We start from the raw sequence: 125,286 nt of genomic DNA, 5'->3' as shown, positions 1-125,286 counted from the left end.
CAAGGAAAAGCATCTATTGTCCCGTTATGGAAATGTCTGATAGAATTTAACAGGGATGGGACAAGTAGAGTCCCATGGAAATTTGAAAGGGTTCTATAGAAATGACTCTAAACACCTGTAGAATTTAAACAGAGAATAAGAGCCTGCCTCTACACTTTTTTATTTCAGTTTGGTTGTGGTTTTTTTGAGTGAGTTTGTTTTGTTTGAACGAACATCCTATAATAGTGTCGGGGGGGGGCTCAATTCTTATTTAAAGTCTATATGATAGTTATAAAAATATAAATATTTTCATTTTCTATTAAATCCTATAAGGATTTTTCATAAACAGAGAAAATAACCGGATTGTATATATGTCCACACTCCTCCCTAGATATTTCCTTGTAACACTGTTGCTCAGAAGAAATCTCATCCTGCACCTCAGGGAAACACTCTGTTGGATCACAAAGAATGGTAATAAGGATCTTGGACCTTGAGTCTGGTAAGGACTTTTTGCTGGAGAAGAATTGAACGGTGCCTCCAGTCAAGCAATGTCACAAATGAACCATTATTGCTACTGCCCCATAGGTGGTGCCCACTAAGAAGGTATTATTATTCTTATTAATACTGTTTATTATTATTTTCTCTGTTATTCTCTGATGGTTCAGTTGTGACATTCCTTGACTGAAGGCACTGTTCAGTACAAGAGGCACATTTCTGGGAGAAGGCCTGAGACTGGAAAGTTGTTGGTGTCGCCCTGTGTGTGAGCAGGACCAGGAGTGGTTGCTCTCATAGCAAAGCAGTGTAAAAGGTAGGGGTGCCATTTAGGCGGAACAGGGGACTTCCCCCTCCCCCCAATTTTGTACCCGAGGTCTGCTCACAGCTCATGCCCTAGCCCCAGATGGAGCTCTTAACTCCAACACAGCTTGAGTATGATATGTTATGAACTCTGTGCTGCTCCAAGCTTCTGCCCTGAGGGCAAGGAGTTTGTTTATAAACTGAGGCAAGGTGATTAAGATAACAAAAGGCTTGTCATTAAATTAAATTAAGGATCATTAGATGATCCTGAAAGCATTGCCAGGCACTCTAGTTAAAAGATAGGAAACAAAGGGTAGGACTAAATGGTCAGTTTTCAGAATGGAGAGAGATAAATAGTGGTGTCTCCCAGGGGTCTGTACTGGGACAAGTGCTGCTCAGTTTATTCATAAATGATCTGGAAAAAGGGGTAAACGGTAGGGTGGCAAAATTGCAGATGTATAAAATTACTCAAGATAGGTAAGTCCAAACCTGACTGCAAAGAGTTACAACGGGATCTCACAAAACTGGTTGACTGGACAACAAAATGGCAGATGAAAATAATGTTGATAAATGCAACGTAATGCACATGGCAAAATATAATCCCAACTATACATACAAAATGATGGGGTCTAAATTAGCTGTTAACCGTCACAAAAGAGATCTTGGAGTTATTATGGATAGTTCTTTGAAAACAACTTCTCAATGTGCAGTGGCAATCAAAAAAGCTAACAGAGTATTGGGAATCATTAAGAAAGGGATAGATAATAAGACACAAAATATCATACTGCCTCTATATAAATCCGTGGTATGCCCACATATTGATCTCAAAAAAGATATACTGGATTTGGAAACAGTACAGAGAAGGGCAACAGAAATGATTAAGGGTATGGAACAGCTTCTGTATGAGGAGAGGTTAAAAAGACTGACTTTTCATCTTGGAAAAGAGATGACTAAGGAGGGATATGATAGTGGTCTATAAAATCATGAATGGTGGGAAAAATTGAATAAGGAAATGTTAGTTACTCCTTCACATAACACAAAAACTAGGGGTCACGCAATTAAATTAATAGGCAGCAGATTTAAAACAAACAAAAGAAAGTATTTCTTCACAGTCAACCTGTGGCACTCTTTGCCAGGGGATGTTGTGAAGGCCAAAATTATAACAAGGTTAAAAAAAGAACTAGATAAGTTCATGGAGGATAGGTCCATCGATGGCTATTAGCCAGGATGGGCAGGGATGCAACACTATGTTCTGCGTGTCCCTAATCTCTGTTTGCCAGAAGCTGGGAGTGGGCAATAGGGGACGCATCACTTGATTGCCTATTCTGTTCATTCCCTCTGGAGCACTTGGTACTGGCCACTGTTGGAAGACAGGATACTGGGCTAGATGGACCATTGGTCTTACCCAGTATGGCCATTCTGATGTTCTTATATATAAAATCCAGATGTATCTTCTTCCCCCACTGTAACCCACTAGACTCCCCTCCCCTCCCCTTCCAGAGTGGAGATAGAACCCAGGTGTCCTAACAGGGTCTCTCTCTCCGCAGAGTTAGTAACAACGTAAGAATATAAATTAACATTTTAAACCTAACCAGTATTCCTTGAGTGACTTGCCACAAGATGTCAGAACATGTTAGTATTAGAGCTGAGAGGGTCTAATATTTATTTAAATTTCTTGTATATAAGAATTAGATACAGGGCTCCTGTCCTGTCAGCTAATTGCTAAGTTATCGGCCAGAAAAACTAGAGTTTTCAGGTACCTAAGTAACCCCTGGAATCACAGCTAAAATAACCCCACCCTACCAAAATCTGAAATGGCACCCCTGATAAAAGGCATTGCGGACTGGACTATGAGGGGACACAGCTGTTCAGCAGCCCAGATTACACCCTGGGCAATCACCATTACAGTGAAATTCTGGAACAGCCTTCCAAGGGGAGCAGTGGGAGCAAAAAACCTAATTGGCTTCAAGACTGAGCTCGATAAATTTATGAAGGGGATGGTATGATGAAACTGGCTACAATGGCATGTAGCCGATCAGTGACTGCTAGTAGCAAATATCCCTAACGACCGGTGATGGGACACTAGATGGGGAAGGCTCTGAGTTACTACAAGGATTTTTTTTGTAGGTGTCCGGCTGTTGGGTCTTGCTGACATGCTCCCGGTCCAACTGGTGGTCATATGTGGGATCAGGAAGCAATTTTTCCCCAGGTCAGATTGGCAGAGACACGGGGGTCTTTCCGCCTTCTTCTGCAGCATGGGGCCAGGCTTACTTGCAGGTTTAGCTAGTGTAAATGGTGGATTCTCTGTAATCTGAAGTCTTTAAATCATGATTTGAGGACTTCAGTAACTCAGCCAGAGGCTAGGAGTCTATTACAGCAGTGAGTGGGCGAGGAGCTGTGGCCTGCAGTGTGCAGGAGATCAGACTAGATGATCATGATGGTCCCTTCTGGCCTCAGAGTCTACAAGGATTGCTTGCGCTCCCTCAGATGGGGGAGATAGTCAGGGGATCGCCTGCACTCCCTCAGGCAGGGTTATCCTCTTCTCATCTTGCCTCCGATTGGCTTAGTCAACTGTCCATCCCACACAGTTTGCCCACTCACAAGGATCAACACTTCTCTGCCCCCTTTTATTGGCGAGGTGAGCCTACTGCTGTCTTCCCTATCTGTTATGAGTCCGGCAACAAGCTTGGCTCCCCTTTTCCCCAGACCCATTACTCTGGGCTACATTATCCTTGAAGGGGAGATTTCTGCTGTTGCCTGGACCTCCTTGGGAAATCTTGATGACCAAGAGGCCCCACTCATAAGCACTGAGGTCACCATGGGACGGGAAACCTGCTGCATCAAGTGATGCCTGAACGGACGATCTGGCAACCCATTTCCCTTTGTCCAGGTCTAAGGTCCTACATTCCTGTGTTGTTTATTGGCGAACTCCAACAGTTTGCTGTAATTACTAATGTCAATGTATGATTTTATTATCTGGTAATTTGCAGTAGGCTGGCTAACGAAAACCTCTTTTTGCTGAAGAGCTCTAGTCTCTTGGAGTCCTTATCCCAGAGAGTGGTTCTGGGCTGGTGCAGCCTGTTTCACTCCATGATCTCCTGGATGACTAGAGAATTCAGGTTAGGATGGGAAAACAAATATTCCACCCTGTTGGAGGGAACAAACTACCTTTTCCTCTGCCCTTTTCAGAGTCAGGTGGTTGATGTGTGCCAATAGTGTTAACGGGCTACAATACATCCTCACTGATGGAGAGCACCACTTTAGAAGGAGCGGTAGAGTGGATAATATCCAGAAGTTTAAGGGTGGTATCCTGAATCTCTTCTAATGGGATCTGGAGGGTTTCTGTTATCCTCCTCAGGAGGTTCTGGCATGGTCTCTAATTATCTGGTGGAGAGGGAGAAGGTGCCACCACCTCATCTGGAGGTGAAGAAAGAGCTGTCAGAGGGGAGGGATAGCTCAGTGGTTTGAGCATTGCCCTGCTAAACCCAGGGTTGCGAGTTCAATCCTTGAGGGGCCATTTCGGGATCTGGGGCAAAAATCGGGGGTTGGTCCTGCTTTGAGCAGGGGGTTGGACTAGATGACCTCCTGAGGTCCCTTCCAACCCTGATATTCTATGATTCTATGATCCGGTGAGACCAGTTGTTCCTGCTCAATAAAGTACGCCTGGGGTGGCATGGGGACCAACTGAGATTCCTGTCTAGAAGATTATCTTTGCTGAAAACAGTGCCCAAAGTCCTTCTAGTCTGGGGCCTAAAAATATGACTCTCAGGAGCCTCGGTATGGGCAGTGGGTGAGATCATAAGGGTACAGACACAGGCCCCGGGCTGTGTGTGTGTATAATTGATCCCCCAATAGCACAGTTCACAGGGACATAGAGGCCTCCAGGAGGATCGGAAGCCCTATACTGGCTGATGTTTCATGTCTGGAACAACAGGGAAACCATCAGTGCCACCTCCTGTTTGTCCAAGGCACAGGAGTTGTCTGAGGGTACAGTCTGTCTTGTGGCAGCAGGGCTGAAACCGGAACCGGTGAATAGCTCCCTGATAGCGTCAGAGCATCCAGAACATGGCAGGTGTTCAAGACCAGTGAAACCTGGAATCTTGGGAAGACTGGAATCTGGGGAGGTGCCCCCAAACAGTTCAGGAGCAATGTGAGGGGATGACCCCCAATTCTCAAACTAAGACAAAACTATTACAAAATTATTCAGAACTGAAGTCTGAGCAGAATGGTAGAGAGGCTACGTACACTGAAGGGTTCTGTCCCAGACCATGAGCGGGAGAAAGGAACAGGCCAGGCAGTTGGTGTGCACCACAGCTTATGCCCTGGGTTCAGAGCATGAGGAGATGGAGGATGCAGGTGTTGACTTCAACTAGACTGTTCACATGAGCACTCATGGCTATTGAAGAGGTTCCAGTCTTGGGCACATGTGCATCCCACTGTGAATAACAATAGGGACTAGCAGTCAAAGAACACATCACACCATCTTCCAGTCCAGTAACAGTCACAAGGCAACTCCATGCTGAAGAACAAAAGCATTTTACACATGGAGCTGGCTGTATAATCAACTCAACTGTGCTCTGGGCTGCTAGCAACTCTCCCATAGCAGCTGCCACATGGTTGGGGCTGCGGGAAATAGATGAGAGTTAGACACAGAAGGCATGGCTCTGCTCACCTTCTCAGTGCCAAGGAGCGAACTCAAGTAGCGAAAACTATCACCACAACCCTGCTGCTTCTGAAGCCCAGTTTGAACGCATCTTTCATGCCACCTGGAAAAGGAATGGAGAGTTGTGCAGGGGAACGTTGGAACTCAGTCACTAGCAGTGAGGGCAAACTGGATGTCAGGGAGAACCCCCTTATAAATACTTATCTTATGCACTTGCATTCCCCGATCATGAGAGTATTTTTCAAGTTTCAGAATAATCATGATTCTATTAGTGGTTGGGTTGCTTTATGCTTCTTGGCACAAAAGATTTGTGCCTGCAAACAGACACCATAATGGCCAGTTAACTGCACGGATGGCATTGGAAACAGAACTGAACGTTTTCTGGTCAAAAAACCCCAAACACAGTTTTCCCCCTCCCCCACTCCCATCTGAAATATAATCTCTGTTCGCTGTGGTAGCACTTCCCTTATACTCTGAAGGCTGCAGCAACCTAAGGGTGATTTAGGCCTCAGTCCTAAAAGACTGACGTGAGCAGTCCAATTGAAGTCAACGTGGCCACTCACATGAGTGTGTTACTTGCCTACATAATCCAGGTTCAGGATTGGGGCCACAGCCACTCTTGAGAGTCTGCCCTTCCATTCAGTTGAGGACTCAGGCTCAGATTGTCTCCTGTGCAGGAATCTCCACCCGAAATGGAGGAGACTGGTCAGTCAGCTAGGGGCTGCTTTAACTTATGCTAGCTAGCTACAGCTCTGTATACTTGTTGAGCATTGGCTGAGCGCAGGTGTGCTTTGTCTTGCTCCTGACACCATCCCTAGGCCAACCTCGGTGTTCGTGTGCGCGCGCATGGGAGGGAAGGGTGTCAATTGCCGTAGGACCTGGTTACACTGGTTTCTAGCAGTTAAGCTCCTCTGCACTAGGGCAATTCTCATCCAACCAGTTAGGGCCAGATTCCTGAGTAGCACAAAGTGGCTGGAACAGAATAGATAAAATACTATACATGACAGAGCATGCATCTCTATTAATAGCGCACGTGTGTGTGTGTGTGCATACTATAATGCTGCACTTTAAGATGAAACATTTCACCTCATAATGAACATACTTCTCTTACTCCCACCCCCCCAACCAATAAAATAGGAAAATTGGTTTCACAATACCACAAAGTTAAAAAATATTTAATTTCATGCGTGGGGGGGAAAAAGCATTTACAGCATTTTACAAAGTACATTCGACAAGGTGTCCTGCTCTCCAAACCTGCAGTATTATCTTCTGTTTCATATGGGCTAATTCTTCCGAAGTAGAAATGATTTTAAGACACTTGATGCACTGATATTATAGTGAGTATCGATGTTTCCGGCCAAGAGTGCTATACCAGTGATAGCAGCTTTGATCAGACTAGTGAAAAGGCAGGAAGTTGCAAATGTGTTTCATTACACCACTTGGCCTCCTGAAACATTTGCTTTCTAACACTGGCCCCAATCCTGCAAACACTTAAATATGTGAGTAACTTTAGGCATGAGTGGTCTTATTTAATAGGATTACTTACATGTGTAAAGTTACTCATGGAGCCAATTCAACGAAGCATGTAAGCATGTACTTAACATAAAGCACGAGTAGTTTCTGTTTTGCTGATTTGGGAACTGTGTAGCAGGAGTACCCCACACTTGGAGAGTGTGGGTCTTTGTCTCCCTCTAGTGCAGGGGTTCTCAGACTGGGGTTTGGGACCCCTTAGGGGGTTGCGAGGTTATTATATGGGGGGGGAGGCGGTCACAAGCTGTCAGCCTCCACCCCAAACCCCGCTTTGCCTCCTGCATTTATAATGGTGTTAAATATATATAAAAGTGTTTTTAATTTATTAGAGGGGGTCGCACTCAGAGGCTTACTATGTGAAAGGGGTCACCAGTACAAAGTTTGAGAACCACTGCCCTAGCGGCTGGTGCACAAAAGAAGATGAACGTCTACTACAGCTGACTGCTAATAGAGTTAGTACTTCAGCTCAGGCAGCAGCAACTCACGCATTTACCAGTGAACGACGGCCCATATGGAGGGGTCCTTATATTTACAGAATCAAGGCCTAGCCCACTGCATAAGGAAGAAGAACTCTGTTGCATTGACTGGGATTATAAAAATCCATGCTGTGTCGTTTCCACTGAATAAACCATCGCTGTTTCATCAGAGTTGCCAGCAGTAAGATTGAGTGGCCTGATTCACCTGCTTACTCCCTTACTGGAGCAGGTGGGCAGGGAAAGGGCTGAGTCTTGACTCCCCTTCTTCCATTACTCTGGCTAGAGAAGCCACGCCAGCATGGGTAGAGGGTTGTGTGCAGTCCTTTATTGTAGGTGTGGGCCCACAGAAATCACTGCCAGCGGGGAGCAAGCAGGGGAGGAACTGTGACTCAGCATCGTGTCTCTGAGTCACCTTGCCTCCTGGAGCTACTGCTGGGGGCATGCAGTTTAGGGACCAGCCTTTGCTCAGGGCTGTTTCTAAAGGCAGTTTGTAGCCCTTGAAGAGGGGCTGGTTTGGAAAATACATCCACTGAAGCAGTCAGATATGGAACAAAGAGGCTAGAGTAAATGGGCCGTTTGCAGTTACGAAGCATCTGACTGGATTCACAGCAGCATAATGGAGAACAGGATTTGCTCCCAACACATTTAAACGCAGGTGAAGTTACAGTGTCTCAGTTCTGGTCCTTGTATGGACAGTACAATCCCCTGTTCCCAAACTCCACCCTGCATGATGCTTTCCAGTAAAGCCTAGTCTCCCAGCTCCGGTTTGATCATGACCTGCCCATCCAATAACCCTAACTGGACCAGTACATATAGGGCAAGGTAGGACATACCATAGTGCAGGAACGGCCAAGCACTGGACAGAGTGATGCATATACATTTCAAGTCTCAGACCTTAACAAATACATTATTTCTAGCAAAAGCCAGTAATCATTGGCTTAAACAGTCTCTCATAAAGTTATTTTTTTCAAGAATAAAAAAAAAATATAGCTGTCCCCGCAGGCTGAATCATACAAGGCCTCTGGTTCCAATTAGGGCCTCAATCTTACCCTCCAGGAGTCAGCTTTCCAGATCCCAAACTCTGTTCTCTTATGTACAATTTGCTGGCTAATGATATTTGGCCTGGTGTGAAGGAATTATACAGAGATTTATAGGCTACAATATGAAGTCTGATGATATACAATATCACACTTGAGCCTCTTCCCTAGATAAGGGAAAAAATTACAATAAATCTACAGGATACAGGATTGATAATATTACAAAAAAAAAGCAGCAGCAAGATTTGATGTAAGCAAAGTGCTTCTACTATACATTAGATGAATGTACTTTCCAATAGCCTACACGTAAAAAAAATATCCATGGAATCGTATTACATTCTTTCCCTCATTCTATTTTATACAGCAAAACACTGCAGGCAAAGGCACCTGAGGAGTGATTTCACCCACACCCTCGGAAGGGAAGGTAGAGGAAGGTCCTAATGACCAGCGCTGTGCATGCTTCAGGAAGGGCACTCTGGTGAAATTCACTCCTGTGCAGGGCCATGCACCACATAAACCCTTCATGGAGTGAGGTGGTGAGAACGCTTCTGGGCTCTCCCTCTGTCCAGGGGGCGGAGTTTGCCCCTTGGGGCTGTTGCCTTACATGACATAGCTGCATTTAGAGTTAGATAGCTTCTCCACTTGCAGAACTAAACCTAAGGGCAGCACTGCATAAGAGATCCAGGATCAGGCTCTTGCATACATCGCTCCTAGGGAAGTTACTGGCAGTTTCTGTTTGCACAAGGCCTGTAGGACCGAGCCCACTGGCATTCCTACATCTGAAACCCTGCCAGCCCCAGGATGACACAGCCTCATGACTGCAAAAATCAAACAAAGAGGCAAGACCAGGTTTCCCTATGGCATCACAGTGGGATGTTTCACCCATGCAAAATCATTTAAGGAGGACGGGAGAGAAAACTGCCCTCCAAGCCTAGGGATCTATCTCAGTAGAAGCAGGGCGAAACTGCACAATTTGGCTACTGTCAGGGTAGTTCTTCTTAATGTTTTAAAAGCTCTCCCTTCCCCCTCACTATTTATAATAAGCCTCTCAGCAGCCTGCAGTGGAACAAGGGGTCTGTCATCCCCTTCTTGGATGTACGCCCAGGTTTGTTCTCATAGGGCTCAGTCGAGCTGATCCATGCACCCATGCAGGTAAATATGTGTGTGCCAGATGCCTCCTTATGTCCCTGCAGAGGAGCTGCTGAGGGGCTGCTCCTCCCCCTCCCACACAGGTGGGCAGAGACTTGACTCCACTCCCTGAAACACTACTGAGCCAACATTGAGGGGGAAGGCAACTGTGCCAGGAAAAGGGCTGGCACGGCTCACTTCCCTTATGGGCCAAAGAGGGATAGGGTGACCATATGTCCTGTTTTGGCCGGGACAGACCCCTTTTTAAGCCCTGTCCCAGCCATCCTGCCTTTTTTTTTTTTTTTTTTGACAAAAAGGGGCATTTGTCCCATTTGCTCGTCAACTTGATCAGCTGCGGGGGGAGGCAGGGCTTGGGTGAGCATCAACGCCAGCCCTAGCCTCACTTGGGGAGGGGTCGGGGTTGGGGGGGAGGTCTCGGGTCTAGCCCCATGCAATGTCCCATTTTCCCTTTGAGAAATACGGTCACCTTAAGGCGGGACCAACTTGTGACTGCTTCCGGAGCAACTCAGCCATGTGCTGCCACTTAGGGCAGGCTGCAAAGTGCCAGTCAAAGCACTGGGCCCTGGAATGGACTTGGAACATGGAGGAATTTGTTTAGAAACAGCCTCTAGAAGGAGTTCCATGAACCTTGCCAACAGATCTTGAAAAGTAGGTCACATTTCAGCCCTACCCATGCACGGCCTCATGTTGCTCATCGTTCAGCGCCTATGGTCAACATTACCCCACTGGCCCTCAGAGACTGAGAATCAAATCCAGATGGATTGGCTGGGACTCAGATTTTGTTCTTAATTAATTAAAAAAGTGATTGAGGACAGTTTGTTTTTTAAAATCAGGCCAGTGAATGGGGAAATTGTCAGATTCAAAATAATTTAAAACATTTTTACATTTTCCTAATAACCCTTAGAACTCTTTCTTCATGGAAAGTCCTACTGACTATAACAGAGTGATAAAAACACCTAGCACAACGGGACCCTGACTCATGAGTGGAGCTCCCGAGCTCTATGGGAATACAAATAAATAAATAATAATAATAATAAAGGTTTTTTGAGCCATCTGACAGAATTTAACAGAGAATTATGGGCTTGATCCCATGCCCATTAAAGTAAACAGCACAACTCTCCCTGATTTCTGTGGTGCAGAATCAGGGCCTAAATTCCTCCTGCAGAAGCCTCCAGAATCATAGAATATCAGGGTTGGAAGGGACCTCAGGAGGTCATCTAGTCCAACCCCTGCTCAAAGCAGGACCAAGCCTCAATTTTTGCCCCAGATCCCAAATGGCCCCCTCAAGGATTGAACTCACAACCCTCGGTTTAGCAGGCCAATGCTCAAACCACTGAGCTATTCCTCCCCCCTGATATTCTCTGTTCAATTCTATGGGCAGGATTCTGCTCTCCCACCGGTGTCACTCTGGTGTAACTTCATTGACTTCTCTGGACTTTGTTCCTCATAAGAATCGGGCTCTAGGAGCATTCAGAGTCCTTTGTACGGATCCCCATTACATTTCTATAAAACCCAAAGCAGCTGCACCCCTGCAGCACTTTAGTGCAGATGCTACTGTGCCGACAGGAGAGCTTGTCCCGTTGGGGTAGTTAATCCACCTCATGGCTATGCTGGTGGGAGAAGCTCTCCCATTGACCTACCACTGTCCACATGAGGGGGTTAGGTTGGTATAACTACATCTCTGAGGGGTATGGATTTCTCACACCCCTGTGCGACGTAGTTATAATAATATCGGTCTGTAGTCTAGCCCTGGCCTCAGGATGAACTTCGCCCCTGCATACAGCACCTGCACAGAGTCTATGTATCAATGAAGTCCCACAATGACCCCTTTTGAGGCCTTGAGAGGTGCACAGCCCTCGTGCTAGTCCTGTGCGCTGGGGTGAATTCCACCTCACTCACGGCTTTTCTACCCTTGATGCTCTGCAGCGTCATCTAGGGCCTGATCCTAGAAGGGACAGAGCTGAAGGCACTCGGCGCTCTGCAGGCTGGACCCTTCGTTAGCAGCACATTGGAACGGGTCACAGGTTGGCATAGCTAGGGATATGAGAAGACAGTTACTTACACCCTCACCTGTTCTGTTCACACTAAAATCAGTGACAAACCCTGCACTGTTTCAGTGGGAACAGGATCAGGTGCTGAAGAACAAGCGTGTGCTGAGCTGAGGGTGCCATTGGCATCAGCATCATATAGACACACTTATCCGCTGAATAACGAACGAACACACAGAGGTCCTGTGGCCAGCTTCACTGGTGAATGACCTACAGGGACCTTATTGTATCCAGAGAAGAAGAATGCCTTGCACTTACACTATTTTACAGGTACAAGAACGCCAACCCAGCATGGCTGCATTGTAGTCACGTCCTTGACTGGATACCTTGTGCTGAATCAGGCTTTCACTCCTTGACTGTAACCACCTAAGGCACAAAACAATTCTAAACCACCCCTCTGAAGAGCTGGAGATGTTGCTATGGACTTTGCCTCCCATCTCCACCCCCACAACAGGATTGCTTTCCCACTTTGACATGAACGAGACACCTATGCCGATCGTTCTTTGGTCCTGGGTTTGTTTCCCTTTGCTTCACGCCTGAATCCCTCTTGGTGTCTGTCAAGCTGTAAATGGCTTCCACGGCTACACAGCATCCTACTCTTGTGCTGAGGAGACGGCTTCCTTGTGGGATGTTGACAGTGCTGCTTTCAGGGCCAGCAGGGGGCGCCAGAGTTCGCTTACATCATTCCTCTGAGGCAAGTGAGTTACTACCCCAAGCTCCTCCACTACCAGGCATCCAATCGATAACGGGGCGGGTGAGTTTCCCACGATCATCGATGCCAACGTGTTCCAAGGATGACACCCAATTCCGAACTCCCTCCAGCCCCAAGCGTGGCAACAGCCACCTATCTCCACAGTCAGATGGTCATAAGTGCAGCTTAGAAAGGAAAGCCCACACTGGCCCCCTAGCTAACAATGAGGAGTGAAGGATCCCAACCCAGACTGAGGTCTGCATTTCAGAGCGCAAAGCTCTGTGGGTCTGTTTTTTAAACACCCCGCCCCCCCATATCCTTTTATTTTCCACCTGCATTTCCCCTAACCCGCCACAAGGGACTAGAGGCTGCAGTTCATGAATGGATGTCTCAGCAGGTCCTCTGCTGTGGGCCTCCGCTTCTCCTCCACAAAGATCTGCTTGAGGAAGTTGCGACAGGAGTCCGAGACGCCGTCTGGGAGCTGGGGCTTGGTCGGCTGGGTGGCAATTTTGAAAATGGCCGCCATGGCTTCAAATTCCGCCCAGGGTGGCTTTTCTGTTAACATCTCCACCACGGTGCAGCCCACGCTCCTGCAATGGAGAACAGAGGATTAGAAAAAGGAAAGAGCAAGACTTTCATCCAGCCATCGTCCTGGCTCACTCCCTGCCCCTAAACCTTTCACCCAAAACTATCCCCTAGATGTGAAATTCCCTAAATTTAGGGCTATAAAGATACCACAGACATATCACTTTGGAAATGGAAGTCCTCTATTTACGTGAAATTCGTAGAAATTGCAGAGGGCCAGCACACGTGCAGGTACTTAAGTCCCAGTGAAGGCCTAAGTTCAAGAGGGACGTAAGAACAGGGCCCAGTGTATATTCTACAATTCAGCAGATTCTGCTGTAGGATTTGCCCCTTGCTGCAGAATTTGCTCCACGCTTTCAGCTGTCATTTTGAAACCATGTTTCTAGCCCTGTTGTGCAGATAGATGCGAAGCATGTTGTCAAGGTTAAGAGACCCAGTGACGTCTGCGTGTATTTGCAGAGAGACAAACAACAGATCTGAAAGGTATGACTTGTTTCAGGCACTTTAACGGATTGTTAACTCCAACACTGGAAGATGACAATCTGTGGTACACTGAAATCTAGAACTGGGACAAAACAAAATAAATTCAATTTAACCGTAAAAAATAAAACCAGAGCAATTGTAGTGATTGCATTATACAACTTCACAGTTAATTCAGTCAACCCTCCACTTTTAGAACAGATGCAGGCTTCCCACCAGAATGCTGCAGCATCTCTATATGGTCCCCATTACTGCAGTATTGGAGTACATCATGATCTTTAATGCAGTTATCCTCATCTCCCACGTGAGGTAAGGCAGTGCTATTATACCCATTTTACAGCTGGCACACGGAGGTCCAGCAGTGTTGCTCTGCTCAGCACTGCAAGGCCTAAATGACTTAGATGGCTAAGGCCATCTCTACACTACCACTTTTGCCAATATAACTTAAGTCGCACAGGAGCGTGAAAAAACACCCCTCTGAGCGACATAAGTCGCACTGACAGAAGCGCCGGTGTGCACAGTGCTATGTAGGTGGGAGAGCTTCTCCCACCGACATAACTACTGCCGCTCATGGAGGTGGTTTTATTACGCCGACAGGAGAGCTCTCTCCTGCTGGCATAGAGTGGCTACACGAGCAATCTTACAGTGGCGCAGCTGCACTGGTACAGTTGTGGTGCTGTAAACTCCCTAGTGTAGACAGAGCCTAAGTCCCGTTTTCAAAAATGACTTAGGAGCCTGAGCCTCACTGAAAGTCAACACAGAGGGAGCAATGCCTGAATACCTTTCAAAGTCAGAGCCAGACAGACTAAGAGTTAGATTTTTCTAATGTCTGGACGTGCAGAGACGTGCCTAGTGGGATTTTCAAAAGCGCCTAAATGGGTAAAATGAGTTAGGCACCTTTGAAAGCCATGCTAAGCACCTACCTGCAGGTTTAGATACCTAAATACCTTTGAAAATCAGGCGTTACGGGTCTTGCCCAAGGTCAAACAAAGAGTCTGACTTGAACCCAGCCATCTCCAATCCCAGGTTAGAACCCTAACCATTGGGCCATCCTTTCTTCCAGGGGCCTTGCTGCAGAATTAAGGTCCCATTTGCCACGGAGTTCCCCAGGGCCTTGCTTAACTGATACACAGATTTGTGCTGGTCCTCTTCAAAGGGGTGAATTTCCCCCCTTAACAAAGGGAAGTATACAGGCCTTAAAGGGTACGTCTACACTGCAATTAGACACTGACGGCTGGACTGTGCCAGCTGACTTGGGCTCACAGGGCTCAGGCTAAGGGGCTGTTTATTTGCGGTGTACATGTTTGGGCTCAGGCTGCAGCCTAAGCTCTGGGACCCTCCCACCTCACAGCCTGAGCTCTAGGACCCTGCACTGTAGTAGAGCTCAGGCTGCAACCCGAGCCTGGACATTTACACTGCAATTAAACAGCCCCTTAACCCAAGCCCAAGCCCGTTGGCACAGGCCAGCTGCAGGTTTTTAATTGCAGTGTAAACATCCCCAAAGAGGGAGGCCAGCTCGGGGACATTTTGTACCCATATTCATTGGCAGCCGCCTATCTACCTTGCACATTATGTTTACTACCAAAGACATCTGCAGCCAAACAAGGCTTTGCTCCCTGTCTGGCTTCATCTCCCATTTGCATCTGGGAAGGAGGAGTCCAGAAAAAGCAGCCTGAATAATAAAAAAGGGCAGAGGCAGAAAAAAGCAGGACGGCTGCCCAGCCCTTGGGGTGGAATCCTAGCAGCGCGGCATTTCCTCAGGCCTCATTTACACCAGCTTGGCAACCTTGGCTCGTAATCACAATGAATAAAACGTAGCTGCACTTCCCACCTATCAATAGGTGGCAGTAAGGCTGTCTGCCAACAACTTCTCAGGCATTCTCCCCAGGCTTCCCAGTGCAAAGCAGTTACAATGGCTGGTTTCCACTGAGCCTGGTTGTTGGAAGAGTCAAGGGAATATGTGCTGTGCATACAGTATTTTTGTAGTTCATTAGGAGGATTACTGTTATTCCAGCTGTTCAGACTCAGGGCCCAATCCTGCGAAGTATCCAAAATGCTCAAGAGTCGCCACCAATATTGGATGCCTCCAGTTTTGAGATCCCACCTGCAAACCTTGGCAGCCAGTTTTTCAGAGCTCCTGCAGTTCCCAGGGAGGGCAGGGTGGCTCAGTGTTACCTCAAGGCAGGTTCAAGGAATCTCCAGCTGGACATCCAAAACAATTGGGGCACCCAAAATCAGCATCCAGGTTGGAAGTTTCCAAAAGTGAGTAGGGATTTGGGGTGCTTCCATTTTTGGGTGTTCAGCCTGAAACACCTAAAAGGAGCCTGAATTTCAGTAGGTGGTCAGCACCCACCCTCTGGAAATCAGACCCTTTTTAAGGTGTCTCAAGTTAAGCATCTAAAAAAAAAAAAAAAAAAAAAAATCACTAATCGCTACTGAAAATCTTGGTAGTCAGTTCTAACTATAAGCACACTATTCCAGCCACTAACCCATAGTGTCTTGCAAATGCTAGTCATACTGGTTGGCCTTGGAAAATCAACCACTGTAATTCTCGAAGGGATGAACGGATACAGGCGACATTAGAAAATTGCAGTGCTGACCCACTGCGGTGGAAATTCTGCCCTGGGATTACTTTGTTTCTTACCACACATCAGCTTTCCTTCCATAGCCTTCTCCACTGATCACCTCTGGGCTCATCCAGTACGGTGTTCCGGTGACAGATTTAATTCCAGTTCCAGACATGCAGATGGTCTGGATGCGTTTGCTGGCTCCAAAATCGCCTAGTTTCACATTCCCAGCAGAATCTCGCAAAATGTTGGCACCTAAGGGTCAAGCACAAAAACCCAAGAGATAGAATTGCAACCTGGGTCAAAGCAGCTCCAGCATGGGAAAGTTCAGGCAACCGGCCATCATTTTCAGAGCTGGAAAAGACGACATTTAGCTACATGAAGGCACTATGCTAGGGACCCCTTTTTTTTTTTTTTTTTTACTGGAATTTGCAAAGAGGCCTATCTCTTAGTTCCCTGAAAATCCCACCCAAAGCACTTTACAGACATTTTTAAACTCCACAGCACCCCTGGGAGATAGTAAATAATTAACAGGAAGATAAGCTAAATCACAGAAAAGGTGCCAATATCTTCCAAAAGTGGCTTCTGATGTATGACAGGTTTCAGAGTAGCAGCCCTGTTAGTCTGTGTGTGTAAAAAGAAAAGGAGTACTTGTGGCACCTTAGAGACTAACAAATTTATTAGAGCATAAGCTGCATCCGATGAAGTGTGCTGTAGCTCACGAAAGCTTATGCTCTAATAAATTTGTTAGTCTCGAAGATGCCACAAGTACTCCTTTTCTTTTTTCTGATTTATGGCAACTCAACTTGAATGTCCATTACCTCAGGCCTGGTGCTGAGCTCACACAATTGAAACAGGAGCCAATGGGGGCTCTCAAAATGAGTATTTCTGATTGGACACTCAATATTTGGGGCATACACACCCCTCCCAAGTCAGAGGTCACTTTTGAAAATTCTGACCTAAGGAACTTGTTCAAAACCACACAGCAGGTCTAAGGCAGAGCCAGGGCTAGAAACCACGTGTCTTAGCCTCTAGAGCTGTGCTCTGACCATAAGGCACAGAATCCTACTTACGATGCTACTAGATGAGAGCAAGGTGGTGATCTCGCAGTGTAATCTACTTTACCTTTAATATCCCGGTGGACAATCATGTTGCTGTGTAAGTAGAAGACTCCCTGCAGAATCTGCCTGGTGTACTTCCGGGTGACGTTCTCGGTCAGCGCACCATATGCTTTTAATTGGTCCTTTATGGAACCCTATTGGAAACAAAACACATACACACAAACCAAAGGAGTGAATGATGCGTATTGTGTCACGTTGGCTTTTATATTTCTGTGACCATTTTCTGAGAGACAAGCTGGGTGAGGTAATATCTTGTATTTCACCAACAGAAGTTGGTCCGAGAGACACACTTTTGAGCTACACACAGCTCTTCTTCGGCTCTGGGAAATGTACTCAGAATGTCAGCTAAAGACAAGGTGGAACAGATCGTTTAGCGTAAATAGTTAACACATTTCAAGGTTTTCTGGTTTATTTGCTGGTTTATAAAAAGCTTTACTGAATCTAACATTGAGCTATAAAAAAGGAATATATGAAATCAGAGACACTGATAAACACAACGGAGCAAGGATCACGCCTGGACTACAATATCCCCACGGGACAGATGAGAAAGGGTCAGTACTGTACACATAACCCTTGCTAACTCAGCATAGTTCTCTATCCCCCTCTAGTGGCTGGATCATGTCATTGGTCAGTGTGTTTGTGGGAAATTCGTCTGTATAACCATGATCCTCTCCACTGCTTGAGCGAAAGGAACACATCCATTAGTTTGGAGTGGACTCAGAGACTTCTACACATTGCCTAGACACTGAAGCAGGACAAAGAGACACCTTCTCTTAGCATCACATTTCCCCAGGCTGGGGAAGCTCAGCTGGAGCTACCGATATCCACAGGCCTATATGGGCAACCAGATGTGACAACATCCCTGGTTGGATCCGCTGCCAGGATTGATCCTAGGAAGGTTGGATCTCAAAGCATGAGTTTTTACTGCTGAAGGTAATGAAATGGATGCTTTAGCTCAAGCAACAGGTGCTCAGGCTTTTAGGTCTACAGCTCCCTGGCTCAATCTCCAGGCAAGCCAGAGAGTGGTTGTTCCACAGAGAAGATTTACACTAAAGGAGCTACCCAGCTACAGGACTCCAAATGCTAGGGAAGGATTCCATCCTGTCTGAGGGAAGCTTGTCCTGGCCCCTGTTTTATGGATAAACAGTCTCCAGGGCTGTCGGTCTGGCACCTTTCACCCACTGGGGAGCAGCAGCGGTTGTCTGGGTTCTCTGCTCAGAGTCTCTCACTGACATTCTTATTGTCCCTGACCTCACTGCCCTGCAGCCTGAGCTTTTGCTTAGCCCTGGGTTCCTATTTTGCTCCTTCCCACTTTAAAGGGAGTGGTCAATGGCCTTCCAGTGGGAGGAACCTATCAGGGGCCCTCCCCCCTACAGCTGGATATCATCTGGGGTTCTGTAAATGTCCTCTGATGGAAAATCTTTGCTTAGGCATTTGAGCCCTCCACTCTTTGACCTTCTGTGGATCTCAGTCGGTGGGGTGGGCACTGGACGTGAAGGTTGCACTGAGGCAGGGCCCTTTTAAGGATCTCATCTTGTACTAGAATCAAATAGACCAGCCCCTTTCACCCTCAGATAATTTAAAGGAGGATGCGGGTTGTGTGTGTGCAGAAGACACTCCAACAATTGTTTAAATGGGTGAATTACAAACAGACAGGCTATCGATGCCTGCTAGAGTCAGGCATGGTGCAGAAGGCCCCACGCAGACCCCACACAGCTCTTGCCTAGCCAGCTGCATTAAATCAGAATCTCAGCCAGATGCAGCACTTCAGAACTGCTGCTCCGTACAGCTTGGGAGTTGGTCCTCTTCCACCAACAGTACAGAAAAAGCAGAGCCCTGGACTGATGTTGTGAAATAAGCTGTTGCCGTAAAGTGAAAGTCATTCTTTACTTGGCCTGAGCGCTAGTTTATCGGAAGGAAAACAAACATTCCGATCCAGGAACAGGAAACAGCCCCGGCACAAACGCTGGCTTCCTGGCAAGCAACAGACATGAGCATGTTGTAGAACAAACAGCGAGGGGACTGATTACACTGCACTGGGCTTATCCTTTTGGTCCCATGCATGGGGGTTTATGTCAGGGATCAGAAAGATAGCCTCCAGAAACAAAATGGGCTCATGGGGCTGTGGTTAGAGAGAGGGGATTGTGCTAGGGGGTTAGTTCAAATTGTCATTCATGTGGATCTGATGGGGCATTTTCTACCATGTTTGCCAAATACCAAAGCTATTTGTGACTATATAATCGAATGGTCCCTTCTGGCCTTAAAAATCTATGAATAAACACAGGTTTGCTCCCTCACAGCCTAGAGGACAAATCCAGAGATGATGTGTAAGAAGGTGTAAGTACCACATGGGTAGGTGGGGCTGAGGGAGCCAGATCCTCACCCAGTGTAAATCAGCACTGCTCTGTTTACACTAGGTGAAGCTCTACTCCAGGGAGTTTACGCTGGTTTAACTTACGTGCTAAAGTAGTAAGAAAAGATATAAGTTACATCCCCTGCGCCACTTAGCAGAACATCAAAACATCTTGATTTTATATTGCCCCTGGAAATATTTCACTCTGCACGAACAGAGTCGTGACCTGGTGACGTCCTGACATGATAAAACAGCATCACCACGAGATGACTTGGTCTCCAAGGACCAGATAATTAGCAATGTTGTGTTTTCAAAGTGCACGTATCAGAATAAATAAATAACCCATGATAGCTGTGTGCGGATAGTACTACAATTAACCTTTCCCAGAGTGCTTTGTAATAAATAACAAGGGATGGGCCCAAGCCGCAGAGATTGGATTCACATCTGGATCCAATCCCAAATTCGGCAGTGTCCACATTCCAGGCTGTGTCACACAGATAGGGCCCTTCTGCAATCTTCAAATCAGGATCTGACTGCCCCAAATTTCAGGGGCGTTTGGAATCAGGATTTTGATTTGGCCCATTTTAGACAAGGGCCAGGTTGCGAAATTTGACTTTCAGATCCAAACTTCACCCGAGCTGGGAGGCGTTTGGATTCAGCTCTCTGGTTCAGGTCCATCTCTATAAATAACCACATGGGTTGGCTGCAGTCACACTTACCCCTGGCATGTATTCCACAAAGATAGACAACTTCCTCTCCTCCGGGTCCCGCAAGCAACCGTAATACTGGACTATCCTGTCATGGCGGAGGGTCTTCAACAGCTGGATCTCACATTCTAAGGCATTTACCTCCTGCGACGATACAGAACGTTACACGATGAAAAGAAAGACCTACGAACGTCTCATCGTCACAGAAATACAGCCACATTCAAGCTTCCTCTCCTAGAGGATTTCTGAAGCACTGACTATATCCCTCGCACTGTACAAGATCCAAGAAGAAAGATGGCTGCTCTCCCAAGGAGGTTACAGCCTAAAAGACTGACAGGATGCTCTGGGAAAGGCAGAGCAGGGACTCTGCTTGGGATTGTTAGAGAGAGATGCAGGCAGGCAGAGATGTACTTATTCCCTTGTTTCATATGGGCAGCACCAAGCTTTCAGGAGGGGTGGGCATGAGGGAAAAGCAGAGGCTGGGCAAATGGACTATCCAGAAATGGGAGTGGAGGGTGGTGAATGGAGCCCTGGGGCTGGCATCACAGAAGAGCAGAAAGGAGACTGGCAATGTAGGCTGGGCTAGCATCATGCAGGTCCTGGAGGGGAAGATGAGTGGTCACTGGATGGCTTAGGCCGTGGCAGCTGTCCATGGCTCTGTGGCAAGTCATGAATGGCTCTGAGCCAGGATGGCCAGCACAGCACATACAGGAACTACGCACGGCATTCATCCATCACCTAGTGGTGACATGGGTGACAACAGATGCCAGTAGACCCCATCTCAGGACCTCCATCCCACTCAGCAATATGGGAAGGGCAGGATGATTGTGTCCCCGAACCCCCGGCACCAAAAAACCACCTGGGGGCGACTCCCTCGCCCCCAGTTGTGACCCGCCGTTTAAACAACCCCATAAGCTCTTCAGGAAGGCTCAGTCCAGCCCTCACACTCACCTTGCTTGTCTCTTGACTGTCTGGGTCAAAGGGCACCTGCTTCACCGACAGCTCCCTGCCAGTGTCTGCGTCATAGCAGAGATAAACCTCTCCGAAGGCCCCTCTGCCAAGGAGCTTCCCCAACCTCCAGTTCACTGGCGCCTGCAGGGCTGCAGGAAGGACATGGATGGCACAGTCAGGACACAGCCTATGGTTCACCGGATCCTTTGCAATGCAGATCTAATCTGCTATGCAATGAGTGCGGGCACACAGAGTGCATTAGCACCTACCACAAAGAGCAACACTTAGAGCCTGATTCCCATCCCACTCACTCCACTGGCTTACCCCTGATTTACACCAGTGTAAGTGAGAGCAGGATCAGGCCCAAGGATGTACATTGATACAGCGCCTTCTCTCCTGCAAGGGCTGAGAATGCTTTGCTGTGTAACGCTGGGAGTCCCGTCTGCGCCCCCCACTGACGTGCAGCCACTGCTGGAGTGGAACACGAGCGCTGGTTAACAGGGCACAGCACTGCTATTCGGCAGTTCAGAGCAGAAAGTGGAGAATCATTTATCCCACTGTAGCTGCAGGTGGAATGTAATTGCCCAGGATTGAATTTGCCCAGAACACCCCTATCTTTATGGAAAGTGCCAGGAGATCTTCAATGACCATGAGACGTCGGGGCTTTCTCTTAGAGCCGTATCCCGGGAGCACAGCGCCCCTGAACACCATGCTGTGGCACTGGTTCAGTACTGACTCAGGACTGAGAGGGAAGTGCCATCTGCTTAACCACCCAAGCCCCTGAGTTCTCCTTGGAGGCTTCCCCTACACCAGCGCCGCCTGACCATACTTAGAAGACAAGATCACAGCCTGGGATTCTAAACAGCAACCTGTTGAAATTCACTCACAGTTCCTGGACTTGCTGGGGGACGTGCTGAAAACCTTCAGTCCCTTGTCACAGTCAATCCACCATTTGGTCCTGTGTTCCTCGTACTGTAAGGTGAGGAGCTTGCTGTCCCCATTGAAGCTCTTTGTCCTGCTGGAAGGGACGAGCTGAAACCGATTCTCCTGAGGGACGTAACTTCTTGGGAAAGTCCTTCGGCCTTTGTGAGGAAAGCAGGAGAATTACTGACAAGGACATGCAACGTCTTGTCATACACTCAGACCCTGTCTGAATTCAAAGCGTACCTGTTTCAATTGCTTTGCTATGGAGGTGTAAATTGCAGAGCGCACCAAAGCATTGTGCTCTAACTGTCCCATTGAGACGCTGCTGCAGTGTCCACACAGGGCAGTGAGAGCCTAACTGTCCGGTGCACTCTGCAATTCATACCCCCTTAGTCCATACTGCACCACAGTGTAGACAAGCCCTTGGTTAAACTGATGCAAAACCCTGCGTGGGCATTTTTAAGTTGATTAAAACCTTAGGTTAACTCGTCAAGGAATCAGTTTAAAGTAAATCAACAAAAGCCAGGTTTAAATGAAAGTAAGAGTGGCCACACACTAGTTTCCACCAGCTATACTTATTTACAAAAAAAAAAAAAAAAAAAAAAAAAATTAAAAAAAAAATCACAGTGCAACTTGGAGTCTAATTCCCAGTATTTACTCAAAGTTCTTTGAGGCAGAGCTGGAGCACCCACGGAGAAAAATTAGCGTGTGCGTAGCACCCACCGGCAGCCAAGCCTCCCTCCTTCCCCCCTTCCAGCACCTCCTCCTGCTGCTGATCACTCCCCCCCACTCCGCGAACAGCTGTTTCACAGCACGCAGGTCGGCTCCAGGAGGGAGAGGGAGGAGCGGGGAGGGGGCGGAAAGAGGTGGGGAAGAGGCGGGGCAGGGGTTTGGGGGAACGGGTGGAGTGGGGGCGTTGAGCACCCCCCTGGGTAGAGTGTAAGTCGGCGCCCATGGAAAGGGCCATCTGAGAGAACGGGAGTTAGGGGGTGTCTGCGCAGTGCTTTAGTCCACGCCAGAAGGGTGCAAATCCTAGCGCACACTAGTGTGTTGCTCACTAAGTGGCCCATGTGGACCCTACTGGTGTGCACTAAAAGTTCCCTAGTTTGTGTTAACAGTCCCATTTCAAAGAGTAACTACATTAACACGCACTAGAGAACTTACAATGTGTGCCAGCAGTGCCCACATGGGCCCAGAGCAGTTCAAATGACTTGCCCACGGTCACACAGGAAGTCTGCGGCAGAGCCAAGAACTGAAGCCAAGTTGCTCCTGTCCAGGCCAATGCCCTATTCCTTGGCTTAGGCCATCAGCGAGCCTTTCCCCCAAGCCTGCACACACTGGTCATTGTCTCACCGTCACTATAGTCCTTGCGGCTCTGGGAAAGGTGATATTGCCTGGGGAAGGTTCCACCTTTCCCGAATCGCTCACAAAACGGGATATCGAAATCTGACAGGAGAGAATGAGAAAAGTCTCGGTTAGATCAGCTCCGTGAGGAACTCCTGGAGCATTTCTTGTTGGAAGTTCTGTTCTTTACATGAAAATGCAATGGAGAGACCAGGCAGAAGATTGTTCATTCCCAAGATGGAACACTCTCTATGGCTCATTTCTGAAATCTGCCCATCGCGGATAGAAGGCTGGGGTCAAAGGGGACTGATCTTGGCCCCAAGAAGCTAACGCAAGCTTTGCCAGGGACTTCAATAGGAGCAGGCTATGGGCCACAATATTTAAAGAAAGGCTCAGCAACCCAGTTCATATTTATTTCTTCAGATGGTTTGGCCCCATCACAATTGCTCCTGCCTCTTTCTAAGCTAGACCTGGCTTTCTTGGGGCCATAACTTCTTGTACGTGACTGAGAAGAGCCATTGTTCTGCAATGGGATACATTTTTTTACATCTATCTCTCTTGTTTTCTCTTTTCATCTCTCTACTTTCCTCCTCCTCCCATTGTTCCTGGTTGCCTCCATTCCCTTTTCTCTCTGCTCGACCCCACACATTTTCCCACTCTTTCCTAACCCCTTTGCCACGGTCCTAACCCACGCCACAGCTAGTTTCTCCACCTCATTAGTTAGGGAATTTACACGGAACTATGCCTGGTTCTATTCAGGGTTATAAATCTCTCTGTTAGGAAACTAATGAACTTCCATACTGGATCAGACCCAAGGTGTATCTAGTCCAGTATCCCATCACTGACAGTGGCCAGTGCCAGATGCTTCAGAGGAAAGTGCAAGAACCCCAGAGCAGGCAGATGTAAAATAAGCTGCCCTTCATTAAGGGGTCATGCTGAGCCACAAATGCTTGATTAGTTTAATTCCTGGAGCATGAGGTTTTATATAAATCAGAACAACACTAGAGAGAGAAAATTAGGTTAGATACAAGAGATTACATTGGGTAAAAGAGCTAAAATTTGAGTTAAAATGAGATTACATGAGAGAGAAAGGGATGGCTGGATGGATAGGGATAGAAACATTTATAATGAGACATACAGGATGCCATCACTGGTAGCACAGAACAACATTAGATTAAAATATCTTCAATTCCCTCCCCCTCATCTTTCACCTCCTGTTTTTCCCTGATCAAATCCTGACTAAACAGCTTATTCTGAAGGATTGTTTGTCTTAGCCCCAAGCCAGGAGCTGCTCCTTGGAGGCTGTTCCTGGCATCAGCCTGACTTCAGCATGATTTTAGCATTACTCTAGTGCTTGGGCAGAGCACACAATGGCTTGGGCAGCAAGAAAAGCAACAAGGCCAGGTCACGAGGTTAACGACAAGCCATCCGTGAGCAGTAATGCGGAGTCGTGTTTTCAAGTGAAATGAATTCACTGTCACCGGGGACTTATTAAAACTTCACTGCAAGTATTGACTTAAAGCTCAAGTTCTGTGGTTTCGATCTCTAAGTGCTGCCACAAGCCAAAAGTGTGTTATCAGCTATCGGCAGACAGCCATGTGTCCCTCTTTTAGTGGCAAAAGCCATCACAATACTATGAAGTTTCCACGACTTAACCAGCTGGACATTTATGCTCAGCTGAGTATTAAGCTAAGATCCTTGCAAGTTACCAATACACTTTCCGTAATGGTGTTTCCAATGGTATTGATTGTATCTCTTATTAATGCAAATTGAGAATTTTTTCCCCTTTGCAGTATTTTGCAATCCAATAGCAACACAGGACATAAGAATCTGGAAGTGAGACTGATTAGAATCTGACTATAAACAAAGGTGAAACTGAGTAGCTTATTTTCTTCTTCCCAAATGAGAGAAAGGCAAGAAGTAAACAAATAGAATAAGCAGGAGGGCCCAATCCTGCAAGCGCTTACTACTAGGCAAAGGGCCTGATTCTGATCTCAGATGAGCTTTACATTGGTGTATCTCCATTAACTTCAGTGGAGTTACTCCTGATTTAGACTTGGGGTGGGAGGAGGAGGAAACTGACTTCAGAATCAGGCCAAAGAGGAGTGGAATCAGGCCCCATAGCATTTTGGATCCTCAATTGTCCTGTTCACTTCAAAAGGGTTACAGTGATCATTAAGCTTGGCAGTATCTGTTTGCAGCACTGGGACCTGAGATTTTAAAATGTCTCTAGGTTTAAGAATTCTTCTGTATTTTCCACAGTATGCATCCGATGAAGTGAGCTGTAGCTCACAAAAGCTTATGCTCAAATAAATGGGTTAGTCTCTAAGGTGCCACAAGTACTCCTTTTCTTTCTAGGTTTAAGAATTGCAGTGGCTACTTATAACACGAGCAGTGAAGCTGGTTTGTTTGTTTTGAATGATTTAACCCAGTAGCATTCCGTTATTATGTCTGATTCACACAGCACTATTTTGAAAGCCCACATTACTGCTGCATGGCTGTGCTGTTACTTTGACACTAAACCCCAAGTATCCTTACCCAGGCAATCAAGACTGTCTTTGGGTTGGCTCTTCCTTCTGGGAACAGGGGTTTGGGTAAAGGGCGGGCTGTGGGAAGAGACAGAAACACCTTATTGTTTCAAACAGATCCAGTGACCAGAATCGCGTTTGCATTCATTATACATCGATAATATCATATACTACTTTTACACAGAACGAGGCAGAATGCACTGAACTCCAGACAAATTTACTATACAAGCTTCTTTCATTCAGGCCCAGATCCAGCATAATACTTAAGCAGGTGCTTAACTTTAACCAGAGGCACTCAGCAGGAACACTCATGTGCTTAAAGTTAAGCATGTGCTTTGCTGGAGAACTCTCTGTGCACTGAGTGAGGCAGGGACCCTGTGGAAAGACAAGCACAGGATCCTTTAATTAAAGACTGTACCACAGTGATGTATATGCACAAGGGAGCAGAACTGAAGTCCTCATTTCTTGACAAGTGAGTGCTCAACTTTGCAACTTTCCTGGTCTTTTAACGTCACTTGATTGGCATGGAATTACACACTGACACCCCCGTCAGCCACACTTTGTACATATGAACCAGTAGGGGCTCCCTTTTGCTGTAAAGCTGGGAATAAGCTACTTGCTCCCTGCATTATGGATAATCCCATGAGGTGCTGAGCACCCACAACTCCACTGAGTCTACTGGAGAGTGGAGGGAGCTCAGTATGTTACAGAATCAGGCCTTTAAGCTAAGCCCAGAGAACAGATCACTGGACAGGGATTCAGGCTTCTTGGGTTCTAGTCCTGGCTCTGCCATTGGCCTTGGCTGAGTCACATCCCCCCTCTCTGCCTCAGTTTCCCCATTTGTAAAATGGGGATAATGATAGTGACCTCCTTCATAAAGCACTTTGAGATCTAATGATGAAAAGCACTACACAATACTAGGTATTACTAACGTTTTTGCTATGGAGAAAAATGGCAATTTTCATAACAGCCCATGATAAGCTTTCCTCTCTTCCCCGCATCGGTTAGCCTGCCTTATCACCACCTCCGGAATAAAAACAACATTGTCTCAGATTCCAAAGCCAGAACTGAAGTTGCGCTCACCTAGTCTGACCTCCCGTGTAACACAGGTGCAGAACTTCTCCACAATAATCCCCAGAGAAGATCTTTCAGAAAAACATCCAATCTTGATTTTAAAATGGTCATTGATGCTGGATCCACCATGGGCATTGGTAAATTGTTCCAATGCTTAATTACTCTCACTGTTAAAAATGTACACCTTATTTCTAGTCTGACTTTGTCTAGCTCCAACTTCCAGCCATTGGATTGTGTTAGACCTTTCTCTGCTAGACTGACGAGCCCATTATTAAATATTTGTTCCCCAGGTAGGTACTTCTAGAGGGCGATGAAGTCAACCCCTAACCTTGTCTTCGTTAAGATCAATATATTGAGCTCCTTGAGTCTACCATGTCTAAGGCAGGTTTTCTAATCCTTTAATCATTCTCATGGCTCTTCTTGGAACCCTCTCCAATTTACCAACATCCTTCTTGACTTACGGGCACCAGAACTGAACACAATATTCTAGCAGCAGTCACACCAGTGCCCAAAACAGAGGTAATATAACCTTTTTGCTCCTACTTGAGGTTCGTGTGTTTATGCGCTGTAGGATCTCATTCCGCTCTTTTGGCCACAGCACCACATTGGGAGCTCATGTTCAGCAGATTACACACCACAACCCCCAAATCTTTTTCAGAGTCACTGCTTCCCAGGATAGAGTCTCCCATCCTGTAAGTATGGCTTGCATTCTTTGTTCCCAGATGTATACATTTAGCCATATTAAAATGTACATTGTTTGCTTGCACCAAGTGACCTAGCTCACTCGGAGTCAGTGACCTGTGCTCGTCATTATTTACCGCTCCCCCAATTTGTGTGTCATCTGCAAACTTTATCAGCGATGATTTTGTGTTTCCTTCCAGATAATTGATAAAAATGTTAAGTAGCTTATGGCCCAGAACAAATCCCTGCAGGAGCCCACTGGAAACAGACTCACTTGATGACGATTCTCTAGACACTTTTGAATCCATTTAACATGTGACATGTTAATTTTATATCATTCTAATTTTTAATCAAAATGCTGTGTAGTGTTGATTTGCATTATGCACATTACCCTCCTTTAAAGTATTTGTTCTATAACTGTAAAAATGTTTACTCTCTCAGCCGGATATTGATCCCAGGCAAGATAACGGAGCAGCTGATATGGCTAGCGGGGGGAACAGATTACAGCTCCATGAAGCAGTCTGAGGTACAGTTGGTGTAAAAAAGGCGATGCAGAATGACAGCGTATTGGGACTTTGATCAGTGGTGGCTGCTGAGTTCAGACTGAGTTTTCATTCTAAACCTTATTTTGGACGGTCTCATAAGGTCCTCAGAAAAAATCCCTCTGAGGTGAAGTTACCTGGAAGGAACTGAGACAAGACGGCTTTGAGTTATGGAGCTCTAACCAGGACAGGTTCGGCTGTTTGGAGAAGAGTCTTTACACCAGCCTTTGCTCTCTCCTAACTCAAAGACAGGTGGGCCGGCACAGTTGGAGCTGGTCAGGTGTTAATGTACAGAACATGCTGGCACAGAATTGGGTAACCAACAGAAAGAGCCCCCACGTTTCAATTCTCTACTCTTTTTGCCCACACATGCAGGTTGTCCTCTCGGCCAATACCAGACAATTGGAAACAACATCTGCAGCACCTAGTGAAGGGTCCAGTTCTGCAGCCGTTCCTCACAGAAGTCCCTGGGCCAAATTAAAGGAGATCCTAAAGGAGCCAAGCACCTTACGTCTTATTTGCACCAGCTTGCCAATATGCGAGTATAAAGGAGCCAGATGATCTGCTTTAACAGACACCTTCTTACACCCTCCTGTTAGCTGCGTTCCTTGAAGCGCTGCTCCCTTCTGTCCCCGCACCATGCAAGCTGCACCAGCTCAGACACCCTTAGACTCAGTGAACTGAGTAAGGGTGGTGTGGGGTTTAACTGAGTATGGCCTGACCCAAAGCCCACTGAAGTTGATGGGAGTCTCCACTGGACTTTGGATCAGGCCCTAGGTCACTCTAAGGGTTTGGAGGAGCAACTGGGCTGTGTTCACTGTGCTGTTATTCCAGGTGAACGCTATTTAGACTTCACTGCAAAATCAAGGAGGAGCGGATGGGCTGGGAGGAAGGGAGCCCACGTTTCATGTACATTTGATGAAGAGCGATTGTGTGAGTGGAAATTATTACAAGGCACAAAAAGGCAATGGAGCGTTGGGCTGAGAGAGATGAAATGTGCAAAGTTGGAGTGCACATAAGGATCGGATCGATACAAATCGAACCTGCTCTAATGCGATGCTAGTATAATATAGTCAAAACAGTAATGGGGGAAGAAAGAAAATCAGTGATAAGGAAAATAAATGGCTTCCCAAAAGAAAAAGACATTGTATCTGAGACACTAACCTGCACTGGGGAAAGTTTGCTGTCACAATTGCACTGGCAGGTCTGGATTTAACTGGCAGCACTAACGATTGACCTGTAGTCACTTAGCACAATGTGTCCTAGTTGCTTCTTGCAGAGGAGCTTAGTTGTTTTTCCTCTGGTATCCTTAGCACCTGTGGAGGTGTGGATGTCTGTCTGACTGCTCAATTTACCAGGCTCAATTGAGAACATACACTATGGGTAGAGCGGAAGTAGGGAGCAGCTAAGGCGTTATCGATCCAGTGATATAGAAATCCAGAGGGATGAAAGGGGAAAAAGATCTTCCAAGAACCAGAGAAACTGGAGAGGGAAAAGGTCAGATAGGTTATCTAATCCCTTGCTGGTGCAGGACTGTTCCCATCCATCCTTTGCCCAGTCCAGTATTACATGACTCAATGCATGGTGCTTCCATAACTTCCACAGGTAGACTATTCCGCAGGCTAACGGCTCTCTCATGTTAAGGTTTATTTCTTGGTATTCAGTCTAAATTTCACTTTGCTTAGGTGCGGCCCATTCCTCCTAGTAATAACCCCCGCAGGACATCTTAAACAGTTCCTTTCCCTCCTTCAGACACTTGCATAGGAAGGGGTGGTGGTTTTATTTATGCAGGCAAGCCCACGGTGATGTATCTGACTTACCTGTCTATAGATCTGTCCAGGGACTGGCAGCTCCCAGAGAGTGATTCATCAGGGCTGATGAAAGGTTCAAGCATCTTTGGACAGCAAGGAAAAGGGAAAAGATTGACACAACGTGCTGTAAACCCTGACTCGGAAAATCCTAATAGTCTGGCTTCGACAATCCTCCAGATCCTCAGCAGGTGTAAATCAGTGACTTACAGCAGTGGAGGGTCTGGCCCTGTACATCTGTTACCCCGTTCAATAGGGGATCTCAAAGCGTTTTGCAAACAAATTCATTATATCCTCTGACACAGTAGGGATGGATTCTTCTTCTTCTCAATTATTATTTACCTATAGGGAAATCGAGGCACAGAGGCTAACGTCCTGAGTTCTGAATGTGCACAGAGTCAGCTCCACATTTTCAGTGCTTTTGAAAGCCAGGGCATACGAGACTTGCCCAAGGCCACCTGTTAACCTGGGGCACACCCAGGAATAGAATTGCCTGGTCGCTGCCTTTAACCACAAGCCTGCTCTTCGCCTCTGTTGGTAAAGGGCTAACAAGGAGGTTAGATCAAAGACTTTACTCTGCTCTCCCCAGCTCAGCAAGTCAATAAATGCTGTATTTGTGTGGGCTCCTGGATGACACATTTTACTAGATTGTGTTAATTATATCTGATTGTTAACAACAGAGTTGTTCTCCTAGGTGGCTTAGGGAACCCCAAAGGCTACCCACACTTCCACTACCATGGCGTTTTCTCCATGCCACCCAGCGGTGTTATAACAACAATCCCACTTAGTCCTTTTCATCTACAAGACACTTCACAACTAACACCCCCCAGCACCCCTGTGGGGTCGGTGCTAAGCCCAGCTTTCCGAGGAGGAAGCTGAGGCAGGGAAGCTAAGCAACTTGGCCAGAGCCATGGAGTATGGCAGGCTTGGAGCCGGGATTAGAAGCCAAGGAGTTCCTCACTCCCTGGGCTATGCTCAGGGTACTAGAGCATGCTTCTCTGTCCCTGTGATGTTTCTATGGTTACAGCTATTTAACTGGCTGCCATAGCAACACTCATTTGTTTGGGTAGGAGAGTCCCAGTGGAAACCGTAATTTCTCCCCCTTCACACTTCTACCCCAAAGACTGATGCATTGCAGCAATCCAGCCAACGAGGAGATCTCCATCCCTTGGGGCCCATAGTTGCCACCCCACATGATGGCCACAGAGGGTCAGTGGAGAGCAATGGGAAAGTCCCCAGCAGCGGCTGAGTGTGCGGTCTGTCATTCCCTGGATCCCCAAACTCCCACCACTAGTAGGCCAGCTTCCCCCGGAGTTACAACCCCCATGTCTCCTGGGCTGGCCCCGGGGGGAACAGCTACAGGCAGCCAAGTCACTAGAGTGCAGCCACCTCTTGAGGGGTCGGGGAGGTGGGAGAGGGGCAGTGGCCAGCCCACTGTACACTGCTAGTGAGAGCCAAGACTAGAACCTAGAAGTCCTCAGCTAAGCAGTGAAAGCATGGGGCCAATCCTCAGCTGGCATAAATCAGGGAAGCTCCATTAAAGTCAATGGCCACATGCTGACTTACATGTGCTGAGGATCTAGTGCCTCCCTTCGCTTTATCTAACCCTAATGAATGCAGCTCAGAAACCATTTACAAACAGTCCAAGCCCAGCGTTTGGCTGCTAGGTGCACAAGACATCTGCGCTCAGCTGCTGCCAAGGCTCCCCCAGAGAGAGTGTTCAGTTTATTAATGGCCATATAACAAACCTCTGAAAACATAACTTTGTCATGGAAACCCTGGCCCAGCCTTCCCATCTGTGTTGCTAGCAAGGGCCACGATAACGCAACAGAGACACTTCTTCCCCTACATCCTCTTCGGTGGCAGAGTAAGAGCAGCCTATTTCTTAAGGCTTTTATCCCCTTCTTGACATTGTGAACGTTGTCCAGAACGCGTGATAAGAAAGGGCAGCACTGCATCCCTCCCACGTAGCCAGTGCTCACCAGGGCTGCGTTTTTAGTCTGCAGGGCTCTAAGGCCCTGACCCCGCGAGGTGCTCCATGCGAGCACCCACAGACTGTCCCACTGACTTCACTTGGGCCCCAGGATCCATCTGCACGGGGAAACTTGCAGGATTGGGGTAGAGCAAATGGAGAGGGAAGGAGTGGGGCATAAGTTGCTTTCCCCTCCAGTTTCACTACAGTTGAAAATAGTGGGGCCAGGAACCATAGCTGGAGCTAACCCGGATGTGGGAAGCAGGGAGGACAGCTCAGCACTTCTACCCCCTCTGCAATCACAGGGAACGGACTGGGATGCTCTCACATCGTCTCAGCCCCCGGCCCCTGTTTGTCATTCTGGGGGCCCATAATTAAGGTTCTGATTGCTAGCAAAAGCTATTTGCACCATATATTTCCTAATGGTTTGGATACGTAAGTGTGGTTTCTCCATGGTTACATATGCCCCCAGTGGCCTATAAGCTTCTGTGAGGTACTTGCTTATCACATGCTACGTATTGCAAAAAATCCTATGACCTCAGGTCAAGCAGTTGTACTAAGCTAAACTTTCTACTAGGCCTTGCTTAGACCTCAGCCTGTTGCCAAGTTGAAATGTCCTCCAACTTGCCTTTCAGTGTCTTGCATTACTAAAAGCAACCTTGCACATAAAATATAAACTTTGCTTGCCCCTACCAGATCAGGTCCTGTGTCACAGGTCAACACCTAGTAACTCTCCACTGCTCCAGCTCTGGAGTAATTGAGCTTGCCCTGGGGGTTGTAATGATCTGATTTGCCTAATGCTGGCGATACTCAGCTCCACTTACATTCTGGTCCATAGTCTCAGGGATGAACTCCCCTTCACTGTTAATACTGGTGTAGGAGCCCTGCCGAGCAATCTGCTGCTGTTCTTCAGGAACGCTCCCCGGGGGTGGAGAACTCCGGCCCGTGTGCAGGGAACCTACAAACACAGACAGAATCACTTGTAAAGAAGAGAAGGAACCATCACTGCCTGTCCCCGGAAAGGAGGCTGTTCCATAGCATGGGTGCTTTTTGCTAGACCAAGCCTGAGCTAGGACTCCAGAGTTGACTGATCTCTGGGGAGGAAGGGAGGCAGGGCCGGGAGAATCTATGCTGCCATTCAGATCATGGGGTCAAAGGCTTTCGGAGCAGGCACTGTCTTTTTAGCTGTGTGGGGTTGAACAATGCCTACTGGTATGGGGCCCCATTCCCTTGCTGGCACCCTCACATGCAACTGCAGTACAAACAATAATACTAACATAATACTAAAGGAATAGTTTTCTAAAGCTTAGCTGTAATACCCAGAGATGAGCACAAACCCAAACCTCTGACCCACAGGTCCCCTGAACTTTGGGGCAGTTCATCCCTGGATTGAGTTATGGTGGCTAAGGCCCAGATCTTCTACAATAGGAAAAGTCTGATGCTCTTGGAAAAATCGGCCCACTCTCTGCTTTGTATGTGTTTGCTGTGCAACACTGGACAGCCAAATACACCAATGAAATGTACGTTAAAAAACAGCTAAAAAAAATACCCAGCCCCTCTCCTGCTGACCTCTCCCTCCTGATGTTTCCCTGAGCTCAGAGGTTCTAGAACCAAAAGAACTTTGAGATGGAAAAGACCCAGATAGATGATCAGAGTGGCCCCTTCTGGCTGTGGATCTGTGGCTCTATGAATAGGCACCTAGTCCATCTCCTACTTGATGGAGGGCTTCCCTCTTCTGTCTACTTATTAGATCCCAATACCGTGATTGACTCTGCACTCTCAAATCTCTGCAGCCACATGGTCCCACACTGAAATCAGTGGGGCTCCTCACTAGCACAGAATCCACCTGCATGCATCTCATTGCAGGATCAGGGCTGCAGTGTTTGGGCCAAACTAATTTTAAATGTCCCAGGTGATGGGGCTTCTCCCTTTCCCCCTGGGAGACAACTCCAAAGCTTCACAGATCTTGCTGTCAGTTTTCCATTTTGTCTCATTATTTCCTGAGTCATGGTAAGCAATCCCTCCACAGATTAGTGCTCGCTCACACCATTCCAATATCTGCAGACTATTCTTATGTACCCTGGCTTAGCCATCACTTGGCCAAGCTGTACAGATGTAGCTCTTTAAATCTGTCCTCACTCCTTCCAGCTCCTTTCCTATCTTTGTCGCATTCCACAGAACTCCTTCCAGACCACCAATATCTTTCTGGTAACGAGACGCCCAGGGCTGAATGAATATTCCAAGCGTAATGCATCAGAGGAGGATCTATCCCATCCCTGTCCCCAGATGTGATGCCAATGCATCCCAAAACTGCACTGGTCTTTGTTATCAGGGCTGATTCCAAGCCGATTTCATATAAAATCTGTAATAATCCACTGGTGTTTCATAATGGGCCACCTTCATCTCTGGAACTCAGGAACTCTCAGTCTTTGGATGTCCTCCTCCTCTGTTTTAAACGGATGTAAATCAGGAGTCGCTCCCCTGCAGTGCTAGAGATCACCAGATCAGGTTCATTGCATTTACATCTGGGATACACTTGTTCCATAGTAAAAGCAACACTGGAGAGGGTGGGGGTGCGGGGAGCCAGTCCAGATCCCTTACTAGGATTTGAAAAATAGTCATATGGTTTTGAGACATTTTCTTTTTCACCCCTTCTTTTCCCCTCACAGATTTCCTACATGAGAAGTACACAGTGGAAAAAACCCCAAACCAACCAAGAAAGAACTAATGCCAAGACCCAGGAGAGAAAACACCTCCAGTTATTACAGATCTCCTATTGAACTGGCTTCAAATCAGCCCTAATAACAAAAACAAATGGGAAGTACAACGCAGTCTCTTTTCTCCTTAAAAACAAGAATGTAACCATTTAAGATCTCAGTTTCCTTGAATAAACCAGGTTCACAGTATTAGTCAATTATTTGTTTAGCACTGCTGTAGCAAACAGAGAAATAAAGGCAGTCCCTGCCCTGAGAAGTGTATAGATTTCACACACAGTGATTGTTGTGTCTCAGTTATGTTGGGAATTTATTTTATTACGCCTATTGCGAGATAGGGCTTTGTGCTGTTGCTACCATCTCTCTCCTACATGGTTCTTTCAAAAAGAGTCTAAAGACCTCATCCTGCAAAGATTTACATACCCTGAGTTTAACTTTAAACATAGGAGTAGCCCCCATTGAGCTAAACAGGACTGCTTGCAAGTATAAAGTCTTTGCATGATTGCATGCAAGTCTTTGTAGGATCATGGCCCTAGTCTGTATAACTATTCCTTGTGATGGCGTTTACAGACCCCACACGGAGACTAAGGGAGTGATCGAGCAGTGCCGGGCCAAAAGGGCCCCGCCCCTCGGAAGCAGCAGATTATGCTCCAAGTAGAGGATCTGCACAGAAGGGGACTCCAGTCAAGCAGGGAGGGAAAGTGAAGGAGAAGCGGGCTAACAGGAGGTACGCAGTTTGCATCTTCTGGGGAAAAAGCGATCCGCAAGAGAGGGTCTGGACTGGGGGGTAAAACTCAACCAGGCGGGACCCTTTCCCCTCCCCACTGAGGGAGAATAACTGGACACTAAGAGAATCATAAAATATCAGGGCTGGAAGGGACCTCAGGAGATCATCTAGTCCAACCCCCTCTTCAAAGCAGGACCAATCCCCAATTTTTGCCACACATCCCTCAATGGCCCCCTCAAAGATTGAACTCACAACCGTGGGTTTTTAGCAGGCCAATGCTCAAACCACTACGCTATCCCTCCCTCTGGAGGGCTCATGAACGCTCAGTTAACTGACTGAGCTGCTGGGACTGATTGGGGACTCCTGGCTTGAGGAAAGCAGGCTGAGACTGCTGAGAAAGCAAGAGAGAGCACCTCCAAGAGGCTGGTCAGGTGCACCAGGAAGAGGTGATCAAGACATTCCAGATCTCTCCCCCATTGGCCCTGGTGGGGAGGTGGCCTGGGTCCCCCTACTTCTCACTCTCCCCACATCTGTCTGGGAGAACTCCTGAGCACTGGGAAATTGACAAGCCACAGCCTGCCGACCTGAGTGCAACTCACTACAGGGTGGAAGGACTGTCAAGCCATGGCCTGCCCAATAGGCATGCTGTCCTCTGAATGAAAGCTGCTACACTCCTATTGACATCGGTCAGCTTTGTTTGACCGTCCAGGGTTATGCCTTCTGCCACCAGATTCAAGGGGGATAAGAATCCTGACACTCTCGTCCAGGATAGGCAGTAATTCGGAAGGAGGGGCCTCTCAGTGAAGAGGAGCTTGGTACCGATTGGGCTAGGGACCCTTTATGGCAAGACTGGCCCAGTGGATAAAGTTCAGAGGAGCTGACAGGAACGGCTCATAGTCTGACACCTACAGGGGTGGTGTGTATTCCAAGGCACTGGGGATTTCCCCGCAGCTCTTGCTCTGGTGTCCCTACACCTCCTTCTTTGGCTGAATTGGAGAAGTGGATCAAGGCTTGGGAGTAGGACATTCTGGGCAGAGGGAGGGCCCTGCAGTGTCAAACTCACTACTCCCAAGGATCAGGTGGAGCCTGATCTAGCCACCTTCAGAGCACAGTGCAGCCCCCCAGCACTTCCCCCGTTAACGAAGCTAGAGCGCCGCTCAGCATCACCGCGCTTCATTCAGCATGGGACGAGGACGGAAATGGAGGCAGCTGGGTTGTGATCCATTAACGACACAAATGATGTTGCCTAAATGTATTTATAGGATTCAGATAGTACAGCGACAGACATCTGAGACAGATTAGGTAACCTAACCTTCATCCAGAGAGACCGAGAGGGAGGGGCAGATAGATGGATAGATAACTCTGGCCTTGGCCTGGCCCCGCCCACCTGTACAGGTTGCTCAATAAACCATACACCTGTAAAGGGCAAGGTAGAAGGCGCAGTACCAATACTCTTTGCACTGGATTTCGGGTGCTGAAGAAACGCAGCAGTGCCAGGGACAGAGATTAGGTGCCCTAGAAACCACCCTACCAGGCTTTTCCTCCACCTCTTGAACTTGATTCCGTCTCTGCCCCGCTCAGATACAGCAGGAAGGAGCCGGCTCTCTGAAACACTAGCTGACAACAAAAGCTGAACTCCTGGGGCCTGATCCTCAGCGGGTGTAAATCAGTGCAGCATCACTTAAGTCAACAGTCAAGTTGCACCCGCTGAGGATTTGGCCCTGAATATTCAACTCAGTTGAGCTAATCAGAGAGGAGAGTGAGCTAGGATCTCCCTCTGTTTTACACACAACACAACACAAGGCCATTAGCTCGGGGCTAGAGTACATCATGTCCTGAGCAGAGCCAGCCAAGCCAGCAGGGAGATTCTGACAGCCACTCCTGGCATTTGCAGGGATCTTCCATGTTCCTTTCCATTCGTTTTTTTTTTTTTAAGAAGTTTTCATACAGCATGTGCAGAAAGTTTGTGGTGTTGCACGTACAGCTAGATCCCCCAGTGCCAGGCTTGGCTCCCCTCTGCCTAAATGTTCTCTGGTTTAATTCTCCCTCTGCTTAAGCAGGTCCCAAATCTTTACCAACTGCTTATCTGACAACGCACCCTCCCCTGGCTAAGCAGAGATCCAGAAAAGTGTGTTTCTATTCGTTTATAAAAACATGGGTCGTGATTGCGAAGGGGTCATCAAGCGCTGCCTACGCTCACAGCTGCAAGCTCCAGAAGCTGAGGGCCCAGCCCTGGGCCGATGTCACCACAAAACAAGGGACGTTATGCAAAGATCTGATGTTCATTAGAGTCCCAGCTGTGACTCAGGGGCTTGGGATGCAGCAGCAAAGGGGTCCAGGGTTTAAGGAGAATGAGGATATGCTGAGATTAATAAGACCGGACTTTTCAGCTTGGAAAAGAGACAACTGAGGGGGGATACGATAGAGGTCTATGAAATCATGACTGGTGTGGAGAAAGTACATAAGGAAGTGTTATTTACCCCTTCTCATAACCCAGGAATCAGGGGGTCAAATAAAATTAACAGGCAGCAGATTTAAAACAAACGTAAGGCAGTATTTCTTCACACAATGCACAGTCAACCCATGGAACTCTTTGCCAGAGGATGTGGTGAAGACCAAGACATTAACAGGGTTCAAAAAATAACTAGGTAAGTTCATGAAGAACAGGCCCACCAATAGCTATTAGCCAGGATGGACAGGGATGGTTTCCCTAGCATTTGTTTGCCAGAAGCTGGGAATGGGCAACGGGGGATGGATCACTTGATGATTACCTGTTCTGTTTGTTCCCTCTGAAGTACCTGGCATTGGCCACTGTCGGAAGACAGGATACTGGGCTAGATGGACCATGTAGCATGCCCTACGTATCCCTCTCAGTGCCAATCCACAGAGGACTGAGTCTGTCGCAGCCCCCACTAGAGTGTCTTGGCTCTTCAGTTCAAGCTACAGAGCCTTACGCTTCCAGCTCTGAAATCCCCAGTTCAATCTCCAGTGCGTCAGCAAAGATAGTAGCTGTCCGACACCTGCATTGAATCTGCAGTCTGCTTTCTGGATCGTAAGACGATTGGCATGCTGGCTGGGATGTTACATACTCCAAAGAGGGGCTGGGAGATGGCCAGGCCCCTACCATCTTGCAGGCAGCCTGACAATCCAAGGCGGACAGCATGGAGAGTGCAAGCTGCACCTGGAAAGAACTGCGCGGGGCCGTCCTTCCAGCACCCCAGGAGGCATCCTGCCTGGGTCAGCTTTTGGCATGTAGAATGCCTGCTGCTGGCGCGGTGAAGCTCTGCAGCTCCTCTAAGGTATCTGTGGCTTAAAAATGCTCTTTATCTCTGGAAAGGGACTATGTGAAAAATCAGAACTGGTTGGAAACTTTCCCATTCACCTTTTTTTTTTTTTTTTAGGACAAACAATTGGATTTTGGACGAATGGTTTTTCCAAAAGGCATCTGTTCTCCTCAGAGGTGGTCCATTTTTAACATTTGCTATTTCGGGGGAGGGGGGTGGGGGGTGTCAAAGTTTTCCACAGAAAATTGCAATGAAAACAACAAAATCTGTTTTCACTGAAATTTTCAGGAGCAAGAGAGTATTTTCTGTCCATCTGTGGAGGAACTAGTCCCTTTTCCTCAGCAGATCTGCTCCCTCTGGGTGGATTCAGACTCCCTTCTGCTTACTCCCGTTAATGTAGCAGAGCCAGCACAGTGATGGGAGAGGGCGCTTGTGTATCAACAGAATCGTTTACTAAGCTCCAATCAACCACATCTCCCTGTTAACAGCCGTGGGGTTGCACAGATGGAAGCCAGGCCAGGACTGGACCTGTGGCTCCTTTGTCACTGACAATGACCTGCAAAGAGGGATATGCTCAGACTTGACTCACAGAGGTCAGGCTGACGCTGCAAAGCGGACAGAAAACACCTTCCCATCTTCCCCCCCACCCCCACAAAACCAGTACATTGAGCAATTTTTGCAGACAGAATCATTTAGAACACCCCCCGCCCCCAAGTTGCCATTTTCACAGAGTTGCTTTGCAGAACAGAACCTCCCTTGAAAATATAACTGGCTCTGCAACTTGCAGCTCCGCAGTTAAGGCTGAGGTGAGATTTCCCCTTAACCTCACTCACTTCAGTCAACGCTGAAGCAAACACAAGGCAACGTTTTGCAGCTGGAAGTGAAGGACAATGTAGCCAAGTGAAATGCCAATTATCTAAACTGGGATCTGGCCAGGGCACCATGCTCAGTAATATTCCTACTCATGGAAAATACCATGGAGTTGTTAATGACCCGCGATGATCAGAATGCCAGGGTTACACCTCATCTGAAAAAACAGCCCCTCCATCCGCTCAGGGACTCCTACCCCCATTGGCGCATACCGACTCAGAAGGAAAAGAGCAACCTGCTGTATTGCTATATTGCTAACACCTCCATGGAAGACCCAGGTGCTGCAGCAAGAGGTCCCTTTAGACCTGTATTGACCCAGAAACTGAACGTTTCAAACAGAGTTAGGATGACCTTCTGGTAAAGCAGAGGCCTGGTTCTCAGAGGAACTGGGTTTCAATCCCGGTTCTGCAACAGACTATAAGCCAGTGGTTCTTGACCGATTTATCATTGTGGGTCGCATATGCAGCCTACAACGTGTTACCTGGGCCACAGGTTGAGAACCACAGCACACTGCCCTCAGACCCCCCCCACATGCCCTATGCCCAGCACCTGCCGCCCAGAGACCCCTCTACAAAGTGGGGGCAGGAGTGGAGCCTTGGGCGGGGGGGCCCGGTGGCTGGGACCCTGGGCCCTGTTGTGGGGGGCGAGGCAGCAGCCCCAACACGGGGCTGGGGCGGCAGCCTGGACCCCGACCCCAGGGCCAGCTAGCAGCCCCAACACCAACCCCAGACTCTCTGTGGGGCTGGCCAGATCAGCAGCCCCAGACCCCGCCAGACCCTTTGCGGGGCTGGCAGCCCCAGAGCCCGCCATGTGGGGCCAGCCGGTGTCCCCCACCCCGCCGTGCTACCCCTTACCCAGCCAGGCAGCTTGGACCCTGTGGCACTGGGCAGTCAGCTGGGTTGAGAACCGCTGCTATAGGCTATACACGGACTCTCTCTGTGCCCTTATTCCTGCAGACCTTTGCCTGTCTTGCCTATTTAGATTAAACTTTTCAGGGCAAAGACTGGTGTGGTCTCTTATTATATGTATGCACAGTGGGACCCCATCTTGGTTATGGCCTGTAGATGCTAGTGCAATACAAATAATAATAATAATAAAAGCTCAAGGTGGTATGGCCTCAAATCTGAGCGAGTGCCCCACATAATTAGAATCCTCCCGTTAGTGCAGCTACATCTGGGATCAATTCTGCCATCTGCACACACACATTGAATCCCAATGCCATCACTGGAGTTTATGGGCATGTGTTAACAGTTTAACATGCCCCAAGAAAAGAAGCAGAGATGTTATTCTGTTTAAGTACAAAAAGTTCCTACTGAGGCTTTGTGCAATAACATGTATTAACACATGTGTTTCATTCAGATTCATCCAGAGACTCTGCCAAGCTTTGGGCAAACACTCAAGAGCAGCGTGAGCTAAAAGAACCTTGGCAAATAAACATAACACAGCCAAATACAGATCTTGTATATGCACACACGGCTCCCTTGACTTCCACAGGCATTGTGCATGGCTGTCCCGGGGTGGAATTTGACCCAATATAGGAGAACATCTCAAATAAATCACTGTGCAATATTTCAACAAGCTGCAGCCTATATTGTCTGACAGCACATACCATGTGAGTGAGAAATGGTAAATCCACAGGAAAAGAAATCCCTTTGTTGCAATGGTAAAATCCTTTAGCGCATAATATTGCAAGTTCTCTGGAGCAGGGGGGTGGGGTCCTAGCACAGTGGGGCCCTGATCCAGACTGGGATTCTGGCACTACTTCTATACATATTAAATAATCATTTGGATGAAACCAATATGGCTCTCTAGAAATTACATTATAAAGTAACCCATAGAATGTAGTGGAGAATGCTCTTCTCTGCACAGAATTTTTAAGACAGCCTATAGAATGTAATAGAGAATTATATTCCTGGTATAAAATTCTCTGTGGTGGCTTAATAGATCTATACAAAGTATACCATCCTCTACTAAATCCTACCGGATTTTCCATAAATTTTCTTATTAACCATCAAGAGGAGTCTAACAACGCCACTTTTCACCAACGATCTCTAAGTACTTAAAAAGAGGAACCATTTCACAGACAGAAACCAAGGCAGAAAGAGATGAAGAGACTTGCCCAAGGCTACACAAGTCTGTGGCAGAGCCAGGAGCAGAAACCAGGCCCAGTAGGCACTGCACATGTGGACTGAGGGCCAGAAGCATCAGGGCCTAGTGTTCAGAGAGAGTAGGACCTCAGCACTGGCTGAAGACTAGCACTTTGGAGTGTAAAGGATGTTCTGTTTCATTTGAGTAGCACTTCACACACATTCATTCTCACAACACTCCATGGGGGTAAGTACCGTACCAGGAATCCCCTTTTACCATGTGGAGCAAGAGAGGTTCAGAGGCACATCCAGAGTAACAAAAGGACACAGATTCTCCTCTCACACTGGTGAAAATCTAGAGCGACTACACTGAAGCCAGAAGACGTGAGAAAAGAATTATTGGTTTCCTCCCGGGGCAGAGCTGGGATTAGAACACAGGAGCTGCCGAATCCCAGTCCACTCAGCCATGTTATTTCCTTCTTGCTGACAGAAGAGAGTGGAACAGAAGGCAAAAGTAAAGAAAATGGGAGAGAACAATTTATGCAAAGGTTTGAGAGGGCCTGGCTTCCTCGGGTTCTGCACTGTCCCAGGCCTTGATCAAACTCAGCAGCACTGAATTCATTTGAATCCTCTACAACTAGACATGTTTTCCCTTCAAGTCTGAAACCAGGAACCTCTGCACTTAACCCTGGCTCTTAAGCAAGATAACTGACAGCGCTTCTCTTGGATCCAGGCAAGCCAGCAACGAGCATGTGAGCTCAGCTGGAACAACCTTTCCTCTGGGCCAAGACCCAGACACTAGCCACACTGAGCCTTCAGTGCGCTGGCCAGATGTAAAAATGTCAGGAGACAAGAATGAACCACAGGGATGGGGCGGGGTACGGCCAGCCTGCAAAGAACCGGTGCTGGTGTGCAGCGAACCTGAGTGCATCGCATTTCACTCACCTGTTGAATACTTCCGCGTTCTCTCAGCGTCTTTATACAGGGACCCCATGATGTCACCCATGGACTTGGATATTCTCATCTCATGCTGCTTACTGTTGTTGGGCTGGAGGAACTGCGAAGCAAAGGAAGCTGTTACACTCTAGAGCAGGGGTTTGTACCTTTCCAGACATTCCCATGAAAATGACATTTGGTGACTATCATTATGTTTTCTGGTTACCAAATGATGGCCGGGGGTGGGGAGGGGGGAGCCTCAGAGCTGCAGCCCAGCCATGGCAAGAGTCGCGTGGGCAGCCGCGGATCCTCCACCTGCCCTGGGCAGGGAGCCCAGGGGGTGGGGACATGGGCCAGGGGCTGCTTTTGATGTGCCCCCTGCACCACGGGCAGGTGGAGTGTCCGCCGCAGCTCTTATCATGGCCACGCTGCAGCTCCAACGCCCCATCCCCTGGCCAGAGCCAGGTTGGGGAGAGCCATGCAGGCAGCTGTGGTGAGCCTGGGTCACTCCACCTGCCCTCGGGGGGGGGGGGGGGGGGGGGGGGAGGGGGACGACGACACACGACTCTGGGGGCAGGGACATAGGCAGGGGGCTGCTTTCGGCCCACCCTCACCTCAGGCAGTGTGTGTGTGGGGCTCCCCAGCCCTGCTCTGGCTTGGCCGGGGTGGGGCCTCCAGGGGAAGAGGAGGGGCCTTGGGGAGAAGGGACTCCCGACCTCCCCACTTTTGGGAAGGCTCCAGCACCCTTGTCTCAGGCCCCAATCCTTCAGTCAGATCCAGACCCCTGCAAAGACCATGGATTTTAGTGAAACTCTGTGCAGTGTAAGGGCCCATCCATATCGATCCAGTTGCAGCACTGGGCCGTGAAAGGAAAACTGACAGACAGACAAAGGGGTAATGGAAAGGGGAACAGCATATCCAGTGAGTAAGGTGGTAACTGCCACGTCTGGGCAATATGGTGCTTTAACAACACCGTGCTGGTGAGGCTTTTTGGTAAAATATGTAGACTGCTCCAGAAATCCATGGCCCTGACATGCAGTTAGATCCGAGTATGTATAATTATATATTATGTTTTCTTCTCAGTACTCCCAGAAGGTGCTGGAGTACAAGCCATTGGCCAACTCTGTTCCACAGTGGAGTGCACCTGTATCCCTCTCTGACTCAGCTGCCCTGGCCTAGCAGCAGCGACTTCTGCAGCTGCAATGCTCCTGCAGTCATGCGCGTCTATGGGCTGGCCAGCAGGAGGTGCCCAGGAATGATATGAGGAAGGAAAGTCCAATGGCTAGGGTGCTTAGCCTAGGACTTCACAGACCCAGTTCAAATCTGCGCTGAATTCCCTTTTTATGGTTTCTATCCAGCAAGGTTTGAGTACTTGCAAAAGCTACAGAGCACTCTCAGGTGCCCTTCAAGTCAATGGGAGCTGAGAGCAATCAGCACCTGCCACAGGATCAGGCCCTTTATGAAATGCACAGTGTCCTATGACTGCATAGCTGCCCCTTGACATAATGCACAGAGAACATGCTTAGGGCAGCACAGCACATGCTTTGGCAGGATGCACCTGCACACACCTAGAGAGCCAGACCGTTCTCCTCAGAAGTACACCCAGCGTGGGTAGGTTCAGTGTAGGGAGAAGTGTAGAGCCACCCTGCCCTGGGGAGGGTTGGTGCACACCTGAGCAGCCTGGTGTGCGGGGGACTGTGCAGTCTGCAGTATCCTGTAGGATGGAGCACCCTGCTCCTCACCCTGCCTTTGGGGTGCCATCCTGGATCACACAGAGGGAACGGTCCCAGTTCTGTCCCAACTGCAGAGGCTGCAGTTGCCCTGGCTGGTGTGCAGGGTACGTAAGGTTGGGAGAGAATTTATTTTGCTCTCTCTGAAAACCCATGCAACGGCCATGACAATCTGGCCCTGTATGACCATAGAGTGACACTGCTATCCCAGGGTCCGCTCGCAGGATAAATGGCCTGCCACAAACACACCCCTCTGGGCCACACAGGAGTCCCCTGGAAGATGCACGGTGTGGATGTCCTCTCACAGGAGATACACTTGCCGTCTGTCTCAGGAATCTATAAGGCACCTATTGCCATAGTGGCCAATCCTGCCTCGCAGAAAGCACTAAATTAAATTCAACAGCTGTGCCGGCAACAGCATCTACACCGATCTGCCGACAGGGCGGATTTCAGAGCAGAGGTGTACAAGCGGACGATGGTCTAGTGCCAACTCAGACAGCTACGAGCAGACACCCCTAGGACAGCGTTTCTCCTTTCCATTCCCCCCTATAAAATAACAGCGCGACTCACTCTGCAGACAAAAGAACAAAGCTAAATGGCTCACATTTGCTTTCCTTGGAGCCTTCACAAACACCCTCAGGCTCTTCAGAGAAGGGCTAAGGTCCAAGTGCTCCACCGCTCGGTCCAAGTCTTCCTGGGATTTCAGTGGGATCAGGAGCTGGAAGGGATTGAACAAACACCCACAGCACGGCAGGGTCACAAAGTGGGTAAACAAAGGAAGCAGAAACTTCACACCGCTCACAGAAGGCTTGGGAGGGAATGGAGAGTCTGGATGGAAAACAAAACCCAAGCACCCCTGAGCACTCAGGGGCTTTAACCTCTTCTTCCAAGATATCATCCATGGAGGAACAGGATAAAATTACAACAACAATGCCCACAAAGAACGCCTGAAAGCCGCATCAATGATCCAGCCAGTGGGAAGACCAGAGAGCTAAGAAAAAAGCTTACCAGTCATCAGTGGCTCCAAACTGCTAGCATTACAGAGACCCCTGGCTGTTGGGGGTGATCTTCCTGACTCCCCTTCTCTATGAGTCGTTGGACCCCCACATGCTTCTGATACTCATCTTCAACTTGCACACGCTAACCAGCTACAGAGCTTGGGCTGCTCATGGGGACAAAGCTATGGGTGGACGCTGCTCAGTCTTAGTGACCTAAGGCCTTATCTACACTGGGTAACTTTTCACCAGTGATGCCAAAGTAGCTGCATCAGTACAAACCCCACATGTATACAGGCACAGCCAATATAAGCTGCGATTTGCACCAACACAGTTTACTCTGGTCTCAAGCAGGTATAAACTGCACAGATACAAACTGAGTTTATATCATCCTAGCCTGTGCACAACTAAGAGTTTGCACTGGCGTAGCTACCCTTGCGGCTGGGCACAAATGGGATCAGGGCAAATCCCACGCGTAGACAAGGCCTAGCTCCTACATTTGAATTACTAAAATACCACTCCCCACCAGAGCCACGGGTTCAACTCCCAGTAGGCTCCATTTAGCCTTTCAGCTGAAGCAAACCCACTGAGTTTGCTGTGGGCAAGACAAAGCCCTGTCTGTGTGACACAGGTAAAAGTCCCATGTTTGTTTGTTTTTTTTGGTAGGAGCCTGATTTTACCCTGGTGTCTTTAACCAATATTTCTGCTCTTTCACATTGCTATGTGGCGTGTCATGCTGTGCAGGTCAGCTACTACACTCCAACCCCTGAAGTAGCTGCATTTCAAAGGTGCCTGGTTAGTGCCCCTTTCTGTTACCCTGGACCAAAGCTAAACATCTGCTTCCCCCAGCCTTATGTCCTGTTGCCTTGGGGTCTGGCCCACAGGTAAATACATTACGGATTGTGTGCCCGCAGCGTGTGCAGTTCGAGATAAAGGTGCTAGGGCACACACTGGTGAACGGGAAGCTGTAGGCACTGGCCAATACAGCTAAGATCTCAGGATGAGAAACTGCTAGAGTTGCGGAAAGAGGCCAAGAACCACAGCTTTGCTCCGTAATTATCTATGTTAGGTACTTATATGGCCCTCGTTACCATAGTACAGATGGGGAAGTGAATCAGAGAGAGGCTAAGAGCCAGATTTTTAGAGGTATTTAGGCATCTAAATTCCCATTCAAAATCTAGGCCTAAATGACTTGCCCAAGGTCACACAGGAAGTTTGTGGTAGACTTTAGAGCAAGGAACTGAGCCCAGATCTTCCACATTCTAGGCTTGTGACCTAACCCCTGGACCATCATTCCTTACAGATTCTAGCTGGGATGGCTAGATGGATCCAATACATTGCTTAACCTCACTGAAGTCAATGGGAATTCTGCATGTGTGTCCAGTGGAAAAGATATCCATAGTCTCTTGTAATCCCAAAACACTGATTATAATAAAGCCAAATCCTGCTCTCAGTTGTGGGTGCATGCAGGTTTGCTGACTTCAATGCAGCTGTGTAGCGAGGAGCAGAATCTGCCTCACGTTTAACTTCTGCTTTATAACACTTGAGGCTACCTCATTGCAAAATGCACAGGGCAACCTTCCGTCCTTACACTCCCCCTGGTTTCCTCCAAAAGCAGAATTTGGCCCTGAAACCATTGGGTAATTCCACAACCCCCGCTTCACCCAGCTCCTCACATATTTTCCAAACTGCATTCCCTCGGCCGCTGCTTTGAACAAAATGTTCTGTAGGTCACCGTGTCTCCTTCCACTACCACATCATTAATCCATTCACAGACCAGCCTGGGGACGCCAAAAGCATCAAGCTGAAATTGCCCTCCTCTGGAACAGAGGGAATGCAGTATTTAGTTTGGCTTTACCGATCACCCACGTCTGGCAAGTGGATTTTGCTCCATTTGGCATCCAGGCTGCTGTATACATAGATTCTGGGAACAGGGTTCCACTAGACACTAAATATAGCCACACACACGCACGCACACAGCCTAGGCACTAATTGGCAGGTTGCACACTCCACAACTGAGCTACAGCTTTGCTTCTTCTGTCTATAAACTTAGTAATTACGATGACAGGTAGGAAAGAGAGAGAAATGTCGCTGACTGATGTTTGCGAGCTTACAAGTCCTCCCTTCTATACTCATGGATGGCATGCCTCATTTTCTACTGTGGGAGCTACTGGCCAATCCACTGCAGCTTACACAGATCTAAAAAAATAAATGAAAAGGGGTGAGACTATTCATTTATTATTTATACTACAGTAGAACCTTGGGACCCTGTTGTGCAAAGTGCAGTACACACACATGGGGACAGACAGTCCTTGCCCCAATTTAAATTGAGGAGACATACAAAAGGGGATCAAAGTGGAAACAGTGGCAGAGCGGGGTGAAGCAATTTGCCCAAGGTCACACAACAGGACAGTGGCAGAGCCAGGAACAGAACCCCGGTGAAATGCGGCCACCTCTAGTGAGGAATGAAGCAGCTGTTTAACAATGCTCAGGGATGTCACAGCTCAGATGAGGACAGACTACTGCATCCACCTGAAACCACAGGGGGAATTCAGACAGAATGTTCCCATCCACGTCAGAGTTCAACCAGGATAACGTCCCTATCCTGGCAAAAAGTGCCAGTCAATGGCCACAGATGTGGCTTCTGCATCTCATCTGACCGATGGCATTTCTAGTAACACAACACCCCGTAGCACTACATTGGTATCAGCCCCGACATGAGGTTAGATCCCCACACCACTCTGCATCAGAGGGGTTGGCCCAATGCATGCATCTGTAGCACTCCCAGTGCAATTCAATTGATTTCATTGCTCCTGTGTCCACAGGCCTTTCAAAGGGATACATATCTCCAAAGCAGCCTGCTTGTCTCATGTATCTATTATGTCCTGTCATTTACTATGTGTTTGTATAGTGCTTAGCACCATAAAGGCCAGCCTGTTTTTGGCCTTTAGATGTTACCACAATACAAACATTAAATACTAACAACGTATAATAAAGGCAAGGTTCTGTCTGCGTATGAAGAAAAAGCCAAAGGCTGCTCTCAATGGAGCGGAGTTACTCTAGATTTACACTGGTGTAATCGAGAACAGAATTTGGTCCAGAATAAACTATTAGCCCAAACACAGTATGCCATGGACATGCAAGTTGCCTTTCTGTAAGTTCTGTTTCATTGGTTTATACTATTTCCATGATAATGTTCTCGGATGCATAATGCCCTGCATATCAATAGGTGCAGATTCTCACACACACAGACTATTTACGGAAAGAAAAAGAAAATCTAAGCCCATTCTTATAATTATTTATTGGTTCTAAGACAGCAGCACCCTGTGGCCTACTCAGGATCATGCTAGGTGCTCTGCAAATGCACAGGCAGGCATTCCCTAGCAGAGGGTACAGTATATTACATAAACTGCGATTTGTTCTTGTTGGAAGAATCTTTCAGTGGAAAGAAACCTGGAATGAAGTGACTCACTCCCGGAGAATTCCATGCAGGCTTTTTCCGGCAGGGACTATCAGAGAATGCCCAAGATTAGAAAATGTGTAACGTTTCTGGCTACAGTCAAAGCTGCAGCCTAGAGGGCCAATTCTGCCGTAGTGTTAGACATTTATCATGAGCAATAGCAGCAGCATCGCTTGCAGGATTTGCACATGCAACACCCAAGTGGCATGGCAAGTTCAAATGGGTTCTGCACAAGTCTGTTCTGTTATCTGACCACAGAAATCACATATGCAAGTCATTTATGCATGTAAAACTGTGCCTATGCAAATGGAATCCTGGCAGAAAGCCCTTCAAAGACATGGCTCTAAACGATGGGGGGTTTCTATTTGTTGGTCCAACACCACTCTGCAAAAAAAGGAGGAAATGTGTTTTTCATTTGTCCTTTAATTAAGGCCCCTAATGATTGTTTTATACATGAGCAAGCAGGCCGTGGGTTTCTTTTGCTTTCCATTTCAAGCCAATGGGATGTGAACCAGACTGTCTAGTAGAGCTGGTTGTTTTTGACAGTCTTGCAGAAAGTTTCCATGAAAACAAAAAGCTTTTAGGTCAACTTTTTCTTCACAAGTTTTTGGGGTTTTGTCAAAAAACTGGAAACGGCCAAAGTTTTCCAGGTTCAGTTTTTCCAACAGAATCCTGAAAACTTTCATTGAAATTGGTCATTTCCCACAGATTTTTTATTAACTAAAAGGCAATTTTTCATCAAAATTAAGTTTTGAACAAAAATTGTGACCAGCTCCACTATACAAGCAGGGCAGACTTTGCCATAAGCACAAACCACCAGTGTCTGGGGCTGTATGATCAACCTCACGGTCTGATCCTGCCTTCAACAGAGGGACCAGATAGGAAGGCAACTCATAGCCTGCCCCTTCTGAGCTCTTGGTAGGACACCACAAATCACGGTATGCAATGGTATGTAAATAATGCCCTGGTTCGCAGGACTGTAGATGACAAGATGATCATTGTTAAGCCTATGATTTAGTCACAGGTATTTTTAGTAGAAGTCACGGACAGGTCACGTGCAATAAACAAAAAAATCACACCCTGTGACCTGTCCGTGACTTCTACTAAAAATACCCGTTCCTAAATCTTGGGGGGAGAGAAACACTACTGAGGGCACCCTGAGGGCCGCTGCTGGGGAGTGGGCTTGGTCCAGTAGCTCCGGCCGCCCCCAGGACCGCTGCTCAGGCAGTCCCCAGAGCCAGCTGCACAGGCCACTTCTCAGATGGCCCCTGGGGCCAGCTGCCTGGGACCACCTGAGCAGCGGCCAGTGCAGCTGGCTCTGGGCCTGCTCCAGCTGCGGAGCCACTCCAGAAGTGGCCGGTGTGGCTGTCCGCAGGGCCATCTGAGCAGCTGGACCCGGAGCCAGCCGCTTGGGCAGCCCTGGGGTCAGCCACATTGGCCGCCGCCGAAGTCATGGCGGTCATGGAAAGTCACCTAATCTGTCACGTCCGCGACCTCCGTGACAAACACAGAGCCTCATCCTGGTACACGCAGGGCTTAATTTGTGCCAATGCTTTCAAGGGCTGAGCCCCGGCACCTCTAGGCTTGGCGGTTCGTAGCTCTGGCACCTTTGGGGCTTGCCGTATCAGTTATGAAAGAAAAAAAAAGAAAAATTGCTTGAGCCCCGGCACCGCTTTAGTGACAAATTAAGCACGGGGTCCATTCCTTCAGTCCTTTGAAATCCATGACTCCACACACTGATGGCTGAGGATGACCGTGCTGAAGCTTGCATGGGGCCACTGCGTCTGCCACAGAAACATACAGGGGGGGAGCATTCAGTTCGAATGCTAAGCTAACACGGCTTGGAGCTGGGATGCTACATTAAAATGAATTCCGTGCTGGCACCGGAGGGCATTAGGGTACACTTAGCCACTGAACGAGGGCAGCACAAGGGGTGAAAGTACAAGCTTCCCTATCACTTTAGCTGTCAGGGCGTGGGTTCAAGTCAGCCCAGATCAGCAATGACTTCACATCAATCCCATCTGAGGCCCCCTTCAGCAGAGCATATGAAACTAGTGTAGTGGCTTCAGCCCAGTTCCTAGTGAGAACCCCACAATGCAGCCTTGAAAAAAGCGGGTATGAACTGGCAGCCTTGGTTAATACATTACATACAAATAACGTTTGTTGGCAGCCGCAGCAGCAGCCCCTGGGATTCAGTGAACCAACCACTCCTACAGCTGCCCCTATCAGACCAGCGCGTTGGCGGAGAAGGCTGTACTGCTGCTGATTGTGCTGTGCCCGTCCTGTAGATAAGCAGAGGACTTAACTCTCCAAAGCTGTCAGTCAGTCAAGTTCTGGGTTTTGTGGACCCTCCCGCATCTGAGGGGGTGGACCGTTTGTTCTGGGGCTTCACCCACCATCCCATACCTGTACTAAAGTCGCTCTGAGAGAGCCAAGTTAGCGACTGCTCCCTGTTTCGGTGTCTAGACACAGTTCAGTCAGCGTCGTAACAAAGAGCTATTGCACGCTAAGTAGGACAGAAAACATCAGGAAGGATTGTCCTCTTCCCCATCCGTATGTTCTGTCCCCAAGTTAGAGGATTAGGAATAAACCACTGTTTAAGTCTGAAACTGGGACACTGCCAGGCTGTAAACACAAACAGCTTAGTACCTCATTGTTTGCATAGTGCAAATCCATCATCTGTCCAAAAGCATCCATGACTTTCTGTAGCACTTCTTTGAATTTGACTGGTCTTGGAAACTGGAGAATCCTGTACGTACATACAGAAAATGAACAGCACAAGTGTCATGTGGGTATATGGGTGCCATGGTACTGGCCAACGTTTTGGAGCAAGGACCTGTATTCTTATGCCATAAGTGCCATGTTAATAAATAACAGTGATCAATAAGCATGGAGTAGTTCATGGCAGTGAACCCACAAGTAGCTTCCCTTCCCTCCCACAGAACAGCTACAAGTGGCTGGGGAGCACAGACCCTGCTCTTTGCTAATGTGGTGCAAGCTGTCTGTGCTGCCCAGGAAGAATTCTGGCTGACCCCACCAAGATCCTTCGGAGGCTTCCAGCAGCAGCCTAGACCCTCTGCCCTCCCCATGGTGTACGGGTGCTAAAACCGGCAGGATCTAGCACAGCAGCACATCTCCTAGATTTAGCAGAGGTGCCACCCACGGGGCATTGTCCAATTTTCTTTGTGATCTAGTGGTGTTTCTTTGAACACCCCTGACTAAATCTGTGGGCAGAGGGCGCGCTGCTGAGGGAGTACCTGCGGGGGGGGGGGGGGAGGCTATTGTGGGGGTCGCCCTATAGGGCCACTGCTGGGGACCACTGGAGCAGCGGCTGCTCTGGCTGCCACAGGGACTGCTGCTCGGGCAGTCCCCAGAGCCAGCCACACTGCCCGAGCAGTGGCCGGTGTGGCTGGCTGCAGGGCTGCCCGAGTGGCTGGCTGCAGAGCCGCTCCAGCAATGGCTGGTGTGGCTGTCCCCAGGGTTATCTGCTTGGGCGGCCCTGGGGTCAGCCACACCGGCCACTGCAGAAGTCACTGAAGTTGCAGAAAGTCACGGAATCCGTGACTTCCACGACCTCCGTGACAGACATGGAGCCCTATTCATAGTGCACTAGTTATCATGCATCTCAGCCTGAGAGATCCTGACTCTCCGAAGTGTCCTGCTCTGCCACGGTCACTGGACCCTCCAACAAGCTGAGAGCCTTCCACATCAATGTCAAGCAGGGAGGGCAGGCTGCCTTCAAATCACAGCTCTGTTATTATGGGACCTGTGCCCAGAACCTGGTTATCTCAAGTAAGTGTCACAGGCTACTAATCAAAGAACAAACTCATGTGGGAGGCCTGAAGTCCAGCTAAGTTCACCGGTTTGAGAATAGAGCTACTGGTGAGTGGCATTTAATGAACCACAGTTAGGAACCAATTTGCCTGTGCACTAGTCCCAGGAAATACTTATGGCTGAATTCACAGGCCTCTCCCATGCCAAGCTCTCATTGATTACAATGGGAGTTACATTTGCAGGTGAGGGAAAGCAAGGGCCCTTTGCCCCTCTGCGCCAAGGGAAATGCGGGAACGGGTCAGGAACGCACCTTTTCTCTCCATCATATTCAAACTTGATCCTGGCATTCCGCTGCTGAAAGAGAGGAAATCAGTTAGCTCCCAAGATCCTGAGAGTCTAATTGAAATGGATCTGATCCAAATCCCACTGCAGTCATTGCAAAGGCTCCCACTAACTTCAGTGGTCTTCAGATCAGGTCCATTTAGGGCCACATTGCCTTCTGATTGTAAACTCAATAGAAGCCAAGTGTATCAATGGGAGCTCTGTGCTCACCTACTTGAAAACTGTACTTGGCCCATATTGTGAAAGAAATAAACTTCTGCATAAATAAATGGCACCTCCACTTTCTGTTAACTACTCACCCTCTAAAGCTACACCATTGATAAACGCAGTTGAACAACAAGTTACATTTATGTAGGGTGAAACTTGCAAAAGCACTTAAATGACTTTGGCAATGAAATCCCATTTTCAAAAATGACTTAAGTCTGATTGAAAGTAAATGGGACTTCAGCTCCTAAGTCATTCAAGTGCTTTGGAAAGTTTTACCCATAGTGTCTTTCTCAGCAGAAGTTCTCAGAGCCCTTCATCAACTGAAATGAAGCCCTGCAAGCTTCATGGACTCTTTTCAAATACACCATAATAGAGGCTCAACTTAAATGTATATCCCAAATTAAAAAACACAGTAAAAGAACTAAAGAAGAGCCACCGTGGCTTAACCACCATGTAAAAGAAGCAGTGAGAGATAAAAACGCATCTTATACAAAGAGGAAGTCAAATCCTAGTGAGGTAAATAGAAAGGAGCATAAACACTGCCAAATTAAATGTAAAAATGTAATAAGAAAAGCCAAAAAGGAGTTTGAAGAACAGGTAGCCAAAAACTCAAAAGCTAATAACAAAATGTTTTTTAAGCCTGCTAAACAACCAGTGGGGCCCCTGGATGATTGAGATACAAAAGGAGCACTTAAAGACGATTAAGTCATCGCAGAGAAACTAAATGAATTCTCTGCTTCAGTCTTCACAGCTGAGGGTGTTAGGGAGATTCCCAAACCTGAGGTTTGTAGGTGACAAATCTGAGGAATTGAGATTGAAGTGAGGAGGTTTTGGAATTAATTGAGAAACTTAACAGTAACAAGTCACCGGGACCAGATGGCATTCACCCAAAAGTTCTGAAAGAACTCAAATGTGAAATTGCGGAACTATTAACTATGGTTTGTAACCTGTCCTTTAAATCAGCTATTGTACCCAGTGACTGGAAGATAGCTAATGTAACGCCAATATTTAAGAAAGGCTCTAGAGGTGATCCTGGCAATTACAGACCGGAAAGTCTAACATCAGTACTGGGCAAATTAGTTGAAACAATAGTAAAGAATAAAATTGTCAGACACATAGAAAAACATGAATTGTTGGGCAAAAGTCGACGTGGTTCCTGTAAAGGGAGGTCATGTCTTACTAATCTGTTAGAGTTCTTTGAGGGGGTCAACAAACATGTGGACAAGGGGGATCCAGTGGACATAGTGTACGTAGATTTCCAGAAAGCCTTTGACAAGGTCCCTCAGCAAAGGCTCTTACGTAAATTAAGTTATCATAGGGTAAGAGGGAGGATCCTTTCATGGATTGAGAACTGGTTAAAAGAGAGGGAACAAAGGGTAGGAATAAATGGAGAGGGCTAACTACCGGTGTTCCCCAAGGGTCAGTCCTAGGACTAATCCTATTCAACCTATTCATAAATGATCGGGAGAAAAGGGTAAACAGCAAGGTGGCAAAGTTTGCAGATGATACTAAAGTGCTCAAGATAGTTAAGACCAAAGAAGACTGCAGAGAACTTCAAAAAGATCTCACAAAACTAAGTGATTGGGCAACAAAATGGCAAATGAAATTTAATGTGGATAAATGTAAAGTAATGCACATTGGAAAAAAATAACCCCCACTATAAATACAATATGATGGGGGCTAATTTAGCTACAACTAATCAGGAGAAAGATCTTGGAGTCATTGTGGATAGTTCTCTGAAGACGTCCACGCAGTGTGCAGCGACAATCAAAAAAGCAAACGGGATGTTAGGAATCATTAAAAAAGGGATAGAGAATAAGATGGAGAATATCTTTTTGCCCTTATATAAATCCATGGTATGCCCACAACTTGAATACTGCACACAGACGTGGTCCCCTCATCTCAAAAAAGATATACTGGCATTAGAAAAGGTTCGGAAAAGGGAAAGTAAAATGATTAGGGGTTTGGAACGGGTCACAATATGAGGAGAGATTAAAGAGGCTAGGACTTTTCAGCTTGGAACAGAGGAGACTAAGGGGGGGATATGATAGAGGTCTATAAAATCATGAGTGGTGTGGAGAAACTGAATAAGGAAAAGATATTTACTTTTTCCCATAATATAAGAACTAGGGGCCAGCAAATGAAATTAATGGGCAGCAGGTTTCAAACAAATAAAAGGAAGTTCTTCACTCAGTGCACAGTCAACCTGTGAAACTCCTTGCCTGAGGAGGCTGTGAAGGCTAGGACTATAACCGGGTTTAAAAGAGAACTAGATAAATTCATGGAGGTTAAGTCCATTAATGGCTATTAGCCAGGATGGGTAAGGAATGGTGTCCCTAGGCTCTGTCTGTCAGAGGGTGGAGATGGATGGCAGGGGGGAGATCACTTGATCATTACCTGTTAGGTTCACTCCCTCTGGGGCACCTGGCATTGGTTACTGCTAGTAGACAGGATACTGGGCTGGACGGACCTTTGGTCTGACCCAGTATGGCCATTCTTATGTTCTCCCTGCGTTTCCTGCTTCACCAGTGGGGTGAATCTCAAAAATTTCTGACCCTGATTTGCCTCTCATTTATACAGTGTAAATATCCACTGATTTTCAGGGAGTGAATCCTGGTGTCAGTGAGAAGTGACTCAGCCAGGCCTGGTGTCAGTGAGAAGTGACTCAGCGATTTGGGTTCATGTCAAATGAGCATCCAAAAGTTTTGATTGGGAATGGCCCTGACCCACCCCATTTCTCCTCGGCCAAATGCCCCCCAAGCAGCAGAGGACTGCATAATCCAAGCCCAGATCCATATCCATATTTTGCAGCTGGCTGTTACCTCTAGAAAGGTTCTGAACCAGAACCCTTGGACCTGAAACAGTCTCCCCTCCTCCCTCTGAATTTTGGGATGTTTGAAATCCGGTTCAATACTTCACCACTTAGACCTGTCTCTAATGTGGATGCTGATCAAAAGCTTTCCAAACGGGCTGCACTCTGATGTAAGCACCTGAATAGCACAGACCTGGAATTCTCGTGGGAACACACTTCCTCCTCATGCATTTCTGATGCTTTTCCTTCCAGTACTGGCTGGAGCCAGTGCACTTATCAGGAGAAGAGGCCTTCTTGGGATATTTTAGCACTTAAGGTTCAAAACTGGAAAAATACCCTCTTTTCCTGAAGCACCAAAAATTGGTGGCTGGTGGTCTTTATTATTCTAAACTGGCTCACCTCTCCCTATGCTGTATGTTCGCTCTTCAGGCATGGCTTTTAGGGGCCAATCCTCAGCTCTGCAATATCCCTGGACTTCAGTGTGTGTTGCATTACTCAGAACCTCTCAGGATCTTGCCTTTTAAAAATGATCCTAATGAGTAGCTAGCTCCTGGTCCCCCATCCGAGACACAGCCATTTTAGCCCTGCCTTCCTTCTGAAGGGTGAGAGTATGGAAACTGTGCCTTCATGCTCTGGAAATGCAGGGTTAGAGATAAGAAACACGCTCAGGAAGTGTTGTCACCCACCCATTCAAGAGTTATCCTTTTCAGATGCAGGGAGTATGCGACTGATTCTTCATCAGCGCTCCGCCCGCTCACAGCCTGTGCTGGAAGGGAGGTGGGGAATACGTTTGTTGCTAATGGAAAGAAAATAACTAGTTTAGTGTGTATGGGGGAGGGGAGGATAGGACTAAAACTCCCCTCGTTAATTGGTTCCCCCTTTGAATCCAAGTGGCTCAAGTGCAGCAGGGTGAGAGAGAGGGAGGGGAGCAGGATGACAGTATGCTTAGCGCTCTGTACCAGAACTGCAGAGATTTGGGGCAGTGGAAGGTCCCTAAAAGTGCGGGGGCCACCAGCACCCAAACCGTGGCCCCACCTCCTTGCACTGCCCCTTCCCCCTGAACTCCTACCATCATGCCCCTTTTCCCGCTGAGCCCCACCCCCCGCTTGCTCCTCCCCGCCCCTTCCCTCCTGTCGCTCGGCCTTATGGCTGGTAAAAAGTGATGGGGCCATGGCCAGGGTGAGTTGCCTGCTCTGCAACAGACTCCCTGTGCAGCCTTGGCCAAGTCACTTACTCTCTCTGTGCGCTGGGGCCGAGACGGAGGTGACTGGGTCTGGTGATTGGAGCAGGAGACGGAGTTGGAAGTCGGGCCAAGGGTCAGAGCTGGAGACAGAGAGTCAGGTCGAGGGTTGGGGTTAGAGCTGAAGTCAGAGCGTCATGCCAAGGGTTGGAACCAGATTCAGAGACCAGAAGCAAGGATCAGGAACAGAGCAGTAACCAGGAACAGGTCGTGAAAGCAGCATCCAGGGCTTGGTCTACACTACACAACTTTTAGTGTGTCACTAGAGCCATGCCGCTAAAAGAAGTGCAATGCAGCCGCTGTTTGTTGGCTCTCCTGCCAACAAAAAACTTCCACCCCAATGAGCAGGGTTAGCTTTGTCCGCAGGAGAGTGCTCCTGCTGACAACGTGCTGTTCACACTGGCACTTGTCTCAGCAAAATTTTTGTCTTTCAGGGGCAGGTTTAAACACGCCTGAAAGACAAAAGTTTTGTCGTTTAATTGCCAGTGTAGACATAGCGCAGGAGCCAAGCAAGAAGGCAGGGCCCAGCATAGCAGCCAGGTAGAGCCCAGATGTGCAGACAACTTCCTGTGCCCCTCTTTAGGTTTCAGTAGGAAGCCCTGACCAATCCGAGTTCACATGCTCCACCCACCAGGGCCAGGGAAGCATGGCTTGATGTAACTTCAGATTTCATGGTTTCTCCTACTCAGTTGGCTAGTAATGGGCCACAGGGTAGGAGCAGGGCAGCAACTGTTGACTAGGAAATCTGCAGACCCACTTTCAAGAACTACATGGTTAGGACAGTTTGCCTTGCTTCCCCAGCTGTGGAGTGAGGAGAATACTCCCTTTCCTCCACCCTTTGTATGCCTTGTTTGTGAGCTGTTTTAGGGTGGGGACTGTCTCTGACTCCTAGTCTAACGGGTCCTTGATCTCAGCTGGGCCCTCTAGGTGGAAGCCAAGGTCACTTCTGTGTGTGTATGTACAGTGCCTAGTGCAATGGGATTGCGGTTTTGATTGGATTCTGTAGGTTATACCGTAATTAATAAAAGCTAACACCATCAGCGAGAGTTGGGTGGATGTTACAAGCTCAGTTCCAAAATAGTATTGAGTCCAATTTGGTTTATTTCCTTACCTATGTTGCTATGCACTGTGAACAGCTCCTGATCATTACGCTGTGAGTGAACATAAGAATGGCCATACTGGGTCAGACCAAAGGTCCATCCAGCCCAGTATCCTGTCTACTGACAGTGGCCGATGCCAGGTGCTCCAGAGGGATTGAACCTAACAGGTAATGATCTAGTGATCTCTCTCCTGCCATCAGTGGCGGATTAATGATTTTGCCGCCCTAGGCCCTGAAATAATTGCCGTGCCCCCCCCCCCACAGCAGCTCCCTGCCCTAGCCCACCCCAGCTCACCTCCGCTCCACCTCCTCCCCTGAGCGTGCCGCCAGGTCCTGCTTCTCCCCGCTCCCTGCCAGTGCTTGTGGGTGAAACAGCTTCACGAAGGAGGGAGAAGGGGGGGGAACGCGGGGTGCACAGGAGAGGAGGCGGGGCCGGGACAGGTCGGGGATTTGGGGAAGGGGACCAATAGAGGCAGACAGGGGGCGGGGAAGGGGCGGAGTACGCAAACTGGCGCCGGGGGAAGCAGCCTCTGGCTGCTATTATAAATTTGCCGCCCCTGCAATTTTGTCGGCCTAGGCGTTAATACGCCACTGCCCGCCATCCATCTCCACTCCCTGACAAACAGAGCCTAGGGACACCATTCCTTACCCATTCTGGCTAATAGCCATTAATGGACTTAACCTCCATGAATTTATCTAGTTCTCTTTTAAACCCTGTTATAGTCCTAGCCTTCACAACCTCCTCAGGCAAGGAGTTCCACAGGTTGACTGTGCACTGAGTGAAGACATACTTCCTTTTATTTGTTTTAAACCCGCTACCCATTAATTTCATTTGCTGGCCCCTAGTTCTTATATTATGGGAACAAGTAAAGAACTTTTCCTTATTCACTTTCTCCACACCACTCATGATTTTATATACCTCGATCATATCCCCCCCCTTAGTCTCCTCTTTTCCAAGCTGAAGAGTCCTAGTCTCTTTAATCTCTCCTCATATTGTGACCCGTTCCAAACCCCTAATAATTTTAGTTTCCCTTTTCCGAACCTTTTCTAATGCCAGTATATCTTTTTTGAGATGAGGGGACCACATCTGTATGCAGCCTTCAAGATGCGGGCGTACCATGGAAAGCCCACATGCAACGTTTGCCCCATCTTAGCAAATACAAGCTTAAACGCATTGCAGATTTATGCTGAGCAAAACAGTTTCTCACACAAATAAGTTAAAAACAGCTCGTTGCTGGAAAATGTCAAACACACTTGTAAAAACTCCAGAGGGGGAAAAGAAAAAAAAGAACCCTGCTGCATCCTTTTCTTCTACATTAACAACAACAACAAGGCAGATCTTCCGCGGACAGCGGCCAACAAAAATACATTAGCTGCCCCACATAATTGCGCTCCACTTGTGAGGAGAGAAACATAAACAAGCAGGGTACATTGGAGAAAAATACTTTGAATGTAAACATATATATATAAAAAACCACTAAAACATAAAATAGGGGTTTTAAAACCCTCATTTGGGAGGGACAAAAACTGGAAGCTAATCAGGTGGTTACATTCTTGTTTTGAATCCTTCCCTCACTTTACATAAAGTTATTAAATCTGTAGCTAATAATATTTAATTCACAATGCTTTCTACTTCGTCAGTACATTATTATTATTAACCTTTCGAATGTTGGTACTGCTTAGAGGTCCCAATGAAGATCAAAGCCCCAACCGAGGTGCTGTATCGACACACAGCAAAAGACAGTCCCTGCCTTAAAGAGCTTTTAGTCTAACTAGACAAAAGGGACAAAGGAAGTGCTGTTGTTATCATCCTCATTGTGCAGGTAGGAGTGGAGGTACAAAGAGACTGAAGGCCAGATTTTCACAACTGCTCAGCATATTGCATGATCAGCTCTTGAAAATTTGGGCACAGATGTCCCAAGACAATGCTGGGTGCTGAGCACCTCTGAAAATCAAGCCCAAGTTGCAAACTTGGAAATCTGATCCTGGGTGATTCACCCAACATCACAGAGAAGGCTGTGGCACAGCCAAGCACTGAACCCAAATCTCACAAATCCTAGTTCAGGGCCCCAACCACAAGACCAAGACATGAGCAATAACAGCACCATTCATATAAGGATCTCAAAGCACTCTGCAAATATTAAGGGGCAGATCACAAGAGACTCTTGCATGCAGCTGAGGGGCCATGCAAGAAGCCTACCACTCTCTTATGAAGCTACACAACAGCAAGCACCTGTGCCATGGGATGCTACATAATCCTGGCCATATCACTTAGCCCCCTTTTACAACTGAGGCCCAGAGAGGGTAACGACAGCCTCCTTTGGAAAGCACTTTGAGATTTCCTGATGAATTGGGCTACACATGTGCCAGGTATTCCATATTAATTTACTTTCTTCCTTTCAATGGGAGGTATTGGGCAGTGCAGGAGTAAAGGTAGAGAGGTGGCAGAAAAGCAAGTGATACATTTAGTGAAACAAGAGGTGGCCATGCTGGGACATGCTAACTAATATTATTTAGCTCTTGAGTGCTTCACCCATAGAGTTCAAATCACTTTACAATGTGGGCAGGAATTAGAGCAGGACAAAATTTCTGATTTTTTTTCAATCAAAAAATTGATTTTGACCAAAATACCTCTCAATCATTTACAAAAATACTCTGGTTTTTCATCCAGTACTATTAAGTATAATTATCTCAATTTTAAAGATTGGGAAATTGAGGCACAGAGATGACAAAATGACTGGCCTAAGGTCATACAGCAGGTCAGTGGCACAGAATGCAGGTCTCTTGACTCCCAGTCCACAGTCCTATCTTTTCTCTCACACTCTAAGCTGCCTATCGCTGTAGCAGGCAGTTGATCTTTACAGGGTTAAGATTAAAATCTTTCTCATATGCCCCATGTATTCCTGTAGCACAAACATTTTCAGACATCCCCACCACACACATACACCAAGCTCTCTGTATTTGGTGTAAGATCCAAGGCCTGAACCAGACGCTGTGAACCCATCAGGCAATGTATTAAAGCAAATGCTTACAAGTTCACTGTCCTGTACATGATCTTGGCAAAGTTGTTGCTAGTGTGCTAGGCACTAGATATTTATGTAAATATATTCCAGCAAGTACAGCTACATCCCAATCGAGTACAAGATAAGATGGCTTGACAATATAATGAATCGGGATGTTTTGTCCAAGATATTAGGAACACGGGGAAGTAATGAACAGAAGTCACAAAATACATCAAAAGGCGGTGTATTGGTTGGGTATTTTAGCTGTTTTTCTTAGCCAATAAACGTCAGTCTTCTTTACCTTAATTCTTTGCATGGCCTAAGGGATGGCAGAAATTCCTGCTGCCAACTGAGCCATTCCTTGCTACTAGGAACACGTGTCAGTGTACCTGTAACTACGGAGCCAGGGAGCGACTATGTTTAGGTGGCAATAAGCCTGGCCAGATGACTGTGTCACTGAGCTGCGTCTGTGGTCGTTCTCTATGAGTAACACTGAAGTCTTCTACATTATCTACTAATACCAAGGAAGTTCCAAGAACAAAAGCACTGAGCGGCCTAAACAGCGCTATGGAGAAAACGACATTCCAGCCTCCAGCACTTAACCACACTGGGTAGTACTATCAAGGTCTGCTGAACCAGCTATTTGCACAGAGCTGGGAAAGCACACGGGAAGGACACACACACACACACAAGCAACTGACAACACCGGTTCACCCCACTAATACGGTAAGTAACAAGCTGTCCTCTGCATCACAAGGCTTTCCCCCTTCCTCAAGATCTGGCTTCTGGCACCTAAGAATTCAGTCAGTCAGTGAAGGTAGAGAGGACAGCTGACACTTACTTTAGCTGTTTATAATAATGATCAATATTATAAATAGGTATAAAAAAAAGTACAGCTCCAGTTATATTCCTATAGCCCCATCTATATGAAGTATTTATATTGCAGCGTCTGAGCACTTCACAGTGTACTTAGCCTGTGAGGTAGGGCAGTGCTATTATCCCCATTTTACAGACAGAGGACTGAGGCACAAAGAGACATTGGGCAAGTCCACGCTGCAGTCAGGGGGTGTGTAACTAGATCAAAGCTAGCTCAAGTAACAAACAGCATAGCTGTGGCAGCTGCTTAAGAGTCCTGGGCAGGGCGGTATTCATGAGACCGGACAGGGCTGTATTCATGAGACTAGCCTTTGCTGCTGCTGTTACAACTACTGGCACCCACATTAGCTAGATCAAAGCCAGCTCAGGTATGTCAACGGGAGCTGCAACGACACCCCTGATGGCAGTGTAGGCATAAGTTGCCTGAAGTCACACAGGAAAATCTGTGGCAGAGCAAAGACTTGAAACTAGGTGTCCCATGTCCTAAGCACCCTAGTCACTCAACCCTCCTTCATCTGGTGTGTCACTGGTCACCTTAGACATAAAATCCAATCTGCCATGTCTACATTAGAGTTTTAAAAGACACCTTTTACCCTGGTATAGACAAGCTCTAAGTGTTTGTACAGCACCTAACAGAATGGGGCCCTGAACTTGGATGGAGCCTCTAGGCTCTATTTTAATATACAATAATTATTATTAATAATAATAATAAACATGTAAATAAAAGTGACAGGAAATACCACCAAGTTCTCTTGATTTCTGACCCCTCTCCTCCTCGGGATTGCTACTGGTGTTTCCCCAGAGCCTAGATAACAAATGCCTTCTGATATTTCAATTGCTACCTTCGGAATGCCTTAAAAGGAAAAATAAAATCAAGCCACCGTGGCAACCACAAGCACGTCACCAACTTTTCATTTTTTTGTTGGCCTCTTCCTTAAAAATGCTAATTAAAGAGAGGGCTGAAACCTCCTGGTTTCTGAGAAAAAATGTTGAAGCAAATGCATCCAAGGAAGTGAGCTGTAGCTCACGAAAGCTTATGCTCAAATAAATTGGTTAGTCTCTAAGGTGCCACAAGTACTCCTTTTCTATTTGCGAATACAGACTAACACGGCTGCTACTCTGAAACCGAAGCAAATCTAGCCGCAGCCCATAGCAGGTCGGAAAGGAAATGATCAGCAAGGACTGTGAAGTCTCCTCCACTCCAGCTCCTTCAGGCCAGTGAGGGGTAAATGGATCAACTGCTTCTAACTGCTTCTAACTAGAACTTGTCCAGCTAAAAAACACACACACACCCTGTGAGGTTAGCCAAACTCTGCTTTGCTTCCCTTTCCCCCTGCTTTTCACTGTGAAATTGGGAAAAGCGGCCACGCTCACTGGTTTAGATTAGGAGAAATGTTGGGAAATGGAAAAAGTGCTTCCAAAGGAGGTGAATCATGATCTTATGCAGAGTTCCCTAAAGAGCAGACTGCTTTCGTAATAAAAACACATACTCTCACCACACCATGCAGTTAAGCCTGAAATGGAAACAGCTTAGAAAGAATAGATCATGCAGATCCTGCTGGGCTACACTGAGCACTCTCAGCTCCCATTTAGAGAGGTCTCACTCAGAGCTGGGAGACAAATCGGGTTGGGGCACATGTCCAAAGTGGAGCGGAAGCTGGGAGGTGCAATGTCTAATGAAGAGTGTGGAAAGGTCTGGTCGTTGCATTAGACCGTAGACTAATGCGTTCCTCTACAGCAGCTGAGTGCAGTTTGCTATGGACAGGTACAGAAATACAGATAACTGTACTGAGAAGCATGAAGCAAATAGCGCAGTGAGCACGATTTAGTCTTACTCTAAGTCAGAGATGGGTCCAAGACCAAAGCTCGAAGGAAGAATGGTCCAGGGTTAGTGTACTGGCCCAGAAGCCAGACCTAGATTCAGTTCCACGCTCTAGCACTGGACTTCCAATGAGACCTGGGGCAAATCACTGAGGGTGAGATTCACAAAGGTATTTAAGCACCTAAGTCCCCTTGATTTCAATGGGAGTAAGGTGCCTAAGTGAACCTCATCCTTACCCTGTCTGTAACTCAATTCTCCGTCTGTAAAATAGGGATAATAGCACTTCCCTGTCTCCCAGGATATTGGGGGATAAACCCATTAAAGATTGTGGGGTGCTCAGATACTACAGTAATAAGCCTTAAACGGACGTAAGGTAGATCTGGGTTGAGTTTCAAACACCCTGAAGTTTAAGAATTTCAGAAGTGACTGTTTGGTTCAGCCAACAGGGGCTCCCCATTTTGCAAATTTTCCAATTGCCCCCTCCCCCACAAATTTAGGCATATTCAAAAGTGTTGGACCAATCCGTTCTAACAGTGCCATTTGCAAAATTCTGAACCACCCTTCGGTTCAGATTTCAAACCAGCCACCCCCACCCCCACAAAGTTTGGCATTGTTCGGAAGTAGGGTGTTTCGTCTGATCCTAGATGTACTACTATTTTTTAAAGCCACTATTCATAAAAGTGACCAGTGATCTGGATTGCACTTTACAGAGAATCCCAGCATCTGAACATCTGGACCCTTTAAAGGCATCAAAAGTTGGGCACCCAAAATCATGAGTCCCTTGACAATCTTGGCCTAAAACCTTCAATAATTTAGGCCACAGTAGGGAGTGCCTCTTGCTTCACACCCCATTGTGGCAAACAAGGTTAATGGGTATGGAGCTGCCGACTCTTTGGTGTTAAAATTTCAGACAGACAAGAGGCAGGACCATCACCGTTAAAGCCCCAGAACTCTGGAATTCTCTTCCCCTTACTGTACACGGTTGTGCTGGCCTGGGAGACCAGCATTCTATTCCCAGCTGTGCCACTGCCCTGCTGTGGGACCTAGGACAGGTTACTCTGCCTCAGTTTCCCCTTCTGTCAAATGGTGATAATGACACTGACCCATGTTTGGAAAGCACTTGAAATGTCCAGACGAAAAACTCTCTGTAAAAGCTCTGTTATTGCTCTGCCCAAAGTTCCAGTCTGATTTCCGTGCCTTTTCCCTTGTGGTAGTTTCCCTATTAGTTGGTGGATGGCTCCTTCATGTACTGTAGGATAGGGAGCAGGGCATATTGTTCTCCTCTCTTTCCATTCACTAGTTCAGGAATTCACTGGGCACTGCGGCATTCAACTGGTACAGTTCTAGTTACACTTTGTAAATCCGAGAAGTGATGGGTTCACTTCTAAACCTCTAACCCCAAACACACTGACCTCGGTCTTCCAACACAGACAAGGGGGCTCCCCAACTAATTCATTCACTTACACTTAGCTTGGATTTGTTCTACCCTTACCCCTGTTTTTAGCAACAAAACGTTATAATCCAGACATCTGGACCATGTCCCTAAACCACAATAGGACATGACTAATCCTTGGCATTAGGAATTATCTGCATGGATCCCCAGCATGTCTAGTTGCCAGGCTCTTCAACAATTTAGTTTTTTTCTTCTCTCCCTGTTCATCTCATCCCTTTCCCTCCACATGGGAAGGCACAATGTGTGGTTAGCTCAGAAGCCCATGGTAAGACGATGTCTACTGGAAGTGTCCTGCTTGGAGAAAGGCAGATAGCGGGTTAGCCTCTCTGTACTATCCTGGTATTTTAGAATTATACAGCACAAAGCACTAAGATCTGGGCTTGGAAAATTGTACCCAACACCTCCTACCCCATAGACTACACCCACTAAGTCAGGGTGCAAGACGGTCATGCATCCATACCTCTCCCAAAGCTTTGCAGTTTAAAGGAAGGCACAATGTGACATGTATGGGCCAGTGACAGCTAGTGGCTAGAGCACCAGACTGGGACCAAGGAGGCCTGGGTTCTAGTCCCACCTTTGCCACTGGATTCTGAGGTGAACTTGGGCAAGTCACTTCATTGCCACGTGCCTCACTTTCCCCATCTGTAAAATGAGCATAACAGACCAACCTCCTTTGTAACATGCTTTGAGATCTATTGTTGAAAAGCACTATGTAAGAAGTACAGCAGAACCTCAGAGTTACGAACACCTGGGGAATGGAGGTTGTTCGTAACTCTGAACAAAACATTATGGTTGTTCTTTCAAAAGTTTGCAGCTGAACATTGACTTAATACAGCTTTGAAACTAAATGCTACTTTCCCTTTATTTTTTCAGTAGTTTAAGTTTAACACAGTACTGTACTGTATTTGCTTTTTTTGAGGGGGAGGGAGCTCTGCTACTGCCTGACTGTGTACTTCTGGTTCCAAATGAGGTGTGGGGTTGACTGCTCAGTTTGTAACTCTGAGGTTCTACTGCAGAGGTTATTGTTATTATAAGTGTGTATCATCTGTTGTACTGAATTGTAACAATGGCAATCCACAAATAATCGCTTTTTACAAATGTATAAAACTCATTCTCTCTCCCCCTTGCTTTATTTTAACCTTCCTTCCCCTTCTGGCTTTACCCCATTTTTTTCCCCTATAACAGATCACCGTGCATCTTTCTCCACATTATTTTCAATTAGTCTTTCCTCTTTTCCTTCTCTCACTCTCCTTCCCTATGTTATAGGAACACAGGAGTCACCAGACTGGATCAGACCAGTGGTCCAGCATCACGCCTGGCAGTAGCCAATATTAGCTGCTTCAGAGGATTTAGCAGTAATTAAAAGGGAAACCTGTCCCCAGGGAAAGTTTCTTCTAAATCCCCAATTTGTTAGAGGTTGGGGGTTAAACCCAGAAGCAAGAAAGGTCTGTATCAGGGGTGTGCAAACTACGGTCCGCGGGCCGGATCCAGCCCATCAGGGCTTTAGAACTGACCCACGGGATTACCCTCCATGGTGCCGCAGGCCCTGCGCCGCTCTCAGAAAAGGCCAGCACCACGTCCCTGGGGCCCCGGTGGGGGGAGGGGGGAGCAGAGGGCTCCATGCATTGCCCTTGCCTCCAGGCACCGCCCCACATGGGAGCTTCGGGGGAGGCACCTGGAGGTGTGGCAAGAGCAGCGCGTGGAACCCTGTACCTGCCCACCCCCAGGGGCTGCGCAGGGATGTGGTTCCAGCCACTTCCCGGAGCGGCGCTGCATGGGCCCAGGGCAGGCAGGCAGGCAGCCTGCCCTGGCCCTGGTGCATGCCTCTGCCACCCCGGAGCCGCTTTAGGTAAGTGGCGCCGGGTCGGAGCCCGAACCCGTCAGGCATCCCGCGCCCCAACTCCCTGCCTGCACCTCACACCCCTCCTGCACCCCAACCCCCTGCCCTCAGCCCCCTGCTGCACCCCACATCCCCATATACCCCCAGTCCCCTGCCCTGCCCCACGCCGCACCCCACACCCTCCCACCCCCTGCCGCACCCCAACTCCCTGCCCTGAGCCCCCTGCCACACCCCACACCCCTCCTGCACCCCAACCCCCTTCCCTGAGCCCCCTCATTCAACCCGCAGCCTTCCTCTGCCCCAATCCCTTGCCCTGAGCCCGTTCCTGCACACCACACCCGCCCTACACCCCGCACTCCCTCCTACACCCAAACCCCCTGCCCTGGCCCTGCATACAATTTCCCCACCCAGATATGGCCCTCAGCCCAAAAAGTTTGCCCACCCCTGGTCTATATCCTTTCCAAAATATATTTTTTAATATTATGTTCCCTATCTCTTGCCTCCTTATGTTTCTTCTTCTCCCAAAATGTCTTTACCTTACTTCTCCTATAAACCAAGGCGGTAGTGCAACCTAGTGGATAAAGCACTGAATTAGGTCTCCAGAGACCTGGGTTCAATTCCCAGCTCTGCTGCTCGTGGATGAGCTTGGGCAAGCCACTTTCCATTCACATGCCTCAGTTTCCTCATCTGAAAAATAGGGATAATGAGCTCTATAGCTGGAAAGGATAAGAGCTATTTATAGCTTATCATCCCATCAGCACAGCATTTGAAATTCAAAATTTAGTGCTGCACCAAGATACATATTCACACAGAAACATGTAAAAAAGCCAGCACATTTCACGTGGTTTGATGGGAAAACCAGCAATCTATGAACATTTGGTCTCCAGAAAATTTCTCCCTGTGAAAGGCTCTGGAACAAAAAACTGAGTATTTTAAAGATGAAATTTTGTGTTGCACACATGAAAATGCACATGCACTTACTGGCACACATGACTTCCCATTTTTGTACAATTTTAATAGTCATTATATAGGGCAGTTTCTGGAATTAAGCTAATGTCAGTTTAGAAATGAGTTTAGCTAATGTCAGAGGAACTGGGATGATAGGTGTCAAGAGAGCCCTGTGGAATGGGTGTGTGTGGGGGGTGTGTGTGTACAAACGTTATAGCATCCTTTCGTATCATGTTTCTTCCACAAACAAAAGCACTCCTGCCTTGCGAAAGACACAGGAAAAGGTGAAAGTTTTTCATTCCAACTGTTGGTTTTAAATGGAACCATGTGCTGCTGACTAAATAAAATTCTTTAAAAAATGTTTACTTTCCATGGAAAATCTGACTTAAAAAAAAACAACGAACACTCGAAAAAGGAAACATTTATATCTGGATGTGCTGCTATAGAGCGCCTTGTGCAGTTCAGTTGCCTGATGTCCCCATTCTCCGCTCTAGGCCAGGTTCCCTTGCTAGACGACGACCGTGGACTGTTTCTCACGATGCACCACAGTCTCCCTTTTGGTGAGAGAAGCCAGTGCATTATGGGAGATGTAGTCTGGCCAGTAAGTCTCGCTCATAGATGAAAACAGAGACATGAGGCACCAGAACTACAATGCCCATAAGGCCCTGCAGCAGCACACCCAAATAGAAATATTTTGGTTTTTAGCCAAAATGTTTGTTTTCAAATTTTTGCCCCCCCGGCAATCACAATTTATCCACATGGCTTGCCATTCCGTGCTTCACAAACTAAGTTTTGCCAGTACAGAAACCTGACGTGTTCCAACTAGTCCAGTAACTGAAGCAATAATTCAGGGCTCCAATGCCCTTCATCTTGGGGGATTGGGCTCAGTTGGTGTGAAGTTCTCAGCCAGAGGAGTGTGAAGAGAAGGGAGTGCTGACCATCTGACCACCCAGAAGCACAAGGTTCTAAGTGGCCATACCGCTTAGCACACGTCTCTGGTCTGTCAACATGACAGCTAAAAATCACATGGGACACAATTGGTGGGCTGGTCCAAATGATTCCAGGAAGCTTTTCCAAGAATTAGTGCAATACTCAAAGAAAGAAAACACGGATCCTGCCATAATAAGGTTTAAGGAAAGAGGGCAGATATCAGAGAATGATACAATATAAACCAGGGGTGGGCAAACTACGGCCCTGGGGCGACATCTGGCCCTTCGGATGTTTTAATCCAGCCCTCAAGCTCCCGCTGGAGAGCGGGGGCTGGGGTTTGCCCAGCTCCACGTGGCTCCTGGAAGCAGCAGCATGTCCCACTCCGGCTCCTAGGCATAGGGGCAGCCAGGGGGCTCAGCAAGCTGCCCCTGCCCCAAGCACCACCCACGCAGCTCCCATTAGCTAGAAACTGCAGTCAATAGGAACTGCAGGGGCGGTGCCTGCAGACGGGGCAGCGTGCAGAGCCCCCTGGCTGACCCTATGCGTAGGAGCCGGAAAGGAGACATACCGCTGCTTCCGGGAGCTGCTTGAGGTAAGCGCCGCCTGGAGTCTACAGCCCTGACCCCCTCCTTTGCCCCAACCCCCTGCCCTAGCCCTGATCCCTCTCCTGCCCTCTGAGCCCCTTGGTCCCAATCCAGAGCACCCTCCTGCACCCCCAAACCCTCATCTTCAGCCCCATCCCAGAGCCCTCACCCCCCCCCCACACACACACCCCAACCCTCCTGCCCCTTCCCACACCCTGAACTCCTAATTTCTGGCCCCGCCCCAGAGCCCTAACCCCTCCCGCACCCCAACCCCCAATTTCATGAGCATTCATGGCCCACCATACAATTTCCATACCCAGATGTGGCCCTTGGGCCAAAAAGTTTGCCCACACCTGATATAAACAGACTGCGTTATAAATTAAGGTGGGAGTGTGTGTGCATATATACAAGCACGCGTGAAAGATTCTCGCTCTGTTGTATAACTTCTGTTTTTGAGTATTCACCCACCGACTACTGGTATTCTCCTTGCTTTCAACTGGACGAATACTACTATACAGTTGTATACACTGTGTATGTCCACAGCCTCAAAGACAGCTAAGAATTTTCTGCCTTTGTAGAAGAAATACGTTACTTAAGAAAAATCCTCTGAATCTAGGCTCATGTCCCAACATGGTTTGCTATGCTCTCCACCCATCATCGTGCGTAACATGTTCAACTCTAAGCCATCCTGACCTGTGCTGGATCATCTGATTCTATTGCAGCTGTAGGGAGCCAACTCTGAGTTTCCCGGTCACTTTTGTAAACATCTTGGACTCTTCAATACAAGCTGAACAAGTTCAGTGATTCACTGAGACAGCCGTTACACCCAGGCTGCGCTTTATAGATATACGCAGATGCACATGTGTATGTCTGTTTCAAACTCTAGAGGGACTACTGGAAAGGATTTTTCTCTAATGAATTCACAAACATTTGTATAGGTACCAATGTCATGAAAACACGCATGAAAATTGTAAAGGATTTTTTTTCTCCTTACTTGATAGCCACTCAATCAGCATGAAATTAATTACAACCTACTGCCTGGTCACAGCACTAGAAGAAATGGACAACCAAGTGAGCTGTAGCTCACGAAAGCTTATACTCAAATAAATTGGTTAGTCTCTAAGGTGCCACAAGTACTTCTTTTCTTCATGTGGATTTGCTGAAGTATTTCTTCCATGGCTGTCCATTTCTTTTGACTTCTAGTTATTTAGACAATTGTATAAACTGAGTGCAAAAAAATTTCCTCTCTTGTCCATACTGCAGTTTGAGAAATCTCTACTGTATATTCTGCATACAGAACAAACAGCATTAGATCTACCTTAGAATTAGGAGCCTAAACTTAGATACCTACATCCATCTTCAGGCACCCATATAAAAGTGGCCTTTTCTTCTAAAAGTGTGCTGAATATCTGTCACTCCCATGCTTTTATTTCAGCCCTTAAAAAATATCTGAGGTAGAACATGTCTATGACACATGGCACAGCTAGCTGATATCCTAAACTCAACTTACTTGACTGGTTCATCTTTTCAGAATTACAGCATTGTAACCTGGTAAGCAACCGTTTTATTCAACACAATATTAACAAAGGGATGGAAGATTGGTCTTGTGGTTAATGCGCTTGGCTAGGACGCATGTGATCTAGGCCCAATTTCTAGCTATGCCACAGTATGTGTGCGAGACCTTGGGAGAAAAAAATTACTTAATCTCTGTGCCTTAGTTTCCACTTCTGTAAAATGGGGCTAACATTCCTTTCTCCTACTCTTAGTCGGTCCTGCCTGTTTACTCTGAGAGCTCCTTGGGGCATGACTCCTACCATGTGTCTGTACAACACTGGCTCACTCCACACTCTCATATCACAAATAATAAGAGAATCTTGTGGGGCAGGGACCATCCCTTGGCTCTTTATTTGTACAGTGCCTAGCACAATAGGGTCCTGGTCCATGACTTGGGCTCCTAGGCTCTACAGTAATACAAATATTATTAATAAGGAAAATTAATCAATATATGCCTGCCCCTGAAGTCCACAGGAGCTTCAGAATTAGGCCTCATATTTACCTTCTTTTTGAAACAGAATTGCAATAACCCTGCCCAATTTTAACAAGACAGAGTACCCTATCACCCAAGAGCTGCAGACTGAATTCAGCTGCGCTCAACTTCTCAGTGAAGAGTTATTGTTTTAAACAGCACACAGTTTTATGATGTACCAGGTACTTAGATCACAGGTTTAACATCTAATGCATTCGTTGATTGTTGGCACCTAGGTAAAGTGATTTGATTTTCAGAGGTGCTGAGCACCCACTACTGCCATTAACTGTATGTGCAGGTACTCAGCACCTCTGAGAACCAGTCCCACAGCTCTTAACTTCCTGTTCTGGTGGGAGTTGCCAGTTATTGCATTAGACGGCACAAATTCTGAAGCAGGGAGCCTGTTTTCTCTTTAACTGTCCATAGAGAGCTATGCCTTCCTATGGCACCTGAATGAATAATCACATTTCTCCATGCAGTGACTGAAGCAATGCCCAGATTTCTATGTGGAACTCCAGAACTCTGACTGAGCCAGCCATGCAGATGGGATTCCGGAGGTAGCTCACCTGTTTGTTGGAGTGAATGCTGGTTTTGTTCCTGTTGCTGTCCAGCAGTCCCCCGCATTTGCCCAATGCGGCCAGATCCTTCATAATAGAGTTAAGCGCTTCCTCTTCATCTGCAAAAGAAGAGGATGAGTGTAGCATGCGGAGGAACTTCTACCCTGAAGCATCGTTGTGTACACACAGTGCGAGCTGAGGATAGAAATGCAAAGCATTCACAGCACAGATGCTCTTTTTCAAGCTGAGTATTGTCCAGCACAGGCTTCTCCCCTTAGCTCCCCAGCACGGAGGAGGATTCCCTTCTCCCTGTTTTTCATAGGGTGTTCCCACTTAACTCTGTGCAGAGGGCAAACTGCCTCAAAATATTAGCCTTTCGAGCCTGATCCAAAGCTCACTGAGTTCAGTGCGAGTCTCTGTTGGCATCAGTGGTTTGGACCAGACTCTTACTCCCCATCACACACACATGCATGTGTCCTAATTTCTTTTCAGAGATGTTTTAAGGCAGGATTCCTTAGGGTCCACGACTGGTGGCTGGAGGGGAGCTAGAGTCACTGGGCAACCAGAGTTCTATCCAGGTAGCCTGGAAGCGAAAGTCCACAGAATCCACTGGGGACAGGGGAAATAAACTGCTTGTCTGGGGCGGATGGGGGGGAGCGGATTTTGGTGGCTCCAAGCCCTATTTAGTCTGAAACCACCCTTCTCCTTTTTTAAGTGCCTATACCTATTATCATATCCTCTGAATCCGGCTACAGGTTCCTCCACTGGCAAAATTCCAGCTATTAAAACCAGAGAGACTGGACGAAGATAGGTTCTTGGAAAGCTCTTTAGAATAAGCAAGTGCCTCCAACAAACATCCAAACTCCCCGAACAAGAGTCAAACACTGCAAGCAAGAAAGAAATTGCACTAAGAAACCCACTCAACCGTGAAGGTGTGAAAGGTCCAGCACGCAGCACCCTAACGCTATGAGAAAATACTGAAACATTATCTGCAGTGCTGAGAAGAAAGAGGCAAGAAATGGGCACACACAGAAAACAGCGTGAAATCATGTAGTTGCTGGTCCAAACACTATTAAGACCCTGGGAATCTTTTCATTGAATCCAGTGGGATTTGGAGCCTAAGCTCAAAACCAGAACTGGCTCCTCTCCCGAACACTGTGTGGGGCTGGATTTTATGATGAGCAATCCTGCAACAGGAAGGGTCTGGAGGGATTCTTCTAAACATGCAGCATGTCCTAACCTCTGCGGCGGCCATGCCTCCTCAACAGAGCAGTCAAAAATGGGAAGGAAAAATTCCATGATTTTCATTCTGTAGGTTTAGAAAAGAAATACCTATTCAGATTATATTAAAAATTCATTTTTAACCCCCTACACACCCTTCTTCTGTGTTGCCACTGAAAAAGGGAAGTGGGGTGGTTGGAGAAATTACTGGGGGGTGGGGGGGACGGACGAGTGAAAACTGAAATTTTCAAAATAAAATTTCAAGTCACTGAAAAATTGTTCTTTTCTAAACTTTTAGAATGAAAACGACTTTTCATGATTTTTACTTTTTTACAACAAAAAAAGGATGACTAGTTTTCCAGATTCATTAAAAAAACAGAAAATTTTGAAGAAAAAATACCAGGTATTTTTCACAAAAACCCTCCGATTTCTTAAAAACAAAAACAAAAAAATCACCTTTTCCCCCACCAACAAAAACAAGAAGTTTCATTCAACATATTTCAACCAGCCCTACTACAACCCTGCTAATGTGCACTGTGGGCAATAATAATCACCCCCACCACAGACAAACAGGGCTTAAATGTGGAATGGTGGAGTCCAATTTCTGCTTGTGTGATGGTGGCTGCCCTCTTGGCTGACACATCAGGGACTGAACCAGAGTCCTCCAGACCTAGAAACACGAACTAAAGAGCCACGGCTCTCTAGCTGAGGGCTGTAACCGACACATATTCTCTGTGGATGGAGCACAGAGTTGAACCACGTAATACACCCTCCCCAGCGGGTTACCCTAGGAGAACACAAAATGCACTACGAACCTTCCACCAGTGGAGATACTGCTGTAAATGCATCTGCAGTTCCAAGAGAAGACCTGTCTCTTCCTAAGCTCCAAAGGACATTTGTTCATATCACAGAACCACGCAAGTGTCAGCACTATCAACCGCGTCTGCTCCGAAGAGGCCTGTAAGACGTTGCTGCAGATCAGGATTGACGCACGTTGGCAAGGCTGTTTTAGGGAAGCTTGCCACAGTGCAAAATACACCAACAAACAGGAACAGCCTAACATTTAAGAAGTTCTGAAATGACTCATACAGCAGCCAGCAAGTCAAAAAGCAATGCTGTGCTGCTCCCACGTGCAAGCCATTTCCTTATTGCTCTTCCTCCTGTGAGGAACAAGTGGATTTTGGAACAAAAATCTAGAATGCTTCTTGCAACATAGAGGTGAAGAGCGAAGTAGTGTAGTGAGCTGATGAGGAGCAGACCAAGTGCACCATCGACTGTGGGGTTTAGTCAGAGTGAGTACACTTCAACAGTCTGCAAGGAGTCTGGGCCACAACCAAATGAAAGACTCTCACTGAGCTCAATGGGTTTTGGATCAGGCTGGTGTAGTTCCTCTGAGAAGGAAGTGCCTACTCCAGACATTCAGGGGCCAATCCAGCAAAGCATTTAAGCACGTGCTTAACGCTACCTTTGACTTCAATGGAACGACAATAATTTTACAGCAGCTGAGGATCTGCCCCCATAGGACCCACACCTGCTTAAGTGCTGAGGATGAGGGCCATATTTAGCACTAATTAAAATCTGAAAAATTGCCACCCAAAAAGCACCAAGTCTTTAGAAAAACCTGTGTGCAGGCGCCTGCGTGGATCCACCTCTCCGTCTATAACCACAGCAGCAATTTATCTAACCCTTTACTCCTTGGGCAGACCACTTTCTGTATGTGACTGTGCACAAATGGAACTAGCAGGGAATTGAGAGAGACTTTGTGGTTGTTTTTCTGCCAAGAGTGATTATTTTCTTCCCTCTCCCACCACAAACCAATTGCAGTTTCCTAAATCAGAGTAAGCCTGGAGTTAATGCACTACACAAAAGGCTAGTTTCTGTTTTCAGTTACACCAGTGTAAACCCAGAACTCCAATAAAGTTCATGGAATAACACCAGTGTAAAACCAATCAGAGAAAGGCCAGTCCAGTGCTTAAGGTGTTAGCCTAGGACAGGGATCGGCAACCTTTGGCACGCAGCCCATCAGGGAAATCCACTGATGGGCCAGGACGTTTTGTTTACCTGCAGAGTCTGCAGGTTCGGCCGATAGCAGCTCCCACTGGCCGCGGTTAGCCGTTTCAGGCCAATGGCGGCGTGGGCTGAGGGATGTGCTGACCGCCTGATCAGGATCAGTGCTTCAGTTTTGTTCCCAAATGAGTAGTTACCACAATCCCAGTCAGGGTTTAGACTCACAGACTTTACGGTCAGAAAGGACCATCCTGATCATCTACTCTGACCTCCTGCACAGTGCCGGCTACAGTATCCCTCTCACCCACTCCTGTAACAGACCCCTAACCTCTGGCAGAGTTACTGAAGTCCTCAAATCATGGTTTAAAGACTTCAAGTTACAGAGAATCCACCATTGAAGTGGTTTGAAAAAAAATGGGGGGTTATAGTACAATCTGGGTCAGCATCATTGGTAAGGCAGTGCTGAAAGTGCACCCCTCAACTACCTGCCTCGAGTTCTAATTTTAAATTTGAAACCCCTCCCTCCGTGCACACTGTAAGCACTGACCCCAGTGGTCTTCAGGGACGGTAAACCAAAAAAAGCTTGCAAGGCAACTAACTGGAAGGAAGCTGGAGCTGACCAACCATGCAAAATGCAAAGAGGCTGAGAAACAACTGAACATCTGTAGCGTTCACTGGCAACCTGGACACTTGCACTGGTTTCCCCTGACCCCAAATAGGTTTCTGGACACAAGCCATGGAATTTAATTTGGAATGCCAGCAAATCCGGACACAAGTTAAACTAACTAACAACAAAACGGAACTCTGCTGGCTGGAGGGTAATGGGCAATACCAAGCCAATTAGAGCCATCAACACGACATTTAGGATGATACAGTTGTGGTGCACGAAGGATGAGATGAGGTCATAGAAGGAAGATGGTTACCCATAATGAAGAGGAGAGATGAAAGCCCTGAAGTTCTCCACTTTATTGGCTAAAATCCTAGTGACAACAGCAAGCTTGGGGGAAGTGAGGGTTTCCTTGGCACATGTCGCGATTTTGCTCGGGGTAATGGAGTCACGGAAAACTCATATCTTGAGCCCCCTCCCAGTAATACATAAAAAATGGCTTCACTATGCTGCCTTTCCACTAAACTGATGGCTGATTTGCAAGCCAGATCGGATCACGTCAGTGGTTTGATTACACCTGGATCAGACCCCGCTCCCAAAATGAGCAGCAGTAAGGTCACATACTCCAAAATACTTCCTTTTACATTAAACCTAAAAAAAAATCCAGAGTAGCACGAGGGCAGGTCACTTCTGCTGCTGTTCCTGCTTGAAATGTCACTGCGCTGTCCTGACCCATCGTGACCACAGGGGTGAGTGGTGACTGCCTACCTGTTTCACAGTCCAGCCCTACACAGCTCCAGAGGCAATTCTGCACGAGTCTCCCCATCTCCTGACAGGCTCTGCATGGAACCGTATCCTTCTGCAACCCTAGGACAGGGACAGCAGAAGTTCCAGCAGCCCTAGACTCTACAGCACAACCACACAGAGAGCTAATCATTAGTCTACCAGACCGAGCCCCACATGGCTCACAGCAACAGAGCATTCCTCAAATGGAGAGTTCCTCCAGCAGCGTTGTCCAGTGGTTAGAGCAGGAATCAGGAGATCCTGGTTCTGCTGCTGACTCTGCCAATGCCTTGCTTTGTGATGTTGGTCAAGTCACTTATGCTAAAAGCCTCTGTTAGTTTTGGGTGTCCAACTTGAATCAGCTGATTTTCAGAAGTGCCCGCCCCCGAAGTTCTGACTGACATCAACATGCAAAGCAGGCGTTAAGCAATCTAACAAGTCCGGGCCTAGTGGTCTCAAGTTGGGCTCCTGGAAAAGGAGACACCAAAATTAGTAGACACTTGAAACATTTAGGCCTTAAACTCTCTATAACTTGATGTCTCCATCTATTGAAGGGGTAAATAATACCCATCTTGGAAAGCACTTTGAAATTCTTAAATGAAAAGCCATAAACAATTGCAAAGTATTATTAGCTGCATTAAGCAGGATACAAAAGCATGATACAAATCTCACTATTGCTACAAGATAAGCCAGTGAAGCCATATAAAGATGACTTTCTTTTTGTTATGAGTGTGAAAAGCCCTCTTCCTCCACTCAAACCTGAAACATTTGCATTTCAGGAACCCCTTTCTAAACTCTGCAGATGAAAATAGACGTAAATTACTTCCTCGAAAAGCCTGTGTATTTCTCAGCATCAAGAGTAGCTTCAGAGGTTAAAACATAAATAGACGTCGACTCTCGATCACCCAGCTTAACAGCCAACACTCCAAGCATCAGGATTTCAGCTGCAACCAGCACAGATGCAGCATTTACATCACCAGTTGCAAAACTGTCCTTTCACAGACCTGTTTACAAAGTTCTTGGGTAGGGTTGACATTGCCCAGACTAACTCTCAGGCCTGTCCTAATTGCAGCTCCTGGGATCTCTGAGCAGACTGAAGGGCGGGGAACTTTGTTTCATGGAAATGAGCAGCCAGCTCAGCTCGTTCGATCAAGAGTCAAACAAGGAGTGGAACCTATTGGATAATCAAAACCAAATGCTACTCCCAAGAGTCTTCTGCTAAAGATGAGTCATCCTTTGCTGTTCTTTACTTGGCTGCGTTAAAAACAAAAATTTTGGGGTGTACGCTGGTGAGCCCTCCATGGGCAGAAAACCCAATGGAGGCAAAGGAAAGCCCATGCATGCGGGGGACTTGCAAGGTCAAGTTCTTTGCTAGTACGCTGCAGGCTTACGAACAAGCAGCAAAGACTTCATGGCAAACATACCTCCCTGTTCCATCACAGATCCAGAGCAAAACAACTGCAAGTTACACACTGCAAAGGAAGTATAGGAGGTACCCAGATGCTCTCAAAGCTGGCTTTCCCTTCACACAGCTGGTGAAAGGAATCAGTCCCCTCAGTCCCCTTACACCTCCACCCCTTTTGTTCTCTGCACCAGTTAATTCAGCATTGGTGAAATGTACTAGGATGAATTCCCGGAGGAGCTGAGTCCACTACTTATCCACAGAACATGTGTAACATAGGCTTCCCTGCTCACACAGGATCAGGGACCAGAGAAGGTGGTTATGACAGCAACAACAACACAGGAAAAGAACAAAGGTATTTAGGCTCCTAACTTCCACTTATTTCAATGGACTTTAGAAGCCTAAATACCCTTGTGGATCTGTGCCTAAGTATGTTTTGTTTTCTATTACCTGTTGCCTTTGTCTCCAGTTCCTTCTTCCCCCACCATCCTGCCCCTTTCATATCACATTCATCATCAACTCCTTTTAAGCATTTCTGCTGAATTTAGTTGACTGTCCCCGTGCCCTGTTCCTTTTTACTACTGAATCACTAACACACATTGGAGACTTTTAAAAACACATCGGGGATGGGTGGGTGGGGGGTCTTCCCATTTCAAATTGCCACGGTCTGATATAATTTCAAAGGAAATGGGCCTGATTTTCAAAAGCGCTCAGAGCCTGCAACACTAAATGAACTCAGTGGACCTGATCCAAATTCCTATTAAAGGCAATGAGGAAGAAGGAAAGGACACCCACTAACTTCAGTGGACTTCGCATCAGACTCACTATGAGCTACAGATGCTCAGTATCTCTGACTATCAGGCATCTTTCTACATACCTTTTTCTACCAAATCTATTGTCGTCTTTTTTCCTACAACAATTGTTGGGTGGGTGGGTGGGTAGGGGGGCAGTTTTGTATTCTTAAACAAAGCAAACCTCCCTATCCATATCAGCAAGATCTCATATGAATCCTGCGAGGTGCTGGGCACCCACAGCCTCTGTTGATTACCACTGGGAGTTTAGGATACGCAGCACGCTGCAGGACCAGGTACAAAGTGAAATCCATTTAAAGCCATTGCTGCAATTTGATGTCTATCTCCCTGCATCAGGTTCACACTTCAAAGGCCCGCTATACCACTTTAGTCCTACAGCTAGTGCAACAGATAAAGGGACTAGAAGATTTTAAATTTCAATCCTGATGTGATAAGTAAGCTTCTGCATGAGAAAAATGACAGCAGAAACTGAGAGTCTGAAGGTCACAACAGACCACCCAAAATGATCCAGCTGTGAAGAGACACAGAAAATGAAGACAAGACAAAGGAATAAGTTAGTAGTGTTCAGATGGGCTAGAGTCTAGACAGTTCTGTTATTGTTGGCTTCACTAATAGGTCATTACGAAGCACAGCTAATGGTAGATCCGTGGATCTGCTTCCATCAACATGCAAGCATTGATGTGGCTTGAACAGCTGCATTTAGTGAGGACAGAAAGGAAGCAAAAGTAAAATAGGATCTTGTGAAGAGTTATGTGCAATGCAGACTATGATCTCATCAGCTCTCACTAGCTAAACAGGATGGGACAAAGATCTAGGAAAAACCCAGGGTGCTGCAGAAGAGAAGAATATCAGCTGCTGAGTCATTACTGAACCACAGACTCATACTTTAACGCTAGAAGGGACCACCATGTTCATCTAGTGTGACCCCCCTGCGCATTGCAGGTCACAGAACCTCACCCACCCCTGTCTGTAATAGGCCCATAACCTTTGGCTGAGTTACTGAAATCCTCAGATCATGATTCAAAAACTTCAAGTTACAGAGAATCCACCATTTACACTAGTTTAAACCTGCCAGTGACCCGTGTCCCACGCTGCAGAGGAAGGCAAAAAAAGCCCCCAGCGTCTGCCAATTTAACCTAGGGGAAATTTTTTTCTCAACCCCAACTATGGCAACCCCTGAGGAACTCCACTAGTAACCTCCCTCCAGCCTGACAACCAACACCTCAGCATGCTGCTAACGGGCTCTCTAATGGATAAAATGCAAAACCACACTCCTGACCATTTGCAGCCATCAAATATCCCACAGTGCTTTCTGCAAGACTAGCACTGTTAGCCCAGCCCGTGTAAATTCCACACGCCCTCTCATTGACTACACTCCACCCCAGGGCACATAGGCGGGGACGTAACTCCTGTGTACGCTCCCCAACAAAGAAGAGAGTTACATGTAGGCTGATGGTGCAGATCAGTAACAGAGGAGTATTAAAAACAGAAAAGAAATCTGATCAAACACATTTCAATTATCAAAACCTGCCATTTGAAACCCAGGCTGAGTAGTTAAGGTTATAGGTAAAAGAAATCCAAATATATGGAAACAGGCCGATGCACAGCTACGAGACCCACACGACCTTAGCTCTGCTCCTAGAGTGAATTCAGCCTTCATCTTTCCCTCCTTGCTCCTGTCAGACCTTGTCATAAATATAAAGGGAAGGGTAAACACCTTTAAAATCCCTCCTGGCCAGAGGAAAAATCCTTTCACCTGTAAAGGGTTAAGAAGCTAGGATAACCTCACTGGCACCTGACCAAAATGACCAATGAGGAGACAAGATACTTTCAAAAGCTGGGAGGAGGGAGAAAAACAAAGGGTCTGTGTCTGTCTGTGTGATACTTTTGCCGGGGACAGAACAGGAATGGAGTCTTAGAACTTAGTAAGTAATCTAGCTAGATATGCGTTAGATTATGATTTCTTCAAATGGCTGAGAAATTAAGTTGTGCTGAATAGAATGAATATTCCTGTCTGTGTGTCCTTTTTGTAACTTAAGGTTTTGCCTAGAGGGATTCTCTATGTTTTGAATCTAATTACCCTGTAAGGTATTTACCATCCTGATTTTACAGAGGTGATTCTTTTTACTGTTTCTTCTATTAAAATGTTTCTTTTCAAGAACTGAATGCTTTTTTCATTGTTCTAAGATCCAAGGGTTTGGGTCTGTGGTCACCTATGCAAATTGGTGAGGATTTTTACCAAACCTTCCCCAGGAAGTGGGGTGCAAGGGTTGGGAGGATTTGGGGGGGAGAAAAGACGTTTCCAAACAACGTTTTCCCAATAAACCCAGATAAACGTTTGGTGGTGGCAGTGGAAGTCCAAGGGCAAAGGGTAAATTAGTTTGTACCTTGGGGAAGTTTTAACCTAAGCTGGTAAAAGTAAGCTTGGGGGGTTTTCATGCAGGTCCCCACATCTGTACCCTAGAGTTCAGAGTGGGGAAGGAACCTTGACAGACCTACTTTGTAAGATGTGGTATTTCTGATCAAGGGGTTCAATTCGTTTTGCAGCTCGTTCACTATTTATCATTTGCCTGATGGTTCCGCCTAGAAGTCCCAGCTGGGGTCAGGGACCCACTGTCCTCAGCATTACACGAACACATGGTGAGAAAGATGCTCCCTACCCTTAAGAGCCTACCATCTAAACAGACAAAGGGTGGGAGAAATGAATTATCCCCATTTTACAGATGAGGAACCGAGACATAGACCAGGTCTATGCTAGAAACCTTTGCCAGTGCCAATGTCACTTAGGGGTGCGACTTTTTATATCAGCAAAATCCCTAGTAAGGCTAAGAGTAGACAGCAGAGCGGAGTGCATGGGTAACAAATACAATGGCTGCTATCTTGGCCAACACACGGGGGGGGGGGGGGGGGAGGGAATGATCTGGAGATTATGAGAGCTGGAAACTGCTGCAGCTCGAGCCAAAGAGCCCAGACTCTCCAGCTAGGGCTGTGACAGACTCCTATCCGTTGTGGATCAGGCATGGGGATTGGGGGTCCTGCAATACACACTCAGCAGTAGGCTATACAAGCATTCCTCTGGGATCTGTCCCCTCTGAAAAATGCCAAGTGTTAATGGTACCTCACAGACTTTAATGCCTAAAGGGACCACTGTGACCATCTAGTCGGACCTCCTGTACATCACAGGCCACAGAACCTCTCCCACGCACTCCTGTAATAGACCCCTAACCTCTGGCCGAACTACTGAAGTCCTCAAATCATGATTTAAAGAACTCAGGTTATAGAGAATCCACCATTTACACTAGTTTAAACCTGCAAGTGAGCCAGGCCTCATGCTGCAAAGAAAGGCAAAACCCCTCCAGGGTCTCTGCCAATCTAACCTGGGGGAAATTCCTTCTCGACCCCAAATATGGTGATCAGTAAGACTCTGAGCATGTTGGCAAGACCCACCAGCCAGACACCTGGGAAAGGTTTCTCTGTAGTATCCCTCCCCATCTAGTGTCCCATCACCGGCTGTTGGGGATACCTGCTACTAGCAGTCGCAGCTGGGCCAAATGCCATCGTAGGCAACCTCATCATACCATCCCCTCCATAAATTTAACAAGCTCAGGCTTGAAGCCACCTAGGTGTTTTGCCCCCCCCCCGCTCCTCTTGGAAGGCTGTTCCCGAATGTCACTCATCTCATGGTTACAATGGTTAATTTCAAGCCTCAACTTGTTGATGGTCATTTGATCTTGTGTCAACCTAGGCGCTTGACTTAAATAACTCCTCTCCCTCTCTCTAAATATAACAGAGGGATAAATAGGAGAGCGCAGCCATGTCTCCCCTCAGCCTTTGTTTGGTTAGGCTAAACCAGCTAAGTTCCTTAAGTCTCCTCTTGTAAGGTAGGTTCTCCAGTCCTCAGATCATCCAAGCATCCCTTCTCTGCACCTGTTCCAGTTTGAATTCATCTTTCTAAAACATGAAACACCAGAATTGCACACAGTATTCCAGATGAGGTCTCACCAGTGCCTTGTGTAGAGGTACTAATATTTCCCTCTCTCTGCTGGAAATACCTCACCTGATGCATACTAGGATTACATTAGCCTTTTTCACAGACATCACTTTGGCGGCTCATAGTCATAATGTGATCAACCAGACCCCAGGTCTTTCTCCTCCACGGTCACGTCCAACTAATACTTCCCCATCTTATAGCAAACATTCTTGTTAGTCAGTCCCTAAGTGCATGACCTTTCACTTTGCACTATTAAATTTCATTCCATTTCTATTACTCCAGTTTTCAAGATTGCCCAGATCTTCTTGTATGATATTCTGATTCTCTTCCATACTGGCAATACCTCCCAACTTTGTGTCATCTACAAATATTATTAGCACACTCCCACTTTTTGTGCCAACATCGTTAATGAAAATGTTAAATAAAATTGGTCCCAAGATCAATCCCTGAGGAACTCCAATAGCAGGTCTCTATCCATATCCAGATTGGACCCTCAGGGTCTGTAGCACACTCCAAGCACTATCCCAGTACAGCCACTGTTAGCTTTCTTCCCCAAAGTGATTTTGACCCTAACAGATTCCATTTTATCCATTCCATCACTTCTGATTTCTTTACAGTCTCTCTCATCAATATACAGTGCTATTCTATCACCTTTACTTCCATCTTTCCTGAACAGCACATACCCTTCAATACCCATACTCCAGTCAGGACTCCACCATGTTTCTGTTACCCCTATAATGTCTGGTTTCACTTCCTGCACCAGTAGTTCTAGTTCCTCCATTTTGTTACCCAGGCTGTTGCATTGGTGTACAGACATCTTTGCTGCTTCTGCTTGGCTTCACACAGATTCCTCGCTCAATAGGCACGGTCATTCAATTGCCAGTGTTGCCTACCTGACTATTAGCATCATTGGTATTGGCAATTTCCTCTTGAAGTTCATTCTCCTACCCTCTGTTGTTCCTTTCTCCACTGCTGTATCCTCCCTTACTTGATTTTCCTCCCTCTCCATGTTAGAATCAGGCATGGAGATTACATGAGCATCTCCCAACGGTCTCCCCCAAATTCCTAGTTTAGAACTCTTTTAATCAGCTGTGCCAACCTCCATCCCAAACTGGAGTCCATCCCATGAGAACAGCCTTCTGTCTGTGAATGCCTTCCCATGGTCAAACATCCCAAAGCCCTCCTACAGCACCACTGCCTGAGCCATCTGTTGATCATTATAATCTCGTCTCGCCTTCGCTCTCCTCCTCTAGGGACGGGTAAAATTCCCCTGAAGATCACCCGAGCTACCATTTCTTTAAGCATCTTTCCCAGTCTAGCATAGTCTCCCTTGATGCATTCCAGCAACAATCTGACAGCATCATTTGTTCCTACGTGAAGAACCATCGGTGGATTGTTTCCCACTCCCACTAGAATCCTCTTCAGCCTCGGGTCCACATCCCAGATCTTAACTGCCAGCAAAGAGCACACCCTTCTGTTCTCTGGATCAGCTCTGGTGACAGGCCCGTCCATTCTTCTTCGCAGGGTGTAGACCTGCCTCTTCCTGGTGTTGGTGCAATTCTCCGGCCTTCCTCCTATTCTTTCTAGCAGCAAGTCCTCTTGTCTGCAGCAATAGAGAATGCTATAAATGTCCATCTAGTATTCGATAAATAGAGAACCTTCCATCTCAACGTAAGCCAGCAGTGCACAATTAATCTCATTCACCCAGTCACACTGGAGGAGCAGTATTAAATTTCAGCTTAAAAAACCCAGTCATGCAGATTGCTGCATACTGTGCTGAAACTGGTTACCATCAAAGCACACTTCTTTAATGTCATTGCTTATGACTCACGAGTCACATTCTCTTGTTATTCACCTTCATGTAACCCCATAAGAGGGGTCAATGAGGTTACAATGATGTAACTGTGGGAAGAATGTAGCTTGGAATGTCACAAGGACCACCGGTATGCGATCAGGTAATGAGAGACCCTATTGTGACACAGGGTTTCTGAAGCCTCTTTGAAAATTTGTTCATTGATGGTCTAAGCAACTTGGGAATTGCTGTACAGGAAAAAACTAAGGTACTACAGGTTTCAGAGTAGCAGCCATGTTAGTCTGTATTCGCAAAAAGAAAAGGAGTACTAGTGGCACCTTAGAGACTAACCAACATCTGGACCCATGGAAAAGAAGCCCTTGAGGAATTCCACCATGATTTCAACAATTTCCATGCCAACATCAACCTCAGCCTGGACCAGTCTACACAAGAGATCCACTTCCTGGACACTACGGTGCTAATAAGCGATGGTGACATAAACACCACCCTATACCGGAAACCTACTGACCGCTATTCCTACCTACATGCCTCCAGCTTTCACCCAGACCACACCACACGATCCATCGTCTACAGCCAAGCTCTACAATACAACCGCATTTGCTCCAACCCCTCAGACAGAGAAAAACACCTACAAGATCTCTAGCAAGAATTCTTACAACTACAATACCCACCTGCTGAAGTGAAGAAACAGATTGACAGAGCCAGAAGAGGACCCAGAAGTCACCTGCTACAGGACAAGCCCAACAAAGATAACAACTGAACGCTACTAGCCGTCACCTTCAGCCCCCAACTAAAACCTCTCCAACGCATCATCAAGGATCTACAACCTATCCTGAAGGACGACCCACCACTCTCACAGATCTTGGGAGACAGGCCAGTCCTTGCCTACAGACAGCCCCCCAACCTGAAGCAAATACTCACCAGCAACCACACACCACGCAACAGAACCACTAACCCAGGAACCTATCCTTGCAACAAAGCCCGTTGCCAACTGTGTCCACATATCTATTCAGGGGATACCATCATAGGGCCTAATCACATCAGCCACACTATCAGAGGCTCGTTCACCTGCCCATCTACCAATGTGACATACGCCATCATGTGCCAGCAATGCCCCTCTGCCATGTACATTGGTCAAACTGGACAGTCTCTACGTAAAAGAATAAAATGGACACAAATCAGATGTCAAGAATTATAACATTCATAAACCAGTCGGAGAACACTTCAATCTCTCTGGTCACTTGATTAGAGACCTAAAAGTGACAATTCTTCAACAAAAAGACTTCAAAAACAGACTCCAACGAGAGACTGCTGAATTGGAATTAATTTGCAAACTGGATACAATTAACTTAGTTTTACTTTGTGTAATGACACATCCACTCCCAGTCTCTATTCAAGCCTATTTTCCCCATGTTTATTTCCCCCACCACCACCACCGCTCCTCGGATGTTCCTCTTAACTGCTGGAAATGGCCCACCTTGATTATCACTACAAAAGGTTTTCTCCCCCCCTTTCTCCTGCTGGTAATCGCTCATCTTAAGTGATCACTCTCCTTACAGTGTGTATGATAACACCCATTTTTTCATGTTCTGTGTGTATATAAATCTCCTCACTGTATTTTCCACTGAATGCATCCGATGAAGTGAGCTGTAGCTCACGAAAGCTTATGCTCAAATAAATGGGTTAGTCTCTAAGGTGCCACGAGTCCTCCTTTTCTTTCTAAGGTACTACAGGCTCTTCAATGCATATTCACTATAACCCAGGAATATGACCAATCCGGAGAACATTTAAGGCCTCATCTCCAGGGAGGTGCTGAAGGTTAAAAGTCGTTTCTTCAGTCAGAAAGCTTCTTTCCGCTTATTTAAGTGGATTTTTATCTTAAGTAAATAACGGTAGTGTAGCACATAAGATATTTCGATCACCTAACTGTATGGAAGAGCAAGGCAACATCCAAACATTTATGCCCATGAATAGCGTCATTGACTTCAAGGGAATTAGCACATAAAGTTATGCAAACACTTAAGCATTTGCTTGATGAAGATCTTAATATGGTAGAGCCCCAATTTTATGAACACCAATCTGACAAGCAACCAATTGCACGTACCATTTTTCCACTACAGGAAAAACAAAATAAAATAATAATTAAAAAATAAATAAAATTGGCTCCCCACCTTTTCTGGGTTGAGCCTTTTGTGCTCTGCCTCCCGAGAGGCGCAGCATAAAACTTGGCCCTTTGTCCTTAAAGGACACATTTCCTGAACACAGAAGCCTGACTCTTCCTTGCACACCCACTGACTGCACCATACAGCTTACAAAACTAGTCACAACCACCCCCCCCCCATTTCTCTTTCCTCACCCTCACATTAAGAAAACCCTTACACAGCAAACATAGGGCAGGGTAAAAAGAACAAAGGTGCCTCCTTCTGGACAGTAAAAGATCCTTTTTCTAAGGTTGTGGGATTAGATATTCATCCCTCCCATTGGCACTGTCGGAGCTGGAGATGCCCCCATTTTCGAAGGTGCAGTTTTGCCCCCCATAAATTAAACCCCCTGCCCTCCCCCCATCACTGAATTGCCAGGAAAGAGCCAGGAATACAATAGGTGGCACAAATCTGTCGGAGCAATTTACTGTGGGCACAAAATCATGCTCACAAATACAGACACTTGGTTTGAAAACGTTCAGGGGGAAAAATAATAAAATCTCTACTGTACTGATCTCAGCAGGGAGACAACATCAATACAAATGTAGCAGACACTTCTGCGCAAACAAACCAGGAAGTGAACACCAGGGCACATAAACTTGGACCCAGGTACAGGAAGTAAAAACTCTTTAATAATCCACTGTGGCCCAAAGGACCCATTCAGCACCTTGTTACTGCAGGTTTAGGTGATTGTAGCTCCACTCGTCAAGTCTAAATCTTCCAGCACCAGGGGCTTAGCTGGCAACAACTTTGCTATGTATATTATTAGGTCACATTCATTACGCTATCTGATTCAATACAGGGTTGTGAAATAATCCACACATTGCAGCATATCATTGCACAGCTACATCTGCTCGCTAAAGATGCCTCTTTCTGCTCAATTTACTGTTGAATATTTCAAAACAACAATTACATACATAAGGCTCAATTCTGCCTTCAGCTGCTGAGGTACTAGTCCCATTAGAAGGTCATTCGCTCTAACTTACATGGATGCTACTTCAGTTATTGTTCTCTAGTTTATTAATAGTAGTATTAATTAGTAACTATTAATTACGGGGGATGGCCTAGTGGCCCTAGACGGGGACTCAGGAGATCAGATTCTATTCTCAGCTCTGCCACTGGCCTGCTGGGTGACCTTGGGCAAGTCACGTCACCAACCCGTGCCTCAGTTTCCCCATCTGTAAAATGGGGATTAGTGATACTTGACTTCCTTTGTAAAGCACTTTGAAATGTACAGATAAAAAGAGAGCTTCATTTCTCTAAATAAAAATACCTATTCACTACTTCAATACACCCACCCCCACCTCAAAAATCTGTAAAATGACCTAGAGACAGTCAGATTACCAAATCTCTATATGAAAAAGCAGTAGTTATACCACAGGGCAACCCTATTTGGAATCCCTCTGCACAGAGTGAAAGTTTCAAGGAACTGAAATGACAGATAACCCAGCGTTCATCTCTCCAACTCAGTTAAACATTAACAACACAGAGTGAACGCCTGCCCACGTTAATGCTACGTGGAGGTACACAAAGCTAGCATACAGAGAGGACCAGACCATGAGGATTGGAGGCATATCTAGAAACTAGGGCTGTCAAGCAATTAAAAAAATTAATCGTGATTAATCACACTGTTAAACAATAACAGAATACCATTTATTTAAATATTGTGGATGTTTTCTACATTTTCAAATATATCAATTTCAATTACAACACAGAATACAAGATGTACAGTGCTTACTTTATATTTATTTTTTATTACAAATATTTGCACTGTAAACAAATAAATAGTATTTTTCGCTTCTCCCATTACAAGTACTGTAGTGCAATCTCTACCATGAAAGGGGGAGGGATAGCTCGGTGGATGATCTCCTGAGGTCCCTTCCAACTCTGATATTCTATGATTCTAAAGTTAAACTTTCAACTGTAGAATTATGTACAAAGAAACCTGCACTAAAAAGGTAAAACTTTAGAGCCTACAAGTCCACTCAGTCCTACTTCTTGTTCAGCCAGTCGCTCAGACAAACAAGTTTGTTTACATTTTCAGGAGATAATGCTGCCTGCTTCTTGTTTACAGTGTCACCTGAAAGTGAGAACAGGCGTTCTCATGGCACTGTCGTGGCCCGCGTCACAAGATATTTACATGCCAGATGCGCTAAAGAGTCATATGTCCCTTTATGCTTCAACCACCATTTCAGAGGACATGGTTCCATGCTGATAAGGGGTTCTGCTCGATAACTATTCAAAACAGTGTGGACCCACTCATGTTCATTTTCATCAACCAAGTCAGATGCCACCAAGAGAAGGCTGATTTTCTTTTTGGGTTGTTCAGGTTCTGTAGTTTCTGCATCGGAGTGTTGCTCTTTAAAGCATGTTCCATGCTTAAAGCATGTTCAGAAAGCATGTTCCACACCTCGTCCCTCTTAGATTTTGGAAGGCACTTCAGATTCTTAAACCTTGGGTCGAGTGATGTATCTTTCCTTAGAAATCTCACATTGGTACCTTCTTTGTGTTTTGTCAAATCTGCAGCAAAACGTTCTCAAAATGAACAACATGTGCTGGGTCATCATCTGTGGCTGCTATAACATAAAATATATGGCAGAATGCGGGTAAAACAGAGAAGAGGCATACAATTCTCCCCCAAGGAGTTCAGTCACAAATTTAATTAACACATTTTTTTTTTTAAACGAGCATCATCAGCATGGAAGCATGTCCTCTGGAATGGTGGCCGAAGCATGAAGGGGCATACGAATGTTTAGCATATCTGGCATGAAAATACTTTGCAATGCTGGATACAAAGTGCCATGCGAATGCTTGTTCTCACTTTCAGGTGACATTGTAAATAAGAAGCAGGCAGCATTATCTCCCGTAAATGGAAACAAACTTGTTTGTCTTAGTGGTTGGCTGAACAGGAAATAGGACTGAGTGGACTTGTAGGCTCTAAAGTTTTACACTGTTTTGTTTTCGAGTGCAGCTATTTAACAAAAAAAAAAAATCTACATTTGTAAATTTCACTTTCACGATAAAGAAATCGCACTTCAGTACTTGTATGAGGTGAATTGAAAAATGCTATTTCATTTGTAATCAAAAATAATATAACTTGAGCACTATACACTTGGTATTCTGTGTTGTAATTGAAGTCAATTATATTTGAAAAAGTAGAAAAAGAAAAATATTTAATAAATTTCTACTGGGATTCTATTGTTTAACAGAGCGATTAAAACTGCAATTAATCGTGATTATTTTTTTTGAGTTAACTGCATCAGTCAACTGTGATTAATCAACAGCCCTGCTAGAAACACAGGAAAAGACTTCAAATGGCACTCAGGACTACTCTATAAAAGCTAAGGGACCCTATAGGATTTACACCCTTACTCAAGTAACCTGCTGGATCAGGGCCTAATGGACAAGTCTGCAATAGTCTTTATCTTTTGTAGGTTCAAGTTAGACCCTTCAGGCTTCTGTGGGAGCTCTGAGTGGGGGATGAAGGTAGGATCAGGCTCTTAAGGAAAGAATGTGACACTGGAGTAAACCGGAAAGAAGAAAATGTTTACACAGAAATATAGCCGGCTGGTTATTTTCCTGTCTCCCTCTGATACCATTGAAGGTTTCTGTGCTCTCATAAAGGGTTCTTTCTCCCTCACAGACCTCCTTCCCCTAATGCTCAATGCTACAGTGAAGCCACAGTCCTGGGTCTGTGAGTTCATAGTCTGTTGCCAGGGCAATGGCTGTGATGTCCCAGATACAGCATTATTGGGCTGATCTTGCATTGCTTGGGTACCCCAGACTCCTAGTTGAAGTCAGGGGAGTCTGGCGTGAACGAGACATGGGGGATGACTCAGGAGTGCAGGATCTGGGACGGGGGGGGGGGGGGGGAGTGCTTGTCTAAACACAAATAAATATCGTAATTTGCAAACAGGGCAAGAAAACTTACGGGACATGTGGAACAATACCACAACCCCCCTGCACTTTTATAGCTCCAGCCACAGGAGGATCAATAAGCCCTTTTCAAAAAAACAGGTAGGTATGGCCTTGATTTTAAAAATGGAGAAAATGAAGCTCAGAAAAATGAAGGGATAGATTCATGCCTGCACTGCTGTGGGCTCTGATACAGGGACAAGGGCAGGTATTTTGTGCCTGCTTTATTCATTGCCACGGGTTTCAACCCTCCGATTCCATCCTGCTTCTACAGACCCTAAAGAGCTTTGTAAGGGGACGAAATCAACCAGCTGCTGCTCTCAGTCCCACCCCTACCTACTCACCATCTGCCAGCCCACCATGGAACACCCCCTGCACCCAAAACTGGCATGGAGCTGACAGAGTCAACTCAGAGGGTCTCCTGTACCAAGGAAATCCCCTAGCAGTAGCAGAGGGAGAGATTTCTACCTGCCCGCACCCATTCTGTGCCACCTTCCTGTAAGTGGCAAGGGGCTATTTGGGTAATATGATGAATAACTGTTCCGCTCCCTTTTTCTGCGCCTCAGCTCATCTCTCTGCTGAAGCATAAGGCCAGAGTTCGGCCTTTTCAGGAAGGCAGACCTACACAGAGTTCAACCTCCGAGCTATGATATGCAAAACCCTGACTGGAGGGGGTGGACAGTTCCCCGTCAGCTTCAGAGAGATACAGTTTCTTAGTAAACAAAATTAAGTACCTACATACTATTTACAGTGGGGTTTGTGTGTATTTGGAAACTTATGAATAACTGTTAACCAAAAGCTATGAAGCAGTAAGTTGGTTGGTGTTCTTTCTATGGACTTCCCCATTTGATGCTATTACGTGCACTTCAGTGCAAGGTTCCAACAGAGAACACACACTTCTATACTTTAGGATGCACAAACAGACCCACTCCTCTCTGATCTTCTCACACAGATGAGGTCTCAGTCCTACCACGTGCCTTCAAAAAGGGGTGTGTGTGTGTCCTCCATTCTCCTGAAACCAAGGAGAATGGCAGCCCTTCAGTACCCTGCAAACACCTCAGAATCTCCACAGTCTGATCTCCTGACCAGCAGCAGTTACAGGCCCTGAGCCAACAGCCAACTCTCTCCATGGGTTCCAGTGGGCGTTAGGAAACGGCTGCCAGTAGACAAGTCGGAAAAGCTATGGAGATGCAGCCTTTGCAGCCGACACCTTTTGGTTTTATGCTGAGCAGGGCCAGCCTGAGGGAAAATGGCACCCTGGACGAACTTGTATTTTGCTGCCCCTGGCCCTCATAGGTACGGTACTTCCCCCATTGCTCCGGACACCCACAGGCTGTCCCCCCCCCGCCCCCAGTGCTTAATTTGTATTGAAAGAGCTGCCAGGGTTCAGCCCCAGCAAGCCCCCCCACAAATTAAGCACTGGCTGGGCAGCAGAAGAGTGACAGCTGCTGGCTGGACTCCTAGCTCTGAAGGCAGCACCGCCACCAGCAGCACCAGAGAAGTAAGGGTGGCAATACACCATATACCATGCCACCCTTACTTGCTTCACTCCTAACCCCTGTACCCCCTTCTGCACCCACCTGGGGAAACTGACCGGGATGCATGGAGCAGCTGGTACTGCTGCTCATTCCCCTCCTCGCACACAGCTCCTCCGTGCCCCCCTAGAGGATGAGGATGGCTCCCCCACCTGGGCTGTGTAAGGGAAAGGCAGGAGAGCAGCAGCTCTGGAGGTTCGCCTCACAGCACAGCCCAGGTGGGGAAAGTGACCTGGATGCACGAAGCACTTTGTGTGACTCCTTGCTTCCCCCCCCCGCCCCCCACAACCCCTTACGGGGATGCGGAAGAACACTGTGTGTCACCCCTCCTGCCCTACCTCTGTTGGAAGGAACCAGGAAGAAATCTGGGCACCCCACCCGTGTTGACTCTACAAGTTTGCAGCGTTACCCCGCCAGCTCTGCGCTGCTTAACCCTCCCCTCACCGACCACGGCAGCCTGGGTGGTCACCAGAATGGCCCACCCTTAAGACCAGCCCTGCTGAACACCTATATCTGTAGCCTCCCCCTCTCAGACTGCTCAGCTGTGAGGTGGTGAATGTGTGGAACCTGCTAGAGTGCTTATCTTCCACGGAAACCCATCCTCACCACTTCAGAAACAGCTACGAAGCATGTCCAGTAACTATCACTCCCACTCCTTGTGATGTCACTGGGACCATCCAACTCGGTTGCCCTGTCCTGCACATGTACAGTGACACAGAGCTGTCAAAAATCCATGGAGCAAGCGAACAGGAGCAGCTAATGGGGGGAGTTTAGCGAGGGAGTTCTCCAGGTGAAGGAGGAGCGATTACGTGATCCTTGGGGTAAGTTTGTTGTCTGTAAGCGTTTATATGTTTGTGAAGAGAAAAGGAGTACTTGTGGCACCTTAGAGACTAACAAATTTATTAGAGCATAAGCTTTCGTGAGCTACAGCTCACTTCATCGGATGCATACAGTGGAAAATACAGTGCGGAAATTTTATATACACAGAGAACATGAAACAATGGGTGTTACCATACAGACTGTAACAAGAGTGATCAGGAAAGGTGAATGATTACCAGCAGGAGGGAGGGGCGGGGGGGGGGAACCTTTTGTAGTGATAATCAAGGTGGGCCATTTCCAGCACTTTACAAGAACAAGAGGAGAGGAAACAAACAAGGGGAAATAGTTTTACTTTGTGTAATTACTTTGTGTGTTTGTGGTATGCTTGCTGCTTGACTGAAATATACCATGTGTTCTGTCTGTTTGGGGAACCATGTGCTGAGCCTAGCGGCCTCCTAGGCAAGGTCTGAGAGCTTCTGAAGGAGACTTTGATCCCTAAGCCCTTTAGCACCCATCAATCCTTAACCAGGGGGAAGGGCTACTCAGCAAGACCAGGGCTTTAAAAAGCCAGCTCCTAAGTGACCAGAAGAGCTAGCGAACAGGAGCAGCTAACAGAGGAGTTTTGTGAGGGGGGCTAGATACACTTAACATTCCTTAAACTTAAGACAAAAAACACCCCCTGATAAAAACAAATCATCAACAAAGGAACAAGCTGCAGGAGTAATAAGAGAATGCAGGCAGAAGTCCAGCAACAGAGTGGGGGTTATCCAGTTTATTGCACTCAATGCAGCATGTATAAATTACCTGGCTCTCCGAGACCGTGTACGGGCTTTGGAGACCAGACTGGCTGAACTGGAGGAATTACAGGAGACAGAGGTACATAGATGAGACTTTCCAGGACACAGTAGAAAGTTCCCACTCCCGGTCTGACAGCCGCTGTGCTGTTGAGGAGGATGAAAGTCTCAGGGAAGGAGAGCATCCAACTGGAGCAGAGGGAAACGATCCCATAGTTGGGACCCTCCTTCCAGATAGTATCATGGTATCCTCTGGCATTGAGGATGCCTCTCCGGAGGAGGGAACTCCAGTTATTAGGAAGAGACAGGTAATAGTTATGGAGGATTGGATCATTAGAAACCACAGATAGCTGGGTAGGAGATGACCAGGAGAACCACATGGTGACTTGCCTGCCTGGTATGAAGGTTGCGGATCTTGAGAAATCTAGACAGACATATGTGTAAGGCTGGGGAGGAACTGGTGGTCGTGGTACATGTAGGTACTAGTGACATAGGGAAGGCTAGGAGAGAGGTCCTGGAGGGCAATTTAGGCTGCTAGGTAAGAGATTGAAGTCCAGGACCTCCATGGTAGCATTCTCTGAAATGCTTCCGGTTCCACGCACAGGGCCAGTTAGACAGGCAGAACTGCAGGGTCTCATTGTGTGGACGAGACAATGGTGTAGGGAGGAGGAGTTTAGATTTATTAGGAACTGGGGAAACTTTTGGGAAAGGGGGAGCCTATTCAGGAAGGATGGGCTCCACTTAAACCAAAATGGAACCAGATTGCTGGCACTCTGTTTACCAGAAGCTGGGAATGGGCGACAGGGGATGGATCACTTGATGATCACCTGTTCTATTCATTCCCTCTGAAGCACCTGGCATTGGCCACTGTTGGAAGACAGGATACTGGGCTAGATGGACCTTTGGTCTGACCCAGTATGGCAGTTTTTATGTTCATGTGCCCTTCCCACTGCTTCTCTCCAGCTCTTTGGCTTTGAAAATAAAAACAAACAAACAAACCAAAATGCTGCAGTAAAAGTCTGTGGGTTATGCTACCTGGTGCGAAGGGGTCATAGGGCAATGACGAATCAGGGCCTGAGTGACCTGTCCAGAGTAAGAACTGGAAATAGACATTTCTGCCCTGAGTTAAACAAGTGCATTTCCAGTGGCAGTCCCCCGAGTCCTGCTTTAACTGCTAGGCCACACTGTCTTTGAAATGCCGCTGAAAGGTTAATAACTAATGATATATCATATTTTTATTCTGCCATCTATGCAACTATCCATTCTTCACAAATATCGTTAGCATGGCGCTAAATGGGGCACAAACATTAAGTAACATACCCAAGGTCACACAATACAAACATGGTAAAGCCAAAAGAGAAACCAGATCTTCCGACTTCACGCCCTCTGCTCTATTTACAGGGCCATGCTGCTTCTTTGAAGCACCTCCCAAAGGAAAATGGGGTTATGGTGAAATCTGAGTTACTGATCACATTGTGAATACCTCATTTGTGCTAACAATCTTCCTTGTAAGGGATCTGGGGTGGTTGTTTCTTTTAAATTGAGAAGAAATCCAAGTCACGATTTTGGAGATGTGGCTGTGTTAAACAGCACCACTGGGGTCTGATCACAATGCTCAGACCCTGGGTAATAAGCAGTGTTTTTTACAGTTATTCATTAAAACCTCGCCTGCTGTAGACCAAAAAGACTTAAAAAAAAAAAAAAAAAAAAAACACAACCTCCCCCCCCCGCCAAAAAACCAAACCCACTCATTGTAGATTAAACATGAATCTTCCCTTCACCTCTCTGCAGTTTCAGTGCATCCTCACGTAAGCTCCTTTAGTCTAGCGACTCTCAGAGGGAAGTAAATGGGGCAGTGAAAGTAACATCTCAGCGAGGCAGTAATATATACTGTACATCCTGTACCCATCTAGCCCAAACAACTGGGCCACTGAGACAAGAGTTATGCTCACATTGTGTTCTTGTCCACTGCAGCCTGGCAATTCTACCTGCCTTTGTGTGCACCTATGTTACAATAAAGTTCAGACGCGCGAGAGTTGTGCACAGACCCAGGCAGAGAGATCAAAGCAGTCGTAGGCACAGAACACGTAGCGGAGTGCTGAAGGGCACTGTGAAATGTAACCCAGCCACATTCACACACTGAAGAGGGATCTAATCCCAGGGTTAGCCCACACCTTTCCCTCCCCAAGATTCCAGTAAAAGGGGAAGCAGTCAAATAGCTGGCCAATTAAGACTTGGATTGAAGGCGCTAACTCACTGCACAAAAAACATCAGAAACTAAGAACTACAGTCGGTCAACATTTTTTGTCTACTTTTTTTTAAACAAAATATAGCAAAGAATGAACATTTTCATTTGTTTGAATTTTTTGCTTTCTTCCCCCCACCCCCCATGAAGGAGGGGGTGGGAAGAGAGAAAGGTAGGGAAGGAGACAAATGAAACATTTTTCAAATTTCAACCAGCCCTGATGATTTTCTATCACTCCCAATTCTGTCCTGGGCTAGATTAGATAGACAGTAAAGATTTACAAATGAAAGGCCAGTCATAATCTCTTAGGACCTCTACTCCCCCACATTAGTTAGATCATTTTGTCATTGGGTGAGCTAGCCCTTTAAGAGGTGGAGCTCAGCCTCACCTGAGCCAGGTATAACCCACCTCCCTAGGTGAAGGGAATGATTCCAGAAGTCACATGATGGGAGCATATGACTCAGAACCAGTCCACCTGGAAAATATTAAGGACAGCCAAAGGTCAATTAGAAAATGTGACTCGCAGAAGACAGAACCTGGTTTAGGTGCTTGATTTGCATTGAACTGTTTTGATTTGGGAAGCCGTTGAGTGGTTGATTGCCCAGAGAGACAGATACACACATTTGTGCCACAAGAATATTGTGTGTTCTAGCTCTGTCTCAGCTCCCTGCAATGATTTCAGATTCCAAGCTCCTCAGTGGAGATGCTGTGATTTTTCTCTAAATGGACGGTAGAGATTTCCAAGGAGACTAAGGGAGTTAGATTAATGCCCCCTGAAAGTGAGTGGGAGCCAGGTGCCCAACTCCCTTAAGCATTTTTAAAATGTCATCCATACAGCACCAAGCACATGGTCAGTACGCAATGTATCAGAGTAACAAAATCCTGGCTGCCTTGAACTTCACTGTGCCACAAGTCCAGGCCACTTGGAACTTCATGGCTACAACATATATAAAACTGGAATCATCCTCTGCCTCCAAAATTATGACTCCTACTATCTGAGCGAAAGGCAGATCGCCATTAGCAATATAGGGCTTAGGGCACACAACTGAGCAGATTCCATCCAGTAGAGGGCAGTGAGGCACATATTCACTAGCCAATTCATTTTTTTTTTTCCTTTCTTTTTTTTTTTTTTTTTTTTAAGTACTACAATAGGGCTGAGAAGCCCCATCTGACATCAGGACTCCATTGTGCTAGGTGTCATACAGGTATATAGCAAGGAAGTTCCCTGCCCCAAGAGCTTGCATTATAAACTGTGGCACAGAAAGCTGAAGTGACTTGCCCACGATATCACAAAGACACCAAAAGTGGTGTTTCACTTGGGACTCTTTTCTTGACTGGAAGGCAAGAGAACAAACAAATTTAATGTTGAGCAAAGCTATTTCTGCAGATTTTCCTGCTCTGGGCTGTTTTGTCAGGTACAAGACACAGTGACCTATTAGAGAGAGGCTCAGTTGCTCCAGTGGGATGCACTCCTTACCCATGTTTGCATTTACATCAGGCCTCCACTCCACCGGTCATGGACACTCACACCTCGTCCTCCACTCACAAGTGTCCGCCCTGCAACAATAATACAGACAGAATTTACAGGTGAACTCCAACACAGCTATCGGTGCAGATATTTGATCTGATTGCTCTTTATCAAACAGGTTTCCATTTTTGCCCTGTTTATGCAGGCAATTTATTTTGATAGGAATCGGACAAGCAGTCTAGACTCCTCTGCCCTCCCCAGAGGTATAGTCTCAACTTTGTACACAAACTTTAGCTACTCACCTTGTTGTGTCTCTCCATTTCCCCACCTGTAAAATGGACATGATACCTACCCACTTTGTAACATACTTCTCATCCACAGGCCTCAAAGCAACCCTCTTCCACCGAGTGCAGACTACCTATCTATTGTACTCACTGTAGCATAAGAGCACCTCACCATACTGAATGTAGCTCACAACATCCCTGTGAGCCACTTCCCGCAGCTCCCATTGGCCGGGAATGGCAAATCGCAGCCACTGGGAGCTGAGGGGCTCCATGCCTGCGAACGCTCCAGGTAAACAAAATGTCCTGATCCGCCAGCGGCTTACCCTGACGGGCTGAGAGCCAAAGTTGGCCAATCCCTGAAATATAGGGTCGGCTTACGAAAGGGTCATACAGTTTTTACCATTTACACTTATCCATCTTGGGGGGGGGGGGGGGGGGGGGTTCGGCTTATAAACAAACCGGCTTATAATCAAGTATGTACGGGTACTTCTTTTTTGCTTCTGTTTTCAAATTCCATGTCACACTTTCAGAAATGAAGTTGTGTGCCTAGTTTGTGCACACAAGTACCACAATTGCATGTAAAGCATTGTCATCTGTCTGAATGGGCAGCTAGACACACAACTGGACACCTGCCCATGCAAATATGCAATTTGTACAACACCTGCGCATGCAAGTAACTCATACAGATGCATGTCTGAAAATGTGATCCTGTGACCTTTCCCTTTGAGAAATTACATGTATGTTTTATATAGTTTTTCCTCGAATACAAACCATCAAGCTCCCACAGTTCAGTTTTCACAAGCAACCCTACAATAACAAGCCAGCATCCATGTGCAATGGAGTAAATAGCAATGCAAACATATATGGGTTTCATGTTTTCTATTTTAACATTTTTTGAACTATGAAAATGGATGCCCTTAGAATTGGATTGCAAATTCTGCTTTTTTTTTTTTGGCCAGATTCCCAGCAATACATTCTAGCTGTCCCAGTTGAGAAGCACCCAATCTCTGTTTTTTAGCACAATATTACTATTTTACAGTGGCCTTTTACACATCTCTCCTATTCCAATGTATTTCCCCAGACCTCTCACCGGAGTCCCTCCTTAGAGCTTTCAAGTGCTGGTAGGTTACACAATGTCAGCTTTCAGAGGGGTAGCCGTGTTAGTCTGTAACAGCACAAAACAAACAAACGAGGCGTACTTGTGGCATCTTAGAGACTAACGTTGATTTGGGCATAAGCTTTTGTGGGCTAAAACTCACTTCATCGGATGCATGCAATGGAAAATACAGTAGGAGGATATATATATATACACAGAGAACATGAAGAAATGGGTGTTGCCATATCAACTGTAACGAGACCAATTAATTAAGGTGGGCTATTATCAGCAGGAGCAAAACAAAACTTTTGTAGTGATAATCAGGATGGCCCATTTCAAACAGTTGACAAGAAGGTGTTCGTTCCAGTTGGTATGGAAACAGCCATTTTTTTATGTTTTCTGTGTACATATCTTCCTACTGTATTTTCCACTGCATGCATCCGATGAAGTGGGTTTTAACCCACGAAAGCTTATGCCCAAATAAATTTTAGTCTCTAAGGTGCCACAAGTATTCCTCGTTTTTTTTTACAAAGTCAGCTAGCATTTGGAATAGACCCCAAGTCTCCTGACTCCCACTGCACCGTTCTGACGACCAGTGAATGCTGCCTGCACTGTAAATCTCTTGCAGCACACTTTACAAACTACTGGCCTGTAACCCAGCCTTGGAGAAAGGCCTCCTGCCAAGCAATAAAAGCAACAGCAGCGTGAATGCTGCCCTCCTTCAGCTCAGGGAAGGGTCAGCTTTTCAGCAAAACTGTGGTCGTAAACCACCATCCTTCAGCCCCTGGTGCAATATGTGAGGGTCTGATTCAGCTCAGTGTAAACCAGAAGTAACTTCACAATGGTGAGCCCTGGCTTAGATGCAACAACTCTGGATTTGCACTGTAGCTGACATCAGAATCGTGACCATTTTGCACACCCAGTGCTTGACTTCACAAGGGGCTGGATGTCTCCTGCAAGGGGACGAGCACCACCAATTTCCACGGAGGCCAATAGGAGAAAGTGGCACTCTGTATACTGCAGGATCAGGCCCCGAGTGAACATCAAATTAGTGCGTGTTGCAATAGTGTGTCACTTGCATCTCTCTCTTACCAACACTTTCCCACTCACCCTTTGTCTTGTTTATTTAGATCATCAGCTCTTCAGGGCTGGGACCATCTCTTCTTCGGGGGTGGGCATGCACCAAGTACGCCAAGGCCTCAAACTCAGTTGGAGATTCTAGGCATTACTTGCAATACAAATAATTATTTACTGCACCACTGCATGCAGGCCACAGATCTCCATGAGGAGCTTCACCCTCTTTTTCCATGTTGAACTTAGCCCATGTATACACTGAAACGGTGTAATTAACCAACATACAAATCACTGGTCCCCCCCGAAATGTGGCCGAGTTAGAAAACCACCCTAACTAACTTTGCTAAAATTTGGACTTTCCTTGTTTTTCAAGCAGCAGGGAGCAACATGTTGGGCCTGGAGAGCTTAACAAGCAAAAGGAGTCAAGCGGAAAAAAAATCTCTCCTTTTAAAGAGTGTCAACAGCATTAACTTTCCGCAAGTTTCCGGGCAGCCTGCCAGGATGCTGGAGTTTTGTATACTACGGAACTGTTAAAAATATTATTGTAAATGTTATTTTCACAAGCTTTGGGGGCCAGGGCTAGGGCAGCGTTCAAAACAGCAGCGATGAATGGAGAAATGGTGCTAACTTTAACATCCAACAACATGAACATATATTTATACAACCTGCAGGATTGGCTTGAAAGAAAGTCAAACAATGAAAAGTATAACAATACTGCAGGTTTCACAACTCCAAGGCCCAAAGGGACCATGCGCTCATCTAATCTGACCTCCTGTGTAACACAGGCCAGAGAACTTCCCTGAAATTTTCCTAGAGCAGATCTTCTAGAAAAACATCCAATCTTAATTTTAAAATTGCCCGGGATGGTGAATCCACCACAACCCTTGTAAATTGTTCTAGTGGTTAATTACACTCCCTGTTAATAATGTATATCTTCTTTCCAGCCTGATACCTATAACAATCTAGTTTTGTTCTACAAACTACAGTGCACACAGCCTCATGGAAATGCAGCCACCTCTGGGGTGGAGGGCAGCAGCCCGGTGCACAGCAGGTTGTGCTACACTCAGGGAAGGGAGTACATTTTGGCAAAGCTCACTGGTGCAAATTCCTACTCTCATGGAACATGCTGCTCATGTTTTCCAAAGCAGCTTCCAGATGGGTGAGCCCAAAATGATGCACCTGTATTTTTGAGCATGGAGTTATGGGCTTTTTGGGGTTGTAGGTCTATGTTTTCTTCAGCACTGAACATCTGCATGCAAACTGAGCCCAGTCTTGCAAGCCTGACTCATATGAGCAAACCCACTGACCTCTGTGGGATTACTCACACAAGTAAGAATTATTTGCATGACACAGGGTTACAAGATAAAGCACTTTAGTTGGGCTCACAGATCAGGTTGCATGTGTATAGCTTAGCCCTGGTCTACACTAGGACTTTAGGTCGAATTTAGCAGCGTTAAATCGATGTAAGCCTGCATCCGTCCACACGATGTGCACCCGTCCACACGATGAAGCCCTTTTTTTGGACTTAAAGGGCTCTTAAAATCGATTTCCTTACTCCACCCCTGACAAGTGGATTAGCGCTTAAATCGGCCTTGCCGGGTTGAATTTGGGGTACTGTAGACACAATTCGACGGTATTGGCCTCCGGGAGCTATCCCAGAGTGCTCTATTGTGACCGCTCTGGACAGCGCTCTCAACTCAGATGCACTGGCCAGGTAGACAGGAAAAGAACTGTGAACTTTTGAATCTCATTTCCGGAAACTGTGGGAACTGTGGGATAGCTACCCACAGTGCAACACTTTGGAAGTCTACGCTTGGCTCGGTACTGTGGAAGCACTCCGCCGAGTTAATGCACTTAGAGCATTTTCTGTGGGGACACACACACTTGAATATATAAAACCGATTTCTAAAAAACTGACTTCTATAAATTCGACCTAATTTCGTAGCGTAGACATACCCTTAGCAGCCTGCTTGCACCAGGGCAGCCTGCTTGCTTGTACTTAACCATTCAAACTCTTAGCTACCTGGAAGTACACATGACAAAATGTCAAATGTGCTACTTTAGATGGACTGATGCTTTGTTTTTAAAATGACATGTTTCAAATGACACACACATTGCAACTGCATGGGACTCCATCTACCTCCTCCAGAGAATGACGCAACTCTACCAGAAATCAAAGCTATGGCTTCAGTGACTCTGATAGAGAAACCCAGTACATAAACCACCCTGCTGACTACTTCACACTGTGGGCATAAAGTGAGAGCTTTAACAGGCAACAGTAGACAAAGGACATTATATCACCTTCAAATCATGGCCTTTTCCAAACCATTGAACTTCCCCCCTCTGTGTGCATATTTATAAAAGAAGTAGTAGAAACTGTTCCAATGAATTATGTTCAGCCTGAATTTCCTCTTACGCTAGTGTAACTCCATTAACTTTGGTGGAATAGTTAGTAATAATAACTTTAGTAACTTAAGAGTAATAACTAACTCACATTGGTGTATGAGACAGCTCTTGTGGTTCCACAAAGATCAGTAATTTCTGGAAATGAGAGCCATAGATAACAAAAGGCAGACCCGGTCTCTAGATTCAACAGGAATGAAAAATTCCAAGGACCTCTCAGGTCAAGGCTAATGAAAAACAAAAAGGAACAAATAAACTAAGGCAAGTGATGTTTCAGGCCACAGGTCTGACACATGCTGGGCTTTTCGCTTGCATTATACCTTTCATAATGTACAATTTAGTTCTCAGTGTTCTTTCATTTGTTACACGGAAATGGTTACCCTGAATGGCCAACCAAACTGAACTAATTTACAAACGCTAATTATACACTTAAGTGGGACTCATAAAAAGGCTGCTTCTAAAAAGCAGCTCAGTTACGCACACTTTAAATGCTAAAGCGACTACGTATAAATGAACCAGATCCTCAGCAGGTGTAACCTGGCACAGCTCCTTTGACATCAATTGAGTTCAATCCATTTACACCAGCTGAGGATCTGGAAGATTTGTAATTGGCTTAGAAAGAGAACTTCTCTTCTCAGGAAGAAAGCCTAATGCCGATGAAGAATGCTGCTTTGTTTTTTTTTTTTTTTTTTTTGCTTTCACATAGGGCCAGATTGTGCCCTCAGATGAATATTTGTGTAGATGTCACAGAAGGGGTACAGTGCAGATGTGAGCTACACCAGCGGAAATTGAGAACATCCCCACTGACTGGAATGGAGGCACTCCCAACTAAGGCTCACTGAAAAAAAAAGAAAAAAAAAAAAATAGTCTGCAAAAAAAACAACAAACAAAACGGTCATCTCCCTCTCCCCATAAAAACAAACAAAACCAAAAACACTTTTTAGGGTTTTTTTGTTTTTTTTTTAAATCAAAAAAGATTTATTCATTTCAATTTGAAATTTTATTTTGGAGGGAGGGGCAGGTGTCTTTCAGGAATTCCCCCCCCTTTCTAACCCTTGTTCTCCACAGGAAAAGGGGAGATGGGCACTTAAAAAAAAAATACATACAGCAACCCACACACTAAAATTCCCATTCTGAATTAAATTTGTTCAAGATACAAAAAAGTGTCCCCACAAAGCTTTTTGTATCCTTCCAAAAGTCTTTTTTGATCAGACACTGACAATGACATTTCAGTGAAAGCACCTCCCAACTTTCACTTCTCATGGGGGCCAGAAATGATCCCAGAGAGAGAGTTAGAGCCTGCATCTCTACTTTAGGGCACCAATTCTATGCTGATGTAATTCCATTGCTTCCAAAACAGCACCAAACTGATGTAACAGAACGCAGAATCAGGCCTGTGAGCTGAGCTTATCAAAGGGATTTTGATGCCCAACTCCCAATGAAATTAATGGGAAGTAGGCATCCATATCCCCTACCCAGCTTTGACCATCTCAGCCTGGTCTCTAAGAACGCTACGATCCAAGCAATATGGGACTTTATGAGCCTCATTTAGTACCCGCTGAAATCACTGGAAAGACTCCCATCAATCTGAATGGGATCAGGCTCAGTAGCTCCATGAACACCCAGAACATGGGTGTAACGTGGCTGTGGGGGGATGGTCTCTGCTATGAATGTGGACAGCGGCAGTTTGCACTTGCTGAAATTCCAGAATGGTCTTATTATTTCTTCAGTAGCTCCTAGCAGTCCCACATTCGCGGATCAGGGCTCCATTGTACTAGGTCCTCTACAAACACTATCTCTGCCCTGAAGAGCTGATAACTTAGGTCAGTGGGTCTCAGCCGTTTCCATACAGTGACCTTATGTTACAACAGAAGGGTTTTGAGACTCATCTAAAAAGTTCAAGACCTGCCCCACCCCGCCCCATCTAGCCATAAGGAAAAGGGGGGTGATGGTGACTCCCTGAAACCTTAAAAAAAAAAAAAAAAAAAAAAAAAAAAAAAAGGAGTACTTGTGGCACCTTAGAGACTAACAAATTTGAGCACAAGCTTTCGTGAGCTACAGCTCACTTCATCGGATGCATTAAGTGAAAAATACAGTGGGGAGATTTTATATACACTGAGAACATGCAACAATGGGTGTTACCATACACACTGTAACGAGAGTGATCAGGTAAGGTGAGCTATTACCATCAGGAGAGGAAAAAAAACCTTTTGTAGTGATAATCAAGGTGGGCTATTTCCAGCAGTTGACAAGAACGTGTGAGGCTGGGGGTGGAGAGTTGGCAGTCACAATAGCTCAGGAAAGCTTATGCTCAAATAAATTTGTCAGTCTCTAAAGTGCCACAAGTCCTCCTTTCCTTTTTGCGAATACAGACTAACACGGCTGCTACTCTGAAACAATCCTCATTTAAGACAATAGGCTCTTAGCAATTGAAAGAAAGAATATGGCCTCAGCGGTAGTTGCTCTCAGTTAGCAAACAACTTTCAGTATCTGACGTTATCTCACAAGATCAGCGCGTTTGTTAACTGACCCACTTTCTCTTCCCTTCTTCAATATCTTGCTGACAGGACTTGGAGGAAAAGCTCAAATACTGCAAGCGATTTCTCACGCCATCCATCTTCCTTTTTTAACACAGTCATCCTTCATCAACACCCTCCTCCCCCTAAATCAATAGTCCCTCTTGGTGGCATCCCATTTTGTATCTTACAACAGCATCCGTTTTAGTGAGCTACAGTTTCAATTCTCTAATCTGTTCAGATTGCGTTGATCACCATGTTCCTTTCCAATTGACTGGTAAGGTCAGACAGGTCAGACTGTTAGTGGCTGCATCTTGCTCAGCACACTTTAAAAAGACACTGGCATGAGTCAGATGGGGTTTTTGTTTTTGTTTTTTTTAATTCTTTCTTGCAAAACAAGGAAAAACACTTCATGGCACACATGCTGATCAACAGTTAATTACCAGAGAACAGGAGCGATTCTTCTCATGTTTGCAATATCAACTGTAGCGGAGTTAAGCCAGATTTACATTAAAGTAAATGAGAGAAAAATCATTTGTTAAATGCCGATGGTAAAAATGTTGTGTATTTTGCTCATAGGACTCTGCTCTTGCATGCTGCATCATTAAATCTCTAAGTATTAGGGTTGCCAACTTTCTAACTGCACAAGACCAAACACTCTTGCCCCACCTCTTCCCCAAGGCCCCACCCCCTGCTCACTCCATCCCCCCTCCCTCTGGCATTCGTTCTCCTCCACCCTCACTCGCTCGCTCATGGGAGGGGGTACAGGCTCTGGGCTGGGGGGGGATGCAGTGCAGAAGGGGGCTCCAGGCTGGGGCCAAGGGGTCCGTGTGGGAGGGGATTCCAAGCTGGGGCATGGGAGGAGGTTCGGGATGCAGGCACCTGGCAGCGCTCACCTCGGGCAGCTCCTCCGAAGTGGCAACACGTCCCTCGGGCTGCGGTTCCCAGCCAAGGGGAGCTGCGGAGCCAGAGCTTGGGGAGGAGGCAGCGCACAGAGCCTACGTGGCGGCCCCTGTGCCTAGGGACATGTTGCCGTTTCCGGTGAGCCCAAGGGAGCCCGGTAGGGAGCCTGCCAGCCCCTCGCCAACCAGACTTTTAACAGCTCAGTCAATGGTGCCGACCGGAGCTACCAGGGTCCCTTTTTGACCAGATGTTGAACTGGACACCTGGCAATGCTACTAAGTATTCTGCTGTCTGCTGAGATGGACAGCTAGGCTGCATGCTCATCCCATCACAGATTACTATAGAAGACACACAGATTCTGCTCTTTCATCAAGACTAATTTTTGTTCTCCTCTTGACCTAAAATAGGTCCTCTTGACCGTTCCGTCTCAAAGTATCAGTTTGCTTTTGGTATATGAAGAAACATAACAAAAATATGCCATATATGATTAAACACCAAGCCTGGGTGGAACTGTGGGACACGCGAGCGCGACCCAGTAGACACATACAGTACATTAACTCAGCGTGGTCTACAAGTTATGAAAAGAAAAGAACACACTTTGACCCAGTACTGTACATACCTCAATGGTCCGTCAGAATGGAAGGTTACAGGCTAAGGAGGCAACACATGTCACCGAAGTGGCCATACCAAGCACCCAACCATTGTAGACGCTATTTGGAACTATGAGTGCTCCACGGTAGCTTTACCTAATGAGATGTTTTGAAACTCTAGGGAGGGCAGGTAACCTAGTCTAGCAATCGTCACACTGTCCATTGCCATCCATCCCAAGATGCTTTGCTTTACAAATATGAATGAAAGAAGCCTCCCAACATGCCTATGGGGAACGTTCTCTCCATTTTACAGATGGGTAAACAAGCAGAGAGAGGCCCAGAAGTGAGTAGGCATTTTGGGATGCCTCCATTTTTGAGTACCCAATTGGAGAATCCCTAGAGACTGCTTGTCAGAGGCTCTCAGCACCACAGCTCCCACTAACTTCAGCAAGAGTTGTGGGCGTTGGAATTTTTCGCATGCTCTGCTTGAGGCTCCTCTGGTCAAAGTACCAGGCACCCAAAATCGGGAGCTGCTTTTAAAAGCGACGGCCTGTGACTCGCACAAGGCCATCTAGACAATCCGTGGCAAAGCCAGGAACAGAACGCAGATAATACATAGCACATTTCATCCAGATATCTGTGTTCTGATAAAAGGGCATAAGGATTGTTATCCCCACTTTAGTGATGGGGGACACTGAAGGGACTTGCCCGAAGTCAGACAGTGAATCCATAGCATCTGAGCCCCAGTCTAGGGCCTCATCTACTGACCACATTTCTCTGGGGTACCAGATCTACTGAGGTAGTATCTAAGCACCACATCAGCCTCAATGAATTTATTCTCACAAAAGCCCTGTGATGGAAGGAGTATTATGCTCTCCGTGCTACGGCCAGGCAATTTAGGAACAGGATAGATGAAAAACAGTTTGCTCGAGGACACTGCGCTAGAGGTGAAGGAACAGAACCTAGATCTCCTGGAAAGGAAGGATGGTCCTGTGGTTAGCAGACTCAGAAGACTTAGGTTCAACTCCCTGTTCTGCTACAGACTTCCTGTGTGATCTAGGCAAGTCACTTAACCAATCTGGGCCTCGGGTCCCCTTCCATATAATGGTGATAACAGCACCGCCCTGCCTGACAAGGGTGAGGATCAATATATTAAAGAGTGGGAGGTACTCAGATACATGGCTCCTGTGACTGTAGTATGTCCCACACCTAGATATCCCAAACCAGGGCCTTAACTACAAATTCAACCGTCCTCTAGCGATCACCTGACTCCCAGTCCTGTACTTTAACCACTCAGAGTGCTCCCTCTCCCTATTTGTTGGCTAAGTACTTGGAGACAATGTGATTCGGGGAGGAAGGAGGGCCGTTTCCTTCAGCAGACAAAAAGGACCCAAGGAGATCACTTCTGCTCCCTTCCGGGGACTGACGTCTTGCACTGAGACCCCAAGGGTATATGGTGGGGAAACTGCACTCCGAGGGTTTCCTTCCTGGGCTCGATTTAAAGCTCTGGCAGCAAACAAAGGGTCTTAAATAATCAAGATACTCCGGAAAGTGTCTCACTAACCCAAGGGATGAATTTCACCAAGGTTTCCATTTTCTTCTGCAACACCAGTGACAGCGCCAGGAGAGAATGCCCTTGCTTTCTGGCAGGCTGCCCATACAAACACAGGAAGCCGTGCAATATGCTGGCTACATGCTGAATGCTTCTCTAGGACGCGAATGCCAACATAGCTGAACTGAGCTCAGAAATCGGGTGGGCAGGGAGGGAGGGAGGGAGGGAACCCCATCATAAACGCTTTATAGACCTTTTCCCAGGACAAAAGACATGGAGTTTTGTGTTTAAAAATGCCCTAGAAGTGCCATCATTCTACACTTAAGAGATACTAAGGCTACATGTTGTCAGGCTGCCTAGAGTTACACATGTTCAAATACCTCAGTAAAAGCTTGATCCAAAGCCCATTGTAATCGATGGAGAGAGTCCCTGATTTTCAGAGGCGCTGAATAGCACCCATAAGTCCTATCAGTGAAGTCAATGGGAGCAGCAGGTACTTAGCACCTCTGAAAAACTAGGCCACTTATTAGAGAGAGGTGAGAATTGGTCAGTTACTCTTTGTACTGTTCTTTGACAACGTACAGTTCTAAGGATTATTTTCCAGGTTCCAAGTAGTTATATAACAGACACAGACAAGATTAAACTGTGCGTCGAAGTCCATGCAATGCAAAATGGGCCCTTTAGTTGGTTGAGCATCACCCGTGAGGGCACACACGGTTAGCGGTTGAACAATCGGTATAAAACTATCGCTTGTTTATGCCACTGATTACTATCTATATTGCAGGCAAGGCTTTTAAACTCAAATTTAATCTCATTTACACTGGTGTAAACTAGGTGGGTCTCCAATGAAGCCAACTGAGCTACACTACTGCAAAAACCCAATGGAAAATCCTGATGCAGGAATGCACATAAGCAAGTGCTTAAGTTTAGGCATGCACATAAATCCTATTGTGGGAGTTAGGCATACGCCCAAGTTCTTTCCTGAATCAGCCCCCTTCTGTACAAATGCTAGTGAGTTCAGTCCTGCATGGTTCAGTCCTACACTCCACCATCACTGACATCAGTGGGAAGTGAGGGTTTTTGGCACCTCGCTGGAGCCAGCTCAGACTGTGGAATTACAATTTTTTTTTGGTAACGTCAGTAAGGAGGAAAAATTAAAACAAGAGGCCCTACAGCCGTTCAGCATTCTAAGCAAGGGAATAAATGAGGTAGTGTTGATAGTTTCAAAGTTGACAGTTCGAATTCCAGCACTGAGCCATTTGTCATAGCAACAGCTTTTCCACTAGCACCTTTCCACCGTGTCCTTCGAGAGCCTTCATATACCATCATCATAGATCACACCAAATGGAATCTGGGCCAGCCAGGCACATGGCTAGTTAGCTTTAGCTGACCCTTCACTATTGAAAGGCTTTCTATTTTTTAAAGCCACCTACTTCATCAAAATTAGTTTATTCCTAGAATGTTCAAGAAGCCACATGCTAAAGTGTGCACAAACTTCATTCCCGCTGAAGTCTGTGGGAGTTCTGAGCATGCAAGGAATACAGGATCGGGGACGGTACCCTAGGGAGAGACATTGCTGGAAAGAGGAGTAGGATTGCTGAGCAGAACTGGAGTTAGTGAGAGATGTGGTCCTCTCCGATTGGCAAGCAGGAGACCCCATGTGTACTTCGCAGCCTGCATGACACGTATTCAGTTTAATCCATTTATATGACAAAATATCGGTGGTCTTCACAATTGTAACTATGCTGCAGGCCACGGCCACTCACAACTTCACAGCAGCAGCAAAAGAGCAGCAGCAAAAAGCATAGGACTTAATCCCTTAAGAATCTGCTTTAGTTGCTAGCCACAGATCACCTACAGCACACAGTTGAGTATTTCTGAATCGGTCCAGTAATGGCACACTGACACCCAGCCTGTTCAATTCAGTACAATGAGCATCTAGAATGGGACTGGCCATTGCTTTGTGTATTTTTTTATGCCTAAAAATCTCAAGGTAGGCCTGATCTTTTAAACTTCACTCATACAAGTAGCCACCCTAGTAAAAACTACTCATCTGAGTAAGGTTTGCAGGAGTTGGGATTTTCTGTTTTAATTATTATGTACTTCCCAGTAGGTTTAAGGCTCTAAAAAAGGAGAACTTTGCCTCAAACTGAATTACCTGTGAGTGCCATTAGCATGGGAGGCTGTATTTATTTCCTGGCTGTTCTGAAGTTCTACAACCTTGATCCTCCATTTCCCCTGCCCTTTGAGTAGGTCATTTATATCTAGGTACAGTGGGTGTAAAAACATTACCCTTCTGATTAGGTAAGTGGTCTGCACCTACTTTGTCCAGGTGTAAATAACTATGCAAGATTCTGGGCAGTGGAGAAATCAGGCACACTGATTTCAATGGAGGTGAAATTGAATGAAACCCAATGGGCTGGATTAGAACAGCCCTGTACTGCACTACCAGTGCAAAGCACTGGCTTACCTGGCCATCGCAGGATTAGACGAGAGCTCTGCGCTTGACTATTTTTTTTTTAATCCCACTCCCACATTATTTCTTGCATTTTTATCTCGCTCCCACCCGCAAAAGCCTTAGATCCCGCAAGAGAGACAGATTCCCCTATGCTACTATAAAAAGAAAACACACCCACCCACCATTGGCATATATATATTTATATTATTATTTTTAAAAAACCCACAGAATTTTTACCAATAAAACAAATCTTGCTTGAAAAAATACGTTAACTCCTGTTAATAAGACATCAAATCTCTTTCTATCCTCACTCAAGTTTAAGTATTAAAACCTTTATTAAAAAAAAAAAAGTGTGTGTGGGGGGAACTTGCTTTCCATTGCTGAAATTCTATTTAGGACAAACTGACAAGAGATTTAGTGTTTTCCAGCAAATTACTGCAGTCTGGGTTTTTTTGCCCGTCTATTCCTGCCTGCAAAGTACATGTTACCTGCTCCTGCCATTATGGCAGTGGGTCCTGCGGAACTCGCAGGTTCCGGGTTCCGCTTCAGGGCTCTAGATCAGAACTTTGGGTGGCAGAGAGCTGGCACAGTAACTTTTACACTGATGCCTTGGCCATGCTGACTGCAGGGTAAGGGAGTGTGGCTTGGATATCCCTGCATCTTAGTGATCTCGGGGTGCCAGGATGGTCCGCTGGGGCCAGAGGCTGCTGGCATGAAGCACTCAGATACATGCTCTTCATAACCTAGTAAGTGCCAGAACAGAATAGAAGGGATCTGGGCCCCGGGGCTGTGCTACACTGGATTGGGGGAGCACACAGGTGGCTTGAAACCACTTTTGCAACCCTATCCACCTCCTTCTCCTCAGCCACAGCTCAGGGTCTAGCCCAACAGGGTTAGTCACATGGGTGATGCAAGAGGGCTGCAACGCATCATGCGCTTGTAACTCTGACTTCATTGGGGTTACTCTATATTTACACCAGTGTATGTGACATCAGACTCCACAGCTTTCAAGAAGCCAGCCAGCTTGGGTGCTCCGAGCACAAATAAAGCACTTAAAATGCTTTTAACTGGTGAAAATATTCCCAAGATTGGAAGAACACAACAACAGCTTGGATTGTAAATTCCTTGGGGCAGGGACCCTCTTTCTGTACTGCGTTTGTGCTGCACCTAGCATAATGAGGCCTTGCTCGTGGCTGTGGCTGGTAGGTGCTACCCCAATACAAATAAACAACAGCCGCCAAACAAGATTTTACTTCTTTCCTTCACTAGGTTATTGCGAGGCTTAATTCAATAAGATTTGTAAATCACCGAGATCCTCGTATTTTTCAAAAACTATATATTTGGGGGCAGCCATGAAAAACCTCAACTTAAAAAGCAATTTGGGGGATTTAAAAAGATAGCTTTATGTTCTTAAGTGTTCTTCTTGAGCAGTGTATTTTAAGACAACATCTTCAGACCCAGATCCAGTTGATGTAAGTGAATATAGTACCAGTCTCTTCAATGAGCTACACCAATTTATACCAGCTGAGAATCTGGCCGTGCCAGTTTTTAAGGCACAAAAATTTTGCTTTCCACTCACTGCCTAGGCTGAGATAACAAGTCAGCTGTTCCTGTCTTGCATGATATTCACTTAAGCATGAAAAGGAAGCCTCATTCTTTGATGGCAAATGCTGTCGGATTTTGAAATTCTCTCATCTTTAGGATCACAAGGAAGTAAATATGAACCTGTTCAGTAACATTGTTCGCTGTTAACTCCTTGCCTGCTGGTTGGCCAGTTACCTTGCTGTGTTTCTGCTGTTCCACGAAGGATCTCCTGTACTCAGTAGAGAACCAGAGTTTCACCAACACATTGGGCATGTTTCTACCAGTCATACCTGGGATGTTTAGCCACAGACAAAGGGCTAGCAGAATACATGCACAGAAGAAGATTTCCATCAATGTTGATTAGCAACACTACCTGGCATCAAACACTTACATACAGGGATCTTTACAAGCCCTACCTGAAGCATGGTTTAAATGCTGCCACCATTTTTCAATCTCCAGCAAGAGACAGGAGCGCTAAACCCAATGGTCTGGATATAACCCAGTTGCACTCTACCTACCTAGAATTGCCCCTGGGAAGACATCTTCACAATCATAGATAATCATAGGACTGGAAGGGACCTTGAGAGGTCATCTAGTCCACTCCCCAGCACGACTAAATATTACCTAGCCTTGAACATCCCTGACAGGCGTTTATCTAAACTGCTCTTAAAAATCTCCAGTGATGGAGATTCCACAACCTCTCTAGGCAATTTATTCCAGTGCTTATTCACCCTGACAGGAAGTTTTTCCTAATGTCCAACCTAAACCACCCTTGCTGCAATTTAAGCCCATTGCTTCTTATCCTATCCTCTGAGGTTAAGGAGAATAATTTCTCTCCCTCCTCGTAACAACCTTTTATGTACTTGAAAACTGTTATGTCCCTGCTCAGTCTTCTCTTTTCCAAACTAAACAAATAATTTTTTCGATCTTCCCTCACAGATTATGCTTTCTAGACTTCTAATCATTTTTGTTGCTCTTCTCTGGACTTTCTCCAATTTGTCCACATCTTTCCTGAAATGTGGCGCCCAGAACTGGACACAATACTCCAGATGAGACCTAATCAGCACAGAGTAGAGTGGAAGAATTATTTCTCGTGTCTTGCTTACAACCATAGGTGCCGACTTTCTAATGTGCCAGGGAGTGCTCCCTCTCTGGCTCCACCTCTGGCCCTGCCCTGCTCCCACCCCTTCCTCCAAGCTCCCACCCCACCTCTTCCCATCCCCGCTCTGCCCAGACTCTTCTCATCCTCTCCCCTCCCCCAGCACCTCCTGCACACTGCGGCACAGCTGATCTGCAGCCAGGGGAGGCGCTGGGAGAGAGGGGGAAGATGCTGATCGGTGGGGCCGCCAGCGGGTGGGAGGCACTGATAGGGGGGCTGCTGGTGGGTGCTTAGCACACACCATTTTTTTCCGTGGGTGCTCAGGAGTTGGCGCCTATGCTTACAACACTCCTGCTAATACATCCAAGAATTAGGTTTGCTTTTTTTTTTTTCCTCCACAATGGTTTTACACTCGACTCATATATAGTTTGTGATTCACTATGCCCCCGATCCCCTTCTGCAGCACTCCTTCCTAGACAGCCATTTCCCATTTTGTCTTAACTGATTACTCCGCTTAGGAAGGAACACTTTGCATTTGTCCTTATTGAATTTCATCTTGTTTTCTTCAGACCACTTCTCCAGTTTGTCCAGATCATTTTGAGTTTTAATCCTATCTTCCAAAGCACTTGCAACCCCTCCCGACTTGGTATCATCCACAAATTTTATCAGCATAGTCTCTATGCCATTATCTAAATCATTGGTGAAGATATTGAACAGAATCGGATCTCTGCAGGACCCTGCTCAATATGCCCTTCCAGCTTGACTGTGAACCACTGATAACTACCCTCTGGGAACAGTTTTCCAACCACCTATGCATGCACCTTATAGTAGCTCCATCTAGGTTGTATTTCCCTAGTTTGCTTATGAGAAGGTCATGTGAGACAGTATCAGAAGACTTAAAGTCAAGATATACCACATCTACCACTTCCTCCTCCTCCTCCCCCCTCCCCAACCTATAAGGCTTGTTACCTGTCAAAGAAAGCTACTAGGTTGGTTTGACATGATTTGTTCTTGAGAAATCCATGCTGACTTGTCTTCTAGATGTTTACAAATAGATTGCTTAATTATTCGCTCCATTATCTTTCCAGGTTAAGAAAGTTAAGATGACTGAAGTTAAGGTGACTGGTCTGTAATTCCCTGGGTTGTCCTTATTTCCCTTTTTATAGCTGGGCACTACATTTGCCCTTTTCCAGTCCTCTGGAATCTCTCCCATCTTCCACGACTTTTCAAAGAGGATCACTAATGGCTCAGATACCTCCTCATTCAGTTCCTTGAGTAGGATGTATTTCATCAGGCCCTGATGACAAAGACCTCTAACTTGTCTAAGTAATTTTTAACTTCTTCTTTCCCTATTTTAGCCTCACTTCCAGCCCTAAGATGTGTTGCTAGGCTCTGTTAACGAGCTGATCTTCCACTCCAGAGGTAGCTGCAGTCCGCTGGCTACTGAAGAGAATCCTGTTTGTAAGGTTCATAAAGAATTTTGGGACTCTTCACGATCCAGAATATCATGCAAATATTATAGCCTTGATTCTCCTCTCATGCTAGTCTTACTCCAGTTTAACTTGCCTGACTGCAGTGGTGTCACTTTTGATTTACACTAAAGAAAATCAGGCCTTATATACTCACAGAGGAGGAACTGAGCAACGTACTAACCCAACACTGCAGAAAATAAACTAAATCCTTTTGCTAGTCTCCCATACGCTGTGTTGATACAGCTTCTTCTTACCATCTGCTAAAACTAGCCATCTCATATTTCAGCAAATATTTTATTTGAATCCATACTGCTGGGATTTTATTTGCTGTTTCCGCATGACCTGTGATTGGTAGATTTCCTAAATAAAGAAATAAAAATTGCTTCTCTACCTTTCCTCAATTAAATTGCCTAGATCACAACAACTGTTTGGAACATATGGGATCCAGTTCCATCATGTTATCTAGTATTCCCCCCCGCCGAGTAAGACACAGCGTGAATAAATAAGACACAGCGTGAATAAATAAGACACACTGGTCTACACTAGGAATTTACATTGGTAGAGTTATATCTCTCTGGGGTGTGGATTTTTCACCTAACCCCCTGTGTAGGCAGCACAAGGTCAATGGAAGAGTTCTTCTCTCAACCTAACTACCACCTCGCAGGGAGGTGGATTACCTATGTCAACAAGAGACTCTCTCCTCATCGGCATAGGTAGTGTCTACACTGAAACACTACAGGGGTGCTGCTGTAGTATTTTAAATGTAGACAAACCCTAAGATATCTAGGGATCTGAAATCTACAAGCCTTTCCATAAAGTTAGTGATGCACAAAACCTTCTGTGTTTTACTCTAGCCAAGTCCAAGATTTCACAACACTCATGCAAAGAAACAAGTTTGGAAATCCGCTCCTGCAGCCCCATCCTCCCTAGAAGTCTCCCCTCCCCCCGCCCGCCAAGATTGCCAAGGAAACCAGATGCCAAGTCCAAGCCAAAATAATGAGCTCACCCATTCTTAGAAGAGCCTACAGGGCATTTCATGAGTCAGGGGAAGCAACATCTCCTTGCTTTGGTAATGCCAGATAAGCAACTGACTTTTCTCACACACACACACGGATTCTCTACATTTTATTTTTAAAAAAGCAAACTGGACCATCTGTTTAGAAACAAAACCAGAATTTTGGCCCAAATACCCTGGAATCCCAGATCCATTCCTGCCTCATCAGTTCTGGCTCCAGGATAGATCCCAAACAGGGAGCAGTGTCATTTCCTGGTGCTGGTTCAAGCCTCACCCGGATAGCCAGACCTGAACGCTAGCCTCGATTTGCCCTCAAAGCTGAGCACAAAACCCAAGTCCAAACCCAGTCCAGACCCAAACATCACCCTCCGTAGCAGCCGAGGGGGGAGGCAGAGTAGCAACAGAGGGGAGGCTAAGGATGGGGAGGAGGAGAAGGAAAGAGACAATACCGTATCCTATTCCACAAGCCGGAGCACGGCTCTACGTAACTAGACACCTGCAAGCCTGAGCCTGATTCAAAAGCAGAGACCAGAGGCATCAGCCTTGTAGGAATCTCAGCACCTTCCCATCAGCTGCTGGTGGTGAAACGGGCCTCTCAACAGGGCACAACCTATGAACCTCACCGGTGGCCCCCCCACTCACACACTATTTTTTAATCAGTCCCTGGCTAGCAGATTTATTCTTCTGACTGGCAAGGATCTCATAAATTTGTCAAGCCCTGCAATGTTGCGGCAAATGGCCATAAGCTTCCCACACCGTGGGCTCAGAAAGAACTAGATTCCATCTACTGATGCTTCCCAGACTCAAACTCAAGATAAACAGCAGAGATACGCAGACATTTTGCCTGTGCCCCTCAGGGGTCAGTCCATCTTTGCGTGAAGTCTTCTCTTCCCATCTCTGAATGAGAGGGGCTGCAGAAGAGGACTCCTTCATAGCCTACCAATGACACACCTGAATCTGGCCAAAGAGGGGAGGGGAAGTTGAGGGGATGTTCAGTGACACAGCTTAGAAGGGCGGGCTTCTGCCAGTCCCCACTGCTGAGCTCTCTGGAAATTTGCCACAGACGCTGCCTTTGGAGGCATGTGTGTTGGGGTGTGGGCTCCCACAAAAGTGTAGGCAACGCTCCCTACCATCTCTGGTTGGCTAGGAGACTCCATTCCCTCCTGGCAAACAGATTTAAAAACTGAAAAACAAGACACACCTCTGCACATACTTCTCTGCCTGGGCAGTGGGGGAGAGACCAAACACGGGACAGATGTTACTCACGTGGCTCAATGCACGGCTGGAAGGCACTCAGATATACACTGATGAGCATGGTATAGGAACCCGTACAACATAAAACAGAAAGGGTTGGGCACATTCAGCAAGTCCATGGGAACCATGCAAATGCAAAGACTGAATCTGGGTCATGCACAATGGCAACTATCTATCTGTGCATTGATTTATTCAAAGGGCCTTTCCCCAAGGACTCTGTACCTCATCTATGGTTTGTGTTCAATTTAAGCAGCCCGCAAAAACCACTCAGAGTGGCACACTCCCAGATTTGGAGGCTTATTGGCACTATCTCCAATTTGGCCAACCTGTACCATCCAGCTCACCCCCTGCACAGAGGCTGTGGGGGGGCAGGGGTGAAAAATAAGACTTTGTAGCATGCCCTAAAGGTTATCAGGCAAGTTCCAGAATCAAGAACTCTCTCCTAGCAAGCAACCTCTTCTCTTTTAAAGAAGGCTGTTAGCTCAAGCACCTCTGCTGATCACAAGAGATGATCTTGGAAGTAACCAGGCCTCAATTCACTGGACTTTAACAGATCAAAAACTAGCCCCCTACAGTGTACTCAGAGACCAAGTGGGGAGTAAGAGGAGAGGCAGCACCTCTGAAAGCCAGGACAGTCACATCTCTGCATTATCATCTCCCATGATTGTTCTAGTCCTAACTTCCATTGTAAGCTGCTTAGGGCAGGGAATCTGTCTGGAGTCAGATCCTCAGTGTAAGTCCTGGTGTAAATCAAAGGAGCTATAATGATTTACACCATCCGAGTAGCTGACCCATGGTGTGCCAAGTGCCATGCACTACTCTTGCACTGTGTAACCAACACACACAGCAATATCAAAACAACTCACTGTTCAGTAGCTTACATGTACTATGATGAGTCTGGTAGGTCTCAACAAATCTCCCAGTGAACAAGTGGCCGCAACAGACCTACCCCAACTGGGACTAACTAGTAGCTAAGAGTGCTAGCAAGGGTCCAAGTACAAAGGCTGGGATGTGGCAGCTCAACTCACCTTCACACAACAGTCCCTCCAGGGCAGGGGTAAGGGTCAGCGTGGGGAAAGCTTGCACAGCCGCTACCCATCCTAGACCTGTTGGTCTCTGGATACTCCAGAGGCTTCCCTCTCTGCAGCCGTCAGGCTAGCACGTTTCATCAGTGCTGGGTTCTGTGAGGTTTGTAAGAGGACTTGTCAAAGCACTGACCCCTTTCCCAGAGCAGGTAGGTCCAGGATCATAAGATGCCCCTTTCCTAACAACTAGAAAATCTCACACCACTAGCTACATTGCCTAGTCCATGGACACCTCCCCTCTTTCCTTATTTTAAATGTGCAACTTCCATGCCCCAATGGCTATAAAACACTCCAGGCTGCGTGCCCCTGGACAGAAGCATTTGGCCTCCAATCCCCTCCTGGGGCTGGGCAGATTTGTCCATCCTTTTGTAGGGCCTGATCCTGCATACACTTATTACTGGGTGTCATGCCTGCTTAATACCATATGTGGGCCCCACCCTTTCCAGAATCAGGTCCTTCTTCACTAACCTCTGCATACGCTACCAGTTGGACTTAGCCTGGGCAGCTGCGTGGGGCACTGAGCCAAACTCCCAGCTCAGCTCCACCCTCCTTCCTCACTGCCACTGCTTCTCCTCCTTGGGCTACCTCTAATTATCTCCCCAGTCCACAGCATGTAGAACAGGAGGGCTTAAATTCAACTGACAAACTTCTCCGCATTCTAACTACGACAGCCCCAGGGTGGAATCCTTGCTCCGTCTGGACTGCTCCAGGGCGATTTGCTGAGTAAGAATTGGACAAGGAGGTCAGACTGTTTTTTGCCCCAAGTTTTCCTACTGCTGCAGTCTCTGTTTTAGTGGTACCACAGCATAGTGCTACTGTACACTGGGCTCCCGACACCACGTCGTCCAGCATTTTTAGAGCAGGTCTAGGTGAGATGGTGCTTAAAATGCCAGCCGCCACCAGCACCTTGTCTGCATCTGTGATCCTGCCACCGTGGCTGCCGGGGAAGGTGAGCCAGTGGGAAGTTTTAAGGCCAGATGGTGAAGCCCTTCCTTCAACGGCAGGGCAATTCCTCACACCAGTACTGCCGTTGACTTCAGTGGGACTCCTTGCACAAGGAGCTGTTCACCCAGCTGGCCCTTCAAGTAACAAGCCATGTGTATCAATGAGGATTGTCTGTATTCCCCCAGGAAAGGAACTCACTGAGTGACAGGGTTGTGACATCAGGCACAGCTCGGCCAACCTCATAATAAAATGTGACAATTTGCATGCTGCACTCCTAGGGTCCAATCCTACTCCCACTGAAATCAGTGAGCCATAGATGCAACTAATGGGGAGTGGGGAGCATACGTCCCCCACCAACTGCTTACTATCCGACTGATGTCTCGTATTGCTGTTACAAAGCTCAAGCATTTGCACTCCTGCCAACCTCCCTGCCCCTCCAGTCTCTAGGATGACTGCACTTCTGCAATCAGCACTTTGCCACCGACTCCAACAGAAGCAGCCCTGGGTACCGATTTAAAAGGTCTTAACCAGTTAAAGTCCTTGTATTATTACTAAAGGTCAGAGTTGGGTCACAGTGATTTGGTGGTTGAGCATTATTAACATCACACTGTTGTCCAATCGCAATGTTAGACTCTAAGAGAGTCACAGGAGCAGGCAGAAATTAAAAAACAACCACGCAAACAAACACAGACAACTGCCCTCCCAAACAGAAGAGGAATCTTCTTTCCCCTTCTAGGGAAAGGAATGGAGACTGAACCACATATACAACTTAGTCAGTCAGAATGCTTTAGGCATCACTAGAAGCCGCACTGATTCCACATTCATGGGCACTGTCTCAGACCACAAAGAGAAGAGATTTTACGCTACAGGACAGAGAATATTTTGCACTCCTATGGGGGCTTTCATCCAAGGATCTCAGAGCGCTTTGCAACTTGCGCTAGCTGAGCCTCGCAGCACCCTGTGCTAAGTATCACCATTACCATTTTAAAGAGAGGGAAACTAAGCCACAGAAGAGCTGTCACTAAATGGCGCACTCAAGACTAGAATTCAGGCGTCCCCACTCCCACTCCTTATACAGCCCCTTAGTAAAGGTCAGCCAGTCTGACAATCCCATTGGCTCACCATCCCGATCTCTTTACAGTATGTAATACTAGGTGCAGGCTCAAATATCTGTCAAGTCGTGCGGGGGTGGGCGGCAGGAACACAGAGCTTTCCGCCATCTTATTTTTTATGGCAGCACTTAAGCCATGTGGAGAGCTCTGAAAACCGACACTTGTTCAATACAGATGATTGCAACAAAAGAAACACAAGCTTGGCTGGCAAGCACTGCTGAGCAGCAGGTGTGAAGTCCTGTAGCCAGCTAACTGCTTGGCCACAACGGGTAACTCAGGCCTTACAGCTGCAAGCCATATTATTCCTTTGATGCTTTCCTTAAGGGATTCACAAAGACAGCAGGATTAGTCATTTCATCTTGTGTTGCTTTAAACAAAAAAAAAAAAAAAAGCAGAGGTTCACGGTAAATCCATACACCACTAGACTCAGGATGAGTGGGTCATGTATAGTTTTCTGGGAAGCCTGAATAGCGTTTGAGGTCTCGGAGAGAAATAAAAAGTATCCAAGCTGAATTCCATATTTTCCACTCTTCATCCTTACATAAATGATTTTTCCATCTGTGTGGTACACAGCAGACATTCTGTACATTTTTTTTTGTTCTAAGTTTGTAATTTAATAGGTATCTGGGAGGTAGGTGGGGGGAAAAAAAGACACTGAGATACTTGGACCGAGTATACTCACACCAAGGCTTGACAACATTACAGCCAAATCCTGGTCCCACTGAAACCCCCCCACCTGGAGGTGGCAAGAGGCTGCTGAAGTCACTGGAGAAGAGTGGCTTTAAAACCCCACCCCTTCTGGGGTTTGCAGCAGGTTTCAAGCACTGGGCAGGAAAGAGTTAAGAACCTAGGGTGTGTCCTGGGTGGAGGGCCAAGTCAACTGGAACTCAAAGCCCTTAACCCCTTCCTGCCTAGTCCCTGCATCCTGCTAACCCGCACAGGAGTAGGAAGGAGGGGCGAGTCTGTCTCTTCTCTGTGTCCCCAGCGTCAGCATGCAGAGTCCTGGGGAGGCCCAGATTGGTAGAATAACCCTTCATACCTCATTGCCTTGGGGTGGGGGGCAAGCTTTGGAGTGCAGATTCAGGACTTATTTCAAGCCTGTCAAACAGCACAATAATGCCCGTCAGCAGCAGACAACATGAGCACTTTGGACGGGATAGAGGAGGCAGCACATTCCTTAGGCTTTACCCTAATCTACTGGCTACTAGCAAAGTAGACCCACTCGCCCGGCTGGCAGTCCCCCCAGTCCAGGTTCCAGGCTGTGTCCGTATGGGAGGATGCACCTCCTCTCACTGCCTCAAAGGGAAAGAAAAAAACCAAGCCTTCCTATTAGGATGTTTACACAATGTGGCTGTGGGTTTCGAATGGGAAACTAAGTCACATGGAAAAAACTAAAGGCACTGAAACCATTTTAGACACGGAACATATAAAAGAGCCTTTAAATCCACAACCTAACAGACTGGCCAACCCAACCATGCATTCTGGCACCAACAGAGGTTCTTTCAGAAGTGATCAAGCCTCTGTAAATGCAATAGACTGTGCAGTACTGTACAGATGAACTCCAATTCTGCAAATGGCTCAGGGCAGACCTGAAACCAGTATAAAATCCAGGGGTCTGGATAACACAGCGCCTCAGCCCTAAATTCCTTATGAATACAGCTAAGCATCTGCAAAGCTGCAGAGGAGTTCAACTCCTGCAGAACTTGAGAATGCAGAAATGTTCTTAGGCATCAGTTCTACGCTTCTCTTTGCCTAAACTAAGCTCCCGCCTAGAGCTGTGGCAAGCTGTGCATAGGGGACTGGAAACTCAGCAAGTTACCACCCATTCAGCCAGGATGCTACTCCTTGTCCTCCATGGACCAGGCAGGTGGGTTAACCCAGGAAAAAACCTTGGATCACGCAAAATCTGCACAGACCCTAGGAACTCTGCCGGAGGCCAGGTCTTGTTCCTCTACAATACTTCCAGGACCCTGCTTCCTTCCAGGACTGCACAGCTCCACAATCCTCAGCCACATCCTCTGCTCTGCACTTGCAAAAGGGGAAGGGAGCATTTGGCTTTCTGTCCTTACTCAGACAAAACTCCTCCTGCAGGCAATCTCTGACTCGCAATGAACTAGGGTCAGGTCTATGTGCAAAATAACACCAGATAATGATCCCTTTTAAAACATAAGGAGGAAGAGGACCCCATCAGAAAATTCAGTGAAGGTGGGACAAATTCAGAGGTTTATCTAGCTGGTGAGATATACACCTTATTCTATTTACATAATACACCAATTTATATTTCCTCAGACTCACGCCTACGTATTGGCATGAACTTCTAGCCCCTTACACGTCATCTCTCAGTCCAGCCCAGCCTGTCTCAAGTTTGGTGCTAGCAAAATAAACTCTCCTGCAACATCAACCTGTATGTCCTAACATGGCACAACTCATGATTCTACAGTGATTCTGTGCTGTAATCTGCTCAAATATAACTGGGTGGAGAGGGAAACCCATGCCATATTTCCCAGCTCTACTGGCTTGCAATGACTATCGCTCAAGCCACACCCCCACACTTAGAACAGTTTCCCTTGTGCCAAATAGCCTCTGTCTTCCTACAAATCCCTCCTTCAAACCCACGCCTGCCGCAAATCCTCCCCCACTGACCCCTCTCATTGACTGTACCTCAGAGCTTCTTCTGTGGTTGAACTGTAGCTCTTGTTAGACACTGCAAGCCCTCTGCATGGGGAATGCTCTCTGATGTCAATGGACTTTACACACACACAATGGACTTGAGGAATCAGACCTTTACATTAACAGGTGTTTGGAGCAGGGAGCCCTGCCTGCTTGCATGCTTTACAAAGGGACTTGTACACTTATTATGATAAATCATCAGGGACCAAATGACCGCAAAGGGTAATAGAGTTACACTGGGGTTGCATTTGGCCCAATGATTGCATACATTCCTCTAACAATCCCGTTGTTGCCTAAAATAGATTAAATTTGGCCCATGAATTATTATTCGTATTTCAGTAGAGCCTAGAAGCCCCAGTTATGGATCAGGATCGCATAGTGCTAGGCGCTGTACAAACCACAAAACAGAGATAGGGTCCCTGCAACAAAGAGATCAGACCAGCCAGGCTTGTATACAGAAAGAGAACGCAATTTTACATGGGCATTTCTGTGCCTTTCTCCACTCCCCCCAGACCTCTGACAGTTTGAGCAGCGCTTTGCAGATTCCACACAACTTCTCAGATAGATCGAACAGATTAAAAAAACATATTTAAGTTATTTACAGGGGAAAATATACAGTGATCTCACTAGCAAGACTGGAAAAATTAAAGCAACATCTCATCACCAAAACCTACGCCGCTCTTGGAAGAAAGGAGGGGTGGGAAACTTCGGTGGATTGAGAACTGCGCCCTGCCTCCATAAGAGGCATCCACCTGAAATGCTCCGCAGAGCTCCAGAAGTTTAACAACCCTGCCCCTCACCTGCCGGGGCCTGCTTCGCAGCACACTGGGAGATGCATTTCTCAGAGTTAACGTCAGGGTCACCGCGGGTCGGGACCGAACAAGCGTCCCCAGTGCCCCCGAATGCGCCCCAGGCCTCCCAGCAGCCGCTGCTTTTCCTGGCTTTTCACTATTCGTGCAACCAGTTCCCTCCCAGGGGACACAGCCATGCCGGAGGCCGGCAATCCCAGTGTGCGTAGGTGTGTGTTTAGGTGCGTGCGTGTGTGTGTGTGTGGGGAATAACACCACAACTTTGAATAATGACACATGAACGGAAAACCCACGGCTGGGGCAGAAGGGGGGGGGGGGGGGGGGGGAGAAAGAGACACAGGAGCGGACCCATGCAAGGACCTGGGGGGACGGGGGGGGCCTTACCTCTTCTAGCGCCTCCCTCACACCTGGCGCGCCATGGCGGGCACCGCCTGCTACGGCTGCAACAGCGAGAGGCGGAGGCAGCCGGCGGAACGGACCCAGAGCGGCGCCCGGGCTCCGGCTCAGACCATGCCTCCCCCGGGCCAGCGCCCACGCCACAGACGGCCCCGGGGCCGCCCCTGCTGTAATCCCCGGGCGCAAGGTGCGGAGGCCGCCGCAGGAGCAGCCGCGCGGGAAGTCGCGCCCGCGGGCTCCGCTCGCTCGCACGGGACGGGACGAGCAGCGGCGGGCGAGCAAACTTTGCAGCCAGGTGTGGCACAGCTGCCCGCGGGGGCGGGGCCGGAAGCGGTGACGCCGGGCTGCCCTGGCCAATGGGGCGGAGGCAGGGAGCCCGGCGGGCTCCGCCTCCGGGAGTTCGGTCCCGGCTGAGGGCTGCTCCCCTTGCAGTCAGGGGGAGGCGGGCGCCGCCCTGTGGACCCTGGGGTGGCCACGCTGCAGGCCCAGCCTGACCCTGGCTTAGGTTTGAACCCAAGCCCCCTCCACACACAAATCAGTCCCACTCGGTTCAGCAAGCGCTCAGGACCCGGGTCCTGGGAGCCTGCTGGGGGTCAGAGCCCAAGTCGCCCTGTGGCCGTGGTCCAGGCCAGTGTGGATTCAGCTCCAGCCACTGGCCCGAGTCAGAAGGTCTGGGCCGTGCAGGATGGACACGTTAGCACGGCTGGGAGGCCCGGCTCCAGCAATTGTGAACCGGGGTTTGCAATGCAACCTGCTTGCTCAACACAGGCTTGGAAACAGGGCGTCCCTAACCCTGCATCCCTGGGCTTGCAATGCAGTGCAGAATGTTTCTAAATGGACAACCTACCCTCATTCTCAATTACTGAGGGACCATCTCCACTCATTGATATATGTGCTTTCCACAACCAACTCTCCTTATACCTTCTCATGAGTGATGTACCCAACTACTTGGATGCTAATATCTAAACAGTATTCTTAAATTTACTCACCTAAATTTGGGTTACTGCTGATTATGCACTATATGTATCTTATAACT

General features: G+C 46.9%; 1 protein-coding gene across 11 annotated transcripts; it reads right to left on the bottom strand.

Moving 5' to 3' along the window:
* Positions 1-6,596: 6,596 nt before the first annotated feature.
* On the bottom strand, positions 6,597-124,570 carry LOC102931859 (mitogen-activated protein kinase kinase kinase 3). 11 transcript variants are annotated; one of them, XM_043541617.1, is made up of 18 exons: positions 124,239-124,548; positions 97,943-98,022; positions 72,330-72,439; positions 56,630-56,739; positions 52,893-52,936; positions 51,458-51,557; positions 44,958-45,071; positions 42,633-42,744; positions 32,830-32,963; positions 30,046-30,119; positions 25,939-26,006; positions 23,410-23,502; positions 22,020-22,214; positions 21,133-21,281; positions 20,194-20,325; positions 17,126-17,255; positions 16,078-16,255; positions 6,597-12,958 (listed from the first exon to the last, which is right to left on the bottom strand). In XM_043541617.1, the coding sequence occupies exons 3-18, from the start codon at positions 72,385-72,387 to the stop codon at positions 12,730-12,732; spliced, it is 1,920 nt and encodes a 639-aa protein (XP_043397552.1). In that variant the 5' UTR covers positions 72,388-72,439; positions 97,943-98,022; positions 124,239-124,548; the 3' UTR covers positions 6,597-12,729. The 11 variants fall into 11 exon arrangements, with proteins under 11 accessions (XP_043397552.1, XP_037747094.1, XP_037747095.1 ...); XM_037891166.2 differs by lacking the exon at positions 56,630-56,739 and having other exon boundaries at positions 124,239-124,570; XM_037891167.2 differs by lacking the exon at positions 56,630-56,739 and having other exon boundaries at positions 52,893-52,933; positions 124,239-124,553.
* Between the last annotated feature and the right edge of the window lie 716 nt (positions 124,571-125,286).

This window comes from Chelonia mydas, chromosome 2, assembly GCF_015237465.2.
Source record: "Chelonia mydas isolate rCheMyd1 chromosome 2, rCheMyd1.pri.v2, whole genome shotgun sequence".
NCBI lineage: Eukaryota > Metazoa > Chordata > Testudines > Cheloniidae > Chelonia > Chelonia mydas.
This window is presented reverse-complemented; position numbering and strand designations above follow the sequence as displayed.

Excerpts from the sequence above, each read along its gene's own strand:
- LOC102931859 (XM_043541617.1), bottom strand. The coding sequence starts at position 72,387 with ATGCGGGGGACTGCTGGACAGCAACAGGAACAAAACCAGCATTCACTC. Across the intron at positions 30,120-32,829 it reads CTGAGACTATGGACCAGAAT|ATGCTTGAACCTTTCATCAG; the intron begins GTAAGTGGAGCT and ends TGCTGTCCAAAG. Across the intron at positions 17,256-20,193 it reads TTGTGGAATACATGCCAGGG|GGTTCCATAAAGGACCAATT; the intron begins GTAAGTGTGACT and ends TGTTTCCAATAG.